At 41.9% G+C, this 141,329-nt stretch overlaps 10 protein-coding genes across 13 annotated transcripts; 6 read left to right on the plus strand and 4 right to left on the minus strand.

Annotated features, from left to right (window-relative positions):
* Positions 1-1,291: 1,291 nt before the first annotated feature.
* On the plus strand, positions 1,292-28,244 carry LOC139297346 (fibroblast growth factor receptor-like 1). Its single transcript, XM_070919972.1, has 6 exons — positions 1,292-1,384; positions 17,884-18,156; positions 24,268-24,348; positions 24,740-25,024; positions 25,676-26,029; positions 26,643-28,244. The coding sequence occupies exons 1-6, from the start codon at positions 1,300-1,302 to the stop codon at positions 27,083-27,085; spliced, it is 1,521 nt and encodes a 506-aa protein (XP_070776073.1). The 5' UTR covers positions 1,292-1,299; the 3' UTR covers positions 27,086-28,244.
* Positions 28,245-29,104: 860 nt separating this feature from the next.
* tacc3 (transforming, acidic coiled-coil containing protein 3) lies at positions 29,105-34,441 on the minus strand. Its single transcript, XM_070919971.1, has 16 exons — positions 34,277-34,441; positions 33,640-33,767; positions 33,509-33,555; positions 32,300-33,425; positions 32,134-32,185; positions 31,881-32,040; positions 31,643-31,701; positions 31,413-31,543; positions 31,158-31,245; positions 30,899-31,027; positions 30,189-30,256; positions 30,053-30,096; positions 29,794-29,954; positions 29,570-29,676; positions 29,363-29,483; positions 29,105-29,257 (listed from the first exon to the last, which is right to left on the minus strand). Exons 1-16 carry the CDS (start codon positions 34,439-34,441, stop codon positions 29,192-29,194), a joined length of 2,652 nt encoding a protein of 883 aa, XP_070776072.1. The 3' UTR covers positions 29,105-29,191.
* A 2,746-nt stretch (positions 34,442-37,187) lies between these two features.
* kif15 (kinesin family member 15) lies at positions 37,188-47,621 on the plus strand. Its single transcript, XM_070920282.1, has 35 exons — positions 37,188-37,206; positions 37,477-37,507; positions 37,795-37,981; positions 38,149-38,225; positions 38,360-38,397; positions 38,496-38,593; positions 38,695-38,874; positions 39,146-39,355; positions 39,456-39,581; positions 39,818-39,940; positions 40,064-40,211; positions 40,414-40,505; positions 40,617-40,826; positions 41,116-41,293; positions 41,381-41,522; positions 42,087-42,228; positions 42,378-42,545; positions 42,630-42,758; positions 42,885-42,990; positions 43,135-43,300; positions 43,387-43,537; positions 43,630-43,715; positions 43,812-43,890; positions 43,995-44,081; positions 44,181-44,285; positions 44,456-44,578; positions 44,710-44,856; positions 44,964-45,059; positions 45,159-45,323; positions 45,534-45,628; positions 45,747-45,813; positions 45,903-45,940; positions 46,057-46,189; positions 46,747-46,878; positions 46,974-47,621. The coding sequence occupies exons 1-35, from the start codon at positions 37,188-37,190 to the stop codon at positions 47,046-47,048; spliced, it is 4,149 nt and encodes a 1,382-aa protein (XP_070776383.1). The 3' UTR covers positions 47,049-47,621.
* A 727-nt stretch (positions 47,622-48,348) lies between these two features.
* On the plus strand, positions 48,349-65,954 carry tdrd9 (tudor domain containing 9). The gene is made up of 35 exons (XM_070920489.1): positions 48,349-48,476; positions 52,831-52,913; positions 53,043-53,113; positions 53,641-53,862; positions 55,122-55,244; positions 55,558-55,638; positions 55,726-55,890; positions 55,980-56,083; positions 56,165-56,287; positions 56,495-56,579; positions 56,657-56,714; positions 56,814-56,918; positions 57,008-57,105; positions 57,196-57,327; positions 57,858-58,020; positions 58,199-58,262; positions 58,779-58,842; positions 58,941-58,985; positions 59,251-59,304; positions 59,673-59,789; positions 59,966-60,073; positions 60,278-60,378; positions 60,470-60,637; positions 61,523-61,634; positions 61,735-61,950; positions 62,456-62,545; positions 62,654-62,911; positions 63,541-63,708; positions 64,147-64,217; positions 64,304-64,413; positions 64,605-64,701; positions 64,777-64,915; positions 65,437-65,555; positions 65,651-65,723; positions 65,856-65,954. Exons 1-35 carry the CDS (start codon positions 48,349-48,351, stop codon positions 65,952-65,954), a joined length of 4,014 nt encoding a protein of 1,337 aa, XP_070776590.1.
* On the minus strand, positions 49,581-50,847 carry rd3l (RD3 like). The gene is made up of 2 exons (XM_070920490.1): positions 50,534-50,847; positions 49,581-49,947 (listed from the first exon to the last, which is right to left on the minus strand). Exons 1-2 carry the CDS (start codon positions 50,845-50,847, stop codon positions 49,581-49,583), a joined length of 681 nt encoding a protein of 226 aa, XP_070776591.1.
* Positions 65,955-66,548: 594 nt separating the features above from the next.
* On the minus strand, positions 66,549-86,703 carry rtn1a (reticulon 1a). Of its 4 annotated transcripts, none has more exons than XM_070919770.1 (9): positions 86,416-86,703; positions 78,357-79,088; positions 77,013-77,693; positions 69,222-69,429; positions 68,980-69,118; positions 68,762-68,831; positions 68,308-68,354; positions 68,154-68,212; positions 66,549-67,394 (listed from the first exon to the last, which is right to left on the minus strand). In XM_070919770.1, the coding sequence occupies exons 1-9, from the start codon at positions 86,636-86,638 to the stop codon at positions 67,352-67,354; spliced, it is 2,202 nt and encodes a 733-aa protein (XP_070775871.1). In that variant the 5' UTR covers positions 86,639-86,703; the 3' UTR covers positions 66,549-67,351. The 4 variants fall into 4 exon arrangements, with proteins under 4 accessions (XP_070775871.1, XP_070775869.1, XP_070775872.1 ...); XM_070919768.1 differs by having other exon boundaries at positions 86,404-86,703; XM_070919771.1 differs by lacking the exons at positions 77,013-77,693; positions 78,357-79,088.
* A 1,101-nt stretch (positions 86,704-87,804) lies between these two features.
* lrrc9 (leucine rich repeat containing 9) lies at positions 87,805-101,295 on the plus strand. The gene is made up of 32 exons (XM_070920625.1): positions 87,805-87,861; positions 88,110-88,328; positions 88,657-88,797; positions 89,031-89,094; positions 89,194-89,264; positions 90,250-90,432; positions 90,582-90,737; positions 90,885-91,093; positions 91,230-91,361; positions 91,472-91,651; positions 91,755-91,875; positions 92,260-92,395; positions 92,485-92,625; positions 92,713-92,837; positions 93,162-93,344; positions 93,430-93,549; positions 93,750-93,941; positions 94,028-94,153; positions 94,445-94,579; positions 94,732-94,909; positions 95,029-95,249; positions 95,343-95,465; positions 95,569-95,699; positions 95,816-95,924; positions 96,021-96,160; positions 96,533-96,669; positions 97,104-97,321; positions 98,188-98,256; positions 99,105-99,230; positions 100,528-100,705; positions 100,947-101,103; positions 101,206-101,295. Exons 1-32 carry the CDS (start codon positions 87,805-87,807, stop codon positions 101,237-101,239), a joined length of 4,512 nt encoding a protein of 1,503 aa, XP_070776726.1. The 3' UTR covers positions 101,240-101,295.
* Positions 101,296-107,366: 6,071 nt separating this feature from the next.
* pcnx4 (pecanex 4) lies at positions 107,367-114,839 on the plus strand. The gene is made up of 10 exons (XM_070920881.1): positions 107,367-108,064; positions 108,175-108,354; positions 109,009-109,547; positions 109,668-109,768; positions 109,963-110,085; positions 110,841-111,201; positions 112,789-112,892; positions 112,976-114,081; positions 114,204-114,390; positions 114,588-114,839. The coding sequence occupies exons 1-10, from the start codon at positions 107,367-107,369 to the stop codon at positions 114,837-114,839; spliced, it is 3,651 nt and encodes a 1,216-aa protein (XP_070776982.1).
* An 836-nt stretch (positions 114,840-115,675) lies between these two features.
* dhrs7 (dehydrogenase/reductase (SDR family) member 7) lies at positions 115,676-120,869 on the minus strand. Its single transcript, XM_070920641.1, has 7 exons — positions 120,746-120,869; positions 119,516-119,668; positions 119,136-119,242; positions 118,604-118,843; positions 118,208-118,330; positions 117,865-118,080; positions 115,676-116,088 (listed from the first exon to the last, which is right to left on the minus strand). Exons 1-7 carry the CDS (start codon positions 120,867-120,869, stop codon positions 116,047-116,049), a joined length of 1,005 nt encoding a protein of 334 aa, XP_070776742.1. The 3' UTR covers positions 115,676-116,046.
* A 3,212-nt stretch (positions 120,870-124,081) lies between these two features.
* ppm1aa (protein phosphatase, Mg2+/Mn2+ dependent, 1Aa) lies at positions 124,082-133,463 on the plus strand. The gene is made up of 6 exons (XM_070920090.1): positions 124,082-124,274; positions 125,243-126,096; positions 126,190-126,307; positions 127,961-128,072; positions 128,207-128,264; positions 133,084-133,463. Exons 2-6 carry the CDS (start codon positions 125,260-125,262, stop codon positions 133,111-133,113), a joined length of 1,155 nt encoding a protein of 384 aa, XP_070776191.1. The 5' UTR covers positions 124,082-124,274; positions 125,243-125,259; the 3' UTR covers positions 133,114-133,463.
* Positions 133,464-141,329: the final 7,866 nt, after the last annotated feature.

The following is a 141,329-nucleotide window of genomic DNA, read 5'->3' on the forward strand; positions in this document are numbered from 1 at the left end:
TAGGGGAACAGCAGTAAAATATTCTATTAACCTCCCTTTAATTGAGACATAAGGACTTAATTTTGCGGTGATATTTGTGTGGTATGCTTCTTTAAACTCTACAGCTGTTATCTCTTTGCGCATACATTAAGCTGACAGCGGTGAGATAATGGCTTTGTGATGAAGAGGTCTGTGTGGGTGAGAGATGAAGAGTTAAATGTGTCCGGCTTCTGCAGGCTGTGATTGGCCCGCAGCTGCAGCGCTGGGACGGACAACAAGTCTCCGCTCTGCGCGGACTGGAAAAGTCACTTGGTGGACGAAGCGGACTACACAGACTGGACTGAGTTTTTAGGAATTAGTATATGAGACTTTTAATGTGATTGGTGGAAGAGCCCGGTTTTTATCACAGCCTTGAATCCGTTATTTTATCTCAGAGACGAGCGCTCGTTGCTTTGTTAGAGGTCGGGGGAAAGTCGACCACTGTCACTTTTGATTCATGGACTCAACACGGACTTTAGCGAAAAGCATTTCTGTCAAGAGGCTGACACAAGGTTGACTTCATTCATTGAATATCCAGGTATGTTATCGACATATTTATACCAGCCTTTCCTCCATTTTGTTTAAATGTATCCTATTTATTTGCATGTTAACCCGAGCTACAAGTGCGCAGCATCTCTGATATTTTACTGTAAGAGCAGCAAAGATAAATTAGCTAAAACAGACGTTTTCATGAACTGTTTGCTGTTCAAGCTATTTGAATATTTAGCCGAACTGTGCTATTACTTTAACCAGGACCTCTTAAACTTTACAAGGACCCTAAAACACTGTGGACCCAAAGGAGAAGCCCCAGACAGACCCCAAACCTGAGTGTCTGACTGTACTTGGACTCTGAATAATCACGTTTACAAATTGTGTGATTGTTAATGTATTGTCATGGATATATATTTTTTTCTTTCATAAAATTGGCACTTTCTTTTTAGACCCCACAGACCTTTTTACAGACCCCCAAATGTCCCAGGAGTCTAGTTTGGGAACCTCTGAGGTCAACTCAAGAAAAAACTCTGTCCAGCCAGAAGAAGTCTTTTAGTTACATGAAAACTGAATTGCAATTAATAGTTCAATAATTGATATTAGTTCTGTATAACATGTTATATTTCATATAGGAAAGTAATATTTATTTTAATTATAGCATGTGAAATTGGCTTTAACAACAACATTTGTTTCTAAATCCTCTGATAGCCCCATTATTCTCCATGGATTGGTCCTGCTATGTGCATACAGTGTGTCACTGTGACCATATGTCTTTCAGATTTAGGGAGCATGAAGTTGTCTTTGGACAGTATGGGCGTCCTGAAGATCGTGCTGTTCATCTTTGAGGCTGTTTTACTGACCGACTGTGCAAGAGGTGAGAGCTGCTTCATAATAAGCGTTCTTTCTTTCTCACTAGTATTGCGTGTTTTAAACCTGGAAGGTAACACCAGATTCAGAGCTCATTATAACTCAAGTTGACTGGCTGGTTTCTTGTGAGCATGAAGAAAGTCTCAGTTGGCTCTTTAACGTTTTCGCACCGAGAAGTAAGAGACGGAAAACTAAGAGCTAAAAAATCTCTAAACAGAGCCCAAAATCAACACAGGGCAGCGGAATGAGAGGGGGCAAGCCAACCCCTACCCCCAGTTTGTGTGTGTTTCAGTCATGGCTGTGTGTCTGTCTGTGTGTGTGTGTGTGTGTGTGTGTGTGCGCGCACACATTCACTACAGCTAAACCAAACAAACATCATCCATCAGCTTCCCAGGGTGAAAGAACACAAGTCAGTGTAAGAGTCCAGCTCTCCCGCGGCTGGCCAAGGGACTGTCTCACATCAGCCTGTGAGTGTGTGTGTGTGTGTGTGTGTGTGTATGTGTGTTTTCATGACCGAAACACTGTGTGGAGAGTGGGAGACCTCAGTCTGACCACAATTCACTGCACTGTTTATTGTGCCAGTATCAATACTTTGCTTTATAAAGACAAGTTACAGTGATCTTGTCAACAGGTCATGAATAACTGTCGAGGCAATTTCTATGATTTCATCCACCATCACTGACTACTGAACCATGTCTGATGCAATCCAGTGGCATGAGTCAAAGACCGAGGCAGAACTTGAAACTACACTCTGGTTTTAATGAGAGAAATCTTAAAGCCAGGCACATTTCCCCTGGAAAACAAGCAGGCTCTATCGTGCTCTCTTTTTTCTCCAGCGCAGCATGGAAGTGAATTCAAGAGTCTGATAGGTACAATACCTGCATGTGGCTATCAGGGCTCGAGGTAGAGGGGGCAGGAGGGGGCTGGCGGCGGTTTAGAGGGGGAGATTAAATCTATGGGTCTGCAGACAATGCCTCATTCACAGCGTGGCAGCCTTCACGGCACGACTAAACCAAAAGTAAACAAGACGTGAAGGCTAAATAAGATTAGACAGGCAATTTTGTATGTTTACAGATTAGCAGATGTCAGTGAAGGGGAATCGGATGGGGTGATGGAGAGTGGAGGTCCGATGGGTCTAAACTGATTTAATGTCAGACAAAAGGAAGAATTTACAGCCTGCTTTTTATAATTTGTCTGAAAGTGGTTACAGATGCACAGACAGATAGCCACATGAGCAGATATGTAGTTGGCAGGCAGTCTGAGTGAGATGATTCTGAATGATGCTTGACAATCTGTGAAGTGTAAATATCCCACACTACTCCCAGCAGAAGCAGCGATACAGTGAGTTCTGTGTTACAGTCCAAATACAACAGCTTGACTCTGACATCCTGTGAAATACAGTCAGGGGGTTTTGACTCGAAACTTGTGCTTTTATGGTGAAGCTGAGGCCAGAAAAGCTGTAAAACTGTCCCTGTAAAATTTAACAATGCATGATGACATCTTTGACAAATGTAAATGAAATTATAAAGGACAGGCCGCCTTTGACGTATGTGTGAAACAGTAAAACCACACTGGAGGTGTTACTTTACTGCTGTTATCTAAACATTTCAAACAATGCACCTGAGAAGACAGTGAGTTTGGGGGAACCATTTTAAGCCTGTTGCTGTCAGTCATCAGGGGACATCTGACCCTGGACCCCTCATGTGCCACACATATACTCACACAGGCACACATGGACCCTCCCTCTCTCCACTGCTCCGACTTTAGGACTGGCCAAGCAAGAATTATTTCTTAAGGAACCCCCGCACTTCCTCCGTCCCAGCGCCTTGTTTCCTCCCCCTCTGGTGCTCCGCCACCCCCAGCAGCTGGAGGAGGTGCTCAGTGATGTGTCCCAGCAGAGCCTCTAATGTGGTGACAGGCCCAGGGACCACTGGGCTCCACTAACTGGAGGAATGCAGTAGACTGGACATATGGATTTGCAGAAATGCACCCTGGGAGAAACAGAGAGGCACCAGGTGTCTCTGTTATGCAGCAGGACTAGCTAACAATGAGCACACACGCACTGAATGGTACCATTTGGATGCATTTTAATTAGAAACAGGCATCAAATACAGTTGTGTCTCTCTGTGCATGTATGTGATTCCGCTTTACACCACACATGTTTGCTTCACCTCTGGAGCCATCTGGTGAAGTTTAGAGCATGCAAACTGCTCTGCAACCCCGTTGGAAAATATACATTTTATAGCAGAGTTACATCATGGTTTCATAACAAGAAGGTACTATGAGATAAATTGTATGCCAAGGGCTTTTAAAATCACAAGGCCATTTGGCTCCCAGACAGTTTTCCATTTCCTTTAACCGTAATGAGGCTAGTTTCTCAGTAACCAAATGCCCCAAAGTCCTCTTATTTTTTAAATAGCTCCTGAATAGTAAGAAGGTGTAACATTTGGTATTCTGGCTCGTGGGCCAAGCTGGTGAGACTGCGGGGGAAGAAAAGGAGAAAGAATTGTGCTGAAAAAGCTCTGCTCTGCTGCTGTGTAGCATGTTTTTTTTTTCTTTTTACAATCATTGCCCAGCTCGCACTTTAATGCTCCATTTAGGTATTAGAAGTAAAATCAGTTTCATGTTACGCTTTGTTTTTCAGCCCACACCAAACGGTGGAACTCAAGGGAAGCCAAACATCTCTGCTTCAACTCTAATCTGTGCGACTGTTCAACGCATCGCCTCTGGTTTTCTGCGTTTTCCACACCAAACAACTGACACTTCTTCTGCCACCCTTCTTACATATCTCCCCCTTCTTTTCCCCTTCTGCGTCTCTCTGCATTTCCTCCCATTTATTACCAGTGTAAAGTCGAAGGAAGTGAGTTAAGTTAATGTGCTGTCGTTAAAACAAGGCATGAGCTGACCTTTACTCCCACCCAGCCTTTCTCAACTCTCCGTAGCCCCCTATTTACTCTGAGTCTGGGTCCATTTGCGGAGAACAATGGATGGATTATTACGTGTGGCGGTCCCCCAGGTTGGACAGGGCAGCAGTGATTAATTTTAAACACTCCTCATCCCTGTAGACCTGGCTTATTTGCCATCTATTAGAGCTCACAGTAGACGGGGGACTCTCTTTACTGAGGCGCTGCCATTTAGAGGTGCGTGAGAAGAAGTTACGAGAGGGAATAAGCGCTGCTTTCGTGCGTCTGAATATATGCGTGTGTTTTATTAAGCGGGCTGAAATTACCCTGAGAAAAGTCATGATAATGAGACATCCAAGGAGCACAGGGCAATTTGGAAAACCTCCGAGGTATACCAACAACTATTCCCGCTCCACCTCCTTCCCCTCTAAACCAGGTGGAAATAATATTCCTCCTGCTATGATCCCTCTGTTCCTATCACGGAAATAATGTTACCACCGCTACAACAATCCATGTTCCCCATCTATCAGCACACACCGCTGACCCTGTCAGTTCAGGAGGAAACATTCGGAGAGAGGAATGTGTCAGACTTCACCCCTCCAAGGGGAAAGAAAGGAAAGGGCCGTAGCTGTGATAAGTAGTCATAATGGAGGTCAGTTGGTGTTTACTTTAGCAGGGTCATATAATCCCTGTGAGCAACACTCCCCCCCCCATTGACTGACTTTAATGGCCACTTCAATTAGCATTCATGTGGAATTTCAACAAGGCATTGTCAGCTTCCAGTATTTGTCACTTTCAGCTGTATGCTAATGCTTAGATGCACATGAGGAGAGTTTTATTTTCTTCTTTTTATTTTAAGAAAATCTCATTGAATCATACGAAGGTCTGTTTGTGTGTGTGTGTGTGTGTGTGTGTGTACAAAGCTCATTAGTTTGTTTGGGCAGTTGGCTCTGGGAGTGTCTTTGGACCACACACACTCTTCCTGCTGGCTCAATGGATTTGGGTTCAATTAAATAGAATTCCTTTTGCTCCCGTTAACCTTCACAAAACTGTGCGGCTGCTTACAGAGTGCACACGGAGGTGCCAGACTGTCACCATTCAGATGGTAATCAACTTCATGCGCTTCCCTGGGCCGACTTGCGGGGTTTACCAGACATATGAATAACAGATTTTTGTTTGCTAATTGACAGCTGTTTGGTGTTAAATAAGCATCTGATGACACTGGACACTGTTGAGACTCCACAGTTCAGGCTGCTGTGTTACACCCTTGGCCCAAGAGAGCGTGGACTGAGCGACTGGAAGCAAGCCTGTAGGTGGGGGTGAGGGTCCGCCTCGCTGGAACCTTACAAGTGACCTTACAATAACATTTCAGCTCCACAGTGGGAAGTGTTTGTCTTGCGCAACCCCTCTTTCTAAGCCTCCTTCATTTCTGCAGGCCCGCTCTGTTTTCTCTTTTTCTTTTGAGGACCCAAATCGTGGAGAGTGACCCCCCCTCCCTCCTCCTCCACCATCTCTCCCTCCTCTTCATTTGGGGCTCCACAGCTGTTCACTCAGTCATTTTAGTAAGCGAAATGATGAGATTCCAATTGCTCTCCTCTTTCACCCCTCAACAGGAGAAGCCGGTTTTGTTTTCCTGTAGATTTTAACCTGTAGATTTATGATTCGGACCATGAATCTGCATCCAGCTGCAGGCAGAAGGTGCAGAAATGGAAACCTCTCCTCTCCCTGCTTCTCCATGTCTTTCCTCTAGCATCAGCTCCTTGTTGCGTCTCCCACCACCTTGTGAAAAAAACAATCGACAAAACATGTACCATGACAACCTGTTGTTGTCTCAGGAAAACATATCTACACTGATTTATGTGATGGTGGCCTTCAGGATGTTGCTTGGACTGAGCAGGTTTGGACAAGTTCAACAGTTGTCACTGTGATGTTGGTGAATAAAAGGCTGATTTAAACTGCAGAAATATTATCTGGCCCATCTTACTGTATGTGCTTGTTTGCTGTACTTGCCACAGCCTGCTTGAATCTGTGCTGCTGTAGCCTCATGCTCACTTATCAGAATACCAAATCAGGCAGTCAGGAGGTACCTGTTGCATATAACAATGATGTTGAGCTTCCTCTCTTACTTTTTTCCCCTCTCTGTGTCATCAGGTCTTTCATTGTTTTCCGTTTGTTCATAACTTTGGGAAGCAGTTGGGTGTTAGTCATCTTTAAAATCTGATATCAGACATCAACGCCTCCCTTGGAAAGTATTAGGAATTTGTTTTTCTTCCACCTTCTCCTCTCTCTGAGGGTTTCATTAGCAATCACTTGCTGTCTTAATGAACCCTCTCTCTCTCTCTCTCTCTCTCTCTCTCTCTCTCTCTCACACACACACACACCCTGCCATTCTGCAGTTAAAAGGTTGACTGAAAGTTATGGTGGTGGCAACCGCGATGGCTGGCTGAGCCTGAAGAAAGCCAAGCCAGGGGACAGCTGGGATAACGAGCTCTGAATGAGGCCTCCGCTGCCTTCGACACAAACCCCCGGACCCTCCTTCCAGTTCCTTCCATCCTTCCCTCCTCGACACCCCTCTTTCAGTTCACCTCCGATGAGCTTCAATGAGACCCCACATGGCTTTGTGGCTTTTTCACTTCCACTTTGTTTTTCATTAGCGATTCTATTGAACGACCTCGGAAAATCTGTGTGCATTGTCCCCTTTGATTGAGGTTATAAAGAGTCTGGTCTGGGCAATTGCTTGTCACAGTACGTCAAAATAGGAGTTTTCATTGCGAGCGTTAGAAGCTGTCACGATGGCATTTGTTTGCACCCATTTTCCAGCAGCAGCACTCGAGAGATGAGGCGAGGAGGCAAAGAGGCCCTGATTTTTCATTCAGGGGACCTCTGTAATGAATGGAAAAATATGTCCCCGCTTTGACTTGAGGAGTGGAACGGGACAAGGGAGGAAAAATCATTTCAGGAGCAAAGAGTATAATCTGTCATATTTTATAGCGGGGCTACTGCTATCCCAGGCTTGAATTCTGCACCATGCAGTGAAACTGATTTGATTTCCTCATGCACAGGGATATGAGTTTGGGACTTGGATCAGCCCCCAGCCTGGACTTGGAGTTAGAGGCTTGGCAGATGGGGGCACGGCTCCATTCATACAGTTATTTTGTGTCTAGATTGAATATTAGCTAAACTGACTGTTCTCTTTGTTTATTTTTAGCCATGATAGCTGCCTGACTCTAGGGATGACAATCTAGGGCTTGTCGGTCAGATGGTCTACTACTTTGGTCCAGACTAAAATATCTCCACAACTATTAGATGGATTTCCATGAAGTCTTCCATGAATTTTGACGTTCACAGTTCCCAGAGGATTTGGTGATCCTCCGTCTTTTCCTGTAGCACCACCAGGAGGTTGACATTTGTGGTTCAGAGTGAAATGTCTTGATTGATATTTCATGGCAGTCCTATTTGATGGATTGCCGTGAAATTTGGTGCAGATATTCAAGGTCCCCAGAGGATTATCTAGACTGACTTTGTTGATCCTCTGACTTTTCTTCTGGTGCCACCAGCAGGTCAAACTCTCACTTCTTCAGTGAAATATCTCAACATCTACTTGATCGGTTGGCACCAACTTTTACATAGATATTCATGGTTTGTAGACGACCGTCATCCCCTGACTTTTCAATAACATTTTTGTTTTTGTCAACAACTATTTGATGGATTGCCATGAAATGTATGAGAGACATTCAAAATCTTATTGAATGATAAAAACTCATCCCCTGACTTTTCCTCTAGCGCCATCCTCAGGTAAAATGTTCTGTTTGTATTTGAGACTTGCAGAACTAATGGTATTCCCATCAGCCTCAGCTATACTTACTTAATTGCTAATTACTAAATGCTAGTATGCTCTAAATTAAGAACATTATTCATGTTAAACATCAACACGTTAGCATTATCATTGTGAGCATATTAGCATTTTGACGGCAGTAGGAAATAAGGGGATTCAATGATGTAACAGAAGTCTATTCTGGTCATCAGCCGCCTGCTCCTGTGCAGGTCACCTTGATAAAAGGACTGTATAGCTCAGCACGGACAGTTGATTAACAAAGAGAGAGACAGCCAGACTGGCAGACAGAGATGGATAGAGGGCAGTGACCTTTGTGCAGCCGAGTGGTAAGGTGAACTGGGAAAGCACTGAACAAATTGTCACTGTGAAAGGGCGAGTACCACATCGTAATGACAGGCTCAACAGCTCCACGATGACAGATTGATTTCAGACAATATTCCTGGATTGTCAAGAGGCCCCATTGCTGTCAGTGAGAGCTTTGCCAGTTCCTCCACCCCCTCCATCTGTCTCGCCTTGCTTCTCCCCGCTCTGTCTCGTCTCTGTCTCACCCGCCTTTCTCTTTCCCTCACCCACTCCTCTACTAGCCTCTCCCTCCCTCCTGATCCCGTCTGAATCGCTCCATTCTGCCCAAACACTCCTGCTACATCGCAGTCTGTCATTGGCCCTCTCCTGAAAAGACCTTGTTGACAAAGGCGCTGGTGTAAAGCGCTTCCCAGTGTCATGGAGATTGGCTGATCCTCAGACTGTACGCTGGTGTAGGGTTCCTGGAGACGGAGAAATGAGGGGCACTCAGTGCCAAGCTCGGCCATCATCAACATCATCACACAGATGTGACCACAGCACACTCAGAGACACACACACTGTTCTGCCGGTGACAGCATGTCTGGTTCAAAACAGTCTTGTTTACGGCCTCTGTGCTTCTCTGCCAATCAGACCAACGCAGAGTGATGGTGGCTCGACTTTATAAGACATCTGTATCTCATTCAACATCTCCAGACTGGACTCCCACTGTGTCAACTGTACACAATGAGCCAAACGCAGGTTGGATAGTTCATTTTTTCCCACTGTGGAATGCAGGAAGGTTGAAAGAGGAGGCAGGCAGGGAGTGGCAGGATGTACCTCACTGTTGACTGATGGAGGCCATGAAACAACATAAACAAAGTTCTTGTTATGAGGAGACGGTGGTTTATTGTCCAGCAAGCATGCTCTGGATCAGTGGTTCCCAACGTTTCTGGCGAAGCAATGTCTACGTGTCTCCCTTCGTCGGTTGCATATGTAGAGTACGTGGGATAGAGGGCCAATACTTTTTTGGTACCAAATAAAGAGTCTGATTTTTTATTTTGTTTATTCTTTTATCCAGTAATTTAATATTTAGGGAAACTGGCTGCTTGTGTTGCTCATCATTTAACATTTGAAAGTTTGGCTTTTGTAGAGAATCAAGTTTATATTCCTTGAGTATCAAGTGTTGTCACTGAAACTTAGGTATCATATCAGCTTTCACTGTTTCTGTATTTTACTTTTTTTTTGGGCCTGAAAAGGTAAAATTATGAAGTTATTTATAAGAAAAGCAAAGATTAGTAGAACAGTGGTTCCCAAACATTCTTAAGATAAAACAATGTCTACTTGTGACCCCTAATCACCCCTAAGACCATAAGTCTTAGTATGGACATGAGTTGTGTGCAGTTCAGCCAAAGAGTGAGTTTTCCTTCTCAAATTGTATTATTTGGAGGATTTTTACAGGCCCAAAGAGGAATACAGCAGTATTTCACAAGAAAAGAGCAACAACTTTGAGAAAAGTCATAATATTGTGTAAAAGAAAAATGTACCTATCTTTTATATCATCTATCTTGGGACCTCTCAGATTTGTGGAATCTGACACTTTTGGGGTAGGAAGAGGAACATCTTGGAAAAATAATTTAATATTGAGGAATATTTTGTCCTGCTTTCCTATTCTGCTGATGGTCTCACAATCCCACTGGAAGATGTAGGGATGAAGTATGTTCAGATTCTTACTGAATCTAAAATAAGGGGTTTAACCCTTTGTTGTCTGTGGCGTGAAGACTACAGTATGATAACATGCAGATTAATTAAGAGTCCTTTTGCCTCCAAACTTTCATATCTGTGTTTGTGAGATAAAATAAGAGACATTATTACAATACACAGGCGGTCCAGAGCAGCCAAACACGTGTGAGCGTTCACAAAATGCCCCTTTCAGTGCCAAGTGGTCGGTCCATCTCCAAACACACAGACAGACAGTAATAAACAGGTGCTCGCTGGTGCCCCACTCTGTAGTGGAGAGAGAGAGGTCTGTTTGAGTGTGTCATGTGGCAGAGGCTGAGCCCGGGCCAGGGAGTGGGGTGTGAGATTGTTGGGATTCCTGGTTACTGCCGCCTGGGCCCACCTAATCCCCCTTCACTCCCCCATGCAGCCCTCCTCTCCTTATGAGCTGTGTGTTAAAGGAGGCCTCTCTGCCATCTTAGCCTCTGCTCCCGGCCACTCTCTGAATCAACCCTCCTCTCTTTAACCCTCACCCTACTTCTCTCTCCTCGGCTTGAGTTTTATTTCTCTCCCCTCCTCTGTCCCCTTCTGTCTCTGTCTCTGTCACTCTATCTGGCCTTTCTCTCCCTTCCCAGCCTCCCTCCTGTTGCCTCGTCCCTGATAAGTGGCCCTAAGCACACACTCAGCCCCTGTGTGTGCACCAGGCCTTTGCCTAATGGAGTGAGATAAAGCGACTAGAGTGCCACTCACTGTGCTCTCTTTATGACAGGGCAAGTTATGCCACTGAATTAGTGTGTTAGCATTTTTTGTTTATTCAGAATATCCAAGAAAAAGTGTCCTTATTTGTATGTAGCATTCCCAAAGAGAAGGACTGAATGTTGGACTTTTTGGAGGCTTAAAGTTAAAACGTTTCCATTATGCTCTTATATTGGCCATTTCTTCCTTTTCTTTTAAAGTGAAAAGAGATTAAAACTTTAAATGATAGTTACTTTAGTTAGTATTCTCTGTTTTTGTTATTGTTAATAAATCCTTTGAAAAGACCAAAACCAACAATGCATTAGTCCGTATCTCAATACTTCTCAACCCTGTCTGTGGCTCTCAGACTCAAGCCCATTGTTTCCTACTGACATAAACATTTGAAAAAAGGTTCACAAATTTATAGTTTCATTTTTAAAAAAGGCAAGTAGTAGGCAGTAATTTCCTAAAGCAGCTGGACATTGTAAACTTTAGCATATATTATTCAAACAGGAGTAAACAGTGCATTTGTTGGGGGCTATTTTCATCTGCGGATTATTACACATTTGATGCACTAGTGACTGTTTACAGCAGCAGGATGGTGTATGTGGGGTGACTCAAACTAAACTGCAGTGCCCATGTTCATGGTAATGAAGGAACATGTCACCTAGTGCAAATATGTAGTTCTTTAATGTATTCATACTTTTGTAGCATCTATTCAATGTTGGTCTTTTCTGATTTGTTGTCAGAAAAGTAGAAAATATTGCCGCCTTACCCTTTAGAAAAGAGAGAGAAATGAACGCTCTTAAAAGGTTAAATTAATAATAATTTCTAAAGAAAATACATAACTCTCTGTGCAGTGGTAGACCAGGTAAAACACTGGAAAAGCAGGATATGAAACTGTTCCACTGCAACTTGTATGCACTATCCAGTATGGCCACTCCAAAAACATTATATGAAAGACCTCTATTAATTCAAGTTAAGGACTTTTCCATAAGGACTCTGTACTCTTCCAGGCTTGTGGAAGTATGGAAAAGTATGGCAGTCCTTATGGAAAAACTCTTAACTGAATTAAAATGGGCTTTTCATATAATCAAAGTATCAATAAGTTACAAAACACAGGATTTTGTGAGAAATTGTTGTGAGCCACCATCTATTATAGCCATACTTACTAAATATATAGTTGCATTATTTATGACGTTAACAGAGGTAGTCTTCAGGGGAGGTCGCTCACCTCTGTATAAATGTAATATAATAAAAATAAAAATAATATCTGTCCAGTTTATTGACAAACAAACAAATATTTATGTCCAACTGGTTTATTTTGGGTGGATTGTTGTTGCACTGTAGCTACAGATGACAGTAGTAAAGAGTCTGCAAAAACACACGCTGCAGTTCTCCGACAGAGGCAGCTGGGGCCGGGAGAAGGCAGTCAAGTTTAATGAAATATAGCAGCTTAGAGTTCAAAGGCTCCACAGTAGGGCCTGTAGAGTAGGCCGCGTGATGGAGATGTTTCCAGAAGCTTTATGACGCTGGAGTAATTTCTCTCGGTTTCTTTCCTGGTCTTTTGATGGGGGGGGGGGGGGGGGGGGAGTCCTGGAGCCATTAGTGAAGGAAGCAGATTCACTGCAAACAAGCAGCGGTGTTATTCCAGTGACTCTGCTTTAATCAGATAGATGGACTAGAGCATCTTATTCTCTTTACCTCTTTCTTTTTATTCCACCCCCCCTGCTGTTTCTCTAGTCCCTCATGTCACCCAATAGCTCCTCCTGCACCATTCCCACCACCAAAGCGGTCGCTATTCAGCCCACATCAGATGGTGCCGAAAGAAAGAACCATTGTCCCGGCTGGTCTTACCCCGCTCTTATCTATTGATTGGAAAGCCGAGAGGAGAAAATAACGGGTATTGATTACCACACTGGGTGAAGTTGCTGGGCAGGACGTCTGGAGGGGTAAGAAAAGACGGCATTCTTCACCCTCCACTGCCCCGCTGCTGTCAGAACAGCTTCCACTGCCACTCCACATATCCAGTCCCCTTTCACCCTGTCACTGCCCCCCCTCCCTCACCTCACCTCCTTTCTTGAACTGCCAAGGTGGCTCTCCCCCCTACTCTTTCTCTGTCACTGTTTTATGCCGATTTTTATCTCTGCTTGTGAAATGTATAGCCAAGTGCAGCAGCAGCAGGCTCTGAACAGAAGCTCTGGCCTTTCACACACTCCCCGAGCTGCGCTGTCTGCTTCACCTTTCGCCTTCACCCAACCCCTCCATTCTCAAGTAAAGTCACCGGCTCTGGATTTGGTTTCTAGCTTTCATGTGGTTTTTTTGTGAATTTCTTTTCTTTCCTCTTATGTTCCTAACTCGACTTACTTCTTTCCATCCATTTTGTTATATTGTTGTATTACACAAGTGCCCCTGAGCTTTTAAGAGATGCATGATAGAATATTTCCCTGGAAGCAGGGGCTCCATTAAACTCCTTCTCTTCTCTTAGAGGTCTGTCTGCTCTTGTACGGTCTGCTGAGCTAACACAGAGCTGCTGAGTAGGAGGAAGCATTCTCCAGCTTCTATCTGTCTCTCTGCCTCTTATCCTTTATGTAAATACTGCATATTGAAGACACATTCACTCAGATCAGTGTTTATCTTGGTAATGAATCACTACAGTCTGGCATTGTGCAAAAACCTTTTGATGCATAAGAAATTCTTGCAGTTGGCTGGAGATTAAGGACCAAATCCTTTTTATTAGAAGATGTTTACAGTGTTGTTTGAATAACTATATCCTGTATTTGGGCAGACGGTGTTGCGTGCATTATCGAGTTGTTCTCATTGCGGTTGGTTAAGTTCCAGGTGTTCACTATTGGAGCGGCTGTCAGCAGCCAAGCCAACCCTTTATTGACATGTTTGCAGTGACTAAAAAGACCAAAGCACTTATGTATGGGAGGAATTATGCATGTACACATCATTACAAAACCACAGGTGTTTCGTAAAAGAGAGAATAAATGAGGAGAGAGGTACCAGCACATCTGAACATTGCTCAACTCTGGCAGCCTTTATGGTCTGTGATTCTTTCTTAACATATTTCCCTCGGATGCCTGCACGTCAGATCAACAGTTCATTAACCTGCTCACAAGTTTTTTTGTAAAAATGGCTATATTTAGTCTGTATCACAAGAATGTCTCTTATTGAATGTGCCCCTTTCTCTTAAAATAATCCATCACCAAATTGAGCAAAGAAAAACAGAGTAATTCTGAGAGTCGCCAGGCCTCCTCCTCCTCCTCCTCCTCCTCCTCCTCCTCTTCCTGCGCAATGAAAGATTCCATTCACACGTGGAGCTCCGCTATAATAAGGAGCGCCGTACCAACACTGCAATACGGGAAAGCCCATATGGTCATGTATCATTTTCCATTTACAGGGCAGCTAACAATTCTAACAATTTGAGTAAACACTCACGGGTTTGTCATAGATCTGGCAGATTCCCATTCATCACAGCCTCCGTAGAGGACCATAATGCTTAGTTCAGCAACCAGGAGGGAACTTCACAAGACTGAAGCTAAAACAACAGAGAAAAGTGCAGCTTCGGTACATTTTACCTCCAGCATGGTGTTACTGCTTGTTCCATCCATACATCTTGAACTATGTATCTTGCTATTAAGCAGATAAGGCAATAATTCCCCTTTTCTCAGAATTTGATTTTTTTTACAGAGGGCCTCTGTGTGGTAGTTTCAGAGCTTTCAACTCCAAGGTTGAGAGAACTTGTCCTTGAGAGGGAGGAGGCAGGGGAGGAGGAGGCAGGGGAGGAGGAGAGTCCCTATTGAAGAAAGGATGGTGGTCATGCACACAGCACAAATACTTATTAAGTTATTCAGACGATGTCCTTGATTTCAGCACCTCTTCATGCCTTGTTTTTCAAAAGGACTTCAAAAGGTTTTTTTTAAGAGCGGAGATGGAGGGAGGAAATCATTTGTTGCACATTCCTCGCACATGGAGCACCAGCCAAAGCTTTCTAGTTTATTAAGCCAAAAAGCTCAGGAGCTGGAGTGGTCTGGAATAGCCCAGGTTCAAGATCACAAAGATATTTATCACAATTAAAGGAATACTTCAACATTTTGAGAAAAATTTGTTTGTTTTATTTTTTTTAGTATACAGACATAAGTGTGGTATCAATCTTCCCATCCAACTCTCGGCAAGAAAGCGTAGAAGCCTTTTTCCCAAAATGTCGAACTATTCCTTTAAATGATTAATCACGTGCAGTCTTTAAAGACATGACAGTCTACCGGACTTGGGGAATCTAGCCAAAGTTTCATTGCACCACCAACATCACCATCTGATCATATAAATTAAGAAACTCTAGTTGTAAGAAGCTTAAGAAGCCAAATTTAAAGAAGGATTAGAAAGCTGTGCGTTTAAGCAAACGACACTGCAGAGAGGTTTTGCAGTGCACAATTTTTACGAATGGAAGAGAGCATTCACATGTTCCCCTTTCTCTTCTCGAGAAGAATATAACTGCCGAGATGTCCTTCCAGCTTTCAGAAGTCTTTGTTTGACAGAAGCAGTACCAATGCTGGCTCAGTGTGTTTTGACACTGTGCTTCAGCTGAACCTTTGACATGAATCAGGCCTTGTTTTTGTACATCAGTCCTCTCCATTAATCCTGAAGGAAACACGAGTTTGAGTGGCTTGCAGGACCGTAAGTCAGAGGAGATAACTGAAGCCTATTTGTTCAAGATTTGGCAGAAATGTATTTATGTTTTCACAAGGCCGTTCACTCTTTTAGGATCAACTCGGTCCATGTGAGCTCCAGCACTAAGCCAACGCTGTGACCTGTTTGTGGTCCTAAAGCAGAGTCGGCAGAGTAAGAAACTGAACAGTGAGCGCCTCTGTTCTGCTTTCCTGGTAGCAGAGTGAGATATGGGCCAGCTGACAACAGCCAAAAAAACTGCGGTTGCGTTTTCTCCACAGACATAAACAATGACACTTTCAATTTCCTGTGCATGCTGTGGACCAGGAAAGGCCATCGACAGAGAGGAAGGAAAACTCCGAGTTTATGTGTGTGTGTTCATGCGTGGTTGAGAAAGACATAGAAACAAAAAAGGAAGGAGGCTTTCATCGGTTTTACGGTCACAAGTTTCACTTTTTTTCCGCTGAGTTTTGTGGCATGACTTATAAACTTTTTTTTTTTTTTTTTTAGAAAATATGAGTAAGTCCAGCATTTTTAGCATCATAGGTCAGCGGCTCAGCAGTCCAGATGTTGTACCTGCAGCTGAGATACATCTGTTGGCAATGTGAAGGATAAAACAGCCAGATGGAGTTACCTGTGTCACCTTCCCCCTTCACTGCAGCCCCATCAGTATAATGAACTTCTTGTTTACCATATGTGTGAAATGCACCAAAGGAATGTGACTGTGTGTGTGTGTGTGTGTGTGTGTGTGTGTGTGTGTGTGTGTGTGTGTTTGAGCGTGTGTGTATGTGTTTTGAGAGGCCATGTGTATTTACCCTCCCCATTGTTTTTACTGCTACCAGCCCGGCCATTTGTTCTGAGGCACAGACTGCGCTCTGTGTACTTTTGAGGGCTGTTGCAGCTATAGGGTTTAGTTGCATTTCCTCCCCCTCTTTCACTCCCCCAATCTCCTGTTTCTCTTCGGTGTCTAGTCTGCTCAGTTTGTTTAGTTTTTGGTGGGGGGTTAGTTGAACGCCTGGTGCTGTGCGAGCAGCAGCACAGGCCTCCTAACACCATCACAGGGTGTTTTGGCCCGCTCCACTTCACCAGATCTGAGGGAGCAGACCTGAGCCAATTAAGAGCAGGGAGAGCGGGCTGCTGTCCGTCTCTCTGTGACCCGCCCCCCTCATTGCTTTGATCTCTTGCACGCTACGAAAAACCAGAGCCAGAACACTTTACCCTCTCTGTGCAGGCAGTGGACGACAGGGCTTGTCCAATTATTACAATCTGGTTTCGACATTTCTGGGTAATCAGACAAAAAGATGACAAATTACCTCTATCTCATTCCATCTTCCCACATCTGAGCTGTTTTTAGTACTCACTTGGTTAGTAAAACCATTAGATTTAATGATTAACATAGTATTTTTTTAATTGTTGGATATATCCTCTCTAACTATACCTAAAGACTAAATCTTACAACAGCAGTTTCCTTATACTTTCCTTTATTTATTTAGTTGCTCGATCACGCTTATGTCATAAGTCATTTTTCCTCTGATGGGCACTCCGTTGTTTTCCCTGCCACTCAATAGGTGAAGTTTTTCACTCAAAAGTTTGGTGGTTTTCAGTGGAGACTTTAATCTGTTGTGGTCTAGATCCATAGTTCAAAAACTGGGGAGGAGGACTCCGCAAAGGGGTTGCAAGATGATTAACAGGAGAGGAAAGGATAAAAATGTATTCTTGACCCTGGAAATAGCAGTTGGTAAAACAATCTCGTTCTGGGGCTTTCGATCGAATGACATGATCTTCATCAGCAGATGGTGTTTTCCAGATGTCATGAAAATAGATGTTCGAATTTCCATTCCTATGAGCACTTCAAAGTCTAGATTAAAGCTCCAGAACAGCTTCTGAATGGAGCTTGTGGTAAGATTGTTTTGCCAACTAGAAAAAACATATTTCTACCACTAATTGTATTTATTTTTCTTAAGAATCTTTGCTATTTTTGTCTTGCGAATTGTACCTCTAAAGATTATTAAAACCTAAAAAACCTGAAAAAGAAAAATCACCCTTTGACTGAACTGATCACAACTGGAAGAGGTATGCACCTCTGACAAGGGGTCGCAAGTAGACATTGCATTGTTTAAAAGGGTCATAGGTAAAAACGCTGTGCATCACTGGTCTACATGATGTTTGATTTGAATTGCTTCATAATTTTGATGTTTTTGGCACACAAAATGGTTTAAGATGTGAAATACCATATAAAAATATTGATATCAGCCTCAGAAACCCATGTGTGCTGCAGATTTGAAACACATAATTTGTTTTCCTTTCCGCGTTCAAAAAACTGGTTTCACAGAATTCACTATTATCGTGTTTGTGTGTCCTCAGGACCTCCGCGGGTGTCCGAGAAGGTTGCTTACAGACAGACGGCCCGGCTCGGGAGCACCATTAAGCTGCCGTGTCCAGTGGAAGGAGACCCTCCGCCCCTCATAATGTGGACCAAAGATGGGCGAAACATCCACAGCGGCTGGATCCGTTTCCGTATCCTCCGCATGGGCCTGAAGATCAAGGAGGTGGAGGCAGATGATACGGGGACCTACATCTGCAAAGCCACCAACGGCTTTGGTAGCGTTAACATCAACTATACCCTCATCGTCATCGGTGAGTGCAGGCGGAGTTGTGTATCACATTAGATTTTTTGTTTGTATAACCCCTTGCTCAGCAGGTTTCTGAGGTGAGATCACTGAAGGGTGTAAAATGTGTCAGTCTTGTTAAAAATTCAAACTGAATCGCATCGATAAAAGTCACGTGCTTGGTAACTAAAACCAGAGGCCGCGGCAGTGAGTCAGTCTCCTGATTTGTACGATCTGAGTGCATCATCTTCTGCTGTGGTGTTTTGAACACTTCCCTGCACTCACAAATATCACCACGGTTCAAATGTGAAAAGACGGCATCACTCACAGAGGTCGAGGTCTAAAACAAGTGGATTTTTGAAGGTTTAGTGGTTGATCCTCTCATCTATTGTATGTGTTACAGCCCCTACCTCTCCCTGCCCAAAGTCAACAGCAGCACGGGATATTGTTTCATACCACTTCATCCTCTGTGACTCAATTGGATCTCAAGCTCTTCCTTTTCCTTAGGCTACGCTCTGTGGAGGCAGGAGGTCTGCAGCTCTGCAATAAGAAACACATTCAGTGTAATAGTGCCAGTTTGTCTTCAGACTCTCACACAGCTCTTGAATGGGGCCTGGAGGATTAGGCACAGTCTGACAGAGTGTGTTACGCGTTTGTGCATGTGCATACAGTGCATTTCCTCTGCGCTAGAGCAGAGCATGATGAATGAGCGGAGTGGAGCGTGAAGGCTGTGTTTAGTCTAATTACTCTAAGATGCCTAATTAGGGCCAGAGTCTCTGCTCTCTCTCTCTCTCGCAGGAGGAGCTGCAGCCTGGTCTTCTGACAGCCGGGCTTCAGAAGAAGAGCCATAATCAGGCAGATGTGGAAAACACAGAGCACATCAGGAAACAGTGCTTTCTGTAGTAAATCATGCTTGGGAATAGACGGGACCGGAGTTTATTTTAGGGTACCCCTCAATATGAAGTTGCCAGTTAGTTCAAAGAGAGGGTGTCTGCTGATTGTGCTAAAATGAAAGGTTGGAGATCGAGGCGCCGAGCCAACTATAATGTCAAGGTTCATACTACAGTCGTGCTATATAGTATCAGAGTCAGACGTGGCGACGTCTGTGTCTGCATTGCACTTAAAGGGCACTCTTGAGTTTTTACATACACTGAACACATCTTTGTGGAACACATTCAGAATCAATCATGTGATGGATAACAACAACAACCATGACCAACCGTCATTTTAAATTTCAAGGCTCTGTTGATTGCATACTGTCACAATCCTTGGTGCAGTTTGATGTGATAGAGTAGGTCTATTTCATGTGTTTCCACTGCAGAAAGAAAATGCAGATTCTTTCATGTGGGGAGTGAGTCAACATTACATACATAGTAAATCTGTAGATATTTTTATTTTATATATATATAAACATATTTTTTGGCATTTGAGTTTTAATTGATTTTAAAGAAAGGTTTTCTACATGGACTTTATTACAAGACATGATGTAGAAAATAGATAAACTAACTAGAAAATGCAAAATTTTGAAAAGCCTTCTGTTGAAAATAAACATTTGAAACATTTGAAATAACTATATGATTAAATAATTGTATATATGAAGCTGAAATAGTTGAAGTTGTAGTTGAGGTGGCAGTTGAAATACAAATATGGAAATAAGTTGAATTAGCTCACTGTACGTTACATGTTACGTTAAAAAAGCTCTGTTCCTGACAAGCACAGGCTGTTATCACACTTTACAGTGTTGTTGTAAGTTGTTGTTATTAGGCATTTATTTATTGTTAGTATTTTTTTTTTTACTGTTACATGTCCAGGTACATCAGGGTCACCATTCTGAGACCTGGTTTCTGCTGTGCTTCTGTTGACCTGTCTCTGTAAATACAATTAAAAATGCTGCCTGCAAATAGGTACTTTGACTTTGTCTCAACTTTGAATAACGCTTTGAATAAGACTTTCTAAACTGTCTACAGAGAAATTAGTTTTGGCTGTAACACTATTAGTGGTCTTGTAAGCTGAGAAAGCTTGCACAAACATGAGCAACAAATAAGGAAAAAAGGGACCGCAAAAGTTAAATAAAGTATTTGTCTCCGCAGTAGAGCCAAATACTGTACTTGCATATGGAATTCATTCTTGGATTTTAATATTGGTTAAAAGCTGGGAGATACAGAATGATGATTTTGATAAATTAAAACCAACCTACACTCACACACACACACACACATACAGGAGACACACACAATTAACCAATTAATCTCGGTGATAGATAACAACTTTTCCCCCTGCGGTGTGTTTATGTGGCATATCGTTTGTCTGGTTTGGCTTCTGCTGCAGTGCGACTGAGTGGGAATGAAGACTTCAATGAATACAGTTTAAGACTGCTGTGATGAAGCTGGCAGGGATCAGGAGATCAGTTCAACCTGACTGCTCTGCTCCCACTCTGTGATTACGTTAGGAAAAAATACCATTGGAAGTTCAATCATAAGTCTTTCTTGTAGGCATATTTCCATGAGATTTTTATCAGGAGTGTTTTCGCCCTTTATGGAGTTACCTAGAGACTTTCTGGCCTGACTTTTAATCCTGATCTGGTTTGTTCCATTTCCTACTTGTCCTCTGGTGGTGGTGAGTGCGTGACAGACCAACTCTAGATACTAGACCCCCCCCTTTCTGCTGTCTTGTCCGTCATCCCATTAGGCGCTGGCAGGCCACCACCACAGCGTTTGTTTTTATAGATAATTGTTCCATCAGAGCTGCATTGCATTCTGGGTGCCTTTTTTGCCACATACTAGGGGGCCTCATTGTCAAAATACTTCTAGGATTGAAGTCAGCTTAATACAGCCAAATAGTCTGCAATTATCATGAGCAACACTTTCCATTAATGTTGAATCACCTAATTGTTAGCCATTTTAATTTAGTTGCGCGCAGTTAACTGTTGTGACCTGCTGGGACGCCTATTATGTTGCTTGAAAAGATCAGAGAGAGAGAGATTGTTTATTTGAAATACTGTAAATGAGGGGTAGCTCCCAGCATAGCTCCACATACAGTATCCATCATGTCAGTTTATTATTTTTACTGGATCCAGGAAAAAAAAGTAAGAGAGGCAACTGCAGCCAGTTATAGAGCCGGTCAGGGGAGAAGGGGTCGACGAAACCCTGGCAGCTGTTCAAGATCAAGGCTCGATGTGGAGAGCATAACTTTTTAAACATCGCCTGGGACCCAGCAGAGATGCCAAGCAGAAGAAAGACAGTAAGATAAAGAGACAGCGAAGACGTGGGGTGAGATTGGAAATGAGAGAGAGTGAGGGGTTTTGCAGGGTGATGTAAGAAGGAGGGGGGTTCCACTGTAGCTGGAGAGATATCCCTCCTCCCATCTGCCAGCGGACAGCCTGTCCTCCCCTGAGCTATCTGAAGAATCTGGTCAGTCAGTGCAACATGGCGCCTCCTCAATCCCTCCAGCTGGCTGTTTGGGCCCTGTTTGGGGTGGTCTCTTGACAACTGGCCCCCATCACCTCCCAGCACCCCCCACCAGGATAGGCCGATGCATGCAGCAAACCCCTCCGTCCTCAGCTGCTCAGGCTACAGCAGGCTTCATATTAGCATTAACATGGGATTGTCATATTAACATTTAGAGGATTGGATTTTAATGTTTATGTCTGCACAGATAACATATAACAGGGCTAATACAGGGCTGGCAGCACTCTTTATGTCTACATGGAGATGTTGGCTCTGGCGGCACATTTTTTCATTTCGCTCCTCTCTGGAGACGTTGTCAGGCCAACTGGTTGGATCAACTGCCCTGTGTGTGACTGATCACATGTGGTAGCTGTTTGGAGATTTCCAGTGTGTGATGCAAGGCCACTGCACATAACTTTCCCTGGACATTTACACTGTCCCCGACAACATCTGGAGCTCATCGTGACCTCAAATTATCGGGCCTTTTCCTGTGATTCAGCTGGCACAGGAGGCCAGGGGAGAGAGTGTGTAGTGGCCTGTTTCCTGTGGCTGGATTTGTGAATGAAGTGGGAGGGGATGGCGTCAGACCCTGAACACTGTAGCGAGACCATGAATGGGTTTAAGTTGTATGGAAGGAGGCTGATTGCATTTTAAACAATGTGATACTTTCACTTGGAGCATTTACTTGCATAAGCATGCACTTGAATCATGACTCTAATAATTGAATTTGCATTTTGCATAACGAACCTTTGATTTCATACAGTACGTAAACTATAAGGATTTTTGTTTGATCACTGATTCCATAATAAGTTGCAGCTTTTACTTACTTTCCAGCACACAAGAACAGCCCTCTCATATTTAAAGGCCTCTCACTCCTCATGTATTGATCATTTTAATCAGCCAAAAATAACAATCATATGGCAGCCATGAGATCTCCTACCTCGCCCCTGTCTGCAGTCTAGTGAGCCAACATTGTGTAAAGACAATAGTGGCAAGGGATAGCTTTAACAGGACAGACGTATAAAGGGCGGCATTGTTCCCCAGAATTGCCAAAAAGTAGAGAGGAAATAGATTCAGGAAAAAAAAAAAGTCAAAAAGAAAACCCCGGCAGTGTGGGACCATGTTCTGTTTGGATTGGGAGGTTCAGGAACCGGGAGGAATGCGGAGAGCCCAAGTGAGCAACAGAGAAATATTTCTTCCAGTGGAGGCTGTTTTTTAAAGGAATGGGTTATTATAGTTGGCCAGTTAAACCCCTTCAAATAGCCATGACATCATGGCTGGGCTTGGTACTGCAGGGGACAAACAAAGGAGGGTTTGTACCCGGAGAACCCTAGAGAGCTTTGAGGGTTTCAGGGGGACTTGGAGGGAGGCAGAAGGAGGGGGTTAGAAGTCACATCTGGTCTCTTTACCTGACCCAATCAAACCCTGAGAGGGAATCAAGTGTGCCAAACTGCATCTAGGAAAATCCAACTTGAGGCTGCACTGAACGCGAACTCAGAAAGAGGTACGAAAGGTACAGAACTGGCTGGTAGTTTTTCCATTTTGTGTTGTTATTAAAACATACAGTTGGCCTTTACTTTGTGATATTATGATATCTTTCCCTTGACTTATGGTTGGTAAGTTTGTCAGAGATGCCAAGAATGACTTAGACCATATCTAATGTGAAATGACACCTGAGTAGTATCACATAAAATAATTTAACAGCAGCCCTTCTTCAATAATCATCTGCTTAACGTCTCTTCCTGCACAGAGTGGCAGATATTGGCGAGGAACCCGATCTGCTCTGTTAATTCATCAGCGCTTAACTCGAAAAGTCGATACGCATCACAAACCGTCGATTAGGTTTCACTCATTATATTTTCTCTAAGCCCTGTCTTAGCTCCGCTGCATGATGTCAGCCAATGACATAAACTCCACAGCTGTCTCCTGGAACTGGGCTTATGAAAACTGATCATATTACTTCCAAATGTTACAGAGTATGACCCGAGCGTGCACCCCGCTCAGAGGAGCCTATCTATAAATGCTAAATTTACTCAGATGGAGCCAAGAGTGCTTTGCTGGGTCTGTTTGGTGTTGGGTCGCTGCCATACGAGCCGTGACGGTGACACTGTCAACAGTTAAGGACCAGATTCTAATGAAAAGTTAATACAGGCTTTAAAAGTAGCAATGAACCTACAATATCATAGTGTTCACTGCCCTTAGTACTGCCACACAAACTGAAAAATGCATTTATAGTGATTCAGATTAATATGAATGCATATATTCAGTACATTGCACACCTGTGATGTAGCTGTTTCTGTATAAACAGGAAGGAAGTTAAGAATACAAATTCTTGAACTTGTAAATAAAAAATTTACCAAATAATCTTAACTTGAGGTCCACTTGCCAACTTTTGCCAGATCTAGTAATGTTGTTCAAAGCTCCAGAAAATACACAAAGTTGTTCTCTGACATCTCTAATTGACAGCAGCTATTTGGTATCATCAACTCAAATGACCACACATCTCTGTACACACAAAACTATAATTGGATCAACTCATATAATCTCTGCCATCACCCGCCTTTACAACTTTTTACAATAGTTTGAATTCTGTGGTGCAAGATTTCCTTTGTCCTCACTGCAAAATAACCAACACTTTGCTGTTTTGTTTGGCCCTCAGTTGTTGACTAACTGTTGTCCTGCTGTGTTAACAGATAACTCTGATAAAACTGGACCCGGGGTGGCTGCTGGAGCACAGTCTGACCAGGGCACTGATGGCTTGTCAGAAAAATATGGTAAGAGCTCTGCTGGCATGCTATTAATGATACAGTGGTAAATTAACCAGTGGTTCTGCATGTTTTATCCTATTTACTGTTAATCACATGTGCTTTACATCACAGCTAAACATTTTGTAAATCTTGCTGCTGGGTTTTTTTCCTTCAGGCAGCTATTGGTTCTCTTTTAATCTCTGTATGACATCTCTTAGCCAACTCCTGAAAGTTATTATTGTTGCTTCTTAATGCAGTTTAGTTGCAGATTGAGTCTGCATTGTTTTACTCTGCAATGATAATTCAACAGAAACACTGGTATGGTCTTATAAAATGAGGATTTATTGTTAGCTCATGTATCCGTTGATAAATGAATTAACTAAATGTTAATTCATTTATCCTCCTCTTTCCCCTAAAGTGCGTCCCCGTTTCACCCAGCCTGCTAAGATGAGAAAGAGGGTGATAGCTCGTCCTGTTGGCAGCTCAGTGCGGCTCAAATGCTTGGCCAGTGGAAATCCTCGACCGGACATCGTGTGGCTGAAGGACGACAGGCCGCTGACAGAGAAGGAGGTCGGCGAGGGCCGTCAGAAGAAGTGGACTCTGAGTCTGAGGAACCTGACGCCGGAGAACAGCGGCAGATACACCTGCAGGGTCTCCAATCGGGCAGGAGAAATCAACGCCACATATAAAGTTGAGGTCATACGTGAGTATCTCACAAAGAGGCTGAGCTGTAACATACCAAACATATTGGCCTTGAAATATTAATGCTAACAGATGAAGCAAAGGTAATTAATTTAAGTGATTACTGCTGCTTGTGTGGATCATTTCTGTGATCTTGAAATAGCGTAGGAAGAACTGTAACCTTTAAAAAAAAAATCTTCCCTCTGATCTACCTACTCCTGACGTGTGATTGCAATCAGCAGGTCTTATTCATATCCTTGCTGCATGGATGAATGTGCTTGTGTAATCATGTATATGAGAAGCATATTGAGGAAGCAGGCTTGAGAGTGAGGGCTTGTGCCCTGGTGTTTGTACAGGGGGGGCAGGGGGGGGGGCTCAGAGACCCTCCACCCAATCTGGAGCTGATTAAAGCCCAGCTGTCTGCCAGACCCACTGCCCCCCTCTTCCCATGAGAAATGTGTGCTGTACAACCAGGAGCAAAGAAAGAGAGGGGACTAATCACACATACTTCTTGTGTTACATGTGGTATTCCTCCCTCTCTGTCAATTATAAGTTCTAAGCCGGAGGCTAATAATGGTATGGACAACTAAGACCTCCTCTATCCGCAGAAGGGCTGTCATGTCAGAAGATGTCTGTGTGCGTCTTGACAGTTTTTCTCTGTGTCTTTATGCAGAGAGGACAAACTCTAAGCCTATTCTGACGGGCACTCACCCGGTCAACACGACAGTGGACTACGGAGGCACCACGTCGTTTCAGTGCAAAGTGAGGAGTGACGTTAAGCCGGTCATTCAGTGGCTTAAACGTGTGGAGTCTAACGAGGAAAGTCGCTACAACTCCACCATCGAGGTGGGGGACCACCGGTTCGTGGTCCTGCCGACGGGGGAGGTGTGGTCCCGACCCGACGGCTCCTACCTCAACAAGCTGCTCATTACTCGCGCCAAGGAGGACGACGCTGGCATGTACATCTGCTTAGGCGCCAACACCATGGGCTACAGCTTCCGCAGCGCCTTCCTCACTGTGCTGCCAGGTGAGGCCTGGGGAATGTCTGTTGACAGTGCACCTCTGCCACAGCTAGCTAGCTAAGATACTGCAGAGCTACAAATCAGCAGCTTGGACAAGGATCCGTGCCGTCAGTTTGTGTATTTTATGCAGTTGTTATATTTAGAGTTAGTGCACGTAACACAATAACATCAGAGGAATGTCAAAATAAAAGGAAAGCAAGACCACATACATGTCAGCAAAACGTGATTAGGACAGATGACAGACAAATGTTTTGTTGTCACCTGTTCCATATCAGTTTTTGACTCAGTTCACTTGACGTTCGAGCTGTTCAGTCGTCTTTTTTATAGGGTTGAGTTTGTGATGGTCATGCGATAACAGATGGCCGCATGATGAGAAAAGATCCAACACCAGTCTCTGTTCAAAGATTCAAAGATTTCTTTGGGATTTTGGACTGTTGTTCAAACATTTTATTGACTAAACGTTGAATCCAAAAACTAATCAACAGATTAATTGATAGTGAAAATGATCCTTTTGTCTCAGGCCTTAAGCACTTCACCTGTGTGTTTAAACAAACTCTTGGCAACGTTTAAGAGTTGGGAACTTGTTTTGATTTTATTTTGGCCCTCTTCTTTTTGCAGACACGAAGCCTCCCATCACGCCCATGTTCTCGCCGGCCTCCAGCTCCCTCCCCTGGCCTGTCATCATTGGCATCCCTGCTGGAATAGTGTTCATCTTTGGCACGGTGCTGCTGTGGTTCTGCCAGAGCAGAAAGCAATGTCCCCCTCCCAACACTCCAGCTGCGGCTGCTCAGGTGCTGCAGAGCTCCCACCGGCTGCCGTATCGAGAGCGGGACCGGAGCTGCGTGGCTCCGACCTCCAGCACCTCCGGCCCCGACAAAGACTGCATGACCTCCATGAACTATGAGGAGTACCTGGCACAGCAGCAGCTCCTCCTCGCCCAGGGAGGACCAACAATCCCCCCCAAAATCTACCCCAAAATCTACACCGACATTCACACGCACACTCACTCCCATGTGGACGGGAAAGTACATCAGCATCAACACATTCATTTTCAGTGTTAGCCTCGGTGCCAAATATCCCCCACATGCTCCAGTATCTTTGCGGGGACAGTGAGCTGTGGACTGAGCAGCAGCTCCTGAGCGACAGTCACCTGGCATTATTCTTTACTGTCAGACTCTTCTCATAGCTGGAGATTGTCAGGAGAGTGTGCACATGGGGAGAAAAACAGTGGCCAGTGATACACACCTTGTGTTTTTTTACATCCAAACTTCCATATTTGGTGCTTTTTTTACCTGTCAGATTCTCACACCACTAAAATCCATGAATCCTTGTTGTGCACTTAATATAAAAAAGGACAAGGACATTTTTGCGGCGTGTGAGTTTAATCGCAGCTATTCAAGCCAGCTGAAAGGTCTTCCTCAGCAGGTGAATTTTGCGTTTTCCTACTTGAGGTGTAGCTGGAAATGGAGGTTAGGTTTTACATTTCAGGCTCTGTGTGTTCTGCCTGGTGATGAAGAAAATGAAAATGGTACTCAAGATTTACAAAAGGGGCTGGTTTTATGCTCCTACTCAGGTAGTCCTTTTGTTTGTTAAAGGTGCATAATGTTTGAATGCTGACCACTATCCTTTATGTTACCTTTCTCCATCCCTCACCTTTGTCCTCTGTTAAAGGCGATATAGAGTAGACTGGTAAGTTGTTTATAGCCTTTTTATGGCATGCAAACCTTGCCTAAGACTGCAAGGGATGGACGAAGTGTGTTTCCATGTTAACTGAATTGGTCTTCATTATCATTTTAACTTTTGTAGGTAGGTTCCCATCATCAGTCAGTAGCATGTTGAGGTAAACCAGCAGAGGTCTTTTAGACCGCCACCTTATCCAGCCACAGTTTATGAAGCTGTAGTCGTTTATAATCAAATTGAGTCATGAATATTTAATTTATTTTGCTAAAAAAATGTATCAAAAGTTTATTTTTGAGAGTAAGGCATTTTACATATCTATGTAATGTTATTAAAGTATACTGTTGTTGTTGTGTATAGTACATTTTGAGTACTTTGTCACCCAGTTTAATCACATTTAGTTCGTGCCAATATTTAGGTATATTTGTATGTAATTGGTTATATTTGACAATCTTGTATGATGTACTCTGTTCAAGGCTCAAAAACGAAATCATCTAAAGTCTGATGGTTTGGTAGTTTGATTAAATGACCTGAAACGAATTAGTCACATGCTTCACAGAGATTAATGTATTTGTTCAACCCATAAATATTCTTCAAAGGCTGCAGTCTGTCTGCTAACGAAGGCATAAAGGTCCTTGTGAACAACGGCAACAGTGGCAGTTACCTGTCCTAAAACATAAGGGCTGAGTGCAGACAGGTCAGCTTTCTTCCTTTGAGAGAGTTGAAGTGTCTGCTGAGGGTGACACAGAGGGCAGCCAGCAGAGAGACAGAAGCTTCTGGGGATGAATGACTGAACAGATACCGTACAGACACACGAACAGTCTCACACAGTCCCTTTTTAGATGAGTGATGGCCCCTGCAAGACTACACCGAGTGACCAGCATCTTTCCCCATTTAAGTGAATCGACCCTCTCCGCCTCCCCCCCGCCTGGTCCGCACTACCACCTCATTCAACTCCAATCTAGGTAGGATTTCCTTTCACCATTTAGGAAGTGCATTGTCCTGCTCTGGGAATGTGACAGGACCCTGTGATTGCTCAGGAAAGAAGGGGAGCATTGTGTCAGGTGAGCTCTTGTTTTGTTGTAAGCATTGCAGGATGGGGATGAGCTTTGGCTCCAGACAGATGAGGAGGGTACGTTCAATAGCTTGTGTTTAAAGTAGAACTTCTACACAGAACAAAACGTTTTCTAAAGGCTTCAAACAGCCATATTACTTCCATATGCATGAATAATGCTTCAAATCCAAAACCCATAAGACAAGATACAGAACATTAAGACAAACACTGCCCCCTAGTGGTTTGTAGTCATGCAAAAATTAAAATGGAAAAACAGAAATAAGTGTTAATTATCACAAAGTCACTTAAACTTGTAAATCATCTTTATTAACTTTTTTACAGTATTAAGTACATTGATAAAAGACAAACAAGACACTACACAAGAAAATGATCTGGACACCAACAATAAAAGAAAGTACAGTATTTACAAATGAGCTCAACCCTTCTGGACTTTGCTGATAAGTTCATCACAAAGTTTGGTGAGCTCTTCAGCCTCCTTCTCCTGTAAAAACAAACCAAAAAAAGAATTACAATCAGAAAAACATTAAGATAATATTTTAGATCTCACCTTCCAGACTCTCTGCCTCTTATTGACATCTTCACTCACCTTCTGATCCAGGCTTTTCTCCAGCGACTGCACCTTCAGCTGCTCCCGCCGCAGCTGCGCTTGAAGTGCAGATACCTCGGCCTTGTACTTAGACCGCACCTCAGCAATTTCTCCATTTGCACTGAAGATGAAATATAAATGTCCGTCAGACCACTGCAAAGTCTTGCAATTTACACCATTAACACATGAGAGAGTCAGCTTTCTTACTGGCCAATTTTCTCCTCAGCATGGGCTTTAAGGGTCTGGTAGCGCTGCTCCTCCTTTTTGATCCGTGCCAGATAGTCCTGAGCACAAGCTTTCAGTGTCTGTTCATTCTGGCGAAAAAAGGAACAGATAACAATTTACCAATCAAACTCCAGCTTTTGTTAAAACCTAAACATATGTCAGGTAGTTGTGGTTTATAAACGGGACATGTGTTCATGTTTTCCAACCTTTTTGTAACCCTCAACAACATCCTTGTACTTCTCCAGTCTCTTGAAGAGGTCGGAGAAAGATCTCTCCATTGCGTTCAGGTCACTGGACACTTGCTCCTTCTCCAGCAGGGCCTCGTTGAGCTTCGCCTGGGACACCTCCCTCTCCGTCTCTTGATCAGCTGAATAAAACAAGAAAAGTGAAGAGCTCTTTTTAAAACAAACCATTAAATCAAAAGTCCTTAAGACTGTGACATGTACATAACTTATATTAACTTACCCATCATTTTGGCAATCATGAGCTCAAATTCTGCAATTATTTTCCTGTGGGAGAAAAATAAAAGGTTGTCAAATGTCTTGAAACATTGACATTAAATTAAAATGACAAAAACAAAATTAAACAAAGCATGGCTCACCTCATTTCTTGACCATCGTCAAGTAGCTTTTTATATTTTCCATTCCATTGCTCCTCTTTTTCTTTTGCCTATTTGAGAAAACACACGTAATTATTGCGGTGTTTAATCTGTGTCATTTAGAAAACCAATAATTTATTTGTTAATAGCCTTTTCCAACCTACACACTGTGTGTTTCAATTCGAGGGAAACTTTTTACTTTAATTTAAATTTGTGCATTTGTTTGATTGTGCTTCAACACAAATTTAAGAATGGACTTTGAGTGGGTAACAAACTTCAGTGACATTTCTGATGATCACAATCGCCACTGAACTGAATACTGAGCCTCTTCTGGTCCCCATGTTTGACAAAGGATTATCCCACTTTTTATGAAATACTGATCTCAGTAAATGACTGAAAATGAATAACATACCTTTTCATACAATTTCTTGCTTTAGACACAAGATCAGCTGATCATTGACATTTGCTCGTTTCTTTGATGCTTGTGTTTAACCCAGAATGCACTGTGGTTGAATCAGATTATTCTAAACTGCTCCAGGGATTGTTTAGAAAACCACGCTATGAACAAGGTCTAGTGTGGTTGTTTCAGTCAGTACAAAAGTTTTGTGTTCACATACACCCAAACAAAGACTTGACTTCAAATGGAAAATCTCTTTAGTGTTTGTAACAACTGATGTCATTTGTCAAATCACAGAACATTGAGCGGGACGTACTTCTGCCTGGACCTTGGCGATGGCGGCATCCATGTCTTTCTGACTGTACTTCAGCACTTCAATAATGGCATCCTCTGTGTTTGCTGGCTGGTGGAAAGGAGGGATGAGGCTCTCAAGGATTGGAGGAGGCTGGATGACAGTTCAAGCGTAAATAAATAAAGTTAGGAGACGTTGCAAGGAGGCATTGAATGTTGTTTCCAAGACAGTGGACAGGCACTTAATACGGTTAAGTTACCAGGCTCAGTCAATAGTGACTTACTGGTGCTGTAGCATCATCAAACAGTTTGAAATCATCCTTTAGTGATCCATTTGCAGTCTCTTTTTCTGCCATCTGTGGAGTTTCAAGCCTGAATCGGGGAGGAAAAAAACAAACTAATTTGTGAAGTGGTCAAAGTGGTTACATTTCAGACAACCCTCATTTTGTTGTACAAGATATCCAAAGCAGAACAAAATCAGCCCTAATGTCCAGTGACAGCAGCAATCAGAGTTAAGTGAAAACAGAAGTGCGTCATACCGTGAAACAAAGGCAGCGGGGCGAGGGACGTGGGTCTGAGCAGAAGGGCCTGCAGACTTCTTTGGGCTCTCTCTCAGGAGGGGGTCAAATTTAAGGTACAAGGATTGTTTCCTCAATGCAGATTCCTTAAACTGCAGACCAAAAAAACACAAACATTTAAAAAGGTTTCAATCATGCATTGACAATCAACGAATGTAGTTATTTAAGAACTATATGAAGTAAATTCTTACACTGCTGGACCCAAACTGTTCAAGGTAATCGATTTGTCCATCAAAGTCATTGGCCATGACTGGAGATAAAGATCACAGGTTAACATCAATGAGACTTCCATTTAATGACAATTCACAGAGAATACATTACAACACAGAATGAAGCATTTCTGCAATAGAAAGGTAATTCAACTTCTATGAAATCATACACGTGAGAAGGGTGAACCAAACACCAAATTTCTGGCCAACGTTTACTTACACACAGCTCCGGGAACAAACTCGTCATTGAATTCTAACAGGGTGGTCTGTGACTTCTGCTCAGGTAGACACAACTCAGAAAGCTCAGGAAGACTCTCCGGGGCTTCAGCTTCAAGTTGAAATCCCCTGTCGTGGTCTGCGGCAGCTGCCTGTTCATTATTCTGTCATTACACAGCAACATATTTTGTGTGAAAAACACACAACCAAAGGAAAGTTTAACAAAAATGTATTGGGATTGTATCAAACTGCCTTACTTCTCTTACCGCTCCAGGGCTGGGCTCAGCAGCTGGGACAGTCTCTCCAGTGCTACAGAGGGCAAAAGTGTACAAACTTACAGTGTAATAAAGTATTGCTGGCAAGTGAAGTGTCCACTGCAAATAAATGCTTGACACACTCAGATAAAAAAAAAAGTTGACGTACCATGCTGGTGATACAGCTTCCTTCTCCACAGGCTCGTCTGTTTGCTCTGGAATGGAGGTTTCCATGAGCACAGGGCCGGGTTTCTTGCTGCACTTTGGAGAGTTGCCAATGTTTGTTTTTGTGCCGAAGGGATTGAAATTCGGGTTGTCAAACTTGTCAAAGTCAAATGAGTAAGACGCTTTGGGAACTGGAACATCAGCAACGTCACCAGCTGCAGGCATCACAGGAGTTTCATTTGGTGGTTTGACGTCACACGCCGGCTTCCCCACTTTAGGTTTTAGACCAGGAGGCCTTTTGCCAAGTTTCTTAGGTGGCGGCTTCTGTTTGACCTCACTGCCATCATCAAAATTGAACTCAAGTTTGACGGGTCCCTCCTTGACTGGGGCATCAGCTGGCTGTGACGTGAATTCAGCCGCTGAAGGTTTGGCAGCATTAGCTGAGATTGGGGCCACCGCAGCTATAGGTTTCACCTCAGGCTGAACAGGCACCTCTTGAGCCACATCAGGTATGTCAACATCTGTGGGTTCATCTTCCTTTATCTGTGCCACATCCACAGGTGGGTTATAGTCTGGCACTTTTCTCCCAAGGACAGGGGAATTCTGAATTTTAGAACCACCAGTTTGGAAAGGATTGATTGCATCAAAGTTGTCAAAATCCAAGCTGTAAGAACCTTTTGCTGGCAGTGGGGCATCTTCCACAAAACTGCCTGATACTTTGCCTTCATCAACATTTACAGACATGCCAGCACGTTGTTTTTCATCAGGAGTGGCAGTGCATGAATCTTGTTCCTCAACCGCTGAGACCTTCAGCACTGTGACCACACTGCTCTCTGTGGAGCTGATGTTGGCGGAGACGTCAACCAGTGAGTTTTCCACAGACGGGGTGAATGGAAGTGTCTCGTCTAGTGCCGATTCTATTTTGGTAGGTTCCTCCGAGATATTCTCTGGTTTTGTATGTTGAGACTCTGTTTGATCTGTAGGAGGGTTTTCAGCAGCAGGCCTTGCAGGAGAGAGGACCATCTTATTAGACCCCTGAAATGGATCCATAGCTTCAAGGTTGTCAAAATCCAACTGATAGCCTCCTTTGCTTTGTATGGGCATGTCATCATCAGGATAAGATGACACTTCTGTGGAACATTAAAGAAGATTATCATATATTTTTCAACATAGACATTCAAGGAAAATAACTTTGTATTGTTGGACAAATGACCTTGTTTGGGCTCATCAGGCTGCTCAGTGGCATCTGGTGGCAAAGTACTGTAAAAACAAAGCAGACATGGTTACTTAAACTGATCAGTCATTTCATTGGAGGCATGCTGCAGTGTGAGAAATGTTACCTACTTTGTTTTATCCAAATTTAAGGACTCCATTACTTTTGTACACTCGTCCACGCTTGTCATCTTGACAGACTTGGTGGGAGATAGAATTCTTTTACTCACAGGGTCTCTTCTTGGAGTCTGAAAACAAACCTACACACAAGTAATTTGATCAGTATAGTAAATGTTACCTGAATACAAAATGATCTACAGAAAAAAATGAATGGGAAAGAAATGTAATAATATATAAATAACCCTATGGCAGCAAACGTTAGTATAGAAAATTTGTGCTCGAAACATGTCTGAAATTATCCTTTTTATAGCTTTGTCCACCAACACAAGTGTTCTCCATTTTTTTGATGGATAATAAAGTTGTGTAGAACTATGCTTCAAATTCACTGGGGAGGGTCAAACTTAAAGTCAAAGAATGAAATATTTAAAAAGATGTCTGGTGTTAAAAGGTGTAATGAAACTTATGGACAGGCAGGTGTCAATCTCCCTGTCTGCCACTTCAGGTTAACAAGATCTGTAAAAGAGGCTTTGCTGGGTGACACTTACATTTTAAGTGTATATAATGTTTAACCTGGTGTCCTTTTGGTATGTAAAAACAATCAAGATGAGAAGGGGAACACAACATCTAAAAAAATGAGCTGGTTCTGTACCTTCGTCCCCTTTGGCACAGTCTTGCTGGGCAGGTTCTCTGTCTGGCGCAGGATGGAGGGCCTCCCAGTCGGCTGATCCAGGGCAAAAATGTCGCTAATTGAGTTGTTCTGCTTTCCCCCAGGGCAGACCCCACGATTCTCATCATTCACATCAACAGAACTCATCCTGTAAAAAGCTGAGAGACACACTGTACGTTACAGGGCTGGAACGACCCGACTACAGTCTGAGGGAGGAGTCATCCTGAAAGCTGCACCCAGTTGATAAGACGCTTTTGGTCGTGGGGTTTACTGATGTGTGGAAAGATTATCTGTACAGAGGAAGCTGACACAAAGTTAACAGCAGCATCAAGACACCTGACTCCACCAATTTACTCAAGTTGGTGAATCTTGGTTTGCATGTGCTTGTAATTTTTATTGGTATAATACACTCCTTCTCTAGATAAGGAAATGTTTTGCAGGGTATAAGAAAGGTGGCCAATAAATAACAAGAAATTGCAGTACAGAAATGTGAACAGATGTTTGAGGAAGCCATTTCATAGTTTGTCCACCAGAGAGCACTAACAAGTTCATTTTTCTGTAACTGTAAAATGTCCAGTTCAGGAGATATAATATCTACTCAGCCAATACAGCATTATGTATTTTCGTTTTACAAATCTCAATGTATTTAATATATCAGCCCTGAAGAGACTATAGACCTTTTTCATTTTGACTGTCCTAGCAGGAGAAACACAGTTGACTCTGTCATGTTTGTACAATGACTGTTCCATTATGGGTCCCAGTAAGCCATGCTAGTGAGCGAGCATGCACAATGCAAGAGCCCTGGATCTGGCAAAACTTATGCAGCCATTGTTAATGTTATTAATGACCTGTGCTTTTCGTGTTATGACATGCCAAAATGTCTGCTGTGAAAAGGGTTAATGAAAGTATAATTGGTGGAATGACCTTAAATCAGTGAAACACTTCAAAATGACTCCAAATGACTTTTTGCTTGACTCGTTTGCTCCAACTGATGTTGACCTATGAAACATTGTAATGATTTTGATAAAACGTGGTGACCTACAGTCAACACAGGGTTTTTAAAATTCGAGTAGCAAGTACACAAATGTCAGCGATGAAAAACTTTTAACATGTTGGTCCTAAATAAGGCGCTTCTGGTAACGTTACTGGAGGCCAAGAACAGGTTGAATCCCAAGATATGCCTTCACACGTCCACGCAAGATCTGCGCGCAGACATGGTTAGTGAATAACATCTTTGTCTTATTGATGTCTTGGGACCAATGTTGGCAACATTTCCATCCATCCGTTAGTTCTAGCTACCGCTGACACCCAACGTTAGCGTTCAACACTGCATGTAATCTGTGCGACTCAACATAGAGGGCTAAATTAACGTGAGTCATTAACGTTAACAAACTTTAACTACGCATTTGTCATAAAAGCCACAACCCATTTAACAGATTGTTAAATTAGACTAATATCAACATAACTAGCGTTGACAGTAAATTAACAACAAAGGCTACGTTAGCTAAGCTAACTCTTAACGTACTTCATAACGAACATTAGACCTAGCTAAAGTTAACGTTAAGAAAACATGTTGCGTTTTATGAACAGAAAAGAGTGAGATACGTAAGCTACTATATAATCATCCTACATTCACCACCTACCTCGAAAAAAGATGCCGAAATTATAACGGCTTCAACTGCAGGGTGACTAAGATGCAATGATATGGTTTTGAAAACCCCTCGCCTTCTCTGTGTGACAACCGTTTGGAATTTAAAAGTCTTGAAACGTACCAATAAAATCGCCAGAAACATTCAAAGGAAACGCGCTTCCTGGTTGAGCAGCCAATCGTGCTGGAGAACGGATGTGATCCAATCGACCGCTGCGCCCAATGGGCCAACTTCAAAGATAATAGAGAAGATAGTTGTTTCGACGACTAAACACTCAGCTACACACAAGGCTTGTTTTTCGCATTAGCAAAGCCATGACACTGTGTATATTACAGGGCAATAAAATGATCCTGTTGAGTACATAGACAAACTTGGGTCACAGCATTGATTTCTATGAGTGTGTAAAAACCAAAGTGATTTGGATAGTATAGAGGCATTGAAAGCGAAGTGGGAAGTGAGGCGGGGAGACTTCTCTCATTACTTTTTTTTTTATTTATTTCGAACACCAGATCCCTGTTTGAAGACTAACAAATTTCACCACAAATCCTGGTCGTCAATTGTGCCCTTCAGCTCAGATGAATTCTCATCTGCGTCCTGATCAAACATCTTGCGTAATTTCAGAGAGCCTTTGTGAGTCAGGCCTGGATAAAAAAAATCAAATATACATAACTATATTTTTTAAATTTAGAAAATAAAATCATAATATTTGTCGTGTCCGCACGTACAGTCCTTGCATTAATATTGACTTTATTAGTAGTTATTGTAACATTTTATGCTTTACCAACCAGTAATAAACTGGTATAATGCATATAACTTGGGTGTGCACAGGATGTCTTTGGTTTCCATTGCAGAGCATTTTGACCGATTGGGCACAACTGGCTTTATGGCTTATATAGTAGTATAGACCTAATAGTCCACTTCACTTCACTTCACTTCATATCATGAGCAAGAAATAAACTGATAAATGTGAGATTTGTAACTGCACAGAGGAAACAGTTCGAATATCCACTTCCAAAACTCTTCATGAAGTTATGGTGTTGCACACTCCGGTACAGTAGGTGGCGGCATGCACCTTTCACGCTGGTTTGTAGCTCGACATTAAAGGAAGAAGAAGCAGAAGAAGAAGTAGAAGCTGACCTGCCCGCCAATTTTGAGGGATGTAAACAGTGTCGTCTCATTTCGTCTGACTCTACTATGAAGAAAGTTGATTTTACCAGATAACGGCGAACATTTTTTTGTCAACAATGAATTCCAGTGGAAAAGGTAGCGCACCAAACATGTTGTTTGTTCGGTTAGCGAACTAAAATGCTGTGAGCATGCCACAGACAGGCACACTTAATGCTAACATTCACTGTTTTTAGTTAACCTTGGCAAGCTAGTTAACCGAGTTTCAGTCAGCTAACATGACTTAGCGAATTGACTTTAAAGCTACTATGTTGATATCTAACGTTAGCCATTTGAACGCGCAGTTATAGGTTTACTGACTTAACTAAAGATAAACAAATGTTAACAATCTTATAATTTTGTTGACAGGATCTGGCGATTCAACCGTACTTGGTGCCAGGTAATGTACCTTTAGGAGGCTTTGCTTGTTTCATCCAAATAAAAACTGACAATACTACGCTACCTTTGCCAACATTAACGTTACAGATACTAACATATAATACCCTTAGTATACGGCCCTGGATTAGGGCTAATGCAATATATGTACAGTAAGTTATCTGTGAGTGGTTATTTTTTCTGTTTAAGGTGATTGTAAGTTTAACTGTTAGGTTTATTGTTTGCTGTCATCAGCTCAATTTGTATGTTTTACAAGTGTTAATGTTTTTATTTAAAATCCTGGTCCTACAGCAGTGACAGCGATTCAATCAAAGTTTTTGTGCGAGTGCGACCTTTGACCCAGGGAACAGGGCTGACCACAGATGGAGATCAGAGTCTGTGTCTCACAGTCACCTCACCCAACACCATCCGTCTGCTCTCAAAACCCGAACCACGAACCTTCACCTATGATCATGTTGCTGACATGGACACATCTCAGGTTGGAAGCGCACTGTTGTTGTATTATCAACATGCCACTGGCATGGGTGAAACTAGATTGAGTGACTAGTGGTAACCTGATTTGTCAGTGTGGGATGTATCCTGTATGACTCATAAAGTTGGTCCTGGTCGGTGTGTGTGTGATCTTTATCTTTCATTCTTCAACAGGACTCTGTATTCTCCAGTGTGGCGAAGAATATTGTTGAGTCTTGCATGAATGGATACAATGGTACTATATTTGCCTAGTAAGTGACCTTAATGTTTTTTATCAACAGCATAAAATATATATAAAAATATTTTAAGGCTCAATCAGTCTGCATTGTGCTTCATGTGAAACACCCATTCAATTTCTTATTGGATTCCTCTCCTTTTTCTGCAGTGGACAAACAGGCTCAGGGAAAACATTCACCATGCTTGGTGAGTATTCGATATATTATTTGCATTGTGTACTACAAATTCTTTAAGATCCAGCAATAGAACAATTGAAATGACACTATTTTTCTCTCCCACTCTAGGACCATCTGAGTTGGATAACTTCACAGATGAACTAAGGGGGGTTATTCCTCGAAGTTTTGAGTACCTGTTTTTTCTCATAAATAGAGAAGTGGAAAGGGTGAGCTGAAACATTTCATCACTATGAAGGTGTTGTAAACCAATATTTCATGTTTGTTTTCTAATGAATTTGGTGCTTTTGTTTGTTATTTTTCCTTAAAGTCTGCCCAGTCCAAGAGTTTCCTTTGTAAATGTTCATTTATTGAGATTTACAATGAACAAATTTATGACCTACTGGACACAGCCTCAGCCAGCCTTTTCATCAGGGAAAACATCAAGAAAGGTGTGTTTGTTGAGGGAGCTGTGGAGAAGTTTGTCAACTCAGCCGCTGAAGCCTACCAGGTATAAATACCTTGCTTGTTGTGACTCATAGAAGGTTATTGTACTTACTATAATACATGATAACACTCATGACTCGTTAGAGGTGACGAAACCCCTCTAGTCCTATATACCTTGTATCCAGTTCCATCATAATGTAAAAAAAAAAGTGTGTTCTTTATTGAGCAGTGTCTAACTGTTGAGATCACATTAACTTGATCATTCATTAAATGCAGGTGCCATCTCAAGAAATGTACTGTGGGAGTGTACAGAATTTGTGTTTGAAACCACTTAGGTGTTGTCTATGGGCTGGCGTAATCGACGAGTGGCCTCCACTTCTATGAACCGTGAGTCTTCCAGATCTCATGCAGTGTTCACTATGACTTTGGAGTCCAAAGAGTCCATCAATGAAGTGGTGAACATCCGAATGTCTCAGCTGAACCTGGTAGATCTGGCAGGGTCTGAGAGGCAGAAAGACACACACACAGAAGGCTCCAGACTCAAGGTGAAGCTTCATCCATGAATTCAGTCTCCTACTGAGGTATAACTACATGTATGATTTTTGCTGTTGCTAACAGCTGTTGTCTGTACTACTTCTCTTTCAGGAGGCCAGCAGTATCAATCGCTCCCTCATGTGCCTTGGTCAGGTGATCATGGCACTGGTTGATGTGTCCAATGGGAAGAACCGCCACATCTGCTACAGGGATTCTAAACTCACCTTCTTGCTAAGGGTGAGTGTTTCTAAATGCAAGAGTCCGCTTCCCTGGGATTAAGGGATTGTATGTACAGTACAAGTATCAATCTCGTGCACTTGAGTAATTAAGTATTGAATTGTTCTTCACATTCATTAATATACTTCTTTTTGCTTTGGTAGAATATAACACTTTAAAATATTACCGTCAAAGATGTGATTGCATTATGATTTGAATAGATATCATGCACTGTAAGAATTTTATTGTTTTTTCAGGACTCTCTTGGAGGAAATGCAAAGACTTACATCATAGCCAATGTTCACCCTGGTTCAAAATGTTTTGGAGAAACGCTGTCCACCTTGCAGTTCGCCCAGAGAGCAAAGTTGATCAAGAATAAGGTATCTGTCATCAAACACAACTCTATATTCTGTTAAAACAGACTAGACTTCTTCTAATTTTGATGATTTCAAAATTAGAGCACTTTCTATTCTCATCCCTGTGCAATTATTCTGTGTTGCCAGGCCATTATCAATGAAGACACACAGGGAAATGTGAGGCAGTTACAAGCTGAGGTGAAGAAGCTGAAGGAGCAGCTTGCACAGGCACTGGCTTCTCAGGCGGTGGACTATGGGAGAGATATAGCACCAGGGGGACCTGAACTCCCCATGGGTAACAATACGCAGATCAAACATATGTTAACCTTAACACCCACAAAGTAACATCCTCTTTAAACCATTTGCACACATCCAATATTTAATACACTGATGTATTAAATACAATTCCTCGGGTTAGTGTATTACTTGCAAAGTTGCATGTGTCTAAACGTGTTTTCTGGTGTGTTGCAAAAGTGTAAATCAGCTTTTCTCATCAGGTCCATCGATAGAAATTCAACGTGACATCTCATATAAAGCAAAATTTATGGCTGCTGTTCGTCTGTGGAGGAAGCGAGAAGAGGAGAAGAGGGTATGGGACATGGTGTTTTTTTTGTATTGTCATGTATTTTTGTAAATGATACTGCTGTAAGGAAATAATGTTGGTGCAGGGAAACTTACAATAATGTTTGACTACACTCAGATGCTGCTTGAGAAGGTGGCTCAGCTTGAGGAGGCCTGGACCCAGAAAGACAAGTTCATCCATTCCAGCCGAATGATTGTCAGGTTTCGAGAGGACCACATCTCTCGCCTTGAGAAAAAATTGAAGGCAGGACAAGGCTTTCTGTCAGACAAGGAGTCTCAGGCTCTGATTGACCAGCTGAAAGAAGAGATAAAGATCTTGAGAGATCAGGTACAAAATCCAATATCATTTGAGCACTTCCTAACCCACTGCTGATGACCATGTCTGTATAATGTGTGGATACATGGCTAGTGTGAAGGACCTATAGTTCAAATCTAATGACAACATTTATTTCCTCTAAAATCCAAGATAGGTTTCTTCATAGTTGCGTACTCTGAAAGGCACTTTAGGTCCTCTGTAGTAGTTTATTTATTTATTTTTTTTGAAATAATGGCCATAAATTCCACATTGGAGTATCTGTTCAACACCATTTTCTGTGTACACACTTCTGCCCTTTTAGGTTGAACATCACCCAAAGATGACTCGATATGCAGCGGAGAACTTCAGCCTCAGAGAGGAGAACCGTCAACTCCGCTCCCTTGAATCAGTGGTGAAAGCTGAAGAGGCTGCAATCCAAGTTGCTACTGAGCTGGATGACACCTTCCAGAGGGCTATGGAGACAGAAAGACCCACAGAGCGTAAGATAATTAAGCTTGATCAAAGAAAAGGTCAAGTTAAAAGTACTATATCTGTATACATGTCAATAAACTCATGTTGTTCCACAGCTCCAGCAGCCTCTTCAACCCCTGTGGCTGCAGATACCGTCTCGGCAGCTACAGCTGAGAGGCTGAAGGCTCAGCTGCTTCAGAAACAGTCCGACCTCACGGCCGCCCTTCAGGCCTTTGAGGAGTACAAAGAAATTACTAAGTAAGGAGGGTATTTTAATGAAGAAAACTACTCTTAAACCAAATGGGCACATGGGCATTATCCAGAAAAGCTTAGCAGATGTTCAGGAACAAGCTCCTTCCAAATGCTAGAAATATGTGCCAAGACCTTTCACCATCATGAAATCCAGTAACAATAAACAGTTAAACACCTTTGTGAGCACACAGTGTACAGGCTCTTTTCATGGACAGGTTTTCTTGTCAATAACTGCTGTCTTTACAAGGCCAAATAGATGTTGGAGTTCATACAGTTTTATAATTAGAAAAAGAAAAGTATCTTAGTTTCCTGACTTCCATTTGGGCTGGTTGATTTGGCAAAACAATATCTCTGTTCCATATATTTGATGGTGTTACAATCCTCTCCTACTTATTAAATCCATTATTTATTCACATAAATCATTATCGCACAGCTATGATTTCTAGCTTCAGGAAAAAGCTGTTTTTAGAGTTTAAAGAAAGATGCCATTTTCATACAATGTCTTTACAGGCTTATAAAGTACGTTTTGCAGAGCTTAATGTCCTTGTTGAATGGTGCTTCGAATTCTAGGAAACAGATGTCTCAGCTGGAGTCTGAGAAAAGATACCTCGACAAGTCCAACAGGCATTTGGAAAACATTTTGGAAGCCACAAATGCTTATAAGAAACAGGAGGTCTCCGAGCTGAACAGAATTCACGTTGAAACTATAAAGGTGAGTGGATGTTGAAATTTGTATTCAGATCACTTTGAGGCAAACTATAACCTCTCTTTAGTAAATATACTTCTGTTGTCTTGCTAATTCTCTAACAAGTATTGTGAAAAGTAATTTTCCTTTTATCCTTCAAATATTTATTCTACTAGATTCTCACCACGCCAACCAAAACATACAACCTGCGGTCACGTCTCGCGCCTCTCTCTAGCCCGGACCACCTGAATGGGACAGACAATAATGCAGACGACATTTGGTCTGAGCAGCCTCCTTCAGACATGACTGAGATGGCCTTGACTGAGGAATTGCGTCAAGTGCAGGTACAGCATTGTGGATTTTCCCTTTTTTTTTAATATGTGTACAAAAACACAAAGTCCTCTCATTGCCTGATACTTTCTCATCAGGAGCAAGCGAGTCGTGTCCAGACACAGTTGAATGAGGAGGAGCTAAAGAACAGCAAGCTGTTGCAGCAAATTGCTAAACTTGAGGAGCAGATCACTGTGATATCACAAGAGTCTGATCGCAAGGATGAGGTAGAATTTCCTCATGTTCCTCATCTACAGATTTGTCTTATACAAATTTAATGTTGTGAAAAAAATATATATTTTTGCCCTTAACTTAACTACTGTTTTCCTAATTGCTCTTTGCACCTGATGCAGCTACTTTCTACTGAGCAAGCTAACAAGACCAGAGATCAGCTCAACCTGCAGGAAACTGTCAGTGAGCTGCAGCAGAGCCTTCAGTCTGAACAGCAAGCTGCAGAAGGTAAAGTCCTGATGTTTCTCCTGTGTTTTAATCACCTGTTTCCCTGCCTGGACTTTGGCTGGTGTTGAACGTGGAGGTTTCTGTCAGATGGAGGTAGGGACTAAGACTGCCAAAGTGATGGCTCTTTCTTTCCCCTCCTTTCAGTGCTGAGGAGTGAGATCCGTGATCTACGCCTGGTGCTGCAGTCGTCCGATAAGGAGCTGGCCACTGTGAAGAACAAGCTCACAGATGGCCAGAGCGAGCAGCAGAGAGAGATGAGCCAGCTCTCAAACAATCTGATCAGCACACAGCTCCAACTTGACAAAGTCCAGTAAGCATGAGTCTAATACGTCTGCTGCATGACTCTTCTTGATCTGATGTGTTTATGTGCCCTCAACTACCATGTCGTCATTGCAGGCTGGAGTGGGAGCAGCTTCTGGAGCAGCATCGGTCACTGCAGGATTCATTTGACCAGCTGCAAGCTGAGGCCAGGTTTGAGGCTGATCAGGCCAGACAGCAGCTGCAGGACAGACAGCAAGAGATTGATGAACTTGAGGCACAGCTCACGGTTAGTGAACTCATCTATGGCCATTTTTTATCTTGAAATCTAGGTGATCTGTGAACTTTCTATTCTTCTATATTTTTTTTCTTCTGTTGTAGGAATTGAATAATTCTCTGCAAACTGAGCAAGACCACACAAGCACCCTGATCTCCCAGTTAAGAGAAAACAAAGAAAGTACATCAAAGTGAGTTTTGCCAGTCTTTGTGTCAATAGCGTTGTCTTTTTTTAGATTTAAAATATCTCTTATATTAACACGAGCGACCTTGATGTATGCCTTCAGGGAACTTGTTGAAACTGTGGAGCAGAATACACAGCTTAGAAAACAAGTCTCAGACCTGACGCTACAAAATCAACAACAGGTCAGTTCTAAGAACAGTATGCATGTTTGAAAATTAAAACTATTTGGCGTAACAGTAATTGAAGCTCAGTAGCTAAACCTGGTTGTCTGGTTTTTGTTTTGAAGGCATCCAAAATTGTCAATCTTGAGCAAAATCTAAACTCTACCAATGAAACAATGAAAGGCTTGGAGCAGAAGATTGAACAGGACAAAGTAAGCCTGAGTGTATAATTCTCTCCTATTTCTTATTTCTTGAAATATAATTGCAGTGTGTCTGCTACCCCCCTGAATCCCACCTGTGTATTTTGACAGGATGTTGTTTTAGATCTGATTAACCAAACCAGAGACCTCCGCTGTCAGCTGATCCAGAAGGACCAGACCTTTACCCACCTGTCTGGAGACATCAAAGACATCACAGTACTTAACTCCTCCTCCTATTTCACCCTGTATTTGTCTTAAATAACTTAATTGTCTGCTGTAGTTACCTATTCATTTACTCTACCACCTCAGACTGTAGACATGTTTAATGTTTGAATCTGTCAGGGTTTATAATAATAATAATAATAATAATGTCATTGCTCCTCCAGGCCAAGTACAACGCTGCCTGCCTTGAAAGGGAGTATATCAGGGAGCAAAACTCTAAGATGCAGACAGAAATCTGTGAGCTGAAAGAAACTACAGACCGGCGGGTAGCATCCAGCAAAATAGAGGTACATTTGTTCAAATTTGTTGTGTGTGTGTTTTTGTGCAAGTGATTAATGTTCTGACCAGTTTCGTGGATAGCAAAAAGTTGGCGAAATAATGAAGCTACAATATACATAATGAGTGTGTCTGTCTTCAGGTCGAGGTGCTGCAGGAGGAGGTTGCTTATGCCACTGAGGAGGTTGAGAGACTCACTAAGGTCTTAGATGAGCAGAACAGCCTCCTCCAAGCATCTCAAGAGCAAACAGCCAAGAAGGACGTCATGATACAGAATCTACAGCAGAAGGTGAAGTTTTCTTCTCAACTCTGAGCCAATAAATAATCAACAAGGTAAAGGTCTAAAGGATAACTCGATATCAGTCAATATGATTGATTACTCTCCTTTTGTACCAGGTGCAACAACAGCAAGAAGCCGTTGAAAGAACTATCAGAAATGGAAGTTTCAAACCTCTTGTTGAGCCGACAGTCACGCCTAAATCATTACCTCGGGTAAGACTTGTCTGTGGTTTATTTGTACTATTCTCTTATTTTTATTTTTAACTTGCAGTCAGAAATGTAACACGTTTTAATCTTTTTTTGTTTCTCAAGACACCCTGCACTCCAGGAAGCTTCAGGAGGGACCTGACCCAGGTGCTAGAGAGCCAGGAGAGGGAGCTAGAGAATCGCCGCTCCTCCATGATGACCATGGAGATTCTTTTAATCGAGCTGAACGCAGAGAGGGCTGCCAAGAATGAGGAGATCCAAAGGCTTAAGGTACATCTTTGTGCAAAAGTTAAATTAATCTATAGCCATTCATCATTGGACTAAGATACTCAATCATTATGGTATATAGCAGACTCTTCTTGTTTAGACTCTTTTTTTCCTACTCTAGACTAATCTCTAGATTAGACAACATTTTTAAAGTCTTCTCTTAATGGACTTTGAAGTCTGTCCATATTGATAATGTATTTTCACTGTCTTCAGACGCAGCTGACTGAGAAAGAGATGGTCCGAATGGAGATCCAGTCTTTACTTGACCAGTTTTACACCAAGCAGAGCCAGAATGGAAATAATAATGGGTTTGTTCATCCAGTCAGTTCAGCCATCCACTGGCCTAAAATATCATCCTGTATATCATCTGATCATCCATTGTTGATGGCATTAGAAAAATTTATAATGTTATCTTGTGATTTTCAGTGAGGAGTTGAATGACGCCCTCAAGCAGTCCATACTTAAAGAGCTGCAGGAGGAGAGAATAGAGAAGGTTTGTATTTGTTTATCTGCTGGGTTTTTTTTTTTTTTTTTTTTTTAAATAATCAATGTATTATTTGTTCCTCTCTCATTAATTAACAGAGCAAAATCATGCAGAAGCTGTCCGATACTCAAAAAAGGTAAGCATCTGTGGTTTAGTAAATGAATCAACGTTTTGTTGTTGCATGTTATTCTGATCCATCATTAATGTTTGACGCTTGACAAGCTCAGTCTGTGTTTTTGTGCTGTGGATCAGAATGCAGGCGCAGGAGTCGATGCTGGCCCAGTCTCAAACCTGTGTTCAGGAGCTGACCACCGAGCTGAGGAACCGCTGTCTAGAGTTGAGAGAGCTGAGTCACAGGATACAGGATGAGGAGAAACTACTCCAGGTCAGAGTGGGAGTACATGAGAATATTATTCACTAAAGAAAGCATTTTGGTGCAATGTAGCTGTCAAGTATGATTGAGTGGACTCCTGGCAACATCGTCAGTAGCTGAAATGTGGTATGCATATGTAGGCCGTGTAGATTTAAACTCATTTTTTAATTTGAGAAGTGTGACATTGAAATTCAAAATGATGAGGAGGACCTGTGCGAGGGATGTGTAACAACTGCCAAACTTGGCACTGACATTAACTGTACGGATTAGGGCTGCCACTACAAATCATTTTCATTAATGATTCATTTGCTAGTTGTTTTCTTTTAATGTATCGATTTTAAATCTTTAGTCTATAACCGAACAACAGTCCAAACCTAAAGATATTCAGTTTAAATTGATATAAAACAGAAAAGTCACAAATCCTCATGCTGGAGAAGCTGGAACCAGAGAATGTTTTTATTTTTTACTTAAAAAATGACTTGAACAATTGATCCGTTGCCTTTTAATTTTCTCTCAATCGACTAATCGATTACTTGAGCCGTAGTACTGATACATTTTCTGTTTTACAGGAGAACGAGGTTCTCCGTAAACAGAATGTTCAGCTGTCGGAGGAGAACGGAAAACTTGTGGGGCACAAGAACCACAAACAGAGGATTGAATATCTGGTGAAGCTGAAAAAGGACAACACCAAACTTCAAGAGGTAACTGACATTTCTGCTATCATCAGAGGATATTTCTCTTTGGTCATGTGAATAACGTTAACACACCAACTTTGTTCATTTCTTTTGTTTTAAAGGAAAATGAAAAGCTCAGAACAGAGATTACTTTAATGCGAGACACAACTGGATGTCTGCCACCGGAGATGACGTGAATCCCTGATTTTTAATTTTTTGAATGGAGGTAAACTTGCATCTTTCCCAGTGAAAAAAGTGTTGTTTTTTTTACTTTATTGACTGGGTCAACTCTTTTAATGGTTTCAAGAACAAAGACATAGTGATTCATGATTTTTGTTCTTTTTTCATTCAGGGAATGTGCAGAAATGATTTTGCTTATGATGTGTTCATAGTATTACACCACTTAAGGTTTTGCCTGGAGGCATACTGTACCTTTACATTGATCTGCCATTACAGCGGCATGGACAGACCAGCTGTGACAAAACTTTGGTTACTTTAGTACACCTTGTCACATTGGTCTCAGACTACATTGACATTACAACAATGCTGAACCATATGTTAATGTGAGAACTGAACATTTTTGTGTTCATATTTTTTTAAGGTGCTTATATCTGGTGCTGTGATTGTTGACTGACCATCTGAGTTGTATCCATGGTATAGTGTTTGTTTTTCCCATCATACTGAGGTGTATAGCCAATGTATTTTTAAGCATAATACACATTTCTTTCTCTTTTTTAATACTGTAATTAAAAAATGTTTTTCTACCTCTAGTAAGCTTAATGTCTCACTTCATGTTTTGTGATCTTTTTTCCTGAACAGTTAAAGTAATGGTACTGTAAAAATAACTCACAAAATACAGTTTATGGATGAAGATCAGTGATGGAAAGTACATTTACTCAAGTACTGTACTTAAGTGCAATGTGTATTTCCAGTGTATGGTCCATGTATTTATTGTATGGTAAATTCTGTTCCACTAGATTTTACGTACAAATATGATCAGTTTATAACATATCATGGATTGTTATAGATAAAACTGCCCAACACTATATGTAGTAGCTAAATGTTTAAAATTTGCGTCACCTCGACTAAATACACCATACAAGTGCTTCTTACATAACACATCAGTAATGATCCAATGATATGAGAATATATAACGGTTAAGGGCCATTTTGCATGAGTATATTTACATTTGATACTTTTGTTGTTGCTGTTGATACTTTTATACATTATGTTGCTACTACGTCTATACATACCTCTATTAAATGATTTGAATACTTAAACCAATGTATAGCAGAATAAATATGCTGTATAAATGCAGAGGTCTTTATTTTTACTTTACTGTAACTATGCGGTTTTTAGTCCAACCTCCAGGGAGCGACGTAGGACGTATTCCTCGCTCTCCTCGCGCTTCAATCCTAGTTGCCTCGCCTCGCGCTTGAAGTTCCTGGTGGTAGCGTGACGAGACTGAAAAATGCAATTATTGTAAACACCTGCACCATGAAGAAAGTGTTTACTGCAGAAGAAATTTCGGATTGGTTCACTTCGGGGACGACGTTTGCTAACATTAAACTCACTGAAGAAGTGGTTGAAAGAAAGTTTGATGAACCATCGTCGAAAGAGACCAGGTGCGGCAAAGTTAATGGTAACGTTAGCTTAACGTTGGCTAACCTCATGCTAACTAGTATCCTTGGAGCGCACCTGACCTATTATGTTAGTAACAGGAAAATATTCCAGGCTACAGGTGTCATTTTTTTTTTATCGTAGCCACGAACCCTGACTGGCCAAACGTTTTGAAAGTACAGCAGTGAACATCAAGGTTTGAGGGTGGCAGCCTGTGTGTCTGCAGATTTTTAGCTAGCATTTGGCAAGTTAATTAACTGCTCATCTTGGGGAAGACGGTCATTCCGCAAGCTAAATGGTAGTGTTTAGATGTCTTAATATAACAGCATTTTATATGGCTGCCACTACCTTTATTATGGCAGGAAAAAAAGCTTTATTATGCTAGTCTTAGTGTGTCACAGTAATGCACAAGCTGACTCAGCTTGACAGTGTGTGGACACCAGTCGCCAATGTTAAATGCTAATTGTTAAATGATGATGATTAATGTTATTTTGGAATGCGGCCCCCAGTCTAAAAATTCTTGTGATTGTCAGGATGATTAACAAGTTAGGAGATGAGGCCAAAGAAATCCACTACACCAATGATGTTTACTTTTTCTATAATCTTTGCTTTTTTTTATTGTTAAATACTCAAGTTTTCTTAACGGCTCTAAAAACTGTTCAGATGAAACAATCTGAGAAGGGAACATCACCATCTTTGGTTGAACTGCTCAAAATTCAGACATTTTCTGCTTGTGACAAGGAGTTGCTAGTAGACATTGCTTCACTTCGTCAAGGTCTCACGTTTCTTCACTGCCTGACAATATACCTTTGAAATACATGCCCAACTGTACAAAGTCAAACTGAAGTCTGTTATCAGGACTACAGAAAACCAGTCCATCCATTAAGTAGGGATTAAAACGAGCAGGTGACAAACTAGTTCTTGTGACAGTTCAATACATTGTACACCTAGCTTAATGTTGTATTCACATTTTTGGTCACAAGCTATGGTGCATCTACAACTAATACAAATAATCAAGGTTTTGCATCTCTTGCGTCTCCATGCAGTTGTTATGATAACTGTGCTTGTGTTAAACACAAGACCACAGATGGTTTGAGCAGTGTGTCTTCTCACAGTGTCGTGCTGTACGCCCCTGTGGGCCTGAGAGGAACTGGATAGTAATATGGAAGGTCCCAGTCCCTGTTGGACCCTGTGAACGAACTGGAGTGCCGCATGGCCTGGTCCACATATCCAGAGATTGTTGGGATCTCTTCCCTTGGGTGGCTTCTACAGTTGGGGACGGTGGGTGTAACAAAGCCCTGCTTCATTTTGTAGCGGCTGGTCCAAGCCTCCATTGGTCGGTGCTGTGCTGGCTGCACTGCAAGGTCGTCCTCTTCATCATACTCCTTTTGGCTCAGGAAGTCCCTCAGTACCTGCTTGAAGACAGACGCCAGCTCCCAGGGCCTTATGCTGTTAGTGGCAAGTACCTCACGAAACCTGTGGGAGGATGCGACCAATAGAGTTAATGAAACACTTAGTTGCAAGGATTTGCATCACCACAGTGTCAACATCCCACATTTTCAATTGGCATTTTCTAATATTAGTAGTTAGTAAGAATGACATATCTGGGCACAGAGTTTTGGAAATGGAACAAACATAACACATTTATTACTAAACATGTTATTTGGTCATGTAAATATGCAAGCACACAGTAGTGACCCAGTAGTGAGTTTTATGGCAAATAAGTAAGTAGGTCACAGTGCTCAATCATGTAGAACAACTCTCCAACCTTTTTTATAACATCATTATGGCTAACATAGAGATGATGAGTGGAAAACCCGGCAGTCTGCCTTCATTCAGCCTTATAGGGCATCCTTCACCTTCACATGTTCACACCCTACATTGCCTTTCTCTGTGACAGTAACACATAATGGCTTTCTTGGCAGCTTGCCCTGCCTCCCTTTCCCTTTGGGTCTTCTCTGCTTTGCCTGCTGTCAGGCCTTGTGTTGATGCAATAGCAGCTAGCCACTGTTGACAGCATACTAATGTGAAGACGGAGCATGGCATGGCCGCTACTAAACACCTGGAGAGCACAGTGGCTGCGTGGATGGGTGGGATTTGGGCACACAGGAACTCCAGCTGGTGTAGCTCTGATGTTGGGATGAGGGTCCGTAACCTGGGGTACTTCTGAAACCAGTGGAGACCCAGGGCACTGTGGGCCAGCCTCTGCTCCCGCTCCAGCTCCCTTGCCAGCCGCTCACGTTCCTCCACATGCCACAGGAGCTCTCTGATCAACATGCGACTGGGTATGACCCCCGAAGTCTTTAGAGGTGCCGCTTCATCCTGAGCCCGCACTCTTGTTTCATGGGACCATTTCATCCAGCTGAACAGGGGCATGACAGTCACAGAAGACGGTCCTAAAACTGAAGAGAAACAAGATATTGAATTTGTTATTCTGGATCGTGAAGCCATGAGTTACCCACAGCAACGATTTAATGCATTTGAATATGCTGGAAAATCTGTTGCCTCAAACTAAGAGATACTTTCACAAGATCATGTGACGAAAGGAAGGTTAAAGAACTCAAAATCAATAAATTCCTGCTGGTGATGAGAAAAACAAGAAATAAATGTATCCAACCCTATTTATGACTAAATCTAGCACTTGTACCGAAAATTGGGTCACATTTTCAGCTTCAAAGACCACAATGAGAAGTGTGTGCGAAATTCACAACCTAGATTCTGGGTGAGGAGACGTTGATTCTCATTTTATCCATAATGGTATAGTCCTATTATAATAAAAATTTTAAGGTTGACAGTGAAAGATGATCACCCCGTAACCAAGCTGAACTCTGGTCCCTGCCTGATGGTGCTCTGATTGCCTTCAGTTCAAGTCAAACTCGGTGAAGGATGTTGTCCCAGGTGTGCGTGTTTGGCTTTTTCTTCCCAGACTGATGGATTCAATGCAGCTTACACCTGGGATTCAGATGGATTACACAGCCTGCAGGGTCAGAGGTCAGCCTCACCAAACACAAACTATGTGTGGCTTCACACATCATAAGGTTGCAAAACAGAGCCTTTCAGGTATCTGATTTGATTCTTGCTAAAGTGCTCCAAAAATTAATCAGTGCTTAAACAACAACATCAGTCTTCCAGCATGTGCAGGAAGGAATTATCATACGTGGCTGAAAATTGAAAGGAAAGATCTACTTACACGTGAAAAATGCACCGCTGACGCTTTTGTGAGATATTCAGAAATTGGCAAAGATGCGCCTTTCACAGAGTACAGCCACCAGCTCCTTGTCTCCATGGGTCAGTCCATGTAAACTTAATTCCTTCACTTGCTGTTGGCCGTCCGTTAGTGTCAAATACCTTCAAAGGAGCAAATCGCTTGTGTGTCTGCAGCAATCCTCCAATGTCTTGTTTGTTGGAAGCATTTCTCCTCTTTGTGTTGTAGTTAATGTCTTGTCCTTATCATCCCTCCCACTGCTCCTGTCATGCAGACATTTTCCAGGAGAGTTAGTCACACTGCTAACTGACTAAGAGCTGTCACCTCTCCTCTCCTTTCACCCCACTCTCCTCTGTGCAGTGTGCAGCTTTGTTGTAAGGTCAGCTGCTTTGTAGCTTGCGCGAAATGTGTGCATTGGAGAGAAAGGAAGAGGGCGAGAGTGCATGTGTGCGCACGAGCCGTGGGTGTGTTGTATTTGAGCTCCTCTTAGTACTGTCAGGGTTTGTGCCTGCTGTTGCGATAAAATCCTCCCCTCACTAAGAGAGAGCGAGAGGCAGAGACAACTGGGAATGCTCTCCCAGCTACAGTGCTGTGGGCCTGGTCGAGCTGACCAGAGGGAAAGACGAGAGAAGGCAGAGGCTCAGAGCAAAGTTTCAAATGGTATAATGTAATGAAGTGAGCAGAGCTGCTGATATTTTCACCCACCGTGAACTTACATTTGAAGTTCACTTTTAATGAGATAACCTAGTGTTACTCAACTTTAGTTGGTGTTTTTATAAGCGAAACACCTTCATATTCTCAGGTTTCTGGTATGTGGAATAGCATTGAATGCTACAGCTGGAAAATTCTAGCATATTCACAATGCTTCATGTTATTACATTCAGAAATAAAACACAGCACCACGGTTTTGCTTTAAGGATCTAAAATTGATATAGAATCTTAAAGACAATTGATTACTGTATGGTCTTTGAAATTAATTGAAGTGTTTTTTTATAATGTGAGGGGAAACTGCAGAAAAGGGCTGACATTTTCAATCTGCACTTATAGTGGTCATTTTTATTTATTCAGCCCAAAATCACAACTCTGTGTCAAAGGGCTTTTTGTCCATAACAGGTTATTATTATTATTTTTAAACTGCTTTAATTTTGTTTCAGCCCAGCAGAGGTTCCTGATGAGGGCAACCTGAAAAATGTGAAATCTGATGGAGGGCGGTTCCAAAAACCAGATCGTGCAGGGAGTAAGTATTCAACTTTGTGTTAGCTTATCTAATCCTTCGTCATACTCGCATAGTTAGATATACAGGAATCTTCCTTCTGCTCTTAATGGATTAACACTGTTTTTTGTGTATTCGATTCTGTATCCTTAGGTACTCCTCCTCCTCCTCCACTTGCCAGCTATGAGTACCCCAGCTTGCCCATAACCAAAAACAGACAGGAGGTACAATGTACCATTCATTCACCACATACACCCTGATCTCAAAGTGCACTCTCATTCTCCTGAAGTACTTTTTCTTTTGGTCATGTTAGGAGTTTTACTGAAATGACGATTATGTCCTCAGGACACTGGTGCACTTAAGCTTTTACTTTTGCTTTTCTTTTTACTTTTGTTTGCTCAAGATGAACTCAGTGTTATTTTATGTTGCAGAACAACAGCTGACTTTAAATTCACAGGTCTAAAATATGTTGTATATATATATATATGTGTGTGTATATTTTAGGATCTCATGCTGTCATTTAAGCTGCACTTTCTTAACGCAGATTATAAAGTATGGACTTCTGGTTATAAATCAGCTTAGCACATCCATCTGCTCCACAATTTCTTTACTTATTTTTATATTCCTTTTTTATTTCAGTAATATCATACAAATGGCCAAATGGGGTTTTAACTGTGCACGCTTGTGTTTTATGTGTGTGTGTGTGTGTGTGTGTGTGTGTGTGTGCGCGTGCACGCCTGCCTACTTCCAGCTGATTTCTCTTGTAGAAAACAACTCTGTAGTGATCATTCGAGGAGCCACAGGCAGCGGCAAGACCACCCAGCTGCCACAGTACATTCTGGACCACTACAGTGAGAAAAATGCCCTCTGCAACATTGTGGTCACCCAACCACGAAAAATTGGGGCCACCAGTATTGCCCGATGGGTTGCCACACAGCGGAAATGTACCCTGGGTAGTCTGGTGGGATATCAGGTTAGTGCAATGCAGATACATATATGATGCTGTGCATATGTTCTTTCTATTTTTTTCTTTTAATAAAAAAGGGAGAAAAAAAAACATGTGCAGGCGTCATGTAGCAGTAGTGACACTGTACTGACTGAGCATTGACCTGGAGTGATTCACCTTGGTTAAGGCTGTGCACAAAAAGCACTCATGGCATCTCTCTCACAACTTAAAAACAATGTTTGTATGCATGTTTTAACAAGCTGCGTGTGTGTGTGTGTGTGTGTGTGTGTGTGTGTGTGTGTGTGTGTTGTTGCCACAATGTCTGGCTGTGTTGTGCAAAGCTCTGAAACAGCACGTCTAATAATAACTGTCTCCTCCGCTTGGTGCAGACCTCTGGAGTTAAGGATGATGTCACTGACGGTGGGAGCAAAGATAAACAGTTACTAAGAGATATAATGCTCAAGTTATGCAACATAACCTGAACATTATGTTCTTTATTTGTGTACCTCGAAGGTGCATTTTAATTTTTGTCTTCAGTCCATCTGAAGTATCTCTATTTGCTGTAAGAAGAAAGCTCTTTCCTCGTTCCCTTTCTGATTTTTTGTCTTGGTTTGTGAAAGTCATGCAGTCAGTTAATGGAAAGTTCTTTTGTGCTCAGAGTTGAGTTGGCGGACCAAAAAGTATTTCCCTGAGGTCGGACACAGGGTAACAATGGATTTTATTACAGGTCACTGGTATTTTCTCCAGGACCTACCAGAAATAGTCATGTTGTCATTGCAGACATTAGTTTTTTAGACACTGTTGTTGGAAGTTACGGCCTAAAGCTAATGTAAAGGAAGCATGCTGTGTCCTCTCCTGTTCACCTTTCTGAGGCAGTAGAATATAACCTTATTGACCGGAGCTGGATGAGAGATGATATTTCTGTTTTAAATGACACGAAGGATGGCTTGATTTGTTATTATGTGTGCTCTGTAAGTCAATGTGCAGTGTATTTATGGCCATAGAAAGGAAAGCAAAGCATAGTTGGGGTGTGCACTGAGCTGATGTTTTCAGATGACAGGAGTCTCAGCTTGTGATCCTCTTGTTGAGTAAAACAACAAGAAAAGGTTGTCCTCCACAAATGGAATTTAGTTCCTGTCAAGCAGGTGCCTTTATAGATTTGCTAACTCCTCATTGAACAATTACAATGAGCAATTAAACCAACAAGTCCCTAGTCCCCAGCGAGAGTGCCAAATTAAAGTATGTGTGTTGTTGTCCAGATTTATGAATACAATGTTGTATTTCAGGTTGGACTGGAGAAGATGGCTACCGAGCACACCCGGCTAATCTACATGACTACAGGGGTGCTGCTGCAAAAACTGGTTTCAGCCAAGTGCCTCACAGAGTTCTCCCACATTTTCATAGATGAGGTACATAAACATGAGGCAGATCATTTTTATGTACATTTCTCTGTTAATGGGTACCTTTTTAAAAATGTATTTTATTTTTTTTATTTTTTGATTATTTAGTTATTGATAATAATACAGTTCCCTCATGTTCATCTTGTTTAATTTAAGTTTATTTTTATTTAGTTGTAGTTAATTGTTGTATTATGTGTTTTTTGTTTTTACTGTGGTTTCATAAATATTATGCCGCTGCAGGGGCACAGTTTCAGGTTTCCTTCAGTGATTCTTGACTATCTGGTCCAAATTTAGCCATTTAACTACTCTGCCTTTGCCCAAGGTTCATGAGCGCACTGATGAAATGGACTTTCTCCTGCTGATTTTGAGAAAACTTCTTCATTCTAACTCTCCTTATGTCAAGGTAATTTCAAGATCAAGTAGAAATCCCTCCTCTGTCCTCCTCCTGCATCAGTTGAACTCTCAGTCACAGGACTCATGTGTTTTTCAGATCATCCTTATGTCAGCCACCATTAACTGCAGACAGTTTGCAGAGTACTTTGGCACCCCAGTTCGGGGCAAGATGAACCCGGCCTATGTGTTTGAAGTGCAGGGGACACCCTATGCCATTGAGGAGTTCTATCTGGATGACCTCCACAAACTGTTTCCATACAAGGTAAAAAGATTATCATGTTTGCTGATCTTACTGTTCTCTGTGTTGAAGCCCAATGGTTATTGTGTGGATTTTGGGTGTGTGTTTATCAGGTTGAGTTGCCTCATTTAGATGACCCACACATTTCAGTGGAGATGTACAATCTTGCCATCAGTCTCATCCAGAGCTTTGATGAGATGGAGGGCAAAGATTCCAGGTGAGGCGTCAGTGTTTCAGCACACGTGACTGTTTTAACAAATAGACCAACACATTAAGTAATTATCGTGTGTTTGAGCAGCAAAGCAGAGAAAGGAGATGGTGGCATGACTTCATCAGAGCGGGGAAGTGTGCTGGTTTTCCTTCCTGGTATACACGAGATAAGCCACATGCAGGAGGCCTTGGCCAAGCTGGTCCACAAAAGGTGAGATTTTAAGTTCATCTCTTTGTTGAATCTTTCTCTGTAGCTAATACCTATCGTCTTATGTGTCTGTTGTGCTGGCTTCCTGTTAAGACAAGTCAGTTTTGTGTATCAGTAATAATGATCAGAATTAGCGTCTGTAAAATCCGTAGTGCTTGTTAACCATTACATTACATTTACCATTACAATGAATGTGCTTCCATTGTTCAGATTGCAGGTTTATTCTCTCCACTCCACTGTTACTCTGGAGGAGCAGAATGGTGTGTTTCTCTTCCCTGTCCCTGGATACAGGAAGGTAAATATCATTTATCTTATTCTGTCTCACATGTGTTCTTAGTACCTGCTGTACTGATGATCTGCTCATCTTAACAGGTCATCCTTTCCACCAACATCGCTGAGAGTTCGGTGACTGTTCCAGACGTCAAATATGGTGGGGGGGGTTTCCCTCAGCTTGGTTTGTATCTGTTAGCTTAATGTGTGTTTTGTAATGATGTTTTATAAAATCTTAATTGGGATTTTATCATCACAGTGATCGACTTCTGTCTGGCCCGTCACTTGGTATGTGACCAAGATACTAATTTTCAGTCTCTGCGTCTCACCTGGGCATCCAAAACCAACTGCAACCAGCGTCGAGGTACATTATTTACAGCACAGAGCTTCACCTCTAAAGTGTAAGTATTTGTTCACTTCCGTCCTTTTACACTTATTTCCTCTCTCTGTTAGGCAGGGCAGGTCGAGTGTCTAAGGGCTACTGTTACCGTCTTATTACCAAAGAGTTCTGGAGGAATGAAATCCCAGACTACATGATCCCTGAGATGCTGGTAAGAAAATGTGCAGATGACAGGTGATTAACGCTGTCCTGACCCTAATTTCATAATCAATCTATGCCATACTGTTTGCCTTCCTCTCAGTGTGCTCCGTTGGCCACCATCTTGCTGAAGGTGAAGCTACTGGACATGGGAGATCCCCGTTCCCTCCTTTCCACAGCCCTCTCACCCCCCAACCTTGGTGACATAGTGAGGACAGTGCTCCAGCTCAAAGAGGTAAGTGGAGATTGATGATTCTCCTCTGAGAGAGCCATTAATGTCTAGTCAAGTACATAAGAATGCGTGGCTGCAATGACGTATTTGGGCAGGCAGCTGACCACCCAGCTCTGTCACAGAGTATTAGACCAGGAGTTCTCTGACAGGAGCTTTGCGTCAGCCAATATTAGTATTTTCAAGTCTGTGAGTCCGTGAAGATAATAAAGGGCAGTGCTGTGTGATTCTAAGTTTGTGTGGGGAAAGTGGAAGAAGTGTATGTTAATTCTGGTTTCTTTCTATCACTGACAACATATGTACATTTGATTTTATATTATATTTCAAAACTAGGTTACAAAGTGCTTCACAGTAGAAATAGAAAAATTAGTCAAACCAGGTCATTTGAATACATGGATAAAACAGACAACAACAAGACAAGGGCAGTAAATTGATAACGGACATAGGTAAAAGTTGTTTTAACAAAAGTTACTAGTTGATCGGAGGTATAAATAAAGCCTGTTGGCTTAACACTAGCTGGATGTTTTATTCTGTAGATGGGCGCGCTGTCTGTGAAAAGTGATGGCAGGGGTCAAAATGAGGACGGTGAGCTAACATTCCTGGGCCAAGTGTTGGCTGTTTTGCCCGTGGACCTGTACCTGGGGAAAATGATTGTCCTGGGCCACGTCTTTGGCTGCCTGGATGAGTGCCTCATCATAGGTCAGTCTGTCATTATGACGCTCAGTTACTGCATATGCACATGTTTACAGTTGTAGAGACATAGCTTGGCGAACAAATTTGTCATGACTGCACTCTTGGAAATGTGTTTGTGTGTATGTAACGTGTTCTTGTGGGCTATTTGATATTAACTAACATTAACAACTTCTCTTATCCTCAGCTGCCTCGCACTCTCTGAAGAGTTTCTTTGCCATACCATCCATGCAGCAGCTTGCTGGCCACAGGTGAGTCACATCCAGCAGCTGCACTAATTCACGGACTGCCAGGCTGTCAGTGTAAATCAACCACTAATGTGGCACAAGATATTTGGGACATTATATTGTCATGTAACTCCATCGAGTCCTGACCTCTCTGTTGACTATTGACTTCATCTTTAGTCTCATCACAGTGTTTTGTGGCTAATGAGATGCCTTGAGGTAGAAAACAGACGCTGACTGTCCAAACACAATGCCTTTTCTGTGGGCATACAAAACACTGACAAACAGAAAGTGTGTGGTAATTGAAAAGTTTCTGTCATTGCATGTCCAGCTATTCATACACTGTTCTCCTTAAATCTGGTTTTCCCCGTAAGATATTTATATGTTTTAGCAAATCAGATCACAAATGGTTTTTGGGCAGTCCAGCCCAGGTTGCAAACCTGCAACATATTTTCGTCAGACTACTTGCAGGCCTGAAACAGATGTTTGTTCTGTTTATTGTATGTTTTTTCTTTGTGCACTGAATAATATTTGTTATTCCAGGAGCAAGTTGGCTTTTGCCCGTGGCACACCAAGTGATTCCATTGCTTTTGTCAATGCCTTCAAGGTAATGTGTTTGATGCAAGTTGTTGTGTTCGATGGATTTACATATTTGCCCGATGGCAGTTGTTTTTAAAACCCTTCCCAACTGTCTCTTACTGTTAGGCATGGCACTCCTCCAAAAAGAAAGGACAGCTGAGACACCCAAAGGTGAACAAAACAGCAACTAAACATGAGCTCACTGAAAAAAACACACATAAAAAAATATGATGACTTTTTGTTTTTACAGGTTGAAAATAGTATAGAATAGAATAGTCTCTACTGTTGTACAGATCTTGACAAGACTGGCATTAAAGTATACATAACTGCTCTGGCCCATTGGTAATGAATCAACATAGCACTATGTGAATGACATTTAGAATCAGTGCAGCACTCAGTGTAAGGTTTCTTTGCCTTTGCTGCTTTCTCCTCTTAGGACGAGTTGGACTGGGGGAAAGAGAACTTCATTCAGATCAAGAGGATCAGGGAGGTACAGAGATGAAGCAGAGAGCTGGATCACATGAGCTAGCCACACTACAGGATGTCTTTGTCACCACCCATCCTATTCTAGCAGTGAACAACCTGCATTAATCCTGCAGTTTGTAGTCAGTGGAATTTGCTTCTGTTCAGTGACTGACTGGCTGTAATGCACTATTACATAGTTAAGTCAGGAAGTAGGCCTTATTGACAAAGTTTAAACTTGGTCTTTAAACTCTGACAGATTTTAGCTAGTTGATGATTATAGCCTTTTGGTGCACAGTTGACTGTTTTCTCGTGTTGGTAAACATGTCAACTTCCACTCTTAATGAGCTAATATTTTGAAATTGAGCTGTTCCTTAGCAGTAATTCACTCTCCAGGTTGCAGAGCTGTACGAGGACCTTAAGAAGCGTGTGTCCCAGTTCAACATGCATGTGCCGGAGGACACTCAGCCCTCGGATTACACCAGCACACACAGGCAGAAGTTCATTCTTCAGGTTAGAGTCAGTGCTGCACATTGTGGGATGTACATTACGCACATGATCTCCCATGTCCAAGTGAAGCTTTACAGTGTACACTTCAGATCCAGTCATCGCTGTGAATAAATATTCAGCTGCTGAATATGCATACCTAAATGACAGTTGGTTTTAGGTTGCGCCTCTCTCTGTCTCAGGTGGTCATTGCTGGTGCATATTACCCCAACTACTTCGTCCAGAGGGAAATAGATGAAGACCTGGCCTCCAGAGATTTGAGTGGCTTCAACCCCAGAACAACAGTGATGGTATGACCCACAGTGTTGGGTGCCAAGAATTGATTACTGTTCGAACTCATAACATTTTTATTTGTTTTTTGGATTGACACTTTTCTGATGTGTAATGACCATCAAAACCCTTACGGGGCCACTAGTATGGCTATAGTCTTTTAGACTTGTTATGTAAGAAGTCGGGATTTTTTGAAATAACATCAGGCTGCATGTTGTTTTTAGTTGAGGAACCTCCCTCCATACAGTTTCCTGTATTACAAGCAGCTGCAGTCTCTGTTCCGCCTGTGTGGACAGGTCAAAGCCATTTCCTTTGAGAGCTCCAGGTACTGCTTTTTATCTACTCTAACCATTATATATGAAGAACAATGAAATGTGCATACTCTTAATTGTCTGACTGTGTGTGTGTTTGCTCAGAGCATATGTGGAGTTCTACAGGACGTCCCAAGACTCGGGGGTGCTGCCTGAGGTATCCCTTGCCCTCTTGCCACAGCAGAGTGCTCGCATGGAGCTGTCTGTCTACCCCATTGAACAAATAGAAATCTTTGCTGGGAACAGAGAGATAACTTGCCTAAAATATGCACGGTATGGCTCTATTCACACATTTTGGAAACCAACTGTAGTTCTTTACATTTCAGTGAAATCAGTTGCTACATGAAAATATATATATATATATATATATATATATATCTTACATATGCTCAGTGAGCAAAAAATGTAATAATACCACAAAGTTTCATCTGTGTCTGTCTTCTGGGGGCTGAAAAGTCCCATGCTTGATTGTCTTTTTGGAAAGTAGAACCCCCTGCACCACAGGCTGCACTGGTCAGTGCCCTTGCACTGAGCCTTAATGTAATCTGACATCCTAGAACTCTGCATGACTCTCTCCAGCTATCACTTGGACTCAGGGAAGGGGAGGTTTTAGGCAGAGGCAGCACCAGCTTCTTCTGGGAGGTGGGAGATGGGGTGACATTGCACATTATTCGCTATCCATCACAGCTCACCAACTATTCTCACTGGTTACTGTCTTAAGTATTTCCACTTGCCTAAAACTTAAAAAATGTAGCATGTTTCATAACCTTTGATTTTATATCGTGATTCTTATCTGGCATAATTTTTTTGATGCTTGATTCAAGCCCCCATATTCACAAGCATCTACCCTGCTGAAGTACTGCTGAAGCTATAGTGCACTGTAGCATTCTGTTAACAAGACGCAGAGGCTCTGTCCCAATAGTGACACTTGCAGTCTTGTCTCATAAACAATGCTTGGAAAATCATCACATCGATTAATGTGATCAGTAGTAAACTCTGAATAAACTTGCAGGTTAATTTGTGATTTAGGATACCATATGAGTCTCTGTTAACGCATTAGAATAATGCAATGTTAATGACAGGCAACATCAAAACAGCTGTAAATACAGTTTTCCGCATCACTAACATTAAAGTTCTCTGTGTGCTTTTGCTTTGCAGGGTGAAAGTAGACTTCCAGAGCCAGTCTGTCTACCCGGTGGGATTTGAGAGCAGCATCATTGACCCAGACAAGCTACCCCCCAACCGCTTGTTTGTGGTCAACATCACAGAGGTCAGTAACAGCTAAATTTCAAAAGAGATACTCTTGTTTTTGACTAAATGTCTGAATCCTTAATGAATGTATCCTCTCTTAACTCTGATCTCTGCTACAGGTGGTGGATGTGGGTAATTTCTGGGGCTTCCAGGCAGATGAAGCCAGCTTAAAGAAGCAGCGCCATCTGACAGCAGAGATAAACAAGCGTACACTGCATCCCGTAACTGTGTCTCTGTATCCCAACCTGCTGTGTTTGGCTCCTTACTCTGAGATCAATGACCAGAGCTTGTACTACCGCGCCAAGATCCTGCACATGCGTGGCAACACAGTGGAGGTGACTATTACTCACACACTGCAGTTCTCTAGTTAAGATGTAATATTTGAGTTTTTTTCCAAAATCCTGTTTTCGCTTTGTTATTATGGGGTATTGAGTGTAAATTGGTGAGGGAAAAAATATGTTTTAGCATATTTATTTATATTTAGCACTGTTTTAGCATAAGGCTGCAACATAACATAACTGCAACATGTGAAAAAAGTGAAAGGATCTAAACACTGGTCACTGGCCAGAACTGGCAGTGGTTACATCATGTGTCTGTATTTTGTACTTATGCAGACAGGTGAGCATTTAGTATTTAAAGAAAATCTCAAAGTGATAGTATCAAAATACAGGTGTAGTAGCGTCCAGGTATTCAGGCTCCTAACTGTGAAAACTGACCTCAACGTCAACCTCTGACAGTGTGAAATAGGATATAGGGGAATCATTCTTAACAGGAGAATGTGATAGCAGTTGCTGATGTTACTTCATGCAACGGAGCGCGGGTTATGTTGTTGTCCTGCAGGTGTTCTTCTTGGACTTTGGCAACACAGCGGTTGTTGCCTGCAGCAGCCTCAGAGAGCTCCCTTCAGACCTCCTGTCTCACCCATTCCAGGTTAGCAAAAGTGGCACCATCGGTCAGAGAATTAATGCACACTTATCTGTTCCACTGTTCAAACTGTGAACAAACGGTAACACACAAACACTCTGCTTGTGGTCTCAGGCTCAGGAGTTCCAAGTTACTGGGATGCGTCCTTCAGCCCAGTCCATCATCCTGGGGAACCAGTGGAGCAGCCGAGCCCGCGACCGTTTCATCACACTGGTGAAGGGCCGTTCACTCATTGTGTCCCTGTACTCCATCCTCCATGGTGTCATGCGCGTGCAACTGCTCATCAACACAGAGACAACAAACACCAGCGTGGTAGACATCTTGGTGCAGGAAGGACATGCTGTGAAGGCCGAAGAGAGCTTCGATTCCAAGGTGACACAATATCTGGGAGCTCAGGTTGTCCCACATGAAATGTATTAGGCAGTGTGCTATATAAAAACAAATCAATCATAACGTGACCTACTTAAAGCGATACTTCGCCTAACTATGTCCTTTTTAGTATCAACAACTTGCCCCCTGTAAATGTGCTTGATTAAAGTTTGTAGTTCCCTTCTTCAGTGAGAGCAGTGGCTGTGGTCAACTTGAATTCACATCAGTTACAGTGCACTCATGACAACTGACAAACAGCATATTTCACTTATTCACTGTCAATCCAAATGCTTTGTATATTTAACTTACTGATTTGCCAGAATATGGCAAAAGACAGTGTATGGGCTCAAACATCATTTCGTTGCTCGCACAATGACGCTTCCAAATGTTCCCTTTTGTACTTGCAGTACTGATGTTTCCCAGCAGATGTTGTGGTTGGATGCTGTGTGCAACTTTGGTTGGGTTTTTTTGGGCCCAAGCTTCACTGTAAAGCACTGCAAGAAACCCTGATGTTGAAATGAAATTTAATTGATTTTCAAGATGTCAGCGACGCCAGCCCAGATTCAGAAAGATCCACACCAGTGATGTTTGCCTTTTCGGGCTAGATGTTTTATTTTTGTGTGCTCTTGCAGCAAAACCATGACGTACTGATGTCCGTCTACAAGGACATGGAAATGGGTACATATGTCCCCAACACTGGCAGCAGCTCCTGGCAAATTTGCAAGAAAGAAGAAAAGCAGCTTATTGACAACCTACTCACCCACTTCTCCAAGAACCACCAGTCCTATTCCAAGACAAAGGCAAGATACACTGCAGCTTACGGGACATTTTCTTCTTCTTAAAAATAGTGAGATTGTGTAGCACTTTTCAAAAACACTTACTTTACAGGATTAAAAACAGCAAAATAATTACAGTCAGTGAAGAGAAAGCCTTCACATTAAAGTGGGTTGTGAGGAGGAATTTAAAATAGGACACAGAATGTCGGAGATGATATTTTGGTATTGGGTGGATGATGGCATCACCTCTGCACTGGCTGTTGCACTCAGTTTATCCAGGAGATGGAGCCATTTCAATGGCTCAGTTCATGCATTGGTGTTCATTCAGAGGCACACCTATTCTGTCTGATAAAAGCAGAGCAATGACGACAGGGTGACTACACCTGTGAATCACAACAACCGATGGATGCATGAATGCGTCGTGTGAAGTGTCTGACTGCAGCTTTCCTTCTAACACCGCAGGTGAATCTGCATGGACCAAGCAGTCCTAATAAGATAAGCTTCCACAGCTTGAGCAACAAGATCCACTACAAGTGAGCATTTTGTGCACCAAGACCAAATTAAACTTGCAGGTTGTGAATGCCCCCCTTCTATTGCTTATTAATGTGTCCTCCTGCAGGACGGTGTGTATAGAGAAGAGCAGCATCAACTCCTTGGCCCTGAATGAAAACCCTCAATACAAACATCAGAGGATGCTGGTGGCTGGGACTGTGTCAGTCAACTCCACAGGTACCAGATACAACATCTCCTCATGAATACAAACTCATGGGCACGCATTTGCAGCATAAAGCTCCACTAATAGATCAAAATGATTATGTGTAATGTGCTCTGCAATATGTAAGAGCTGTGTGTTTCTTGTTGACGTTCTCCTAAATGTCAAAATCAATTATTGCAGCTTTAAGCGTGTGGTTGTGTTACAGGGTCCCGGATTCTACTGAGAGATACCGCCATCATGCCAGACATCCCCGGTCTGCCTGCACTCGTTACCATGCTCTTCACCCCCATCATGGAGTTACGGTTAGTCAGACACACACATATCACTGCGCACCTTAAAGGCAGCATAATCAAAAACCCATGTTCTTTGTTTTGTAGCACGAACAAAGAGAGGACGTGCTACACTGGCGCCCTCTGTGGCCTGGGCTGGAACAGTCAAACGCAGGAAAGCATCCTACCTGATCATGATATCGAACTCACCTTCGACGTCCAATTTGATGTTGAGGACATCACTGAGGTAACAGCTGTCAGCAGACACGTGTGTTGTGACTGACTGCCGTGATGAAGTTGGCAAGAATACACATTGGTTTTCCCAGTTTCTTTGTCACTCATTGGTTGCATCTTGGTGTTTGACAGGTGATTCGTACCGTGTCTCCTCCTCCTCCACCTCATGCTCTGTGACAAAAAAAATCCTCCTTTAACGCTAGTAGTCCCTGAAATACATGGAGCTACATTTTATCCATTACTTTATTGAATTCACCATTTTTTATTCATGGAATCTAAATGAGATTTCTTTGTTTATATGTTTTTTTTTCATAAACTTCTCAGTATCTCATCAGCTAATAATTCACATTTAAAATAATAATAGCATATAATTGCAGTAATAAACTCAAGATCATGTTGTACCTTGTGATACTGGTACTGGGGTGCTAACGATCTACAGCACTGGGCCCTGTGTCTATTAACGCAATACTTTCAATGCCAGTATTACATGATATAGCATTCTCTTTTGTGTATTCGTTTTTTTTTCTTTTTCAGATAAATGCTTTGCGAGTGGCTATTAACCGCCTGTTGTGTACAAGGGGCTGTGGCACTCTGCAACTGGGGCCTGACAGGACCAGCCACCTGCAGGAGGACTGCCGGGACCGCCTCACAGGGTCACTTACATACACCCACAGAAAAAGAAAGTTTTAGCGATCGAACAATGTGTATGCAATTATTGATCTGCTTTTATTTTTATTATGTAATGCAGACTGTTCACCAAGTCACCGCCAAGGGAAGCCGTCACTCCAGTGTACTATGAGAAACTGGAGAAATGGAACCAGGTGTGGAACATGAACGTGCTCCTTCCTCGATTATTTGACACTTATTGTTTGATCATTAGTCCTGCCACTTGCTGTTTTGTAAGCACATTTTAGCTCCGTGTGTTTTAAAGTGTTTGTGCATTGAACCTGCAGGTGGATCCTGCTCTGAAGATGGATATAGTTGAGCCTGGAGGTGGAAAGAGCATCAGTGTTCTCTTCCAGCTGCATCCTGTCACTCTCCTCAACAGCTAGAAAGCCACTGTACAGGCATTGGGAAGTGGAACTGATTCTAATGTTGTACTCTAAGCAGTTGCCTGGAATTTTAATTGAATTTATGTTCAGAGGAGTATATATATGTTTTAAGTTCAAATGTAGCTTTCAGCACCACAGCTAAATCCTCAATCCTTTCTTTGTTGTTGGCCGCCATCACTGGAGTAGTTGTAACTCTTGTAACTCTTTGGAACAGCGCTGCAGCAGTGGGCCATTAAAAATAGTTGTTTGCAACAGATGAGGCTTGTCAATCTGTCTTCATTCAAACATGGTCTCATTGTGACCCAAGAGTCAAGTTAAATTTGTCACCCATAGCGCGCACACACACACACACACACACACACACACACACACACACACACACACTCACTAAACTCCTACTACAAGATGAGAGGTGTGTCTGTGCCAGAATTCATTGGCTTATATTTATAGCTCATCATTCCAGGTCTCCCATCCAAAGTTTGTCACCTCAAACTTAGCTGTGGTGTCACACACAAACACATCTTCACTGACTTGAAGTTGTCTTATGAACATGGACTCATCAGTAAAGTGGCTGAGAAGATGTTATACATCAAGGTACATTTATTTTTCTTATTCTTGTAATTAAATACATAGTGTTAAGTGCAAATAGTTAAAGAGTCCAGGGTCTAAAGAACTACAGAGTATAGTTGAACATAGTACAAAGTTGGACAGTTATTCAAACAAGCTAAATATCACCAGATACTCCTTGTCTTCATAGTAGTTGTACAACAGTACCTAAAACGAGCGTGTGTATTGTTCCTTATGGTTATACAAAAGCAAAACCCCTACAATTACCACATCTAAGACGCATATGGTTAAATTATTCTGTGCTTGGGAACACCAAAAGGAAATCATTTTTGATATTTATATATATTGACATAGACTGAGAGAAGCCCCGTCTGCTAACTCAGAAACATGAAGCAGTATTTAACATTGGCAGCAGAGCACGACTGTGGGCATTTAGCTTTTTTGTGCCAAACCGTACAGTTTGTGGTAAGCACTGCAAAGCAAAAATGTAGCGTGATTTTAAAAACTGCACAAAAGATATCAAATATTATTTACCCAAGGCTCGACTTCATGCACTTTTATAGTAAGCAACACAAAAAAAGTTTCCTTTTTTGTTTTTCGAGTTGTGTACTTGTCTACCTAGAAACAGGATTATGTACGTGTGACTGTGTGTGTGTTAGTGTTTAGACTGCTATAGACAGGGTGAAGGCTTCTCCAGTGGATGCTTTTAGAGAACACCAAGATGACATAGCACTACGCCCCACAGATGACGACCAGGCTCTTCAACAGTGAGCGAGCTGCCTGACTCTGAGCTGGACTGGACTGTCAGCTCCACGGTGAGACAGACAGGTCTACTCCTCCTTCCTCTTGGCCCCGGGGATCTTCGCTTGGATCCTGTACAAAGAAAACAGGCTTTAATATGAGATACTTATTCTAGATCAGCTTGTGCTTATTTTAACCTCCTCTCTCTTTTTATGGCAGTCCATAAAACTGACAAGTCAAGTTTTACTAAAATTGGCAAACTTGATGGTGGTCAGTCCAAAAACTGAAGGCAGACATTTTGGCATCAACTGACTCTTCAGACGCCTACAGAAAAACTTCACTCTTGAATTTTCTGGGTTAACACAGAGCTGATGAATATAGACTAGTCAGTTTCAGTCCATTAAATTTACTAGTTTATCAGTTTTCTTGGTCTCAGGCAAGGGACATTTTTATCAATGTTTCTACAATACTTTTCACCCTGTGCCGCATGTTAACATCTGTAGCCTTTTTTAATAATTTTAAACTATATTTGTCCAAATCGGAAGGTTTGCTGAGTGTGAATGCTCATTTCAGCAACGCCCTGCTTTAAACCTTCACAGTTACACACACAAATAGCTGCCCAATACAACTGCTGTCTTATCTGCTGGTCACTGAGCAGCTCCACTAGAGGAGTAAGGATTTTAAGTGCTGCTCTTTCCGTTGTTTGCCTCCAACATTCAGAGGAAATATGCAGTGTCCAATCATGAAATTGGTCAGTAATAACTCCTCACTGTATTTGTGAGCAGGGTGCACTGCTTGATTTCCTCTTGAGTGTCTTGTGCTCAGACTTGGTGCGTGCATTTGCTCGTATGTATCGCAAGTGAACTTTGAACAAGAATTGCAATCACTCACTTGCCCACCACAGAGTTGACCTGGGTCCGTATTAGTCCCACATATTGATCAATCTGTGCCTGGAAATAGAAGGAAAAAAATGTCACGTGTAAATACTAGACAACATTTTCTACACCAGGTTTGGCTTGAGGTATCATGAAGCTCAAATTCCTACCTGATGTTTCTCATAGACCACAGGCATGGTGAACATGGAGACCACAGCTGCAGAGGCACGGAGAGAGTAATGGTTAATGTTAAAGTATTCTGACCTACAATGGGAATATGCTCAAACAGGAACACACTTGTGTCAGCAGGGCCCTCAACACTTATCTAATGCACACTGGAAAAGTAAACAGATACTGTACATGTTTGACAGTGAAGTAAACACGTCCAATAAAAGTATTTGATTCAGGCATAGTGACAAGTACATGCTGTACTTCTCATTAATGACACGTATGACATAATTTAGCTATTCTGTTCATCAAGTCTTTTGAAGATTATTGAACTTCTGGCACACAAAAGGTAAAAAAACTGAAACGCTGGAGTGTGTGTTAGTCAACAGCAGTGCTTGGAGGTTTGTTGCCGATAAAATGGAGATGAGTGAGAACTCTGAGTCGGGATGACCTCACCTAGGATGAGCAGTGTCAGGCCGTTGAAGAGAGCGCCCACATAGGTCAGCAGCCACATCAAAACAGCAAACTGGAACACACACAGACGTGACATGTTTTAATCTTTGTAACCTGCATGTCTGACAGTATACACACGTGTTACCAGATTGTTTTCTTACATTGTACCTGAAGTAACTGAAAGATATACTAAAAGGTAAACAAGCGAGTTTGAGGCAAACCTTCAAGGAGTCGACCAGATCTTGTACGAGGAACAGCCTGCGGAGCTCCTTCATACAGGTGTTGGTGTACAGCAGGATTTTGTCGGCATATTTACTAATCTGGTCCTGGGATAGAGCAATTTCAATCTCCAGGTAGGCTCTGGTAACAAATACAGGGTCAGAAACGCAGATAAGACCCTTCAGTAAGTAAATGCCACAGAACTTTTAATGAACTCCATTCGACAATCTTCCATTTTACTCACTTGAAGGGATGTCCCTCATCGGTCTTCTGCACGGCCTGCAGCACAGACTTGTAGATCCTGAAGCTGATGGTGGCCGAGAGGGCTGCCAGGGCTAAGTAGGCTCCGACGCTGACCACGCTGAACTGGGTCAGGGAGAAGAGGAGCAGAAGCACGCTGCTGAACACGGCCCCCGACTGCTTCACATTCCTCCAGTAGAGCAGGTCAATCGCTGTAGAGGGGGGGGGAGGACAGAACAAGGACAAACAGGGTTAGGACCCACATCCAGCAGAACCTGACCTCTCGCTCTATGACATGTCGGCCTGGGCATCCGTGGCCGTATCATTTTCAAAGTTGGATTAGGCTGCTACACACCACACATTTGGGTCAAATATCTGGAAGCTGTTCACAACTCAACGTCCTCGGAGAGTTTCGGCTGTCACGTGATCCTGTTTTAACCCAGCTTCTTAACCTAGCTTTTCACTAGGTTAGAGTGAGCTGTGGAGCTGTAAGGTGGCGTGAAGGTGTCTGACTTTCTTTACTCCTATATATAGAGCGACCTTTACAGAAAATAATAGCTGACTCTCACTTGTCGAGCAAACCCCTCAGTCTGACTGTGTTGCCACACTCTGGACCAGTGGGACTTGGTATTTACATCTGACGTGTACTTATCATCGGTGGCACCTGGTCTGGTCTCATACGTATTCAAACATACATATATACTACATATTACACTGAAGGTACACCTGCACAGGCTGCTCTCAGAACAGAATTAATGATTGACCCATAGCTTAGGGAAAGGCAGTTGCAGAAATAGAAGTACTATCAGCAGTTCACAGATAACGGTTCAATGTGACCAGGCCAGACGAGCAGCTCTGTGGTCAGTGATGAAGGATGACGATGCTTCAGTGCAGTGTCTCAGTAATGCAGCGAGACCCCCCGATTCCTCCGAACCGTCTCACTCATACAGGAACAAATTGTTGAAATATGCAACAGCAACACGCCTGCAGGCACTCGTACATCTTGCTGCACCATTTTCCTTCTATTCTATAACATTTTCTCTCAGTTCTTTGGGTGGCGGGGCCTGTAATTCAAAGCCACTAGTGAAGATGAGAGAGAAGTGATAACTGAGGATTAGCCCAGTGTACCATTACAGCTCCAGAGGCCGACACGGTCCTGTGTCGGCTGCAAACACAGGCCTGTTTCCATGAGAACTGTCGGCTGCTTGTTTCACCTCTGCTGAACCAGTTGCCTCCCCCTCCACCACTGCCTGTCTAACAGCACCACTAGGGGTTTTATCGCTCATCTGTTGGTACGGACAACTGGAAATCCTTCATGTCACGAAAGGGAGGAAAACAGAACCGGTACGTTAATGTAAAGTAAAGGAGAGAGAATCGCGGCTGTGGTCTCTTGGGTTACTCTTCCTCTCTGAGCTGCCCGCCAGCCTGCCTGCCTGCTCTAATTTTAGCCGTGGAGCTGTGAGCAGCATAGTGATGATGGCCATCTTTACTCTCCACTAAAAGGCATCTGTGGATGCCAGAAAGGCAGGCTAAACCTGGGAGGCAGAGAAGCAGTCATTGTGACATTGTGTGCAGAGTGAATCTCTGCTACCCACACACACTACCTGTTCCTATACTGTAAAATAACACATGTATCATCTTTTCTTATCTGTAACCAATAATGACATACAGTACCTATCTGCCCCCTAAACAGTGGGAACAGGATCAATATGCCCGAGCTGCTGTACATGCACCACTCCCCACAGAAGCCATTGTTGCTGCCCCTACTGACAAACTGTCCATGTGGCTACAGATTTGAATGGAGATGCTCACACACACACACACACACACACACACACACAGGTAGCACATACAGCAGCTGTAACAACACACAGACACATCAACAACAGACAGCTCTGCTACAGACAGGTGTTGACCGGCAACTGTGCCTTGTGATGTGCTGCACAGGCTGCAGGCAGACTGAAAAGCTTTAGTTAGTGCAGTAGAAGCGAGTACTGACCTGCGGCTCCCATGGCTGAACAGGGAAAGAGGCAGCTGCTTTATCCACGGACAAAAGGAGAGCACTGAAGGGGGAGTCCCCCTGCACAGGAGGGGAGGGGCCACAGCCACACCAGCAAATCAGCATCCTCCTGCGCAGGGGGACTGAGGGGGGGGGGGGGCGGGCGTCTATGGGGTGCGGTTGCCAAAGAATCACATTGCAATCCAACACGCACACACTAACACATATATAACACTCTCTCTCTCTCTCTCTCTGTGAGCTCTTTTATACTCCGGCACAAGCGCAGCATGTGACAAAGACTGCCAGGCAGCGACTAAAAGAAAAAGACAGTGTACCAAAATGTAAAAATGAAACCAGAGTCCTTTTTATGTGTAAAAGTTGGATCATACGACTTCAGTGGCTAAAGATGAGACAACAACTGTAACATTGCCTGCTAATAAACCGCACAGACCGTAGCCATATTCTACTGCTCGGTGGCAAGGATCTGCTGAGCACCTGCCTGATGCAGTTACCATAGTTACCGTGCTCCATTTTCTCCCCACCACTCACTGAGAGATGGAGAGAGGAAGGAAGGGAGGGGCCGAGAGAGGAAGAGGGAGGGGGAAAGAGCGTTCCTTTGGGAACAGAGAGAGATTCATTTGCTCTGAATCTGGGGAATCAGCAGCACATAATGTGTCTCCACACCCCGACATGCGAAGACAGCCTCTCCCTTTATTGTGGAGCACAAAAGGACAAAGGCAGGTTTAGCACGAGGCCAGACAAGTCTGTGTCAAGAAAATTATTTTTTTTTAAAGTGTGCTTTAAGAGTGTTAACTGATAGTGTCACATTACAAACTCAGATTATTTCCAAATGTGAGTCTGATTTTCTGACTGATTGTTAGACAAAACCTGCTCATTTGTGTGGCGCAGCTCGCTTACTCTGGATGCCAGATGGGGTGACATTTCAATTGTTTACATCCGATTAAAACCACAACCTGATATTCATTTATAATAAGGCATGCACCAAATATAGACAATCCTCTTCTGACAGTAGCAAAAACTGAACTGCATGACAGTTTGATGTAAGAAAAGCAGGATGCTGAATCAGAGCACAGAGGAAGTGCAAACGCTGGCTGCTGAGCTCTGTATGTTGATATGACTCTTTCCTCTGATATTCAACTCATACACCGAGCAAAAACCAGAGCAAATGATTAACACCAGTGACAATAATATGATTCCCCCTCCCCCTTTTCTGTAGTGAAACTAGTTTAGCCTGACCTCATTAAATCACTGAAGACATCCTTGTGGCCTCAAACAAGCCATCAGCCGGAGTGAGCAAACATGCAAAGGGACTTCAGCTGCCAGCAAGTCTCGAGTCTCGAGTCTCGAGTCTCAAGACTTGGATTTTGGACTTGATGGGGATGAAAGTTTAGACCAGGGTGTGACACAATGATTATGAATGTCAAATAGCCACTAGCAGTGAGTAAATCATACCTTTCTGAACTATCCCAAAGTTTGATTGTCAGAGACAAACTTCTGCCACATAACAGCCAAATAATTACATGAAACAACAGCTAATTAAATGTGAGTCTTCCTAAATGCATCAAGTTGTATACACCACTAAATATGCAACACGCCACAGCAGAGAGCATCTAACTTTTGAACAACGTCATATTTGAGAACCTACTAAATACAGTATGGTAAGACTGGTTCTGTAGGTGCCATATGTATGTCTTCTTCATCTTGTTATCTGTGTGGTTTTGTGACACATTACGTCATATTTAAGAAGGTAGCCTCTGGGTACACAGTAATGTAGTAGTAAGTTTTGACCTACAGCATGCATTAGAAAACCTATTCTGCTGTTTTGTGTCATCTTGAGTCCTGTAACTGCATGACTACATTTTGGATATGTGTGCATCATTGTTTGGTAATTCTTGAGTAGCTTGGTCGCAGTGAGTCAGTGCTGTGCATATGCAGTGAGAGTGACTAAACATAAAAAATGCCCACAGCTTCAAGATGATGTGGAAACATTCAACTGCAGAAAATAAATCAATTTCATCCTTTGCTGTATTAACTGTATCAGCTTAATTTGATGCGTCCCTAACATTGTGGACAGATCCCATCAGATAGGCTATCATGTTACATAGACTCAGACTTTCATTTTGACCAAATTAAATGAATAATGACTAAGTAGAATAATGACAAATAGGGGTTTGTCATCAAGGTTATTTTTACAACGCTGCACACCCACAATCAGTGACTGTCATGGTCTCTGTTGGGATACGATAAGCATTTTATCTATCTTTTATATTGCATTGTCACTGCTGAGCCAAACCTAAAAAGATGGCACATAATAAACCATGACCAGTGTGGAGGAAGGGGCGCCATTTTCTCTCTTGGCCCCGCTATGAGCCCTCCATGCTATGGAAACAGACAGACGGAGGATGCTCTTCTCTGGCCCAGTCTCTGCAAGGTGCCATGGCAGCCGAGGAGATAGGGCTGATGTAATCAGGATGGGTGTGCCCTGGTTACCATGGAGACAGTCTGTCAGTGTCGTCGGGATGCTCGGACTGCCTCGTTACACAAAAACAGAGCATACGCCATATAAAAACCAGCTCCCCTGCGCGGTTGCAAAGTGGGGAGGGTGATAACAATGACACGCCTTAGTCCACAACACAACACTGGCATCCATATTAACATGCATTCAAAACAGATGGCTCCCAGCACGCTGGTGTGTATACACTTATTTTCCAAAACACAGACCAGCGTCTCTCACCCCCTCTCCTCTTTGGGTTTTTTTTCGGACGCACACACATGCAGCAGAAAGAATCTGTCATCAGGGCGTGTCCGTGTGAAAGGAGGCTGTTTGATTCCCCAACACTTGACAAATACAGTTAGACGACAAATATACACATGCAAAGCACACATACACACATTCAAGGACACACACACCCTCTGTGTCATGAATATTTAACCTACATGCGGAGATAACAGTCTCACAGCCACAAAGTACAGTCAAACTGATGAGGAAATCACAGTAAACACATCAGTACCCTGGCCCTTCCAGCCGCTCCAGGAGCCTTCCTTCTTGGTCACGTCTGCAGTGGCCTGCATGCTGGTGATCAGTTATGTCCCTGTTCTCTTTCTCTCTTTGTCTGTATGGTCTCCGTTTTCTTCTTTGTCTCCCTCTTCGGTAGCACCGACTCACTCACTCATCCCAGAAAGGCATGAATGGTCGGAAAGGATGCGGAGATGACAGAGAGGGAGGAAGGGAGGGAGGGAGGAAAGGTTTCCAAGGTGCTGCCGGCTTGCGGAGCACACAGACTGATGCTGTGGAGCAGCACTGGCTCGAACAGAGGGAGCAGGGAAAGTGGGTTTGTGTATGTCTGTGTGTGTGTGTGTGTGTGTGTGTGTGTGCTGGGGGAGGGGGAGGGGGGTCAAATTGTAAACACCATACCACAGTTGCTGCTGCAGCAAACCATCCATGCAATGATTAAGAGCCTAGGGGGGTGGGAGGGTGGGTGGTGATTGTTGGAAGCTCAGCTTTTTTCTTGAAAGGGAAGGTGCACTAGCTTTCACAATAAAAGCCCAAACAGAGACTCAGAAAACACTGGTAATGGTGGGGGTACAAGCAGTGGGAGGGTTATCCCACATACGCTTTGATGAGACACCAAAGCATTGCCATATACTTTCTAGCATACTGCACTGGCTTCCCTTGTGGCTTGTTTGCAGTGTAACGGAACCATATTTATTGGTGCAATCAGTAATACAGGCTACAACTATGGCATGTTATCAAATCCTGTGCAACCTAAAAGAAGAATAGCCTGATGCCATGTTGTACACCAGGCATGGCTGCTATTGCAATGTTTTCTGAAGATTGAAAATGGCTGGATGTGAGGCCACGTTGCTAAGGAAATATGTGGCAAACATCCAGATCCGTTGTTCTTTGTTTGCACATAACAATATTTAAGGCTGTAGCCAGAGATTCAAATAGCTGTTTCCACTATGACTCACTGATAATTGAAGAAGCAAAGTGCTTGTACCTTAATAATTCACAACAGTGGGCATTACAGCACAATGCTCCTTGTTTAGTGCCCTCAGGATGTGTTTGTGCTTTATAGCTTCATTTGCATTATAATTATAGTCTTGGGTGGAAATGGTAAAGAGACCTGTGACTGAAAAAGCAACGTAGGATGCTTACAAAGAAACAGCACTGTCACTGTAGAGTCAGCACTGAGTACAATTCCTTTACAGTTTTGGGATAACATCATTTTTCTATTCTATCAAAGCCAAGAGTCCTGTCCCCCTCTGTCGCCCCCCCCTGCAGACTGCCACACCTCACACCTTCTGCTCACTGCAGCCTTGACAGGCTTCATTGCCAATACCAACCAAGAGGAAATAAAAAAACTGATTTCTCTGATCCAGACTGAACACGCTCCCCCATCACTGTTGCTATGGCAACTGACGTGGAAGTGCACAGACTGATGAAAACAATATCTGCTAGTCTTCAACAGAGTGGCAATGACAAAGGTGCACTGTGCCCTCTAGTGGTGGAGAAAAAAACACACACATGACCTGCTTTTTAGCATTTCTAGAACCTTCCTACAGTATGAGTAAACAAAACAAAGAAGGCCTCTTCCGGGGGGTCAGGTCAGGTACATTTTTCAAATACATTTCAAATTTGTAACTATTTACCTGACCCCCCCGGACTCACTGCATCAGTAACTATGAGTTTCAGGAAACCCACGTACCTGTCTCTTTGGAGGCCACAGAGGAGCCAAAGCCTAACAACATTCAATCACATGTGATTTTCTTTTTAGCTCTGTAACTGTGAAATTCAAGAGGAAGCCTTCAAAGCCCCTAAGTAGGAATGTGCCCCAGTTTTGACATCATGGGATTATGTAAACCCACTGTTTACAAGGACAGAAAGAACAGCCAATAGAAGTCAAAATACCCATGCCAACATCAAATGTGCAGCTTAGAAAACATTAACTCCTGCTGACTGCGACTGGCATGTCTGACTTATCTAATCACAGTTAAACGGTGACGTAAGGAGCCAGATGCTGTCAAGATGCAGGACATTTTTTTTCAACATCTGCAATTCCATAATTTGTGCTGTTTCCACTGAAAGCACAGAGTGATGTTTACAGGTTAGACAGTGTAGCTGTTGAGTTTCAGTCGTCATGCATTGCCATAAATCTGAATCAATTTTTTTTCCCTCAAATATACCACCAGGGGGAAGCAGACCTCAGGAAAGTACAACACAAGCACTTCCATTCCTCACACACACACACACACACACACACACACACACACACACACACACACACACGCACACACACACTCAGCAGTGGAACGTCTCATCTCTCTCAGCAATCCTGTTTACTTTCCCGGCCTTGTCCACAAAACAATGTTAAAGCACACCATGCAGGTAGCTGCCTGGAGGTAAACAAACACAAGTACTGCGTTAGTGATTTGATTAGAAATATGCTGTCAATAATTTTCAAACAGTTTTTTTATTCCTTAGATATGATGGGGAAGGTGTTGGACACAAATGCACATGCGATAGCTCTTTCATTCAGGCAGGAGGACACATCAGCACATACAACACTACCTGTATCACAAGCTGACAGCACTATTTTTGGAGAGCCAGTACTCAAGATAGAAGCTTATAAGCCAAGGTGAAACCTCTGCAACAATGAAGAGATTACAGACATGCTTTGTGAAATCCTATTATGTCCACAAAGAGAGCAGTAACAATGTATATTCTTACATTTTTGTACAGAACTGAAAGAAAAGAAACATTTTTAGACTTACCTTTTTGTTTATTAAAGCCCACCAGGAAGGTTGAGGCAGCAGGTTTTCCTAGGTCTCCTTTGCCCTCATTGGTGTGCATGTCGTCCTGGTGGGGCCTCTCCGATCGCACCTCTGGGGGCACGGCAGCAGTGGGTGGCTTGGGCTTGCTGGGGCGATCCTCCTCTGTTTTCACTGGGGTCTTGACCTTTTCTGTGATCGGGGGCTCGGCTGGCGCTGCCTCAGCCGTACTGCGAGGAGGGACGGCACTGGGAACCAGGGGAGAGGGAGGGCTGACTCCCTGTTTGGGGCCACTGAAGCCCTGCTCTCTCTTTGGACTCTCTTCAGATGCAGACTCAATGAAGAGATCACTGTCAAGCTCTGCCTCTCTCTCCTCCCTCAGAATGCTGTAGGCTGTGGGTGGAGCGTGGGTGCCAGCCAGGCCGAAACCACCCTTGGCGACTGGGGGATTGTCAAAGGGGTTGTTAGGCTGACTGAAAGTGCCCTTGCTTTTAGGCGGCTGGGCAAATGGGTTGCTACTGGCCTTTGGAGGCTCCTCGGACACCAGCTCGATCTCTGAGTCTCCAGACTCTGCGCTGCTGCCGTCATGCTCCCTGCTGCTGGCCTTTGTGCTTGGAGAGCTATTGGAGACTGCAGGCTTCACTGCGTCAGCCTTGAACATATCATGGGAAGGGAATTCTTTTTCTGCTCACAAAGAAATGCAGAGAAAAGTCATGTGAAATGTGAGTTTTCATTCACATTTCAAGTTCAGACATGCAGTATCTGCACATATAACTTAAAGCTAGACTTTTGAAAGAAGAAATAACACAGTCCTCTTACAAATGGAATGTTGACTTCATAAGCAACACAACACATCCTTGCTCAATTCAATACACTTTTTGCTGGGTTTTCCTGTTACAACCTCAGGGTGGCTAATATCAGCTCATGTTAACAAACTTCAGATAGTTATTGTTGTATAACTTCCATTACTGTGTCAGGTTGTTGACTTTAAGACTCTTGTCTACTTTTGCTGCTGTTATGCTACATAGTCCTTAAAGATATGTGCTGAAGTAGCGCCAACTTGAATGCTATTCATTATGGCATCAACACCATCTACATGAAATATATCTGACATAAGGGTGGCCGATATATGTGTATTATATTTTTTTGGATTGTTTGCATCAATGTCAATTACTTGATTTGTCAGGTATTTACTTCTCAAAACAGTTTCTCAATTGATTTTCACTACGATATATACTGAACGCAAAATGAAATAACATATACCCACTCCTATATCTGACCATGTGACAGGTGTTTGTGTGTGTGTGTGTGTGTGTGTGTGTGTGTGTGTGTGTGTGTTGTGCCTACGTGTTGGTGAAGCATTGGGAGTGGAAGCAGGGCTGTCGTCTTCTGGCTCTGACAGCGTCACAGTGGGTACGCCCTGTAAGCCCACACTGAGGACGTTTTCACGCTCAGACACACCGAGTGGAGATGGTTGTTTCTGCGGCTCAGCCTTGGCCGTTGGAGGCTGGGACTCGGTCAAGGTGATCTTCACTGGGCTGGCCGTCTGCGGGGTGCCACCAAGGTTTCGGAAGGAGCGGTAGTCAGACAGCTCTTCATCAGATGGCTCCTCCACGTAGGGGAAAGAGTGGGAGCCCAGTGCTGGACCTAGGTTTTCCTCTTCCTCCTCATCATCCTCATCTCTTCCAGGGGTTTTATCTATATAGCTGCCCAATGAGTCACGACCAGTTGAGCCTGTGTCCACCAGGCTGTGCAGAGCCCCCTGGTGCTGGTCATGATGCTCATCCCCGTGGCTGATGTCCATGTAGTTGTAGGATTCTGTCTTATCTGAGCCCAACAGAGATTTTGGCATGTCGTCAGCCAGGTCGGAAGTCATCTTGGTGCTGGAGCTGAAGCTATAGGTATCGCTGGAGAAGTGATCCAGGGCAGAGGAGCCAGAGGAGGGCTTGGAGGGTTTCAGGTCATCCGACAGATAGGAGGCTTCTCGACCCGATGTGAAGCTCTGATTTGACAGCAGGGAAGTGTAGACGTCACCATCATCATTCATGGGCTTCCTAAACAGGCCAGACATGGGGTCATCTACAGAGATTGACAGGAAGAGAGAGAGAAGTGAGATTACACACACAAAATACTTACAAGGAAGAATGACAGCCCTCTCTGTGTCACACTGTGTCAATCAGCCTGTGCCTGAGCTGTTTGATTAACGAAAACATCCAGTCAAACAAGGCTTTGCTTCTGCTGGCGCTGCTGCCAGGGAGAGGGGCCGTGGCACTGTGAGAGCAGCACAGTCAGACTGGGTGCTCGGCTGTGAAGATCAGTGAGGCAGCAGTAACAGAGGGCACTTGTACCCGGTGCGGGACAAAGGGGGATTGTTCAGACCCCAAAACACCACAGTGCCACAACCAGAGTCTGTTCTAAATCATGCAGGCAAAGGGCTTTCTCTAGTCACATCTCTGCTCTGTAATCACTAATCCGGCGTCTCCCCGGACAAATTAGTGTCATGAAAATGAACACACATATGAACAAAGTACTGTAAGTGCAAGCTAGCATCTACCCTCTCCGAAGCTTAAATGGCTTAAGCTAGGCTAGGCTAGCTTGAAAAAACTGTTCAATGATACATGTATGAAATGAATATTTCAAACACTGCACGCTCACTGCATCCTGGTATTCAACACAACATGCAGGACTGAAATAATAATTAACACAATGATACAATTGTGTTGTTAACAGTGTTTTCAAGTACAATTAAGAATTCAAATTCGACAGTGTTGGTGTTAGCTGTGCCTTTATGTGTGCTCTGCGGTAAAATATCACTCAACATCTCGCTGAATAATTTGTGACAGTGCTGCAGGGAAACGTTAAGGATGCTCATGTTACATATGACTTGCAAAACAGGAAGAGACGGACTTGATATGGATGTTATTTTAAATCCTCAGGTCAGAAGTCAAGGTCAAGTCAAGTATTCAGATTTGTCGACCTTATGTCCAGTCTAACACACACTGCCTCCTGTTCATACACAAGCAGAAACAAAGTACCCACACACATAAACACACACTATACATCACCACACATCTGATGCCAATATTTCTGTTGTGCTGTGTACAAGTCAGAGTTTATACTTCCACAAGAATGAGCTCCTCCTCCTGCTCTCTAGCCCTGCTTCTCCCAGGGCAGCGGTGGCGCTATAAATAGGCTGGGTCCAGCTGCTGGGCTGGATGAGGGGGGAAGATTTAAAATAGCAGCCTTAGGGTTAGCTCTGGAGGATGCAGACTGACTGACAGAAGATCCAACAGGTCAGGACGTCCCGTCTCTCCCTTCGCTTCCTCTAAAAAGCCCCACCACCCTTTCCTTCTGCTGTCCTTCCTACTGCTGCTCCCTCAGTCATTAACAATACATCATACAGCAGCACAATGGCATAAACACTACACACCCATGCTGGGACACAGGGGGAGGGGTGACGTGACATGGAGGAAAAGCATAGCAGGCCCAGAGCTCCACATTATTTTGTATTTAATAGCCTCAAATGTCTTGTATATCAACATCTGAGCTGCCTACCGACCCAAGCAGTATGCAACATAAATGGGCACAGCTGTTGAGCCAAGTTCAGTTCAGTGACATGAATGCCCTTGATGTACTGCTAAAGCGAACCAGTGTATAATCCTCTTAGTGTACTATCATCGTATAGGTCCCATCAGCCATCACCCTGGCAACACCATCATAATCTAACACTCACTGATTCACTGTACAAATATCTACTGTGCAGATGTGGGAAGCACTCAGGGCCACTACAAACTGTGAAGAGAGGTGATCTCTGGAGCTGCCAGTAATCCTGTTGACTGCAACACACACCCCCTCTCTCTCCATCAACCTATTCTACGTAACAGCACAGATAAACTCACCAGCAGTTGCATAAGGCATCTGCAACAATAAAGAGGCTGGATGCTTGTCTTTAACTGCCACGAGGGCAGCCGCTCCAAGCAGCTACTTGACAAAGTTGGTGTGTTGAGATTGAGGGCATTTTGAATCTGCTGATATGGCGTAGGCTAGCACCCAGACACCGGGCAAAAAACCCCCACAAGGCTGAAACAAATGCTTTGCTTCGCTTCAGATGGGATTGGACGTGACAACAGAGGAATTCTCAGCTCACACTGTAGCCACACAACATAATCATGTCACTGAAAAGGATGGTGCCGTTAAATAAATAAGTCCTGGTGGATGTGCTATGAAGGGGCAGTCCTTTTGTTGTCCCCTGTGCGGCCACTGCAGCTCCGAAACTAATGCAGCCTGACAATCTGCTGTGCTATGGCAAGGCATGGACTCCTAATTATCAGGCTACGGACAGAAACATGTGAGCACAGACGATATCAAAAGAGCCGGAGTTGCAAAATGAATATATTACCACTTTGAAATTAAGGGTTTACTGAGCTGCATGTGGGACTCAGTGCGCAGCAGGGTTTATTCCCTAGAAGACACTTGCTGATTCACTGCTGTTATTCAATGTGGGATAAAATGAATAAAGACATTTCACAACATTTTTTTCGCAAACAGCCATGTTTGGTAGTCTCGAGAACATCATGTTGTGTCACTTCTCGCAGCCAGGAGTCCAGTGCAGAGACCGAAGAGATGCTGCTGGTTCCACAACCCATTACAAGAACAAGCTGCACTGCCCGTGTTGTCCAAGCACACACCATCATTCATCCCAGCAGTAATTCAGCTTTACTTTTAAACATCTGTTGATCTACTGCACTGTAACGATTCTATTACTCTATCCGTGACCCTCCCGACTGTGGTGTTACCTTTCAGGAGTTCTCTTTCACATCATGACCTTGTGGAAACCAATCCATCAAGACGCTCACTGTGCTCCTCTTTCAAAGCCATCTGTGCCTTTAACCTTAAAATAATATGCCGTAGCTTTATTATTTTGGGTATGAATTGTTGTTGTTGTGGGAACTGTACAATACTTTGTTTGGAAAGATAAATACAGAAATTGATTTTGTAAATGTGGATGATGCACAAAGACTAGGTTGGCTGTTTTTGATGTTTGATAAATACTGGTGCCTTGTAATCCCATGTGGGATGGGAAAAATGCTAAATGTTTGGCATGACACAGGAATAAAAATGAACTATAATAATTTTCTCAGTATTATACTACTTTTGTATTGTTTGCTGTATTTGCAGCTACTTTAACACCTGAACATCAATACAAACTAAAAGCTCATTTTTGATGTAGAAGCTTAAACAAATACACACGAAAAGTCCTCATGAACATAATGATATATAATAATATGTGCAAATGACAGTAAATAATTGATGCTAACAGTAAAACTTATTTCATAAAGAACTTTTAGTATTTGCCTTTTATCATTAATCTGAACTGAATCACAGTATGATTCACAATATGACTATATTGGAGGGTGGTATAATATTAGATTCCTATTTTAAATCTCTTACTTATTTGAAGCAGTTTAATTGAAGCACCACTCCGACTCTTAATGGTCCTTGGCTTTAAAAGCTGTGGTTATGACGTTTATGTTCATAATGTATCGATTACAATATCCTTGGCTGAACAAATACATGAATACTAGTCACCAACTATCCCACTTGGTAAAGAAGAAGATAATGGAGAGCACAACGACGGTCTATACTAAGGGCTGAGGTACAACAAAACTACTAGCAGAGGTCGATAGGGGAACAGCTGTGCTGAGGGACTCAACTGCTCTGAGCTGCATTGATTCAAGGAAATGAGGACATACAATTACTGTAAGAAACGTCAGTGTATCCACCACCACTCTTCAAAAAAATCACTCAAGGCCACACAGGACAAATGTTGTTGTTCCAGCAGCCTTTGTCAAAGATAAATCAATGTGGAGCCAGTTATAAATAAAAACTAATCTGTCCCCATTCAGATTCTGAAGCCGTGGTAACGTACAGTACCTGTCCTTCACTGTATTGATTGTATTTTTCTTGCTTGGATAGAGCTTTATGGATGAATGGAGAGGATGTGGGAGGATCCAGACTGGGTGTCTGCAAGCTGTCTCCTTTGGGTCAAAGCTGTCAATTCAGTGTGACTTTGGACTGGCATTTCGGTTTCATTGTACAGACAGAATTTGGCATTAAAGAGCACAGACACAGGCAGGAAAACAGGCATGTGCAGGCTACAATAACCAAAACAAAAAACATTTAGATGGATAACGCTGTTGTAAGTGTCCCTGCTGATAGTAGCTCTAATCCCATGAGCAGTTTTGCAATACTCTGCTCAGGGATTACTCTATGCCCACAGGCTAGAGAGCTGGACTGAGGCAGGAAGACCGTAAACATAGCATCATATTTCACATGCTGGCTTTTAATTGTTTTTAAGGTAAACACAGGGGATCAAAGAACATGAGAAATGATGATTTATTGATATATAACGATAGCAGTAATCCTTTGTTATTGTCCCCTACAGTGGAGCTTTTTGGGCTTTGATGTGTCCTTCCTTTTATCCCTCAGCATTAGCTAATTGGGCCTGGAGACAAATGAATGAGGTTGGTAACCTGGCAGGTAAACACATAGGATGAGCACATGGGCCCAAATCATTCTGGAGAGCAGGCACACGAGTACATATTGCACACACTTTAAGCATTATCTAATTATGTAAGGTGCTGGACAGCACAATTTTAACCACAAGCTAACGGATGTACATGCAGACACTGGCTCACACTTGGGAGCTGCTCTGCTGACATCTGGAAGATACTGAATTAAAGCTATCAGCAAAGGAAAAGACAGTTCTTTGTATTTCCATTTTTTGCCCGACAGTCTGGCCATTTGAACTATCAGCCTCCTCATCACAGCCTTGCCTCTCTTCCCATTAAGCTACCCCCCCCCCCCCCCTCCACCACTGTATTATCTTGCATCTTTATCATCTAGTCTGAAAAGACCTAGCACTGCTTGCCCCCCCTGGGAACAGGAGCAGAGCTCTCACCAGCTAAAGACACAAATGCACTGTGCTGGCTTAAGCAGTCCAGTGGAGTCCACTAAGTGCTTTCTCTATCCGAAAGATATGGAAAAGACCCAGCCAGACATATGCTGTCTCATCCTTGTCACTGATGATATGCTGAAACGGAGAAAGACTCCAGTCTAATCCACCTCTCAGGGACTGGATTGTGGGAGAACGTTTCCCACGAATCATGCACGTCAGGACGCGATAAACTGACCATTATAATGCACTATAAGGAGTTACAGCGAGCTTGTTGGAAAATGAAGGATGTTAAAATGAGGTGTCACTGTTTGTGTACAATATGCACTTAGTTGTTTTCTTCTATGGCAGAGAACAGGGGAGGCTGGTACACACACCATGTGCTGAAAACAAACTCGACTGTGAGATTTTCACAGAACACTTAGACCTGGTCATGATGCAGCAACATCTTCCACAACTTTCTTTCTCATGCCTCTTGAAACCTTCACAGGATGGGAAACTTTTGAGGATAAAAGATACTGTTCTTTACTGACTGTGATCCATGGCAAAGGTTCTGTCCTGTGGTAATTCAATACAGCTGAAATCAGCATTATCGGGGTCCTGTGGGTGGATCACTGTTGTGAACAAGATTTAGGACAGGCATGGATCGATTACCTAGCGAGGCAATTCTAGACATCTTGAAGAGATACTATTTCACAGTTCGTACTATTCAAAAGCAAACTTCTTTTCTGGCCTCAGTAAAAAAATACTTTTACGTTTCCAAAACTTCAAATATTATTTTGTGATTTCGCACCAGCAAAGCAGACAAGGAAAGTGTCTTTAAGAAGGCGTTGTTGGGAGTGAATGTCTTTGACAAAGATCAGAACAGACTATAACATGTCTGGTCAAGAGGAAAATGTCCACTCTGCCCAGCTAGATGTGATGAGTTCTGCACTGTTCCCACCAAGATACTTAGTGACAGAGCAGATTACTTCACTGTTATGGACACGGCTCAGTGGGAGTCTTAGCAATAAGGGACAGCCATTCTTCCCTCTTTTAGGAATCAAAACATAATCTGTGTGTGTATGTGTTTGTGTGTGCCCACCTACACAAGTAGGAGCTTGTCTGGCACACTATTATGAAAGTAGAGCATGTGCTTTGTTTGTTTTTTTGTAGATAGAGAGGCCAAACACTGACTTGCCAGTTCATCATTTCACATATATATTTTTACGCTCTGTCTGCTTAAAGAGGATCCTTTTTAGGTCTCATAGGTTATGTAAATTTTGCAGTGCCTTTTTTCCTTTGCAACACTTTTAGCTTTGGATGTCAAAGTTCTACTTTCATGCCAGATTCTTTGCCTCAGAGGATTAAAGTCCAATTTAACCATTCAAAAATGCTTTTGTACTTAATGGAAATACAAAAAAGACATGTTTTTTTCCCCTCTTTTTCTTGGTTTGGACCAGCTGCCGCCAGTGAAATGAGAAAGACCAGAGTAGCAAAGAGAGGAAACTAGGCGTCGTTTTTTTTTTTTACATCAGCTCATGAATTTTTCAGTGAATTCGTGAATGAAAGTGCAGGGCTCTAGTTTTGCTCACCAAGCGAATAGTGAGCCCTGTTCCTTCAGGATTAAAAATAGCTGCATGAGCCGAGCTGTGATGAGGAGAGTGACGGACTTAGAACTGAGGTCTGCATGATGTTCCCGCAAAAACACTGCCTACAGCATCCAGTAATATAACTATATCATCAACAACACCAAAACAGGAATGTAGGAATCCTGCCATCATGCAGGCTACTTGTTACAGCAGGCTAAATAAAATCTTTTGGTCAAGTCTCGTTCCATTGATAAACTGTAGGATTTAAGGCTTGTACTCTATTTATCATCCCTCTACCCCACCATATCAAGAATGCAGATGTTTTATTATAGATAAAGGCCTACATGAGCTGGTACAGCAGTTTTGCCAGTGAACGTTCATAGGCCATTCAGAGTTCAACAGGCTATTTGTTAATGCATGTTGCATCCCATCTAAATCCTCCCTACAGACTCAAGCCTCATCAACCAAAGAACTGTGTAGACTAGTGGGGAAAACAATGGCTCATATTTGATGTTTCATAACTATCAAGGCTGAAGCTCTAAACCAAGTCTGAATGTATGTAGTTTTGAAGACGTCTAATATTATTCCCGTCGGCATCTCTGTAGTGACAGCTGATTTACTATCATCCTATGGAAGTTACTTTTATCTTTGTTTCTTTGTTTTCAAGCCCAGAAGTTTGAACTCAGCTGGCGGCAGACAGGCCAGTCTGTCGTAACGCTAAATCTGTGACAAATGGACTCGGCTGCGTCTCTCCCGCTGTATTTACACCCTAAATACCGATGTGGGTCGGTCAGTAGCGGGCGAAGTTAAACCTAATGCGGCTGAAATGCTATTTATTGGTAAACAATCGAGACGTAACTGCGATAACTGTCCGCTTTACCTGTAGATGCAGTTTCCATAGCAACGGGAGGCCTTTTCCCGTCGTCCTGGAAAGGATGAAATTGTTGATCCAGGTCGCCCGCCACCTCGCCGCCTCTCGGCTTAAATTCTTCACGTAGCTCGTCGAACCGGGTCGGTGTGTTCCCAAACAGGCCGTTCCTCTCATAGTCATCCCCAAACCACCTCCCATCCGAGCCTAGCTCCTCACCGGGCTGAGCAGACATGCTTTTCCTGTTATCGGACAGAAGGTATACTAGCTGCTAGGTTTCTTCTTCTTCTTCTTCTTCTACTTCTTCTTCCTCTCTGCCGTGTACACCGGGGCAGCACTGTAAAATGAGCGGTGGCAACCCTTTGCGCTAGAATGGGTGACGGAGACAAACACACAACAATGCAGCTCCTGGCCGGTGTCTGTCAACTGAGCCTGGGGTTTGTAGACGCCACAGATGAGGCGGTGCGGTCGGTCGGGGAGCAAGAGGAGAGGAGTGAGGTTGATTGTTTTAGTTCACTGCTCCAACGGTGACGTCATGGTGTCCGCGAGGCTCGGGGTTGGCATTTCATTTGGGGCAGAGTCAAATATGAAAGGCATTATCGGCGTACAAATGAAGTCAATGAAGTGTTTGACATTGACGGAGTGAATGACAGCTAAATGATGCTTGGTGTGGTGGAACAGGCTGCGGTGACTCTACATACAGATAAGTCAGTGAAATTGGACGCATGATGGCACAAGGGTGGGTGGGGGGCATAATAAAGATAGCGACATTTCCAGGTCAATAATACGACCTGAATAGCTAGAATTTCAAGAGTCATGTTTTATAAAAGTGTGCCTATAAAATAAAGCACAATTTTATGGTATTGTGAAGAATTATCTTGCAGTGTGGCGCCCTCATGTGGTAGCCCAGAACATGACCAGGACTGCAAAAGTTTCAACATGGCTCCTTAGCAACCAGACGCTCCTGCCTGGTGACAGGCTGATTCCAAACATTGCTGAACTCAGTTGGGCCACAGAGTTTGTGTTTGAGCAGAAGTCCGCCGGTTTGTATGTAATTCGTCGTGGAAACTAGTGTTCATTTTGTCCGCCATGCGAGGTTTGATTTAGGTTAACGTATTAATATATGTAAATATGTAACTGACGTGAGCTAACAGTTCCAATATCTGCGCCGAACTAGCTGGCTGGTAGCATAACTTTAAAGGCTAGCGAAGTTAGCAAGACTGTGTCGCTTACTAGCCTCAGTTATTAGTTGCCATGCTTATCTGGCAGCCTAATTGCTATGACTTTTTCTTTCGTCTCCCAATAGACCATTAGTAGAATAAAGCAGGACGTATGCATTATAAGATCAACTTAACTAACTAGCTTTAGCTCAGCTGCAGTACATTTCAAGACGAACAAGTTATGATACCCAGTGAGAAACAAAAGCACCGAGGCGACGAGGAGGTGGTCAAACAGCTGGTGAGTAGGACATTTGGTAAAATGATAAATGGTATCTAGGTTAATTGATATCCAGTTTTAATCCTTGTAACTACTTCCAACAACTGAATTCCTCAGCTGAAATGTTGCAATTTAACTTATAAACTATATGTATATTTTGCCAAAATATATTTTATCATTTTCACTGCATTATTATTTTCCCCTGACAAATGATGGTTGGGCCTAGCTAAGTATAAGTTATTCTGTCACATATACATTTTTCTCAACAGTGCGTGGCCAATGGAGTGTCCTATGAAAAGATTGCACAAGAAAGGAGCAACATCAGCTCCCTGGAGATCTTCTTCTCTGGTTTTCCCCGCATGGTTGGGCTTTCCTTCTTCCCAGAGCTCTGTCAGCTTACCATAGTGGGCCAGAACATAAAACACATTGAAGGACTTGAGAGCTGTCCTCTGCTTCGAGAGCTCTGGGTAGTCCAGTGCCATCTGACAGTAAGTCTGTTGTGCCGGTAATGTTTCTAATAATCAATACTGGCACTGCTGATAACAACAATATGTAATGTTATGCCGTAATGCTGTAATGAATCATAACAGTCCTCTATGGGTTATATTGCCACTGAGTGCAACTGTTCTTAAACCTTACACACTGGGATCACAATTTTTCTCCTCTGTGGCATCCAGTGACAACACATATTTCATGCATGGACCGCTGTTTATGGATCCCTCCCTACCCATATAAGCAAAACAGTATCCTGTATAGGTGAATTTCACAACATATGTCATATATATTATATAATAGTTCCATCTTCTCTTTTTGCAGGGAATATCTGGACTACAGAATTGTCTACAACTAGAGAAACTCTACCTCTATGATAATCAAATTTGTGAAATAAAGAATTTAGAATTGCAGATCAATCTAGAAGTCCTGTGGCTCAACAATAACTGCATAACTCAGATACAGGTTTGAACTGTAAATTATGAATTCATCTATGTATTTACATGTTTCATGTTCATACAGCATATTACAATATGTTATTTCTGAATCTCTATTTATTTGGCTCACCAAAACTGCATTTTTACACAATTTCAGTAAATCAGTAAATAAAACATGACTGTCCATGTTTCGTCAAAGAGGCACGCTCTCATTTTTTTTTATCAATTGTCTGTTGTGTGGTTGTTGTTTTTTTTCTAAAGGGCTTGAACACACTTCAAAACCTCAAAGAACTAAACCTTGCTGACAACAATATTGAAAAGATTGGTAGGTTTTTAGAATCCTGTATCCTGTATTTTCTGTGCCAAGCTTGATTGCGATTCAGTGATAAAAATAATAATCAAACACCTTTTAACTTATTCTAAGGGCATTGCCTTGATCCTAATGTCAGCCTTCAGAATCTTAATCTGTCTGGGAACAAGATCAGCTCCTTTAAGGTAAGATTTAAAACATAGATATGCTTTTGAAATTCCTTCTGTAAAAAGTTTTCCGACTCATTTTGTAAAATCTTATTAAAATCCTTGGTCTGAAGAAAGGGCATTTCCAAATTCTTGTGAAATGTTGGGGTCTCTGCCAGTTCAGATTTTCAATCAATTCCACAATGGGCTGTCTGCACAAGACCTTCATTGAGGTATTGAACAGCATGATTTCAATGTTTGTCCTTCTGGATTCAATGATATACATTCATGATCACACATATTTTAAAAAATATATCTTAAAAGACTAGAAGAAGTTTTTTAATATGCAGGTTTCAGTTATACATTTTAGACATATACTGTGGCCGATACGCTCATTCAGAGGGTATGAAGGTCGCTCTGATAGGAAACACAAAAGGTTTTGTAGCTCTGGGTTTGATTGGACACCTTCATATCATATTTCTACAATCCACCTTTTGTCCTAACTATTATTACCATTCACTGCCCAGCATATTGTAACAGCTGTGGAGTCAAGGAAAAAGTATTTGCCCCTTTTGTCATTACTATGTGACATTTCTTTCAGTGAGTATGGATGAAAAGGTTCCAAAAAAAAGTGTTTGGCCTATTATGGCATTTGTCTAATATTTAAACTTCCTTTTACATAAGACAGGGGCTGCAGAGGCTAGCCACACATTTAATTCTTTCTTTTCATCACTATGTAGAATTTGCCATAATACATCTGATTTGTATACACAATATCTCTTATACTACAATCCCTGCTATAATTAGGGATAATGCAACAGTTACTGGAGCATTCATTTGGCCAAAGAATTGGCAAAGAATAAAGAATATTCCAGCAATAAAATGTGGACGTCAGTGACATCTGCATTTGCTGGTTTATATTATATAAAGGCTTAATTTAGTCGCGAGGGCACAACCTGAGCCTTAGAATCAAGAGAAACCCTATTAATGAACTAGCCTGTTTGTTCTGTCGTTGTTGTAACAGGAGTTGACCCTGCTTAACTGCTTACCCCATCTGAGGGAACTAGCGCTGAAGGACCCCACGTCAACCTCAAACCCAGTGTGTCTGCTGTGTAACTATGCCACACACGTTCTTTACCACATGCCAGGCCTCCAGCGACTTGACACCTACGACGTCTCGAGCAAGCAAGTCAAGGAAGCAACTGAGGTATTGAGCTCACCTGAGTCTCTGTTTGAGAGGATAATACATTAATACACTTCTTAAATTCAGAATTCTAGATGTCTTATGCATCACATATGCACATTTCCCTTTAATGTAGCTTGTCTGTTTTGTTTTCCTTTTATTTCTCCTTTTAGTCCACAGTAATGAAGAAAATGATGTACTACAACATGCGTGTACATACTGCTCAGAGGAACCTGGAAGAGATCCGGCTCAGTCTGATAGAGAGGAAGAAAACTATGTTACAGTTACCTGAAGAATGCATCAGAACACTCAATCACACCCTCAAGAATGTATGTACAATCCTTGAAACATTTTTAAAATTAATTCAGCAGCTGTAACAAGAGTACAGGAGAAGTTATTTAGCTGTGATCTCCAGCTATGGGTCGCTGTTATTGTACACAGTTAAGGAAGTTGTTTTCATTTGGATGCATGCTTAGCTTGAACGTGAGCTCTCCAGGGTGCCAGCTAGTTGTAAGAAGTCTGCCTACACATTGGAGGATGGATCAACCCACCTGGTTGAAGGTTCAGCCGACAGAAGTGACCTAACCGCTGACATCAGTCATGATCCCGCCATGGAGCACAAAATACTCCGCAAGATCAAAGCACTGAGGGAGAGACTGGTGCTATGGACGAGGAGGCTGGATGGGTCTGTATATTTGAACTAGATACGGATCGTTTTACAGTGCTTTATACATGTACAGTCTCATACTGTACAATACATCTTTCTACATTCAAGCATCAGATCAAAGAAACAGTCCTAATGCTCCTTCTTCCATATTCAGGATTGAAGCCTGGTATGAGCGGGATTTGGCCCGAGCCACAAACATGATGGAATATAACATCCAGTTTCTGTTGATGGAGCTAGAAAGTGTTGGGAATATTCGTTTAGAAGAAGGCCTCTCCACAGACCCTTGGTGCGTACTTGGTATTATCAAGTACAATTGCAACCATCATGAAATTCACAGCTACAGAGGACAAATCACACTTCCCTTAACTCATAGTTACTATGTTATGTACCCAACAGGTTTACTTCCTGTTGCGACCTCCTGCTCTCCCGCTTCTCTCATTCAGACTTTAAGGTTCACGGTATCACTGGCATTAAGGTCAACAGAGTGATCCGCATCCACAACAGTGCTTTGAGGCTTCACTTTGAGGACAAACTTCACACCCTTCTAGCCAGCGAAGAATCTGCTGTCTGTTCACAGTAAGTTCAACTAGACTGTGACATTTTAACATTACTATTGTCTTCATTGTAACAGTGACAGGACCGTCCATTAAAAGTTTGAACCTCATATAAATCTTTCAAGCAGGAATTACAGACGTTGGCTGGAGCATTTGTTCTACATAGCTGACCCCCAAAAAAACAGTGAGAAGGAAGACATTTTGTGCATTCTAGAGGAAGGCTTCAAAACAGCCAAACAACATAAGGTGTGTATACTGTTGATTAATAGTTGATAGGTAGTTCAAATATTCCACCAGCCCTCAACACTCAATCCCATCACCCAGAATTTATTCCAGTGAGCAAAAATTTAAGCTAGCATGTCACGGAGGGAGTAAGTTCACTACTTTATACCTGTAACATAATGACCAGCATTTGCAAATGTTTTTTTATTAAGCAGAATGCAGTGTATAATGGAAGGAAGGAAAACTTATCAAAAGTCTTAGTTGGGAATTGTTACACAACACTATGGCCCCCCCTTTTGTATACAGAAATAACTATACATGAGTGCTATATAACAGAGCAGAATCTGTAACTTATTTACACATAAACTCCAAATCATGCTGACTTTTACAATGGTTATTTTGAACTAGACCTTGGAAAGAGAGGGTGCTATACCTTTATCCAACAGCCTGAGTGTGACTGAACAGCCCAGAATTGAACACGCACTGCGCCAGGCCAGCCAAGGTGAATCCAAGCAGGGTACAGATGCGATCCCTTTCAGGCATGGTGAGTGAGTAATATGTCCTTATATTCCCCTTAGCTGTAACTATTGTTTTTTTTCTTAATAGCTAAAATGCTAATATTTTTGCCTGTAGGTCAGATTATTGTTTCCAAAGTGTTCGTGGGCCACAGCATGCCTATCCGAGTGGGAGAACTGGTGGACAGAAGCATCTATCTCAGATACTACTCTGTGTATCGCAATGTGGACACTAAGCACAGAACTGCAGTGAGTGAAGGTATGTGGAATAATAAAAGGTATGAAAATATTTATTTTTCAGTCAGTATTTGTACAATGTAATTGCATCTGTGTGTTTTTCATTCAGAGACACCTCGCTCCTCCAAAACGCACACTGGTCCTGAGTGCAGTCCCCGACGGAGACAGTGGTTTATGTTTGACCATGAGCTTGTCCTGCCTGAGTACATCATATATTTTGAATACATCACTGGGGTAATTAATTAATTGTTTTGTCATAGTATATCCAAGTTGTGTTGCAAATCAAGACACTGTATGAAGAACCCAACAAACAAAACAAATGCTCAGTCATGCTGAGCTCTGATGCAGTCAAAATTTAGTAGCATGACTTTTAACCAAAACTGACTGATGATAAAACATCATTCTGATTTTAGTGTCTCTTCTTTAGTTGCACACTGTTTTACAATTTATTTTAATTTCATCTTTAATTTTTTTTTTTATTTCAACACCCACCAGTCAATAATTATATACCTACCAGGCAATTCTCATGCTTTAAACCTTTTGACATGTTGCCACTAGGATCAAGACCAACTTGCATTGTTGGGCCATAGCACAGGCAGGGATGATACCTCCAACGACATCATCCTGGACAAGGAAGTCCTCAACATGGAACCTGTGCTGAAACCACAGCCCAAGTTGTTGAGCTTGGATGACAAAATTCTGCTGAATGTGGCCAGAGCCAATGTCCTCAGTCAGATCACTGTACGTACTCGGCTTTTCAAACGACAACTTGATATTGAAGTCATTCCATGCTCTTACAATAAACTTCAATGTGTTGTATCTCCAGATGCTGAACCTTCATGGCAACAGTCTGAGTAAAATAAAGGAGATTTCCCACCTCACAGCTCTGCGGCATCTTACCATCTGCTTCAATGAGTTCACACGCCTGGATGACATTTCTCACATGGTAAAAGTTACAACAGAAAATATTATTATAGAGCTTAAACTAAACTGTGTGTCTGAAGTCCTAAGAAAGCAGCATTTTAATAGTAGTTTGCCCCTGTAATGTTGAATGAAATTGGATGGTGAGGTGGCACATAATACGGAGAGACTGTGTGGACCATAGTATACAGTTAAAATCTATTGTCTCTGTTACCTAAATCACAGCCCAACCTTGAGTTTTTGGACGCCAGCTATAACCGCCTTGTGACCCTTGAAGGGCTGAGGGGTTTGGGACAGCTCAAACAGCTCGATGTGCGCTGGAACAAGTTGACCAAGGCCAGAGAGGATACAGCCGTGCTGAGAAAACACACACCTTCTCTGCTGAAGCTTGACACCCGATACAACCCCTGGAATAGGGTGCGTGTTGTTATCAAATAAAATCAAAGATGTAGTACAAGGCAAAATGAGGAGGCAGACAGTGAAGGTGTTTTTCCTTTTTCTAGCCCGAAGCAGTCAGAATGACCATACTTGGCCGTCTAACGACCCTCACACACCTGGACGATATGATGGTAGCCGAGGAGGCGGCGGCTGATGCTGTTCAGATGGCCGCCGGATCCAAAATTAACCAGGTCTAGATCTTACTGATACCAATGCTTTGGTGTACGGTGTGGGTGAATGAAAGCAGTGATCATTAAATTGAATTTCAATTAAAACTGGAACATGTATGGAAAATTTTTTACATCCAGTTTCACGTTTGATTATAAAAACATCTCCTATTGGGATATTTACAGTAAGTATTAAGCACAGTTGCGTAAAAATAAGTAGTAAGATGCTGCACTGATGAACGAACACAGTATAGTGTGTGAACATCTACCTGCATATTTCAGGATATACCAGACCTGTTGACACTCTTCTCGTAGGCATCTCTTCTGGCTCACTCGTGTACCGGCAGTGACCGACCCCGCAGCCTCAGCCTGCTGTCAACAGCCCAGCTCCTATGTCTTCACAATCCTGCACCCTGGGGCCTCAACCTAGAGCTAGACTGGACTGCAAAGGTGAGCTACAGGCATGTGGGTTTTCTAAAAGGAGTGATTTCTAAAAATGTTGTTGTTAAAGTTTTAGTAAAACTACTGTGTAATCTAAATTGTAATACATGTTGAAAATCTGTGGTCATTTTTATGCTTTTGTGGCCCTACATTTTGACCAGATCACCACTCTCAACCTTGACAGCCAGAGGATTTCCAAACTGATCAATCTGAATAAGCTGGTCAACCTGCGCTGGGCCTCTTTCAATGATAATGACATTTCTAAAGTGGAGGGTCTTGACAGCTGCTTGAAGCTGGAGGAGCTTTCCCTCAACAACAACAGCATCAGCACACTCAATGGTTAGTCACTCTGTCAACTTGACAATGAAGTTGGAAAATCACGGCGTTAAGATATACCTAAAACTTAGCACAGTAGCAATGATTATTTCTGTGTCTGTCTTTGCTCTTTGTTTCTTCAGGCCTACCAAAACTGCATTGCTTGAATAAACTGAGTGTAGATGGGAATCGGCTGTTGAGTCTGGATGCCTCAGCCCTCGATCAGCTGCCCAACCTGTCCTTTCTGTCTGTGGAGAACAACTCTATCAGTTCCCTGCATGGTATCCAGAGAGTTCGCTCCCTTCTTGAGCTCTACATCGGCAACAACCACATTTCTACGTCACAAGACATCTACCATCTGAAGGTAAGTGGGAGAGAAATTAGGACAGTAGGTTTCAGATTTTCCTACCAGTTTCATTGTGTTGTCTGAGCTCATATGCTCCTCTTTTCTTTTCAGGGATTGACAAACCTCATCATTCTGGATCTTTATGGGAACCCTTTATTGGAGAAACTGGAAAACTATCGGATTTATGTGGTGTTCCACCTACCCTCCCTAAAAGCTCTGGATGGCATTGCAGTGGTATGTACCGACAACCAGTAACAGCAACCAATCAAACCTCTCAGATATTATAGTGATGATAGTTATATCCAGCGTTTTGTGTTTGCTTTTTGCTTTTTTCTAGGAGGTAACTGAGTGTGAAAGTGCAAAGGATATGTTTGGTGGGAGACTGACTGCTGACATGGTAGCAGAGAAGCTGGGCCACTCAAACTACACAGACATCACTTACCTCACCCTGCAGTCCTGCTCCATTAGGTAATAGCCTGGCTAGACAGACAGATAAACACATCCAAATGTGATTATAGTGATTTACTATGCTGAAATATTAAGCGTTGAAAGACAAGCCTAATAAAGTGTTTTTCCCCCCACAGGATGGTTGATCTGTCTCCAGCAGACCTGTTCTGTAACCTGCGCAGTGTCAACTTAGACCATAACAACCTCACCTCTTTCTCGGGCCTCATCTACCTGCCCAACATCAAAGTACAAATTACACTTAATATCAAAAATCAACAGGCTGGCTTGAAATGCACCTGAGTCGTGAACAAATACAATATTTCCAGTGTGTCTTCTTTACAGGCTCTGTGTCTGAACTACAACCACATTGAGTCCGTCCTGCCCAGACTGAAGACTCAGGCTCATCTGACAAACAGACAGATACTGTACAGCAAAGTTCACTCCAGTGGTTATGGCCAGCAGGGCCCATCCAAAGGCAAAGGGTAACACACGTCTTATTTCAATAGTTCATGTATTTTTAATTTGAATCATTTTTAATTCATGTTTGACTGTTGGCAAGTGTGAAGTATGAACTTCAACTAAATGTTTAACCATTAGGGGGCAGCACTGACCAGCCAATGTATCAGACTTTTGTCACAATTGTAATAATGATTTTCCAATCCCACTTCCCTTTTATAGAAACCAGTACATAAGAAGTGCTGTGACAGGCACGCTTTTGTTTGGCATGACTGGGATTGCCTTTTGGTGGTCTGCACCTGTGAGGTCTGACCAGTTAAATGAGGCAGCAGGCGAGAGAAAGAGATGTTCATTTAACCACAGAGGTTGCAAACTGTCAATCGGTGACTGTGTTTAAGGGAAACTGGGCCCACTGGCAGTCTGGAGCCACTGATGGGCAGCCTGGAGGTGCTGCATTTGAGTCACAATGGCATCTCCAATATGGCCAATCTGCAGCTCAGCAGGCTCACCAATCTTAAAGCACTCTTCCTTCAAGGTATGTACGGTTGGCGTACCACTCCTCCCTCACAAAGCCTATTAAAAGTGCAGTGTATAGAGCCTGTGAAAAGGCAAGCACAGAGAGCAAAGTCGTAGGCCAGGTGGGAGATGAGACTTGAAGAAAAGAACGACTGACTTTCCTTTCAACAGCTTTTGATGACTTTTGATTGAGCTTTGCTTTGTCAGGGTGATTTGTCCCACAAAGCCAACCTTACTCGTCCTTTCTTCCTTTTTTGCTTAGAAACCTTTTGAAGCTGTCTCTGTAATTTCAGTGCCTTTTACACCACGGGCAAACAGCAAATACTACCATAAAGTGCTGCTTTTTATATTTTTCAGGGTGTGCAATTAACACTCTTATTTTGTTTATAGAAATATTAGACTGTTGTTTGAGATATGTTTCCATTGTTTTGATAAGGTTTTCTCTCTCCCTAGGTAATGAGATCAGCCAGGTGGAAGGATTGGAGGGGCTTCACCAGCTCAGAGAGCTTGTGCTAGACAGGAACCGGATCAAAGCGCTGGCCGATAACTCTTTCACAGCCCAGAACGTCCTACTAGAACTACACCTAGCAGAGAACCGGATCCGGGAGCTTAACCATCTGGATCCTTTGACTGAGCTCCGCAAGCTCTTTCTTGGCATGAACAAGCTGCAGGTATTCTCATCCAGCAGCAGTGGTAGTCGGCTCACATGCTGGATTTTTTTATATGTTTATATACAGATTTTTACTAAAACTGCATGTTCAGATTTTCGATTAAACTGCCTTAATGGCTCACACCACAGTGATTTCCTGAGGTGACCACCAAGGTCACAGTAAGCTTTTGTGCAGTTTTTGATTTACCACCACTGATTGGTTCATATGCAAAATGTGTCAGATGTTTAGAATGTATTTTATTCAGCGCGCAGCAGTATTACTTTTTCCTGCATTTGCAAAGTAAGAAATGAAGTATAGTAATCATGAGTCATTACCACCCCACTGTGGCATGCGAGGGGTAGCATTAAGGAGAATCAAGTTTGATTGAAGGTCAGGGCCGTGTGTATGAAGAAAGAGGTGAACAATCAGGACAGCATGTAATCAGCTTCTCAGTCTGCATCTCCTTCTCTCCCAGGGCGAGTGATTTGCACTTTTGTTGCCAGTTCCTTCTTCCCCTCACTTCCTTAATGTTTTCATGCATTCAATTAAGACATAAAATACAGCAATCATGCCAGCACAACAGTTCTCACAGTGGGGGCGTCTTTGAATCACAGCCAAGTGCATTCATAAACCTTGGAATGAGAGAAAACACCCCCGTGTCCTGTTCCGTGCCCAAACTCTCTCATGAGATTAATGAGAGCTCACACATGTAATCTCTCCCATCAGCTGCTTCCATCCTCCATGCACCAAAATTATGAAAGGTTCAGTCCTGATGCATATGTCTCCATTATCAACACACAGCAGGCTACAACCAGTGGGAAAGAAAAGTTAAATGAGGAGATAGTGAATGAAGAAGAACTTAATCTTTGTTTCTTTACTTTTTGTAGGACGTCGCAGAGCTTGACAAGCTAGAAGTTCTTCCTTCACTGACGGAGCTCTCTGTTGTTGGCAATCCCGTGAGTGTTACAAGTGTTTGTGCATTAAATGCAATTAGGTGATGTGAACTGGGAAAAATGTTATTCAAGTTGAGCTTGGCCCGGCGATGTGAATCTACTATCTGTCAGTCACAGGACACTTTGAACTCTTTCACTCGCAAAACAAATTATCAAAAGCATGCTCACAGGCTCAATTTCTCACTTGCACAATCCAAAACACTATCCCAGTGTAACTCTGCGGTTCCAAATTAAGCGATTACATGATGGGCCATCTGCTGTGCCTCAAACTGGCCGGCATCAGAGACAAATCCGTTGACCAAATGGCAGGGCGCTATTGGCCCGGTTACATCACCCATCTGGAGCTCATGGATCAGGCCTGAGCAGAGCCTGCAGCCCAGGGCCTCCCTATGCTCAGCTGTGGTAGCCGCTATAGTGCTCGACCCCACCCCCCTTCTCTTCCCATAGGAGCGGTTAATCCTGCCAGGGGGTAGAGGCCAACAGCCACCCCAGACAATACCTCCTGCTGTTGACAGCATGAGATCGCTACCTCACCCATGTTCCCTAGCCAAAGTCCACTGGACATCCATTGGCATGCACTCACAACTTAATCACAGCAGCGTCCTATATGAACATTAAGTTCTATGACTGGACAGGCCAGAGGGTGCCCTCAGCTGGGCACCGAGCTATCTGCTGCTGTCAGCTGGGTCACTGGAATAGCTGTTGGGACCCACATAGCATCATATTTATCCCAGATGTCTCAGGGCAGGCTTCACTGAGGCTCCACAGTTAAAAATGCTGGATACTAGTTAGGGTCAGTATAATTTATCAGCGGGTTGTTTTATCAAACAGGTGCTTTTTTCTTCTTCCAGGTGGCCAGAAATTCTCTCCACAGACCAGCAGTAGTGCTCCGTCTGTCCCGGCTGCAGGTCCTGGATGGAGTGATGGTCACCCTGGAGGAAAGGACCAGGGCTGAACTCCTCAGTGCTGATCCATCAGTGAGAACTGCTCATAACATGCATACTCACTTATACACACATATATAGACATACATACAGGGTCGTAGTCATTGAGGACATGGAGGTCATGTCCTTTTAGTATTTGTTTTTTCTCTGTATATTTTTTCCACCTAGGATGGAGAAATTCTACATATGGTGGGTGTTTTATAAGATGATGCCAGTATTTGCAGACAAAATAATGTTTAAATTTGACTACTTTAAGGACAACAAAATTATGAATAAATTAAGGCATCAGCATTTATCGCCCATAATTTTATTCCTGGAAATAAAACAACATTTAGACCTTCAGATTGGGACATAAAATTGTGTGGAGGGAAGTGTTGGAGGGGAACCTGTGACTTCAGTTTCTCTAAAATCCTGGCATGTATCAAAAATGAAGATACTTGTAATACGTTTGTACGGTTAGGAATAAGGTTAGTTTGCAGGGAAGGAATCTTTCATTCCCACACTCTCTTATTCGTCTTACATCTTTGTATTTCAGTATGAAAGGGACTGAACAACAAATGAACAAAAATCTTGTTTGTGGGAAAGTTCTTAGCTTTATCATGTAAGATGTAGTCCACCTGAAACAAACAAAATGACAACAACCAAAGCGTAGCCACCTAAAAAAAAGGGAAAAGCCTGGCTCAAACTCTTTCAGTCTGACTGATTTGATGTTCATGTAATGAGAGACCAGGGCCGTAATTCTCCTGCAGCTCTGAATTAAAAGCAGCCTAAGCCTACTGGCATCATCCTGCTGATTAGATGAAATGTGCCCGGCCGATAATGCACCAGTGGATTTACCCCCTATTAGCCAGGTCAACACGACCCCCTCTGCTTGTTAATCGTAGATGTGGAAATGACAGAGCAAAGATCCTGGGTTTTCTCATTAAAAACACAAACACAAACCTATTGACTCTCATAACTGCCATCTCAGTTGTCACTCTCAATTTATGCCTTTGACTGCTTTTGTTTGAATTTGAACATTGTTATTGATGAGTAGTAATTACTATTCCCCTATAAGATGCTTCTATATGTGGAACAACAAGCAATTTAATCACCAATCCCCTGCCAAGTGTGTGGATTGAGTGGACACACTGTGGTACCAATAGTAGCCATAAGAAGGGAGAGAAAACAGTTACAGGGTTAGGTTGCGTATGTCAGTGAGGTCAAAGACATTGAGGGCCAACCCTGGAGGCACATTATCTGAATATCTGCCTATGTTTTTCAACCTAATCCTGTCCTGGAGTATTACTTCTATCTTCCTCATCTTCCCTATTTAATATTTCTCTTAAAGTCATGCACCCAATGCCCTGGAGCTTTGTTTCCTACCACTGAAATAAACCTACCTGGACTGCTACCCATCATGCCTCGAAGAGGAGTGAGTATAAGTGGAGGACTACAGAACTTAATGCATGGGCACGATATCCTGCAGAGTAACATGGACGAGGCCCAATCTCATTCCACATACAAGCGTGAGTGTGACATTTCTCCACTTGAAGATCATTAGTTTCCTGATAAATATGATTGTGCATAATGACAAGCTTCAGATTGACAAGAACAGCCTGTTCTTCAAGTTCTAATACAGTAAGGATTCACTTTTTAGTATAACGATGTACCAGAAAACTGTTGTGTATTAAGTTGACCACTTGTTTTGACACTCGTATCCTCATTCCAGCTCTCTAACCCACACCCTTGTATTAATTCCCAATTCAGACAAGAAGCACAAGCACGGTAATGCTGCTCGAAGCGGTCAAACTGACAATACCTTTAGACACATTCGTAGGACAGGAAGCAACCCAACAGCCACAGGTCTCCTTCCTGATGGGAACAGAGTCATCATCACGTATCCCCACCAGGAGCAAGACAGCAGGTTGGTAAATCCAAAGACATAAATATGCTTCTTTAAAATGTGAGCGATCTGATAATAATATGAATACACTTTGACTGTTTCCTTGTACTTGTTATATTCCAGATTTCCAAATGGTGGCAAACCTCCACCTATGTAGCGTCCAGAAGAGGTAGAGCATACACTGATACTCGTCAATCAGTACACAATCCAAACGTGAACATGTGCGACAGCCATGACTGTGGTTTGGTCATATGTTTTAGGACATCATATCTTGAAGGTGGTGTTTTTGTAAGTGTGCCTTAATGTATATGAGTATCTGCATATGTTTCCATATTTAATGAGGAAAAAGGGCAATTCAAGTGCCTTTCTTTTTGACATGGCGATAAATAACTGTCTGTTGCTGTTTACATATCAATAAATCACCTTTGCAGCTCTTATTTTAGTTTAAACTACAATGTGTTTGGGGTTAAAGGAAATTAGGCTACTAGAAGGTTGCATGTAGTACATCCCTTTCAAATGCATTTATAATGACTGACCTTATTTTCTATCCACATATGTGGATCACTAACCATGGTAATCTGAGGATGAGAGGTTTTGGTGTCATTTCTACTGCTATCCCATCCTTGGCCCCAAACAAGTGAAAAAACACCCACAGATGTAAGGGCGTGTGAGGGTGGCATGCTGCGTCCATTGGGTCAACTGCATCCCCAACAAGTGGATAATCCAGCTTTAGCACACCTCTCTGTGGACAATAATCTGCAGTCACTCAGATAAACATGTAATCTTGAACGAGGTCCAAATGGATTTCAGAGATTGTCATTTTCATCACGTTAGCCTCTTTTCGAAAAGCCCACCGCCGTTTCGACTAATAGGCAAATGTTGTGTGTTGTAACTGGAAATGAACTTACTCCACTCCACATTTATGATGTTAGTTCTGCTGAACATGAGATTATAATCCTGCATGTCTTCCTGTCAGTTTAGTCTAGTAGTCCTGTAAATTAACAAAAACACCAGTCTGAGCCTTAAATGTAGGGGAGGGTACAGCCTATATCATGGGATCTAAAACCTTTTTTTATTCTGGGACCTCTAAACTGAAAACCTCCGTGTGAAAAAATAGATTGGACGTCTATTTCCATCCATCAACGTAGGCATAAACAGCAGGGAAAGAAAGTCATTTCCACTGTCACTGTGTGACTGTTATCTGTCTCAACTACTTCTTGTAAAGCTAAATTATTGTTTTATTTAACTTCAGACCTGTACCTTTTCATTATACGTACTCCTTAAAAAAGACTCAATTTACATAATTAAGCTGGGCCAGTTTTGGGAAATATATGCCTAAATTGTAAATAGCTGCAAAAGCATAGATAGTTCATTTTCACCAGGAACACCCTTTCCAAAGGACATTACATTGAATCCATTGAAGCCAGAAGCAGAAACATTTTCTTTCATATTTCTTCAACTAACCTGAACTATGGACTTTATGGATCAGTGGTGTGACCATGACCACTAGGTGTCCTTATTGCTCCATTAGCTCTTCCTTTATGACACTGCTAATCAGTCCTCAATGAATTTACCACCTGCCCTGTAGGTAGTTATTGATCAGTTGAGGTGAATATGTTTGTGTGTGTGTGTGTGTGTGTGTGTGTGTGTGTGTGTGTGTGTGTGTGTGTGTGTGAGAGAGTGTGTGCTTTAATTTTATGTTTCCTCCCTGTGCAGCCGTTGCTGAACATGTGAGGCAACAAACCAGCTCTAGGCAGCAAAAGTGAAAAGCTCTCCCCAAACAAGCTCCTCTAATGCATGTACTTAACTTCACTTAATTTGTGTTAATTCCTAGCATTAAGCGGGGCTAATGACTGTGCAAGTGAGTGCACTGTCATTACCTTGCTCTGCCTGACATCAAATGGCAGCTGATGGACTCACATTAAAAAAAACAGAAAAAAACAACACTCTAATGCACAGATCTGGGGGCTCAGTGAGAGCTCTCTAATGCATTAGGTATTACAAAGGATAATTACACATTTTATATTTGTGTACAGTATGTGCAGTATAGATATGTTACAAGTATAACTGTTTTTAATGCAATTGTATTTTTCTGTGTGTAGTGTAAGCCTACCACTTCATACAGTATGTTTCTCTTTGCATATTCGTCAGTATTTTTAACATTAAAATGACATTAGCATAAAGATTGTGAATAATTCATCACTTCTGAGTGAACCCAGATGCACTGCTCGCTCTGTCTATGTCTCTCCCTCTCTTCGCTCCTCCATGTGAGTAGACCACATGGTCCGTAGCTGGTTTAATGGGATGGAATGTGACAGGTTATGTTTTCATCTGCCTGATATGGAGCCCGGCTCGGGCGGGAGGGAACGAGAGGGTGAAAGAGAGACAGGGAGAGGGGGAAAAGTGAGTTGGTCTCTACAGTTGTAGTCTGGATTCATAATTAGACATGTTTGTGCATGTTGTTAATCAGTTATAGATGATGCTCTTTCCCCCATCCCCACCAACACACACACACACACACACACAGAAAAAAATATGCTCTGTATGGGGCCATTACTGCTGGTCCACTAACTCCCTACATTTGCTGTGTCTGTGCATTCAGAGCACCATTAGTCCAAGACTCTGTGAATAATTGCTGAATGGACCATGTTTTCACTGCTATCTACTCAGGTTCTAGTGTTGGTTGATGTTGTGGGTGAAGTGAGAGGGATGAGGACATTGATTGATGTGTGATGCTGAAGATAACGTTGCATCTTGTGCAGTGCTTATCGGAGCGTTAGGTGCAGCATGTGTAATGGATGAACAACATTAAACTCCACATGCATTTCACATTAACCAGCTCGTATTAAGTTTAGAAGTGCTTCGGTAGAGGTTACAATTACAGCAACATCTTCACTTGACTTGCAATTGCTGTTGTAAAAATGAAATGTTCTCTCCACATTTGGCTGCTCATGGCAGCTCATCATCAAAATATGAATTATTTTGTTTTCAAAAGGTGCATATTAAGTCCCAAGTTCATTTTTCATCCCCACAAATGCATCCTGTATTCAAAAACAATCTTGCCATATTGCCTCTTGAAATCCGTCATTGAGTTATTGTTGTCGCTTGTCATTTTCCAGTAATTTGTTTCCTGTGAGGCTCCCTAGAATAAAGAGCGAATAGAGAGAGTGATTGGGAAAATACAGATAAAAGAATGTAGTGAGAGTGACAATTAGAATGAAAAGGAAAATGCTTTTATTTTGTGTAGACATTTTGGATGAGAGCACACCTTGCAGAAGCATTAAATCTTAACAACTATTCATTGCTGGACTTGGGTGTGATTTATCACATTATTGGACTTGTGTGTCACTTATCACATTATTTCAATCACACAAAGCATGCTGCATGGTTAAAGTGGCAAAAACAAGGTAACAATAACCAAACAACAGATAAATACCCAATTTTCTTGTCAATTTAACAGGAATCAATTTTCAGAGCACCGTCAGATGGCCTACTTTTTGTAGATTGTTGCCAATTTGGTATCAGCCTTTTTTGTCTCATGATATTTGCATTTGTGTTTCCCCTTTAATGATGCTTAAGTCTTAATTCAAGTTGATATTCTTCATCAGGCAGCTATAACAAAAACCGACCAATGATTTTAAATAAGTGGTGCTATGGGAGGATTACAGGGTGCAATACATGTTGTCGTGAATGACGGGCTTTTCTGTTGTTATGGTTTATTGTGTCCTACACAGAGCAGAAATTGCTTTTTCAAGATGACAAGGAAACACAACCTCCTGCACACCCCTATCCTCTCAGCCCCAGTGAAGAATAACAATAACAATTTAATCTCCTCGGCTGTAGATTATTATCTTTCTTTGTGTTGATATTGTGAGCTTTTTAGTTGATCACTTCATGATTCCCCCTTTTCCCCTCCTCCCTAAGTAAATCAACATTTTGGAGAGGCAGACACTTGACCACAATCACTTTCATTATATTGAAATAATAAAATACTTGTAGGATTTGCTCTTTTTGTATTAAGAACATGATAACAAGGATTTAGAATGTAATATTAATATTTCTAATCCTATGTCAGTTTTTGGGGTTGACTAAGCGCATTAGTGTCAGGATTTAAAGATACTGGCAAGAAAGAGGTTGGAAAATTATTTAGGATAAGGAGGATTAACAACCCATTGGGATGTGTCATTTGATAATTGAAAAGAGGGATGGTCTTTTCATTGTTCAGTGGAAAGCATGTTGGAGTGGTAAAATCCTTTGTTATTTATTGTGGAGGGGTATCTGCATTTTTCAGTTGACTATTTTTGTCAACTTTTCATACAGACAGTTTCTAATAAAGCTGGTCTGTACAATTAAACGCAGTTCCCACAAAAACTGATCTCAGTCTAATGTTTCTTGATTTATACTTATATGCTTTATATTATATGTTCTGTGTATATATACAGTATATAGATAATATTGACAGTTGTACAGTCATTAATCACTGCTCATGTTCAAAGTTATTCCCAAATTTTTGAATCTTGGACGTTTTATGATTATAAACCCAACACGTTTTTCAGAGTTTTCTATTTGATGAATATTCCCATTAAATATTGTGCCTTCAAATATTGTGACAGGAGGTCACGCCCCCCCCCCCCCCCCCCCCCCCCCCAATATATGAAAAATGGAAATTTGCCACCCCCCCCTCCCATATTTGCAATGACCAGCCATCAAATGCCTCTAAAAGGTAAAAGAAAGCTCAATATTCAGTGTTAAACCGACTGGATGTTCGCTGAACGCTCCTGCTTCATTCTGGTTTACATGTCAACCAGCAACAGTGAACGGAACAGCTGTTTTTGGCCGTTCTCCGCGCGTCATGCACAGTTGGTCAGTCACTGGTCTACTGCACAGGTAAAACAGTCTTTTTAACAGCACGATAATTACACATTTAAATATAAATATATATTTCTAGAAAGATTTTTTGTTTTTGTGAGGCTGCCACCTACACCCCCTCCGCCCCGCAATGTCTGACAAGATTACGCTGTTGTGCCTTTCTCCAAAACACAACAACCATGAATTTGTGTTTTCTTTTGTATTAATAACGTGTGTGTGTAGTTGTTGAAGGGGCGGGATTGAGTTGTGTAGGGGGCGGGGGCTATACGTTTTGAGCCAATCAAAAGACGCACTCTCCTCTTGTCTCCTCTCCTATTGGTTACAATCTGTCTGTGTATCATGCCGATGTTGCTTGGCTTTCAAGCGGTTAGCTCGAAGCTAATGTTAATGCTGGCGATTTCCGCCTTTTTCCCCATAATACAACCTATATCGTCAAATATTACACAAATTCTATCCGCAGCCGGCTATTCTGCTGTTAACGGTAAGTTTGTCTCACACCAGTGACACCGCAGGTATCTAACCTGCTGTTATTTACCTGTTAGTAGTAGCAAGCTAACGGATAGTCAAGCTGAAAATACTTGCTGGCATCGCTAGCTAACATTAGTATAGCTAGCTAAGGTAAAGAGAGGTCCAGAAAACAATTTACTTTTCGCTAATTACCTGGTTTGATTATATGAGGTGTGACTCGAAATGTCCGGATACTAGCTTGAACAGGTTAGCACACGATAGCGTATCCACAAGCTACTGCTTCTGTGGTGTGTTTTCATGGCAACTTAGCAGCAGTTGCTCATGTCTTGTAACTAATTTTGTGCTATACATTATAAACAGAATGCTATTCGTGATTCCTTTATTATTAAAACATCCCCTTTTAATTGAAACGTATTGTATAAGGTGCTAACGACAATTTCAACATAGTTGAAGTCAGTGAGAGTTTCAGGGATGCTCTGACAACGTTATGGTATCAGATAGATGAAGAGATTAGGAGGTGCCAAATGAGTAAGCCGTTTCATACATGTCTGTTCTGTTGTAGTTAAATGGCTTTAACAATTCAAATTTATTTTATCAAAATAAAATAAAAGTATATATAATTATCAATTAGTGCTCATACAGTTGAACCTCTGATTGCAGTGAGCCAAGTATTCTGTATATAGTATAACAGCTGTAAGAAATATTTGACAGACTATTTCAGTTTAAAATTCGTATTATTTACTACTGATTTAACTCCAGTTTGTGTAATAGTACTACATGAGAGGTACAGACTGGGGCTTCTGTTGTATGACATATTGTATTAGAGCATCTCTAGTTTTATTGTCTAACTGAAGGTGTGCTTCTTTGCAGACAGCTTCACTGTGTATGGGATGATGAATGGACACCCTCCCTCATCTGTGTGGAGATGACCTGCCACCCCTTCGGGAATGGTCAGAATGGGGCCAGATGTGCCCCTTCTTAATGAGTACAAGCAGGAGTTCTTCTGGAAGCGTTTCCCCCAGACGGTGTTGGGGGGTCCACGCTTCAAGTTGGGCTACTGTGCCCCACCATATGTCTATGTCAATCAGGCAGTCTTGTTCTTGACACCATGGCTTTTTGGGGGCATTGGTACTCTGCTCTGCCAGCTGCAGCTGCTTCAGGAGCTCCACGCCACAGTGCTCTCTGGTATGCTTATGTTTGGGGCTGCAGCGGGTGTCCAGGCCCTGGCATTATATGCTGCTCGGAGGAGTGGCACAGTGGAGAGACTTGGTGCGCCCAACATCCTGGTTGATGAAGAGGAAGTGGAATTCACCCACTGTGTCAGCCCAGAGACAGTCCGATTTATTGCCCCTGGGAAGAGGTTTGGGCTGAATGTGGTGCTGCATACAGTACTTGCTGGGGTGCTCTGTGGCTTTGGGACATGGTATGTGTTCCTTGGCAGACTGACTGCTCTCTACGGCAACATTGGTGTATCCATGGTCGTCTTTGTCCTGAGTTGGGTGACACTGTGTATAGCTGAGTATTCCCTCATTGTGAATACAGCCACAGAGACAGCCACTTTCCAGGCACAGGACACTTATGAGATCACCCCACTCACCCGGCCCCTCTACATTTTTATTTTCATCGCTGTGGACTTGGCTGATAGGTGAGCAACAGCAGCACAGCTGTCTGATTAATTGAGAAATCCTCTCAGAATGCTACTATATTTAAAATGCTCGCTGCCATTATAAATCTCAATGTCCTGCTCCAATTTAGGTTTTCAGGCCCTATCCCCGAGCTCCAACTGGCCAGCCAGGTTCTCCATGTGTTGTTCCTCTTCCTACCTCTGCTGTGGGCACTAGGTATACTGCCTCCCCTGGATGCCCTGCTCCTCTGGGGCATGGAGCAGGCTCTCGTGTTTGGCTTAGGAGGCTCGCCCATGTCCAGCAACCTCAGGTACATATTGAAAGAACATGCTTAGCATTCATCACATGTTTTACACTGATATTGACACATTTTATTATTCTGGCTGTGCCAAGAGCTAAAATACTGAGTGGAAAATCATAAGTCATAAACTACATAAATAACGACAACATGTATGTAAATGACGCCAGTGGATCCCTTTTGTCTTGAGATTAAAATAAAGAATCTTTTTTAATATATCTAGGATATTTTATGTGTCTGCTAAAGTTAAATATTTAGATTATAAACCATTTGTCAAGATAATAATAATAATCCACTTTTTATAACCCTATAAAGTTTATTTATGGTCATTTCACTATCAATTTTGAGCTTTGATTTCAAACATAGTATCTTATTAGATGCCATGACTATACATTGCTTCAATGCACATTATCTAAAATACATCCAAACTACATATAAATCCAATCAGAATGTGAGCCTTACTCTTGGATATCGATATCAAGTTTTTTTTAAAGCGGTAATTTGAGCAAAACACCTTTTTCTTTTCTTTTTTTTGTTCATTCACATCCTGGTCATGTTATGTGAGAAACCAGTCCTCACCAGATTCTAATAGTCCCATTGAAATGACAAGTGTGCCAGTAGCCTGTGTATCATCCATCCTGACTTTGTGTGTACGCTGTCCCACAGGCTGCTGTTGATGTTTGGTGTATCTGCCGGCGTAGCTGTGTGTAATTGTTTCATCCCGTCAACACTGGGTGTGGTTCTCTTCTCCATCTCTACGGGATTTCTGCTGAGCCTGGACCTTAGCCAGGTTGACACACTCTGCAGAGGTCCCAGGGCAGCCTTTGGGGACCGTAGATTTCGCAGAGGGGGGTCACCACCTCCTCCTTCCAGTTTCTTTGGCTGGAATCTGGGCTGCGGGGAGCTGCTGCTATATTTGAGCCTGCTACTGGTGGCGATGGCAGAGGCAGGGCTGTTGCATCACTTCCTCAGTTCAGCTCAGTCCCAGAGCTTGGTTACAGGACCCCAGGCTCCTGTCAGCTACCTCCTCCTCGCACTCTTTTGCCTCTGCTGGGCTCTCAGAGAAATCCAGGGGGCCTATGTATTTGGAGGGGTGCTCCTCAATCCCCTGTACCCTAAAGGCATGTCTAGTGTGCAGACTTTCAAGCAGAGGAACAGAGGATTATACATTGCTGCAGCAATCAGAAGAGTCCTTCTTTATCTTGGTGAGCTTGTTATAATATCTGATGTTCTCCAATTTTAAAATCTCTCTCAGGTGTAAAACCAACAGTACTCTTTATGTGAATGTTTTTTGATCTGCACTTACTGTGTGTTTTATTTCACAGTGTCTCCATTTGCAATGATTGCTTTCCTGTCTATGGACAAATCTCTGCAGCTGCTCCACAGGGCTTCCCTCAGTGTGGGATTCACACGAGCCTTCAGAGTGGTATGCTCACACTCACTCTTGCTCACAATCTAAGTATCGATATGAGAAAAGTATGAGAAAAATGTGTCATACATCTTCTCGGTACCTTTGCACAATTTCCTTTTTTTTTCTTACAATGAACTGTGATTAATTTCAGAGTGTGTATTGCTTGCCTTTCATGCTCAGCACAGTGGTTGTTCTTTGTTGCTGTGCAGGTGTGGCAGAGTTCAGAGGATGCTCTGCTGCAGATGGTGGTGGTGGTCTTGTTGCAGCTTGCAGCTGGAAACAACATGCTGCCAGGGTGGGACAACCTGGGCACTGGAGTTCAGCTGCTTCTGGTGAAGTCAACATAAAAGTTCCCCTTATTTTCAGCCCACATTAGATCCTGCGTTGTATGTCACATCTGCAATGGCTTAAAACAGATCTAAAGAAAATTTTACACTGTAGCTGTGAACAGCACACTGATCTATTGACAGTGCATAAGATGCTTAATTTCTGAACCTAAACAATATTTTTCCAACATATTGCAACATTTTTGTAGGTAAGTACAGAGCCTTGGTTAAAAGATAGATTTAAAATACACTCCATGGCTACTTTACTACGTACACCTACATAATTTAATCCAATACAACAGATCTGCCACAAAATCTACATTGTCATCAATAGAAACACCTCTCAATGTAATACAGTCCAGTTCAACACCATCGCAAACTACAACCTCAATAAGAAACATCTAGCTAAATGAATAGCTCTCTGACAGTGTCAGTCAGAACTGATCATTTTTGTCCTTGTAAAGGTAGAAGTTATGGCTGAGCTGTTGTATTAGATTGCATTCAATTTTAAAGGTGTACCTAATAAAGTGGCCACTGAGTGTATATTAATAATATTGCAGTGAAAATGTCCCAAACTTTTTTGTTTTGTTAGCGCATATTAAAATGGAAAAACATAATCAAAAGTACATAAGGTAAAATTAAAAAAAGTGAGTGAAGCTCAAAAATCTCTCCATACACATACACATACTATATTAGACAGATATCAGCTGTGGTTCAGTAGATCAGTGCTCTTCATGTTTGCCCCTTTGTTTCTGATCCAGGTGGGCCTCCTGATCGACAGACTGACCCAGTTCCTTGCCAAGCTAAAGTTCACCCTGACTGTGTTGGTGACATCTTGGACAGAGAAGAAGCAGCGCCGTCAGTCGGCTGGAACTCTCTTGGCTTTGAACGCCTCCCTATGCCCACTGCTGCTGGCGGTGGTGACCCTCTCTGCCCTTCTCTCTGCCCCTCTGCTGCCCCTCTTCACCCTGCCCATCTTCCTGGTGGGGTTCCCCAGGCCTCAGCGCAGTTGGCCAGGCCCTGTAGGTACCGCCTGTCCCTGCCCGGACTCAATCTTCTACCAGCAGATGAGCGGAAGTCTGGCTTCTGCTCTGAGGACAGCCTTTGCAAGAGGGTCATTGGGTTAGTTGTCCATGCTTGATATCTCCTCTGTCTATGGTGTCATCCTTTTATTTAATATTTCTCAGTTGTTACAAGTAAACAGTGCTTACTATTTTAGCATTTAGAAGATCTACAAATCTATCTGAATATTCTATTGTAGTGTTCATTGAGAGCATACTTCAGATGATAATAATTGTTTCTATCACAAAAATATATATATTTTTTGGTTTGACGAATCAGTTAATAGCTTGCAAATGTTTGGTATTGTCACTGAATAACTGAAATTATGAACTGATTATCAAAATTAATTAATTAACAATTGGATTAATCGAAGGTTTTAGAACTATATCTAAAATTAAATGTGATATTACTCAGTGTGGGTTTTATTTTTAACTTAACTTTGAGCTACATACAGTATTTCGTTTTGCTGATTTTCTTATTTACAGCAGTACACACACCAGTCTACAGAGCTCCAACAATATAAAAAAGATATTATTGTTCTTTACTACAATGTGTTTTGACTTATACTATAATTGCAGTGACGGGACTTTCCTATAGGTCAAGTAGGGACAGTATGCAGATCAAAGAGCATTGAACCATCACCTCGTATGGTTTAATAGTAAGAGGAATGTTGTTGTGAGCAGCTCTTTGGAATTGCTGGCAGTAATGTGAGCTCGCATGATCCAGTTAAGCTTCCTGTGAAGTGACCCAAAAAAAATAGCTCTGATCTGTATTCATTACATCCAAATGTTTCCGCACCATTAACCGCGTAATACTCTTAGGCCAAGCGGAGCTGCTGCAAGGATTTTGTTTTGTACTCGATCAGGAGGGGGTGGGGGGAGGGCAAGAGAAAAAAACGATGCGAGTAGAGAATCATTACTTATGGATTGATCATTCAAAACAATAAAAAAATGCTAAGGTGATGTCATCACAGTCTTGGTTTTGTTTTGTGAGCTTGGGGTGGTGTAGCTGTGATGTATAATTCAGAATAAGCGCTTGTTATGTTGATGCTCACAGTTCTTCTGCTTTGCTCACACTGGGGGCTGTGAAAGTAGGAAAAAGGAGTCTGCCCAGCGTATCACTTCCCATCATGAGGTAGCAGCAGGGATTATTCTGAGATGTTGTTATGGGACATGACATTATTTTTGAGCCAAGCAAGCACTAGTCTTAACTTAAAACAAACGCCTCCATACCTTACCATTGCTGTTCATCTGTGTTGAAGTAAATGTCTGCCCATTGTCTTCTGCCTTCCAAAATGAAAAGCCCACACTGTATGAAAGGAGTGAGTTCTGAAGAGACTAGTGGAAAGCTAAGGCCAAGAAAAGATTTAATATTTAGATCTCTGTGCAGTCAGCCAGCTAAAACAGTATCATGACCTTCCTGTACAACTGTGATGGTACACGTCTCTCTGCAGCTCATCCCGTAGCCATCTTATCCACATCGTCAGCAGAGGGACGCACAGCTCATGCAACATGAAAGGGATGCTGCACCAAGAGTCCCTTACTTATCTGTGTTACATGATGTACCCTTCTTGCCCTCAATTTATATATCACATCCCTTTACATGTTAGATGCTTGGATGGCTGATGATTTTCACCCCCTTCTGTAGGTTCTTTAGCCCCAGGCTCTCATTTTCTTGGGCGCTTTCAGGACCGTATGGTTTGGATAATGATCCTGGAGAGAGGATATGGCTACTGTACAGTCAACATTAAGGTACTGTATCTTTCTGTTTGTCTAGTGTGAATCACTGCAGTCATTTACAGCAAGATTATAGAGTGTGGTGTGGTTTGTTACAGGGTCTGGAGCTACAGGAGACATCTTGTCACACAGTGGAGGCACGGAGGGTGGATGAGGTGTTCGAGGCAGCTTTTGAGCGCCCTGAACGGCTTGGTTTTACCCAGGGCTTTAACCTGCACTGGGGGAATGCCCTCACCCCTTGTGCTGCTCTTGCAGTGCGAGTCTACTCTGATGCCCGGAATGTGCTCTCTGGCATCATTGACTCTCACGACAACTTGAGGAAACTTCAGGATGACTTTCTGAAAGCACTGGTCTGGTTGCTGCTCCGATACTGTGTGCAGAAGCACAAAGGATTTCTATGGAGCAGTGAAGAAGGGCCAGGGGTTGGAGGCAGGAAGTCCCAGTCTTCCCAGTTAGCCCAGACCACTTGTAACCAGCCACCTGAGGCTGTCATAGTGGAATCCAATGTGTCTTCTCTGAGGTTCAGACAGGACAGCTCCAGTTTGACCTCCTTTGGTGATTGGTCAGATGAGGATGACTTATTTGGACCTCAACCAGCCAGGCGGACGGTGGCATTAGTGACTGCAGAGGCCCAGCCTGGACACACAACGCTGCAGACAGGGGCCTCTCTGCCGGGGTCTGTGGAGATGGACAGTCTTTTTGAAAACATGGCTCTCTCTGCCCTGCAGCCTCTGCAGCCTCTGGGTCTGGGCATCGGGATGCCAGCAGTGGATAAAGGCCGTAACCCGGAGGTCTTCAGAGAGAGTCCCGGCTCTCTCCCTCAGCTGAACTTCACCTGCCCCCAGTCGGAGGTATTCAACCTACCGACAGTGTGGAGGACAGCACCTTTGCTGCCATCCCGCTTGCTGCAGCTCAGGCCTTTGTTTCCTGAGGACTGGTTTCGGTTCACCTTGGGCCAGTTTGGGCCCACTGTGCAGGGTGAGACCTCAGAGGACATGACCAAAGCCCTGAAGGAGGATGAAGCCTTGAAAGAGCTGCACATACAGGTTGCACTTTCATGTCTCATCTCACTGGGGGCAGAGTCTGCCTTCACCAGTCCTAGTTACGTCTACAGACTCTATTGTGGAGATATACCATGGACGGAAGGACTCGACTGGCTCTCCTCAAGTAAAGAACTGTACCAGCTCGCACTTCGTGCTTTCAGGTAAAATTGTCAGTTACAGAGTTTCTAGGTTTTGGTAATCCTGATCACTAGAGCTTATTTATGGTAGAATAAAAGTTTTATATTTTATTGGATTCTGCCTCTATTGTTTTGTTTGCCTTCAGGTTCAGTTTCAAGCTGCTGTTTGATCAAGCAAGTCTGGGGCCCATGGAGTCCCCTGAGGAATTGTTCAGCACCTTGGAGGAATATGAAAGGGATTGGTACATTGGCCTGGTGACAGAGAAGGGCTGGCACGACAGTGTCCTTCAGGAGAAACCCTTTCTATTCTCTCTGGGACATGACCTCGCTATGGTAATTACACACTCCATTCCTCGTTTCCATTCTGTCTAAGCTATAAAATATAAAAGTACATCTTTTGATACCTTACCTACAGCTTATTCTTATCCAGTCATTGGAATAAAATTGAGGTTATTTAAAATTGCAATTTAGAGCCAATCTCAGTAAAATGTATGTATTACATTTGTTTGATTGACTGTCCTTGTTCACAGGGTACCTACACAGGGCGAGTCCTGTCCCTGCAGGAGCAGCTGGTGCATGTGGGCCGTCTGAATGGAGAGGGGGTGCGAGGCCAGTGGGCAAACCTTTCCTGGGAGCTTCTGTATGCTACTAATGATGACGAGGAGCGTTACAGCATCCAGGCTCACCCCTTCATGCTAAGGAACCTAACTGTTCAGGCAGCCGATCCCCCTCTAGGATATCCCATTTACTCCTCAGCCCCCCTTCACTTCCCCTGCCTCTGACCTGTGGCTTCTTCTGCCCTTTCTGCTGAGTGTACTCTGGAGAGGGAAGAGGATGCTTTTCAGTCGGTACCACCACAACAAAATGTCCATTTCCAAAGTTAATGGTTATCAGGAAATTCATGTAGAAACTTAAGCAAAGTCAAAAGAAAACTTCAATCAATTTTGGCGTTTCACTTTTGAAACTGTTGACTCACATGAGTTCAGAAGATGTCTACATGGGAACCTACTGTTTTTCACAGTGATTTGACTTTTATTGGTTCTTCATTTCCTGTACCACAGAGGAAGAAGCAGTGGCATCACCATTCTACTCTTGTACAAGTTACAAAATCTTTTAAACAGATTTTAACTGACAATGTGGACTACCTCCTAGAACAGCACATTAAAGACGAAAAATTCCCTTTGAACATTTGTATCTTGAAAGAGTCCCTGAAGCACACAGGTTTTGTGGTTTGTTTCTTAATGTTTGTGCTTTAAATAAAAAGTGAATCAATTCGCCCACCTCTCCTCCAGAAGACACTGCTTAATACCTCTGGTTTTATTGTACTTTTTAGATTTCACAATCTTCAGGTGGTTCCCCTCCGTGTCCACAAAAACAGGATTTTAATGTTTTGTTAAGATATCAAGGATGTGCCTTGGGTATGTCTTGCTGTATGTGTAAAGTGTTTAGTGCTATTGTTTTGTTTACAATTCACTTGTTTACAATTTAGAATGAAGAAATGGATTTGTCCATAGTCTCTTGTACATATTGTTGATTTTTATATGTGTAACTGTTTATACTTATAATAAAATAGCTTGGCAGAAGCCGTTTTGTTATGTTTCACTAAACAAACACACAATTGGTCCAAACTAAATTTTTATTAGACATTCAAAAGGTTAAAGCAAGTGCTTCATTCCTACATGGAATTCATCATCCTCATGTTACAAAGTCATGTAGGCTCTTGACCAGAAGTTAACATAAAGATGCTTTTTACAAGACAGTAAAATATAGAATTTAATTAACATTTGAGACAAAAGCATAATAAAATGAAGATGTATTTTTGCCAGACCCTGCCGTGCCCTGGGAAGCGAGCTCTGAGCTTTCAAAGCAGTTGTGTCCTTAAATGTTTTCCTCCTAGATGAAGGCAAAGACCCCAAAATATTGCAGGAAAACCCTGCATCACTTTCTAGGTTGAAAATTAGGAATGCAAACATGTTTCCTCTTGTTTCCTCAGGAGGTCTTGGGTTTAGTGAAGTATGCAGAGTCCGCATCCTGCGAAAGAAAAGGCTAGCTGTTAGTACTGATGTTTTGACTACTGTAAATGAAATAAAAATTTGAATCTTTCTCTACATGTACTGCATCCTGGTGAGATTTGTAAACCTGGAGGAACTGTGTGGTGGTCACAAGCATGACCCTGACATTGCCTGGACTCCAGTGACTTCACTGTTTAGGAACACTGTAGATTTTGTTAAGTTGTACAGGCTCCAGACAGCAGTTTTTATTTTTGTCTCAAAAGGAAACGTCACAGACCTTACTGAAACATAAGCATGTGACGCTCCAATGTCTGGCCAGTTGGAACATGACCTTTCTTCGTGGCCCTCAGCTGTCACTGTCCAGCAGAGGCCAACAGACACACTGGTCAGTCAGTCAGTCAGTCAGTCAGTCAGTCTGCACCGCGGGGAAGTGCTCATGCTCACTGTCATACCCTGTCCACCGTCTTCTTCTTATTAGGCTCAAGCAAGGTCAATAACAGCTGAGGCCCCCCAGCTGTTAAGAGACAGCTCTGCATAGTGTCTGGCACGTTCTGCTTTATTCAAGTATTTTCAGTCTTTTGACACGGTGAGAATCCCCCGGTCCCAGGTCTAACAGAGCAAGGTCAACCGAGCAGAATGCAACAGCAAGACCAAACAAACAGAAACAACAGACTGGTCCCGTCACATATGAGCACTTCCTGATGGGTTCTGGGTAGTTTTTATCTGAATTTGACTAGGTGTACATACATCTTAAATATGGAAAATAATTTTGCAGTAGTACAGGGGATAATCTTTATGGTCTAAAACACCCATGGCACACCCAAACAGGTGTTTCCACTTATTTTGGCTGATTCAATCTCTACCTAGGACTGTGTGAGCGTGTGGCTGATTGGTATTACTCTGACTCTCCTATATTGTTGCAGCTGTGAAGGTGGAGCAACATTATGAGTACATTAAGTATGGGATTTAGTGACCTCAGCAAAGTCCCAGCATAGCTCTACCCAACTTTAAAAGAATAGTTTGATATTTTGAGAAATACGCTCATTTGCTTTCTTGCTGAGAGTTAAATGAGAAGAAAATTGGAAATTCATGTTTTCAAATTTTGTTTTTTGTGCAGGTTAAATGGATATAACCTGTTAATTAAAACATTAAAGATGCTGGTAGGCAGGTTTTGTTACCTTGAGTCAGAGCCAGGTTCGCTGTTTCCAGTTGTTATGCTAAGCTAAGCAAATCAGTGGCTGGCTCCAGTTTCATATTTACCAGACAGACATGAGTGTGGTATCGATCTTCTGATCTAGCTCTCAGAAAGAAAGTGATTGTGTATTTCCCAAAATAATGAAGTATTCCTTTGACATGACATATCTTCCAACAAGGTAACTGGAAACACCTCTGTAGGTGTGCAGGGCCTTTATGTAAAAGACTAAACTGAATCAGCAGTATGACTTAATATTGAATAGTAATCCTCTCTTATTGGCTTTCTGTAACGCAACTTAAGTTTGGATGAATTACTTTTTAACTGTACAATTCTGGACTATGTTAATTCAAACCACCTGTGTTAGTCCTCGTAGCACTGGGCGGTGAGGATGGGGGATAATTAAGTTAGTGAGTAAGTGGTCCTGCATATCTACATATATTCATGACAAGTGTGCTCACAAGTGCTCATGGAGCTTTTGATGTGAAAATGAGTGACACCAGGTTCACCGGGTAGACGATATATCTAGCCTATTCTTAGGTTAAATATGCACCATATTAACTCTGTACACATAGATTCCCTGAAAAGAGATTATACACCTACCAGACCGGCTTTGAAATTCTTCACCCTTTTTCTGCCCAACATGTTTGTGATGAACCAGGCAAATGTGGGAGCGTACTGCCAGACGTAGTAAAACAGGAGGAATGGCTGCTGTGCGATCCACATTTCCTTGACACCATTGGCAATTCCCACCAGCATTAAACGCACACAGCGACTTGTTGGCATCTTGTGTTCCTGGTTACCAGCTGAGGCTACTGGCTTAGGTAATGGAAGGAAAATGGATTACTGAAATAGTTACTGTCACATCCCACATGTCAAATACTGGTAAAACACATGATTTTCTATGTTCAAAATCAACAGCTCTGTAACAAATAAAATGTAGTACCTTGTTCAGTTCCTCTGTGAAGGCATTGTGGACAATCTGTGATTGCACAGGTCCTGGACACACTGTGCTGATGAGTATGTTTGGAAAGTCAGTCAGCTCAGTCCGGAGGGAATTAAAGAAACCCTGTAGACAACACAGTAACAATCAGCAACCGAATGTGCAACAGCTAATCACCTGTAAAGGTATTTGTTTCACATATAAAACTAATAAAACGTTAAGGAGAGATCCAGATAAACCAGACCTGCCCCTCTGTGACAAGAATATAAAATCAACTTATTGGTAAACACTGTCTGAGGACACAGGACAAATTAAATCAGGGAAAACAAATAAAAAACACCAAAGTTATGTGACTATTATATCTCTGGTCCAAACAGTTGCTATCTGTATTCCCCTCACCTGGAGTGCATGTTTGCTGGCAGCGTATCCCGTTGCCAGGGGTGCCCCAGCGAGGCCAACAATGCTGCTGACAGTCACAATGCTCCCGGTGCCTTGCTGTGTCATGTGAGGCAGCACCTGCTTGGTGATGGAGACCGTACCCAGGAAGTTGAGCTCCATCAAGGCCTGATACACATCAACACTGGTCTCCACGCACAAAGAGCGCTGGCTTCGGCCGCCATTGTTAATTAGGATGTCAATCTGAAAAGGCATGGAAAAGTGAACAGAACCAGAGAATAGGAAAACAGCACGATTTGAATTATTATTTCTTCTAACTTAGAATACTTTGGCTTGGTCATAGTTGCATCTGTACATAGTGTAATGAAAAGAGAACAACAACATAAGGTGAACATATTATGTATTGAATACAAGTCAAAATGTGTGTCTGTTGTGCAACTAAAAACTGATTGAATTGTTAATCAAATAGAAATGTTGTTGTTGCAATGAAACTAGTAATGAAAAATCATTGTATGAGCAATTGCAGTGGCCTCACATGTCCAAAGAACTGGATCGCAGCTTTTGTTTTTTCCTCATGCGATGTCCTCTCCAACAAATCAAGTGGAAGAACATGAATATCTTCATCCTGGAGGTCGGAGCACTCTTGAGAAATAAAAGACGAAAAGAATTCAGATTGTCACAACTGAGTAAGACTGAACGGAAATAAAATGAACTCAATTTGTTGTTGCAATTTATTGTTGGCTTGAGAACAAAGACTGAATTCAAGAAAAAAATAAGTCCTATGGCAAAGTATTAACAATGTCATTACTGTGTTGCACCTGAACTGACAGAATCAACGAGTTTAAGTTAAAGTATAGGGGAATTTGAAGCAGGCTTTCTTTTAGCCAGGTCATACAAAAAAGAAAATGATCTTACCTAAACAGCAATGTTTCACCCTATTTAGCTCATCCTCACGTCGAGCAGACAGGATGAGACGTGAACCACACCTTGCTAGTTGATAGGCCAGCTCCTCCCCAATACCACTGGAGGCTCCAGTGACCCACACCACCAGCCCTTTCAGCTTATTCTCTGGTTAACGAAAAGACACAACTGTCAACATTTCATGTCATTTGCTGGGTCTGAGACTACTGCACATGGCTTTTTTTCTTTTAAATATGTCAATTAGATCACCACTGGTTCTGGTTTCCCCCAGGAAGCTTCAAAAGGATTCCAGAAATTATAAAATACATATTTTTACTATATTGTACATTTTGCTATAATGACTCCCTGGAAGCAAAATTAGAGTATGTGTAGCATCCTATTGCTGTCCCCTCACTTACAGTCCAACTGTCTACTAATTCTGTTAGACTGTGACATATCTAGCCAACAAAAATCACCTTAGACATATGAGGCTCCATAAAACTAAAATTTAACTCTTTTTCACCAGTGTGGTCCTTGACAGTGGTGGAAAGTAACATTTAATTAGGTTAAAGTTTTGAAGTACTTTTATATTGCTTGTCTATTTCCTTTTTTGCCACTTCACTGCATTTCTGAGTAAAATATTTCATCTTTTACTCCACTACATTTATTTGACAGCTATTGTAACTATTTGCTGTGTGAAGATTTCTTTCATGACCATTTTAAAAAGGTGATGCATTTCTAAAAAGGTGTTTTTACTTCCATCAAACCTCAGTATATTTTGTTAATGATATATATGAACTTTCAATTAAGTATAATGGCGCCTGGAGGATCTTTAGCTGTAACAGAGCGTTTGCATTAGTTACTTCTACTTCAGTAAATTATCAGGACACTTTTTCCACCTGGTCCTTTATATGAAAACGTTACAAGCTAAGTCAGTCTCAGATGTGACTACGCTACACTGGAAGATTGTAGGAAAACTTTAACTAGTTACATATAAAAAAGTGGAGTTTGACCTTTAAAGAGCTCAGGTTGCCATCATGTCAGTTACAGTCATGGATCAATCGTGAAACGTTTAGTAATTATTGTTTAACGGTTGTGTAACGGCTTATCCTGTCCAACGCTAGGGCTCATACGAGACTAAAACCATTGTCTTACCCGTTGTCATCAAACGGATACCTTCCCCTGTTTGTGAATAAGAAACGGGGCTCAGCAGGAGACATGATGAGGTGGGTTTCATGAACTCACCTGGCCTGTGTCCTAACAGACTCGCCCGCAGCAGAGTGAAGTCCGCATCTGCGAAAATGAAACACAGGAAGTGAATAAGCAAATAAATAGGTATAAAATACCACAGTACAATGCAACAGTCCATCTGTTGAAAATGAATGAGTAGACTTAATTATGACTGAAGTTAAGTAGCTACTAATGTCTGCAGTCAAGTCTCTACCAAAACAAAACTGCAGCTAACGGATATTGACGACACTTCCGCTCTAATATTTTCAAAATTGAAGCTCGGCGCTTCTCAATTTTGGAAGAAGCACCAGCCGAAGATAGAAGTGAAGTAAGTTTTTTTTACTTTGATCAACAAATCATGACTAAGATGGTCACCCAGTGGATTTTCGACTACTTTAGCTTTACATTTTAGCTTGTTCTTTTCGTATTTCTATAGCACCTTCAGCCACGGCCAGATAACCAGCTATGACCCCAGGTTTGCTGTATGGTCGGTCGTTTGATTAAAATCAAATAGTTTAGGAATATGTATGTAAGCACAACTTCAGCTAAAATAATGAGAGTCATAAAACTAGATTCAGGCCCTTATTAATGTCAACTGATATAATTCTTTAGTAGTCCATATTTCCATGCCCAGTTTTTGAAATGTTTTTTTAATATATGAGGCAGGTTTGCCAATTAAACAATCAATCAATCAGTCTATCTATCTATGTACTGTATCTTTTTTGTAAGCAATTTTATGGCCTGGCTAAAAGAAAGCCTGCTTCAAATTCCCCAGTACTTTAACTTAAACTCTATAACTGTCAGTTCAGGTGCAACACTGCCGTACAACAACTATCTATCCATGTACCGTATCTGCTTTTAATTTCATAGACAATAGTCCTAATTCTTCCAGCCCTTCTGAGGCTGCAGAAACCGTCCTTTTGTGTCTGTGGTGGATGTCAGCTTTTTTGCAATAATAAACTTCAACCACAACTGTTACACAGTTTTACACAGAAACTTGTTGGTTCTCTAAAAGTGATCGTTGTTTCAAAACAAAATTCTCTGTCAGAACAGAGATGGAGAACTAAAATAAGCCAAACTAACTCTCACCATGTGCAGCAGTGCAAACCAAAAAGCATGATATAACTGAGAGAGAGAGAGCTGGAAAAATATGTCCAGGGTCTCTAATGTTACAATAATGCACAGGTCAACAGAGAATGAACAGGAGAAGCTAAAAAAAAAAAGGAGAGCGTGGCACTGGGCTCTATTAAGAGAGGTACAGATTGTTCTACAGCAGAATCCTGGACATATTATTATTACATAAAGCATATTTGGACAAAATGAAACATTAAGTCTGTAAAGTGCTGGTTGTTTCATATTCATTACTAGTTGACAAGAGTGTTTCTTAGTATCAAGGGTTTAGACTCCAGTATTGTGCATTTATTGTTGAAAAAGGGCATCTATTTACAATTTTATTTTTCTCTGATGATTTAGGCCACACAGCAGCCTTATGCAGTGTAGGCTTGCAGAATCATTTTCGTGCTCATTAATGACATTACTTGTTAGCATCTACCATTGAGGACACTTTGGTCCTGTCCTCTGTATTTTTTTCTGGGAACCTGAGGGTTTAGAAACCAAGAAGAGTTTACATTCTAAAGTGAAAAACTTACACATGGTGGTTAATTTACAAACAGTATATTTAGACTTGATTTAATTAAATTTGACCACTTTAAGGCCAACATAAATGTAGAAGAACTGGGGCAGGTATCAATATTGGTGCCTTTACAATACCTTATTTTTGGGTAATATGAACATGTTTTGACAATTTTCTCCCAATTTACAAAATATATTATATACTACATATTAAATATATTATATAACCAATTATTATATAATACAGGTCTGTGACATGATGTAGGCTATATATGTCAGATTTGGGGGCCCATGTTCTTGTATGCATGCACTCAGTGTTGCAGTCTGAGCAGCCACAACTCTTCAGGAATGATGTCATGTTTTTGAGAACGCAACCTGCAACATCCGGGTCCTTTCTCTGTGGCTTTGCGCAATGGATCTATTAAGGAGACCTGGATACCGCGTTCAAAGATGGCGCCCCATTCATTCCTATGAAAGTTGCTTACTGATCTATCATGTATTATGAGTGCATACGCCAAAAAAGTTGGTTTCCGCCGCGGGCTTTTTGGGCCCATAGAGCATGCGCACTGGAGTAATTTACCAGTCGAGCCGGTTGAGAGCATGCGCGTCCCAGACTGTTTCTGTTGACTCCCCCGCACACACGAATGGAACAATGCTTCCATACTCTTTGAATGGGATTAAATATTTAAATCACACGGCACGGCTCTGGTTAGTGCTTTTCAGCAGAGCATCAGAATAATAATAATAATAATAGAATAATTGGGACTTTATTCCAAAAAGACATTGTTACAATCCCTTACACAATCCCATTTTGGAATGGTATAATAAAGAATATTCCTTGGAGAACAGTGTGCTCCTTGCCTCTAAAGTATTTTCTTACTAATAAAATGAGAGAAGTTACATTTAAATTAATTCACAGATTCTACCCTGCAAAATCGTTCCTTAAGAGATATAAACGAGACATTGAGTCTGACTGCTCATTTTATAAAAACTGAAAATGTTTCACATTTGTGTTGAAATTGTTCTCATACACAGAAAATGTGTGCTGACATTCTAAAGTTCACTAAAACATATTTCCTTGCAGATTTTTCTTTTTGTTTTCTTTGGTGTGTTTGATTTTGAGATGGAAAATTAAGCCTTGACTCGCTAAATACCACACACAAGTGCAGATGCAATGGCTCTAAACCATTCTTTCCTGTTTTTAAGAATGAACTCAATGAATATATGGATACCATAAAATATTCAAAGAACTCTAAAGCAATGAGGACTGAAGTTGGTGCTCGACTTTTGAATGAAGATACTTATTGTCCCTCTCTGTCTGCATATATATATACATATATATATAATTTCGGGTGGTTTGTGACTCTGAGAACTGCTCCTTTTCCAATTTTTGTGTTTGAGAAACTGCTTTTTGGGGGTAGTGTGCATCACGTGATGATCCCGGAAGTTGTAATTACACAGTGCAGCCACTAAGCCAAAATCGCTTCACAGCCCAGCGCCGTTCCTGGGGGCTTGCTCTGTGCTCCTCAGAAGCTAACGTTAGCTAGCAAGCTGTCAAGCTGTCTGGTGGAGAGGCTGGGACAGACGTTTCAGCTTCCCCCTGGCTTGGCCACACAAAGCTCCGGCCCACAAATTCCCAAGAAAATCTGTTAGAATATACTCTAGATCGCCAGCTGAGATAATGTAATGCATCACGGGCGTACGCAAAGAGGGACCTCCGCACTTACACAATTTATATGCACTGAGTCTTAAGTGACGATTGCTCATTGCTAACTAACTGGCTAGCTAGCCTAGCTAAACCGCTGCAAACCCCCTAGTTTCGTCGGTGTACCTCTCTGGTGTGAACTACGACCAGCCAGCCCTTGTCACTGTCGCAGCTTCCGTTGCTGTCAACTGGTATTTTGGATATTTGGTAAGTCATAAAATATCTTAAACCAGCAACTGTTGAGGAACGTCGGGCAGTTAGCTACCCTAGCTATGTTAGCATTTAGCGATAATACCTTAGCAAGGCCGAGGGCTCTCCTTGCTTCAACATAATGTTAGCAAACCATGGTGGAGGGAGGCCTGTCAAAGTTAGCTGTGAGGGACAAGGGTCAAGGCCCGCAACTAGGCAAGGCTGTTTGTTTATTTGGGTTTTGCTGTAGACTTGCTACAGATGTAACTTTTCCCGTTAATCCAACAGCAAAAACTATCCATACTGAGCAGGTTCATGATGTAATGTAGTTTACCGTAACGTTAGCATTAATGTTGGATTTGTCAGATCTACTGGAATTGTTTTGTGCTGGTTATCGAGTAACTGGTAAGTCGGTTAGCTAACGTTAGCTCTGCAGGCATGTAACGATAGCTTTAATTAATATTACCACGACTAGCTAGTATGGTGAAGTGTTCTGCATTGCGAAGGTCAGAGAAATGCTGCCCAGCGGTGTATTCATAATACGATTAACGCTAAATAACTTAATTCATAACATAACATTTACTGGTAAACTTGATCAGCAAGTGGTTTAAGGGCGTTTCAATCTGATCCACTCCAGCAGTGTTCCTAATATGTAGCCAAAATGTGTACACAGGTCCACTATTTTTAGATTAGAGCAGGGGGCCTGAACTCGGCTCCAAGATGCTAATCTTTTGCCACAAATGGGTAAAATATGGGCTGTCTGTTTTAACCCAATTATTATAGAAATTGGTGTCCTTCTGTTTAGAGCTATAATACACTATGTACTGTATATTTTTGGGAAAATTATTCAGATATTTTCCAATTTACCATTGCATAATATCTTCATTAGGAACTGCATATTGCCACAGTGATTGGCTATATTGGGAAAACACTACATTTCTGCCATATCTTTTTAATAGATTTCTTCCTTTTAATTTGTGTTACAGGTCTTAAGAAGGACACAATGGGTGCATTTCTGGACAAACCAAAGATGGAAAAATACAATTCCCGTGGTGAGGGTAACCACCTGAGGTATGGGCTGAGTAGCATGCAGGGTTGGCGGGTAGAGATGGAAGATGCACACACAGCAGTAATTGGTCTGCCTCATGGTCTCGACCCCTGGTCATTCTTTGCTGTTTATGACGGGCATGCTGGCTCTCAGGTGGCCAAGTACTGCTGTGAGCACCTGCTGGAGCACATCACTAGCAACCCAGACTTCCAGAGTGCTCTGCAGGACGACCCCTCTGTGGATAGCGTGAAGAATGGGATCCGCACCGGATTCCTGCAGATTGATGAACACATGCGAACCATCTCCGAGAAGAAGCATGGCGTTGACCGCAGTGGTTCCACTGCAGTGGGAGTGATGATGTCTCCGAGCCATATTTACTTTATCAACTGTGGCGACTCACGGGGACTCCTCAGCCGGGGCGGAGCTGTGCACTTCTTCACACAGGATCACAAACCCAGCAACCCTCTCGAGAAGGAAAGGATCCAGAATGCCGGTGGTTCAGTCATGATCCAGCGAGTTAATGGGTCCCTAGCTGTGTCTCGGGCTTTGGGAGACTTCGACTACAAGTGTGTGCATGGAAAAGGCCCGACAGAGCAGCTTGTGTCTCCTGAGCCTGAAGTTTATGCAATAGAGAGATGCGAGGGGGAAGATGAATTCATTATACTAGCTTGTGATGGCATCTGGGATGTCATGGCCAATGAGGAACTGTGTGACTTTGTCAGGTCAAGGCTAGAGGTGACAGATGATCTTGAAAGAGTCAGCAATGAAATTGTTGACACCTGCTTGTATAAGGTATGACATGTCCACAAAATCTACATTGAGAGTTGCACACTGTTTTGGTGTCATGATTGATGACCTCAGTGTTTGTTCTTTATTTTTCCACAGGGAAGCCGGGACAATATGAGTGTTGTGTTAATCTGCTTTCCTGGGGCCCCAAAGGTATCTCCAGAAGCGGTGAAACGGGAGGCTGAGCTGGATAAATATCTGGAGGCTCGAGTAGAAGGTAGGGGATAAAAAATAAATTATATTTGGGGTTAGTAGACCACCATAGAAAGTAGGATATTGACAAAATAATCTCCTTTCCTTTTGGTTATGATCTTTTCCTTGTTCAACGTAACCCCATCTTTTATTTTTGACATTAGGTTTTGAATAAGGTTAGCCTTATTACCATATAGGCTGATGGAAAAACAAAGTATGCAAATGTTTGCATGCCATAGCTGTGTGTAGAGCCAGGGAAACATCCAAAAGCCTGTGATTCACTTATGGTCAGAGAGCATCTACAATGGTCAGGAGGAACAAAGTTTGAAAATAGACAAACGCTAGACGGAGCATACTCTAGGTATTCAAATGCTATTGTAATCTGCAAGGTTGATGCATAACAGTTGGGTGTCTAATGCATTTTAATGAAGTCGCACATAACATCTCAGGTTTATCCTTAATATACACATCAACACTTTTTGGCAGGACTGTTTCAGCAATCTACAATGTTGTTGTTTATGTTTTGTGTATTATAGTCATGCTGGAAGTTTGAATCATTTAAACACCAACATAAAGACTTTACATCCAGTCTTTACAGTGAGAGGGCCACTGGCATAGCAAGCTCTCTAACTTAAAGGCCTGTCTTTTATTTTATTTTTGTTTTATTTATATGTATTCTATTGGGAGGAAATATTTCCTGACGCTGTAAATGTTGGTGAGAAGAAGCAAGGGATGATCCCCCACACTGCTGAAGACTTGCTCACTCTGTTCAATTAGATGTATTGGTCAGACTTTTGTCAAGTAAGCCTAAGACTAAGGTTTATCAAACGTTTTGAGCCAAAACATTTTACAATAACAATCCACAGTGAATTACATGTTAGTGCCAGTGTTTTTGAAAGAATTAGAGTCCATATTTTCATAGGTGAATTCAACTTAACACGTGTTGTTTAATGTTGACTTGACAACCAGGAAAAAGTACTTGTCTATAAAACCCCTTTCTGGTTAATATTTTTCCACTGTAGGAACAGTAGTTGGCCATAGGTCATTACTACAAATCATTACTACTGCCTTTCAGTGTTACACCACCAAACCTTTATACTTTCAATCAGGAGGCAAAGTCGTTCTTTTTATATAGGCCAAAATCACAATTCACAAAAATACCTCAAAGGGCTGTATAATCTATACAGCATATGACACCCTGTACCCTTAGACCCTTGACTCAGATGAGGAAAAACTCCCTCAAAAAACTTTTCAGTGGAGGAAAAAAAACCTCAGGAAGACCAACAGAGGAGGGATCACTCTTCTAGGATGAACAGACGCAATACTGTAGAAAAAAAATCATATTTAAAATAATGTATTAAAGGTAGCAGTAACTTTTTGTGTGTACATGTATCACTATCTTTTGGCTTGTCTCTAGTATGTGAAGTGAAGGAGGAAAAAAAACAGCATTAAAGAGCAATATCAATAATAAATAATACTGTAACTTCTATGCTTCTATCTAAACATGATAATATTGACATGTAATTAAGGGAGCTTTCCACCATAATATTTCTCTACCGCACATTCTGGTAAACATAGATACACATTTTAATTGCACATATCAATCAGATAATTTTAGGTACACTACATTCTTGTCTCTAAAAATGATTCAAAAGAATACAATTTTGTTTTCCAACAGAGATCATCAAAAAGCAGGGGGATGAAGGTGTTCCGGATTTGGTCCACGTTATGCGGACGTTAGCCTCTGAGAGCATCCCTAACCTGCCTCCTGGGGGAGAGCTGGCAAGCAAGTGAGTGAGCTTTGTGGTTAGAGTTGATGAAAACCTCATAAACAATGACAGTGATTGTCAATTTAATCACTGGGTACCTTTTCTTTTTATTGAAAACTATTATCTAATATTTTTATACTTTTTCTTCCCCTCAGACGAAGTGTTGTTGAAGCGGTGTACAACAAACTCAACCCCTACCGAAGTGATGACACAGTGAGTATCCCAGCTTGTCTTTGAACTCCCTGTAAGTGTGCTTGGCTTGGAGTATGCATGCTTTTTGACGTGTGACCAGCTAATTTTAACCAATCTTATGCATGTCATTGGTATTCAACAAGATACTATTCTTGTTGGCAAGTGAAAAAAAGGTGACAGATTGACTCTGCGATGACATAGTGACCCATCCATGGTGTCACCTGTGTAAACGGAGAAAACTGATGAAAGGGCCATTATATTATATTATTGTAATACTACAACAGAAAATGGTTTGATTGTTTCCCTTAAATAGTCCTTCAGTCGCATAACTTGGTTTCATTTTGACAAAAGACCCCACTTGGGTTGCAGGTCCTTTGCCAAAAAGGCTCAGTTTTGTACCACATGAGCTGATTTCACTAATTAGTGCTCCTTAAATCAAAGAGGGAAGAGCTAATAAATGAAATTGTCTGGTATTTGTGTGGATGGAATAAAAACCTACATTCTCTGACATACTGGTTTGAAAGGAACATTGCTCATCATTCCTTTGTGTGCAAACAGACCTCAGAGCTGTTTCCCTAGAGCACTCAGATATTTTGCTTTTAAAATTTCATCAGATAAGCTCACCAGGTCAGCTACATTTTAATTGTGCACGTCATCTTGTCCTTGGCAGTTGAAATTGGCACTTTGTTTCAGTATTTCATGTTTGTATAAAGATAAGACTTTTTAAATTGAGTTATCTCGTAAATTAGGGTACCTTCAGAAAGCCGTTGGGCCCCTTGACTTCCTCTGTATTATGTGGTGCAGCCTGAATACAAAATGGGCTAAATTGAGATTTGTTTTGACACCAGTCTACACAAAGCTTTCCATGGAGAAAGTGAAATTAGGATCTTAAAAATCTTTGCAAATTAAGTGACTCATAGAAATCGTACACAGTATTTGTTACTGTATTCAACCGTCTTGAGTGAGTAGTCATTTGAACCACTTTTGGCAGCATTTGCACTTTCAAGTCCTATCATCTTGGCACATCTGGATATTGTCCATTTGTTTGCAGATTTGCTCAAGTTGGAAGGCTAGGGGCTATGAACAGTTTTCTTCAAGTTATTACAATAATTCATACTGAAATTCAAATTTGAGGTTTGGCCTGGCCACCAAAGGACTTTGTCTGAAGCCAGTCCAATGTTGATTGTGCTGTACACATGATGTAGGGGTCTAATACTATACTGTTGCAAAGTATTTCACAGTTAAACATATGATATGAAATCATGAAGCTAAAAAATAGATTTGCATATCAACTTGTTAATTATGCCCTAAGGAGAAATGAATATGACCTCTATGTGCATCATACCCAATTGTGAGGTGGCAGTACTATAATACCCCTTGTGCACTGTGAATGTCTTTTTAAAGCAAAAACATTCTCCTAATATTTGGTCTTTCCCACCAGATTCTCCTTAAGAATATGTCTGTATTTGGCCCCATTCATTGTTAGTACTCCCGTAGCTGCTGCAGAAGAAACAACCACACAGTGTGTCAGGACCACGCTTGATAGCACGTAACATTAAGGCTGATGAGTTATGTGATCTTTTCATTAGACCACAGACTTTTTGCCTTGTGCTGTCAGTCTTCACATGCCTTCTTTTCAAACAACAGACGTTCTGTCATGCAGCCCTTTGTTGTTGTTTTTTTTCCGTTTGTTTTAGTCCTCTAGTGACATCTCTTGTAGCTCTCATCTGTTGCTCAGTCTGAGTCATCCTTGGGTCCGTGGCCCTACCTGTCAGCCTTGCCCGGTTGCTCGGTTTGGATAGACAACCACATTTATGATCTGCAGTTTAACATTTGTTTTAGGAATGAAGCCTGCTGTGCTTTGTAAAATTAGACTCTGTAGAAATCGTCTCATATCCTTCGCTGCATGTATCCATCAAACTCATTCTGCCTCTTAGTTCTTCAGATTTTCACATTAATAGGTAATGTTTTGAGTATAAAAGATATTCACTGTCAGATGTGAACCTTCATGATGACAAAGATGTAGATCTGTGATAGGAAATCCTGATAGCCCATTCTAAACTCATGCTGTAGCACCACAAAATACAGGTCGGGGGTAGCTATATCATTAAGTCAGTGTAATTAATCACATTATTCAGTAAAATTGGAGCAGTTTATTAACAGATCATGTGTCATTCTGGCATTGGTTAGTATCGTAAAAGCATACCAATTTAACTAAAACTGCTTTAAGAAAGGATGTCAGACATATTCATGAACACAATGACTGCAGAATACAGTGAATACAGACCCGCTGCATACTTTTTCTGTTGCTTTGTAATCAGTGACCAACCTTGGAGACTCAGTGGCATTTTGCATTACCTATGTTGAGGGTAATGGCTATGCCTGCACCAGAAATAATCACACCGCCAGTACTATTTCCTTAAATTTTAATTGGTGTTTATGGAATGTTTTTAACAAATTTAAAAGTATTTCGTACAATAATGCACAAACAATACATTTTATATATAAAGAAAAGTATAGATAAATGCGTTACTTTGACAAAAAGAAATCAACAATCACATCAACTTTAATAGTATTACTTTATACTAGTATTTTAGCATATAGGATTTTTCTACTAAGTAAATTCCTATGTGTTTAAAGGTAAATAGTAAAAGTACAAAAACAAAATGGAAAATGGTCTGAATGCAGGTGTTTTTGTTTGGCACAATGAAACGAGGTACAATTCTTTTCTTTTTTTTTCCACAGTTGCTTAAATTTGGCAAAACAAACATGTTTATTACTCATTTGTTTGTGTTATTTGTGGACCGTTACTGAAACTGTAGTGACATTTTGAATGGCTAACCTTCTGACGCTGACTTGTCTACTATACAGTATATATAGCACATTCAAACAAGGGTTGTAGGCTCCTAAATTTAGCACACTTAATTTTTCATGAGCTACTTGCCCCAAATGCTGGTTAAAAAGGATTACATTGATAGGCTGAAATTATTGTTATGATTATAAATCAAAGTTATAAGTGGGAGAACTGAAATTGACGTAACTCGATCAGACAGATCGTTTTATTAGAGAAGACGGATCCCTCTGTTGGAGTTATAACTACAAAAACACTCTGCCCACTTGCGATTGTACAGCGGTGTTATAGAGCGGAGCTTCTTAGTGTTGGAGCTTAGCACATTTGTGTATTTTGCCCATCCAGGTGTCGAGTCAGATCAGTGCACTCAAATACATTTCTTCACATTTGTTGCACTCTAATTTTCACTCACATATGCAACAAAATGCTTGCTTGCTAAAGGAGAGCAGATTTGCACAGTAAAGAAAGTTTGGGCATGTAATGAGGTTTATTTTAGCTGATACCGATCCGTTCATATATGCTGGATCAGCCCCGATATCGATCCTTAGGATTGGCTATTTAACACGATCGTCAGTGATGTACCCTGCAGGTAGTGCAACAGTTATGAGAATAATGGCAGTTATTATGAGTGTATGCTTTAGCTCTTAACATGTAGTTACTGTACTAAATGAATCATCACATTTATTGTTCAAACCCAAAAGATGATCAATGCCAAGTTTATGTCTGGACTCGTAGAGAAAGGTCATTAGGTTTGTGTTTAACAACCGGTTTGAACACGTTGATGCATAAACTTGTTCTTTATTACAGTCGTTCACAATCAAACCTTTTAAGTTTTGTTATGTAATAGCCGCTTCCTGTGGCAAATAACACATTGTTTGTCAATAATTGGGTTTCCAAACAGTGTCACTTCCTTACAAACTCAAAACAACCCTAAACCTGAAGTAGAGAAGGCCTACACATGTATTTTAGAGCCTGATCCCAGTTCTATGACTGAAGTATATGAACATATACCTGGCATGTGTCTTGGGGTCTTGCCTTTTGAATACATCATATCCTGAGCCTAATCACACATGGGCATAGAGTACATGACCATGTAAATAAACGGCAGCAAGGTCTGTTTTACGTGACAGGTGGCCATTTCCAGTCAGCTGGATTAGTTTGTGTGATCCTGGGATTAATTATTGAGTCATATTTGAAAATAGTTTATGGCTTCAATATAGTGAAGACCATCAGTTGCCAAAATAGTTCTCAGAGAATTTAAATGTTTATCAGTTAAACAAACCTGAATCATAGACTTAATCAAATATTTATTGCACAAAATTATTAATTATTTGTAGATTGTTAACTCTTACTCTCTCTTATGAGATTATGTTTTACAGCTGCTTAATGCAGTAGCCTTGTCTGATATCTGTTAAATTGTATCAAAATATGTCTTCTCCATTATGAACAACTTTTTATTTCACAAGTTGACTCTTGATCAGTGTAAATTAATATTGTTATCTCTGGTTTGCTGTTTTGCCTGAGACCCTCTCAGCTTAAGTCATTGCTACACTTGCCTGAACTGTAAGGTCTCATTTGTTATAGCAGGTTGAAAGAAATAGACTAGTAACTTTAAATTATTTTACTGTATATTTGACGCGTGGTAACGATGATACCCGACAAGGTGTCCTTTATAAACCAGAATTATATTTGACACCTTTCAGCGAATGAGTAACGTCTGTTTTCTATGGCAATGGCATATAGCTATCTCATATACCTGACATGATATATTACTTCATCTCCAGATTATCTGTATTTGGTTTGATTCTATGTAAATATTTACAATAGAATCAAAGATGTTGGGCGAAATAATGGTGTTGATACACAAGTATGATACACAAGTATCAACTCCTGTCAGTTTGTGTCATACATGCTTGAACCTGTCCAGCTCTTGATAGAGATCCTGTGGATGAGTCTGAAGGGTTTTTCCTTCCTCTCTCTCTTATCAAGGACTCTGCGTCCACAGACGACATGTGGTAACACAGCCTCCTACCACTAACACAGCATAGAGTTTACAAACCACCATCCTCTCAAGACCCACAGCAGCTCAGCTCAGCAGTCTGTCTCTTCGTCACTCTGAGCTTTTGGTTTCTCAGAAGGGAATTTCATGGGAGGAGGAGGAGGAAGAGGAGAAGGAGGAGGAGGAAGAAGAAGAGGAGTTGCATGCACACAAACCTGGAATAGTGCAGCACCAGTCCACTCTGGAGTTCAGGATCCCCACCGTCTTGTCTCCCCTTTATGTTCACCCACCTTAATACTCTCCTCTAAAGTAATCCATAACAAGTGAGTCCACAAGGTTTTCTTTCTTTTTTGTTAAATAATCAGCTTAAGTAGTAAGATTTTTTGCTGTAATTAATTTGATTCACATTTCCTTGTGTGTGTTTGTATATTTCTGTTTTTGTGAAGTGCAATTGTCCTGTACAAACAGCCTGTATTTAATGCAGCTTGATTTTAAGTTAAAAAATGAAAGAAATGAAAAAGAGAACCTTTTATGCACTATCTGCCTTTTCCTGCTCTTCTGGAATTGTAACAAATGTCTATTCAGTGAATATTTCTGCTTGTCCTCCAGGCACAATGTCTCTGCGCTTTTACTTTACTTTTCTTTTTTCTTTTTCAGTTAGTCTATGCTCCTTTAAGAAACGGGTAAATTGTATAGTTGACAGCACAGTAAGCTCTCTATATCAAACCATTTAAATCCTAATTTTTTCCCTGTGCTTGTTTTTTTTTTTTTTTTTTAATTGTATTTTATTTTTGTAAGTGGTTTTCTGTACGTGCTCAAATAATAATGGCAAAGTGTTTCACAGTCATTTTGGAGGTGTGAGATGAGAAATACTTTTTTTGGTTGTTTTTTTTCATTTCTTTGAGGCATCTGATGGAAAAAAAGACCCCTGTCAACACGTTGGTCTGTGCGAATAGATACTTGCAAGCGTGCGTGGGTGCTTGTGTGTATGTATGTGCGCACGTGTGTTAGTATTAAGGCAGATCTGTATGTGCAACTCTAATTTAAAGTTGCTAAGGTGGTTCAGACAGCAGACCAGGCTGGAGTTTAAGGGAATTGCTCTCCCGATGCTTACCCAGTGTCTGCCCTTTTTTCAGCCAGTGTTCCATATCAACCCGACATAGGCTTTCACTACTTCTTATTCCAAAAAGCTTTGGATAACAGAGTTTACATGCTGTTACGCTATTTGAACAACTTCAAGCTATATATCAGAACTATACTGTAACCTGAGATGACACAAGTAGTTCAATTTACCCATGGTGTACAATGGTTTGCAGCTAGTCAGGTCGTGAGTAGTTAACACATCTCTTGTGTCATATTTAAATATCAGTTTCTAAACACACATTGTTACCAGTGCCCACTGTGGGTGCCATATGATTTATAATCACTTGTTTCAGCTTTATGACAGCCTATGCCAAGTTTTTTGTTTTTCATGAAATTCAGTTTTTGTATGTGGTACAGATAGGTTTTTAGCTTCTATCTTTAACATCTGATAATTTGACTGATGTGAACAGTCTAAGCACTGACTATTTTAGTAGAGAAAATCACCCATTTCCGGTCTGATATTAGGACTCTAAAACTTACTATAAATTTTCCACATGGTCTTTTTATTTGGACATTCAAACCAAGAACAAATCCGCTAACTGCAATGAGTTCTCATGGTTGTATAGCACCTTTTTATTCCCATCGGGTTTTGCTCTGCTTAAAACCCTCCCCCACGGCACCACAAGCCAGAGCACGATACAGTTTGCTGCTATAGTGTATGATCTGTGGGTTGAATTTTTTTTTTCTTTTTTTAGTTAATTTCCCCCTCTGAAAAGATGAATAGTCACTGACTAAATCTGTATTTAACACACACACACACACACACACACACACACACACACACACAGTAGATGTATTTCTTGAAGAGAAATGGTTTTATTTCAGATTTATTTTCTGCCATTTTTTTTGTCTAAAATTGCATTGTTGGAAATTTATGTATGTATATATTTTTGACTTAAACTTTCAAGGAATAAATCATGTCGCTTGAGTTAGTTTTTTGCCATGGACAAAAATGTGCTTCTGTTTGTCTTGGGATGGTTAGTTGAGTTTTTGTGTGTTTTGGCCAACAAAGGTTTCCCTCTGATCAACACTGAGGGTTCAAACTGAAATTTGAAAATTTGAAATTCTTCATTTATTAAAATGACAATCCTAACTATTTCACCGCATTTAGGTTTGTGGTGGGTAGCAAATTAAGCAAAACACAGACTTACGCTAATCCTAAATTAGCTGCTTTCTAATAAGCTTTTGTGGCAAAAGAGCCATAGACCACTCAAGTAATGTAATTGCAAATTAGCAAATTGCTATATCACAAGAATTAACAATATAAAGGAGAACCTGGCTGTAACCCTGTATTAGATGTTAAAGATGTAAAGCTATTAGAGAGTGACATTAACTTTATTTTGCGATTTCCATTTACAGTTAGTTTGCTTTTAAAGGTATTCTGTGGAGTTTTTGACCACTGGTAGTGCTGTAGAGGCATGTTTTGATGAGCAGGTCCTCGCTCTACTAGCATGCGCACAAGGAAGAATATACAGGACAGAAACGCGGGGTGACGTGAAACGCACTTCTACTGACTGCAGGGGGCAGTAATATGTATATCAACAGTTTGCGTCATGGTAACGTGGCATAAAAGTGTGAATGAACCAAGAAAAGACTGCAAGCTGATGTAAAAAGTGCAGATTTATGTGAGGTACGGGATAGCTTTGAACATGTTTGTTAGGCCTTAAAGACACGCAAAATGCTTTTTGGTAAGAAATGTTTGAATGTAAACCTACTTGTGTGTTTACAGTGGAAACTCCACAGGGTGCCTTTAAACAGACAGTCACCCTAGAAATGACATGAATAGCAACATAATCATGATTCAATAGATTTCCTGTTAAAAATGTTAGTTGACTCAAGACTGTAAACATGTCAGATAGGGAAATTGATTTTGTTGTGTGTGTTTGCATGAAAATGTATTTACTGAATATTCCCTCCCATTTAAAAAAAAAAACATAAAAAAACCCCCAAAAACTAAATTGCAACAAAAAACAAAAGGAACAGTAAGAATGTCATTTAATTCACATCTTTTTGGTTTAAAATTACAGTATTGTATTTCTACCACAATACTTAACAATACTTGTGTACCTACTAATGGAAATTCAAGTCAATTTGTCCAGTGTGTTTGAGAAAAAACAATTTGTGTGTATGAAGATGCCTTTTTTTTCTTTATATATTTCATCTGTAAGCGGTTTTATTTTTGCGCTGCATTGCTTTTATTTGATAAGTGAGTGCACTAAATGTCTCTCTTATCAAACAGCTTTCAGAATCCAGCTGCGTGTTGATGACTCTTAAAGCAACATTTCATGCAATTTGTCTTCAGACTTAATAAGGAACAAACTATGTCTTTGCATCTCGTGACCATTGATTCCCCCACGCCCCTCTACTGTCCTGCATTGCCCCTAGAAATCTAACAATTCAGGACATTGCTGGTTAATTACCCATTTCTATAACCGACTTATTCCACAGAAGGGAAAACATAGAAATAAGCTTTTTAATATTCAAAATAGCTGTAGCTGGAATGTTAGCAGATATTGACGGTGGCTTTGGCTGTGATTTGTCACATCTGGGTGTTTTTATTTAAATGTCAAATTTCCATCGCATCCCTGTTACTCCCCCACCCCCAACAAAAAAACAGAACAAAAAAAAAATATCCCAAGCATCTATTCTCCTTGTTTTAATTTTATTTTCATGAACTGAAATACCTCATAACATTTATAGGAAATGTTTTTGTCTTGTGTTATGTAGATCCAAACTGTTCAGAAAGCAGTTCACGTGTGGAGACTTTAATGAAAGCAGTTTTCTTGTGACCCCCCCCCCCCCCAGAGCTGATCTATTTGAGTGGGTTAAGCCTGTGCTCATGTATAGTATTTAACTGAATTGTGCTGATGTTAACTAAACAAGTAATGATTAAAGTGGCTACTGCAAATGACAACTTATTTTAGTAAGTAGGAAGCTGCCCCCCCCCCCCCCCCCCAAACAATGCCCTCAAATGCTCACCTGTGTAACGTCACCAACTTGTCCACTCTTGTGATGCTCACTTAGCTCAAATCTAGAATTGTATCAAGAGTTCAGGGTTCTAGAAATGTGAGATGTGCGAGAAACGTAGTGACAAAATGACAATAGTCATATGCACTGATCATCTGTATAATCAGCTTCTTCTTTTTTTTTTCTCCAGAAAATTGTTATTGTAAAAGAAAAGATTATAAAGCTATTTACAGAGTTACCTTTGGTTGCCTGGATTGCATCCTGTATATTCTTGTACGGAGGACTACCTGGCAGAAGTTGAAGAGATTTTAAAAATGCTTGCGCCCTCTTGTACATATTGATGTACCTCGGTTGTGGCGTTTACTGTGTGACCCTTAGCAGTGGTGGTTTATTTGTCCCCTCACAGGGCGGCCTGAGCCTCACTTTGCTGACCTTTTTCAGCTCATAAATAAGCTCACCGATTTGCCTTACCCGATCTCATGTTGCCCCCTAAAGTACTTGTTCTACAAAACACTATGAGGAGGAGTGATGCTGCTGACATTACACTCTTATAGATTAAAAATGGTCCCCATGTTAGGGTACTTAAGCTATCAACAAAGTGACTTTGTCCTGGTTGTCACAAGGTACAACATTTCAACCATCGCTGGTTTGTATGCTATTCTTTTTTCTCTCTGTGTTACCTTATCGGTCCTGAAAGCTTATTTAATTTTTCACTGCAGATGATGTCATACTTTTAACAAATGCAAGTGTTTTAACATGGTAACCTCATGGTAAATGTGCATACATACATTCATGTCTGCTATATTTATGGTTCCATTCAAGAATAGCTTTAGAGTGCTGTAGATAAGTATTGTCAATGTTGATTCAAATGCTTCTCAGAGGCCTCTGTGAGTGATTTTACAAAGTTCAATACCTGTATATTTTGTATTATGTTTTAGCTCCAAAGGAATGGCAGAAAAAAAAAGAAAATGTTTAAAAAAGCTTTGTTCCCTGAACTAAATTGTATTATTTGTGTTGTCGATTGAACAAATTGCATTCCTTGCTTGTGAATTGATGCATTTCTCTCCCTGCTCCTTACATTTTCTCCCCTTCTTTCCCTCCTTTCTTTCATTTTTTAGCCTTTGAAGTTTGAATAAAATTTCTAGTTTGCAGAATGTATTACTAAATAAATGGGTTGTCATCTTGTACCTCTCATTTCATCACTTTTTATCTGTTTGGGCCTGTTGCACAAGGGAAACTTTCTACGATTGTAAAGAAAAGGACTTAAGACATAAATACAGTTTATACAGGGAAAGCTACATTATATAACTACAAAGTATAAGTGTGTCTCCGCTGTACAAGCCAGGGCTGAATGGAGGACATAAAATCCAAACATATGATGAGTTATATAATATTATCTGCTGGAAAATGCCACTTGAACATGCTTTACAGTAAGTTTCAGCCTCATGTACAGACAGAATAAATTGGTGTGTGGATCTGCTGCACAGTGATACTAATTAATTACGCAGTCTGCCACGCAGCACAGTCTGCTGTTGTCACCACACAACAGCAGATACATGTTATTCATGACTCCTGCTCTGGCAAAAAGTTTAAACACAGAACTGTACAAATGGCAGCGACTGCATCTCTTCTCAAGTAATTTGGCATAGAACTTTTTATTTTTAAGGTTAGAATATAGAGGGAAGTGAACTCTAAATTACTTTCAGGCAGTCCTCATGTTTGTACCTCATGTATAACCATTGCATAAGATTTTTCAAAAAAGAAATACCTGGTGATCTTTGAATAACAGAAGTTTAACATTTAACAACACTTACAGCTGTTCTGAAGGTAACTCCAGAATCCTTAAAGGCTTGTCTAACATCTGGATGAAAAAATATTTTGTATGCTTGAGAAACGATATGTAACCCGTTTCTCAAATTGCACCTCTTTTTGTCCTTGCTCAATGTGTATGTCAACCAAAATTTAACAATTGTATTACTGGTATATTTTGATGTCTCTTTCCAATATTCTACATTTTTACACAGTGTAATGCGTTAATTTTTGAGCAAAGACATGTTTGGGCTTCTGGTATCAGGAAATACATTCACATCTTGAGAAACAAGTTTAAAAAATGATTTATTGTGCAGACGACAGAATATTCTCTCATACAGATATTCAAAGAGTCTGTAAAGATTCAGAAATACCCTCAGAACAGCTGTAAGTGGTCTTAAAGGAACTTCTGAGTTTTCCAAACATCGCTGGGTAACTATTGTGGTATGATATTATGGTAAAACATCCTCATGTTACTCATTCAATATCCGTGTGTGACTTGACGCTTCAGTTTGTGTATGATAATCAACAATCCTTTCATCGCTGCACGATTTTGAGCCCCATGAGCTTTCTGAAGCACAGAGGTGGTGTTGCCTTATCTGAGAGTATCAGACTCGTGTTTGTCTGCCTGCCTTTTCTGTCAGCGTGTGGTGAGTGTATGTAAGGGGCTTGAGCTCAGAGGATGGGTCAGGCCGTCCACGGCCACTGGGATTACGAACCGTGGGAGGGATTACTTTAAATGTCAACATAATGTCATGAGCTGTGTTAGAAGGTCAAACGTTCAAACGGTGCTCAGTGGCAAGCAGTTAATAGATCAGGTACAATTTGGATTGTTGTGGCTCCTGTGATGAATTGACTAGCATGCTAAAACAAGCTATTATTGAGATGTTTTTTTGTATTATTTAAAGGCACAAAGTTTGAATTATCAAGTTTGTTTTGTCCCTCCAACAACTGTTAACACTGCTTAATTACGTCTAAGTGTATTTTACAGATTGCTTTTTCTCAATGAGTGGGTACCTGTTATTAGATATGGAACACAATGTCTCCCGTGCTGTAACTTTCTCTTTTTACTCTGTTTCTGAGTGATCGATGTAAAAACTGTGTCCTAATCAGAGCCTAGCCAGAGGGGGGCAGTGTTAATAGCTGAGACAGATTAGAAACACCAGCTGTAGCTTTCACACTCAGACAAATAGTCCTCTGAAAGTTAATTGAGGGAAACTGTCAGCATCTATTTATTAAGTAGATGTTGATGACGGCTTTTACTTGCATGAAATAACAGCATTTAACAATCTCTTTTAAGTCATAACTTCCTGAACACTGTTTGTGAACCTGCTTTTCTGTTGACTGATGCTGTATTAGATGTACTGAAAAGAAAAAGACATGCCACCACTAAATTGAGAAAAAATGTTATCTAAAACAAAAAAATTTTTAAGCACTTGAATCCTCCTTTGAGCCATTTGCATGTTAGAACTGCACAAAATGTGACTCATTAGATCTCGGGCCACCTGTGCACCCCTAATGAATCATGCTGCCCTCATATTCCTCCACATCAAAAAAATGTGTCCGCGTCGGCAGAGGCCATCATCAAATGGAGCTGGCTCGTCATCTGCCTGCCATTGTTTAGCGCATGTCATGCTCTGCTTCTCATGGCGGAAAAACCCATTTGAGCTTGACTAATGCAGCCATGTAGACGCAGCAGTAAGAGGTGGGGGTGGTAGGGCACGCCGCATACTCTGTATGGATGGTCTCTGCACTGAGGTCACTGAGCTCCACATTTGCTAATTTGCTTTGGAGTGCACTTGGAGCCAGATTTTTCAGGGTTGCTCTGCGAACAGGAGGGGAATTTTTGATTGAGTTAAGCACAGGAGGACAGCAAGGGAAGGGGTGTTTCACGGAGTAGACGTAGCTCGAAGAGGATCAAATCCTAAAATGTTTACTCTGTTCTCTGGTGCGTCTTCTTCTCCCCCACCTGCCATGCTTTGCTTCTCCATATCCTCTTTCTGTGAGTGTTCTTGTTGCCCAAGGTCAGTTTGTCACAGAGAACACAAGCTTTTCTCACTTGGTTGCAGCGATTCGATGATTGGAGTGTACAAACAAGCATATCAAGCAGGGATGACATGTACCCCCCCCCCCCCCCACACACACACACACACACACACACACACACCCTCCTCTCCTACAGACATCAAATATGTCCTTCCTGCTCTCTCTGCTACAGTCTCTCTCTCTCTCTCTCTTTCTCTCTCTCTCTCTGTCTCTGTCTCTCACTTACACTCGCTGGGAGTGAGTGTCCCCCGCATGAGGTGGGTTACACAAG

This window comes from Enoplosus armatus, chromosome 15 (genome assembly GCF_043641665.1).
Source record: "Enoplosus armatus isolate fEnoArm2 chromosome 15, fEnoArm2.hap1, whole genome shotgun sequence".
Lineage (NCBI taxonomy): Eukaryota > Metazoa > Chordata > Actinopteri > Centrarchiformes > Enoplosidae > Enoplosus > Enoplosus armatus.

Excerpts from the sequence above, each read along its gene's own strand:
- LOC139297346 (XM_070919972.1), top strand. The coding sequence starts at position 1,300 with ATGAAGTTGTCTTTGGACAGTATGGGCGTCCTGAAGATCGTGCTGTTC. Across the intron at positions 24,349-24,739 it reads TGGCTTGTCAGAAAAATATG|TGCGTCCCCGTTTCACCCAG; the intron begins GTAAGAGCTCTG and ends TTTCCCCTAAAG. Across the intron at positions 25,025-25,675 it reads ATATAAAGTTGAGGTCATAC|AGAGGACAAACTCTAAGCCT; the intron begins GTGAGTATCTCA and ends GTCTTTATGCAG.
- tacc3 (XM_070919971.1), bottom strand. The coding sequence starts at position 34,441 with ATGAGTTCTGTTGATGTGAATGATGAGAATCGTGGGGTCTGCCCTGGG. Across the intron at positions 29,677-29,793 it reads TTGTTGAGGGTTACAAAAAG|AATGAACAGACACTGAAAGC; the intron begins GTTGGAAAACAT and ends TTTTTTCGCCAG. Across the intron at positions 29,258-29,362 it reads AGAAAAGCCTGGATCAGAAG|GAGAAGGAGGCTGAAGAGCT; the intron begins GTGAGTGAAGAT and ends TTGTTTTTACAG.
- kif15 (XM_070920282.1), top strand. Across the intron at positions 40,212-40,413 it reads GGGACCTGAACTCCCCATGG|GTCCATCGATAGAAATTCAA; the intron begins GTAACAATACGC and ends TTTTCTCATCAG. Across the intron at positions 45,324-45,533 it reads AGGAGATCCAAAGGCTTAAG|ACGCAGCTGACTGAGAAAGA; the intron begins GTACATCTTTGT and ends CACTGTCTTCAG.
- tdrd9 (XM_070920489.1), top strand. The coding sequence starts at position 48,349 with ATGAAGAAAGTGTTTACTGCAGAAGAAATTTCGGATTGGTTCACTTCG. Across the intron at positions 53,863-55,121 it reads GTAGTCTGGTGGGATATCAG|GTTGGACTGGAGAAGATGGC; the intron begins GTTAGTGCAATG and ends GTTGTATTTCAG. Across the intron at positions 65,556-65,650 it reads TGCCGGGACCGCCTCACAGG|ACTGTTCACCAAGTCACCGC; the intron begins GTCACTTACATA and ends TATGTAATGCAG.
- rd3l (XM_070920490.1), bottom strand. The coding sequence starts at position 50,847 with ATGCCCCTGTTCAGCTGGATGAAATGGTCCCATGAAACAAGAGTGCGG. Across the intron at positions 49,948-50,533 it reads GCAGCCACTGTGCTCTCCAG|GTTTCGTGAGGTACTTGCCA; the intron begins GTGTTTAGTAGC and ends ATCCTCCCACAG.
- rtn1a (XM_070919768.1), bottom strand. The coding sequence starts at position 86,638 with ATGTCTGCTCAGCCCGGTGAGGAGCTAGGCTCGGATGGGAGGTGGTTT. Across the intron at positions 68,213-68,307 it reads TGGTCTATGAGAAACATCAG|GCACAGATTGATCAATATGT; the intron begins GTAGGAATTTGA and ends TTCTATTTCCAG. Across the intron at positions 67,395-68,153 it reads GTCAACTCTGTGGTGGGCAA|GATCCAAGCGAAGATCCCCG; the intron begins GTGAGTGATTGC and ends TTCTTTGTACAG.
- lrrc9 (XM_070920625.1), top strand. The coding sequence starts at position 87,805 with ATGATACCCAGTGAGAAACAAAAGCACCGAGGCGACGAGGAGGTGGTC. Across the intron at positions 91,094-91,229 it reads TGGACGAGGAGGCTGGATGG|GATTGAAGCCTGGTATGAGC; the intron begins GTCTGTATATTT and ends TTCCATATTCAG. Across the intron at positions 97,322-98,187 it reads TTGGCATGAACAAGCTGCAG|GACGTCGCAGAGCTTGACAA; the intron begins GTATTCTCATCC and ends TACTTTTTGTAG.
- pcnx4 (XM_070920881.1), top strand. The coding sequence starts at position 107,367 with ATGGTCAGAATGGGGCCAGATGTGCCCCTTCTTAATGAGTACAAGCAG. Across the intron at positions 109,769-109,962 it reads TCACACGAGCCTTCAGAGTG|GTGTGGCAGAGTTCAGAGGA; the intron begins GTATGCTCACAC and ends GTTGCTGTGCAG. Across the intron at positions 114,391-114,587 it reads TGGGACATGACCTCGCTATG|GGTACCTACACAGGGCGAGT; the intron begins GTAATTACACAC and ends CCTTGTTCACAG.
- dhrs7 (XM_070920641.1), bottom strand. The coding sequence starts at position 120,869 with ATGGACTGTTGCATTGTACTGTGGTATTTTATACCTATTTATTTGCTT. Across the intron at positions 118,331-118,603 it reads CCAGCAAACATGCACTCCAG|GGTTTCTTTAATTCCCTCCG; the intron begins GTGAGGGGAATA and ends TGTTGTCTACAG. Across the intron at positions 118,081-118,207 it reads TCACAGAGGAACTGAACAAG|CCAGTAGCCTCAGCTGGTAA; the intron begins GTACTACATTTT and ends CCATTACCTAAG.
- ppm1aa (XM_070920090.1), top strand. The coding sequence starts at position 125,260 with ATGGGTGCATTTCTGGACAAACCAAAGATGGAAAAATACAATTCCCGT. Across the intron at positions 126,308-127,960 it reads TCTGGAGGCTCGAGTAGAAG|AGATCATCAAAAAGCAGGGG; the intron begins GTAGGGGATAAA and ends GTTTTCCAACAG. Across the intron at positions 128,073-128,206 it reads GGGGGAGAGCTGGCAAGCAA|ACGAAGTGTTGTTGAAGCGG; the intron begins GTGAGTGAGCTT and ends TCTTCCCCTCAG.